Raw genomic sequence first — 144179 nt, forward strand, 5'->3', positions numbered from 1 at the left:
TGCAAATGTGCAGTTAGTTCTTCCATTTTTGCTCTCTCTTCTTTTTTGATATATGAATTTATGGCTATAAATTTCCCTCTCAGTACTGCTTTTGCTGCATCCCATAAATTTTGGTATGTTGTGTTATCATTATCATTTGTTTCAAGGTAGTCATTGATTTCTTTTGAGATTTCCTCTTTGACCCACTGTTTTTCTAAGAATGTGCTGGTATTTTCCAAAGTGTGGTGTGAAATCTGGGCCTCTGTCCCTTGCAAATTTCCAGTTTCACTCCACTGTGGTCAGAGATATTATTTTGTATGTTTTCAATCTTTCTGAATTCATTAAGCCTTTCTTTGTGGCCTAGCATATGGTCTATCTTGGAGAATGATCAATGTGGGCTTGAGAAAAATGTATATCCTGCTGTGTTTGGGTGTAATGATCTATATATATCTATTAGATCCAGCTTCTCTGATATACTGTTCAAATTTTTTGTTTCTTTAGTGATTCTCTTTTGAGATGTTCTGTCAAGAGTTGATAGGGGTGCATTAAAGCCCCCCACTGTAATTGTAGATGAATCTATTCTTTCACTTAGTTTTTCCATCGTTTGCTTCATGTATTTAGAGGCACCCTTGTTAGGACCATAAGTATTTATGATTTTTCGATCTTCTTGACTGATTGTCCCTTTCACTAAAATGTAGTATTCTTCTTTGTCTCTCACAATTGTTTCGCATTTAAAGTCTATTTTGCTGATATTAATGTAGCTACTCCTGCCTTTTTTTGGTTATTGTTTGCTTGTATGATTGTTTTCTACCCACTCACTTTCAACCTCCATGAGTCTCTGGGTCAAAGATGTGTCTCTTGTAGACAGCATATAGATGGGTCATATTTCCTTATCCAATGTCCCAGTCTGAATCTTTTGATAGGTGCATTTAATCCATTGACATTGAGTTTTATTACTTTCAAGGAATTATTTGTGTTAGCCATACTTTGAATGGGGTTGTATTTGTCATATTTTGTTTGCTTTTTTTTCCTCCTCTTTTTGTCTTTTTTGTTGCTCTTACACTCTCCCCCAAGTCTGCCTGTCCTGTTTTTCCCTTTCTTCCTGCAGAACTCCCTTTAGAACTACCTGAAGGGGAGGTTTCTTGTTGGCACACTCTTTCAGTTTCTGTTTATCTGCAAATATTTTGAACTCTCCATCATTTTTGAATGCTAGTTCAGCTGGATAGAGTATTCTTGGTTGGAAATTTTTTTCCTTTAGTACCTTGACTATATCATACCACTGCCTTCTTGCCTCCATCGTTTCAGATGAGAAATCAGCACTTAATCTTATGGAGCTTCCCTTGTATGTGATGGTTTTCTTTTCTCTTTGTCTTGAGCATTGGATAATTTGATCAGTATATTTCTTGGGATGGGCCTGTTGGGGTTTATGATGATTGGGGTGCACCGTGATTCTTGGATATGTACATCTGTCTCTTTCAGTGGATTTGGGAAATTTTCAACCATTATTTCCTGCAACACTCCTTCTGACCCCTTTTCCTTCTCTTCTCCTTCTGGAATGTCAATAATACGTATGTTTGAGCATTTTGCATTATCATTCAGGTCCCTAAGTCCTAGCTGGGTTTTTTTCTATCTTTTTATTGACCAATTCTACTATCTGTTTGATTTCCGATGTACTGTCTTCCACATCACTAATTCTCTGCTCTGCCTCTTCTAGTCTGGTGATATTTGCTGCAAGTGTATTTTTAATTTCTTGTGCTGTGGTGTTTATTCCCATCATATCTGTTATCTTTTTGCATATGTCTGCAATTTCCCCTCCAAGTGTTGTCTTCATGTTGTTAACCTCTTCCTTTACTTCATTAAATTTGTCAGTGAAAAATGTTCTGAGATCTTTCATTACTTGTGCGAAGTTCTGCTCCCCTTCCTGATTTTTAGTTTGTTCATTGGATTTAACCATGTTTCCCTGATTACTGGTTTGGTTTGTAGATTTTTGTTGCTTTCTGCTCATCATTTTATCTTGTTGGGTTTAATCAGTTCCTTAGCTTCTTTGTCTAGTCTTGGAGATTAATTAGCTGTTGTTTTTGCGTAAGTGTTATATCTTCTCTTTGTCACTTTGTTCTTCTTATTCTAATTTCTTATTGCTGGTTGAGTTCACTTTAAAGGAAAGTAGTAGGGCCAGGGGAAGGCAATTGTGTAAGCAAGGAAAAAGTGTAAAGTAGTATTGGTGATATATGTTAACAGAACAACAATATGAGATCTGGGAGGATGGATGTTAGATTCATGTAAGTTGTGTAGAGGTATAGCAGTAGGTAGAGCACCTATAATGAGGTAGTTGACTGAATATGGGAGGAATATGGTATGAATTAAAAAGCTATTGTTTCGTGAGAGAGGGAAAGAGAAAAGAAAGGCAATACTTTAAGAGTGGATAACAGACAGAAAACAAAACAAAGGTATTAGAAATTAAGAGTTAGACACTTTGGTGATCAAAGAAAGGGAGGTGGAATATAGGAGAGACAGTAGATGATGGAGAATATCAAGATGTAGGGGAAAGGGGATAGTGTAGGTAGCCAAAATCTATTCACACTGAAATGAGGCAGTGGAGGTTGAGGAAACCCAGCAAATGTGAGGTGCTTCCTGCAGTACCTATTGTATAGTTAAGATAAAATAGAATAAGAGGAAGATGGAGGACAAGAGAGAGAGAAAAAAAGAGAAGAAAGGAAGAAAGAAAAAGGGTGGGTAAAGGGCAGTGAACAGGTAGGGAAAAGAAATAAAAGATATACAACAACCACAACAGCCACAACAACAATTTTTAAAAAAACTCTAAATAACTGAAAGAAAAGACTCTGGGGGATAGTCTGGGAGAAAAGACTAGGGGATAATGTAATGTTAGCAATCAGGACATTAAAAAAAAATAGAACAAAAATAAAAGCAAAACAAAAGAAAACAAAAAAGAAAAAATGCAAAGTTGAGGGCTAGGTCATTCAAGGATCTCAGATGGACCTCAGGGCATGGTGTATTCAGGGATGGAAAGTCTGAGATATTGAGGACTCAAGAGGTGTGAGTCTCTGGCATGTGGGCCACCAGAGTCCAGGGAACTCAGACCTGGCAACCTCGAGTCCAGTTAACAGGAATCCTGGGAGCACCACAGTGCATCACAGCCTTCAGGGATCCCCGCAGCTGGGTGCCAGCCCTATGGGTGAGGTCTCATCCACAAGCTCTATCCTGTGTTCTGTGTCCTACAATTTACTCACTTACTAGGGTCTATTGTGTGGATAGATCACCAATTGACTTCAGGAACCCTCGGTGGCATCTCTTTATTGCTATCAATTTAAGTCCACTGTAGATCAGCAGTTGGGCTTGGGGGGGCAGGGCTCTAGGCAGAAGTGCTATTGTTTGTGTCCGCAGTCAAAAATTCCCTCACTTCGCAATAAAACTCCCGTTTCTCTCCCCAAATTGGTCTGCAAGCGCCTCCTGTCCTATTAACCACCCAATAGGCCATTTAGGGCTTTTGAATTCCCCAATACTGCAGAGCCTCCAAAAAAAAAAAAAATGCCACGGCAGAGCCTGTTGCCGTGGCTCCGTCCACCCTAGGAGGGTGCAGCCCTGACCTCCATGTAAATAGTCTCAATTATATTTTATAGACGTATTTTCTCTGTTACCTTCCCACCAAATCGATGTCCAGACACCTCCTGTCCTGCAAAAATCCCCAAACAGCCTGGTCTTGAAGAACCTCCAATGCTGCCCAGCCACTTCTTTGCAGGAGATATTATGAGGTAAGCTCACTCAGCCACCATCTTGCTCCACCCCCCACTAATATATGTTTTGAGAGCTTTAATTACTTCTTTGATGTTCTGCTTGTCTTCCTGGTTTTTATTTTGTTCATTAGATTCGACCATGTTTTCCTGATTATTGGTTTGGTTTGTAGTTTTCTGTTGCTCTCTGGTCATCATTTTATCTTGATTGTTTTAATCAGTTCCTTAGCTTCTTTGTCTAGTCTTGGGATTTAATTAGTGGTTGTTTTTGTGTACATGTTATGTCTTCTTTTTGTCTCTTTGTTCTTCTTATTCTATTTTCTTGTTGCTGGCTAAGTTCACTTTGAAGGAAAATATTAGGGCCAGGGAAAGCAAAATGAGTAAGAAAAGATAATGTATAATAGTAGTATTGATAATAAATGTTAACAGAGGAAACATGTGAGATCTAAAATGGATTTTAGACTCATGTAAGTTGTGTAGAGTTAAAACAGTAAGTAGAATACCTCCAATGAGACAGTCAACTGAATATGGGGAGGAATATACTATGAATTAAAAGACCAGTATTTTCAAGAAAGAGGGAAAGAGAAAAGAAAGACAATAATATAAACAGTGAATGAAAGACAGAAAACAGAACAAAGGTATTAGAAATAAAAGACAATTTGGGGACTAAACAAAAGGAGGTAGAATGTAAGAGAATAGATGATGGAGGATAGAATAGATGATGGAGGATAGATAGAGGAAAAGGGATAGCATTGGTGGCCAAAATCAAAACACACAGAAAAGAGGAAATGTAGGATGAGGAAACACAGCAAATGTGAAGCGCTCCCTACAACACCTAATATATTAAAAAAATAATAAAATAAAAAGAAGAGAAAGGAAGAAAAATAGAAAAAAGGGGGGAAAAAAAGGAGGGAAGCAAGGAAGAAAAAGTAAAGAGTAAAAGGAAAAAGGGCCTGGGGGGGGATAATGAGGAAGAAAAAACCAGAAGACAATGCAGCAATAACAACAACAACAACAACAACAACAAAACACCTAAGTTTCCAGCTAGGAGTCCTCTTTGCAGTTAAATAAAATGCTTAGGAATCTGATGTTCCCCCTTTCTCCCTTCTTCACTTCCCTCTCTCCCAGGGCAGCAGGAAAGCTGCATGAGAGGTTCCATAGGAGATTCAAGTGGGTCCTTGGTGAACCAACTCAACACAAGGAGACAATGACTCTTAATTTCCAGTGAGAGAGCACCTACACTTCACCAGAATCCCCAAATATGCTACTGGAAGTTTGGAAAGCATGTCCTACAGTCCCTCCCCCTTAGGTGTGCTAGGGGAGGGCTAATTGATTTTGTGACTCCACCTTCTCCCAGACCAAGTTTCCTATCCCAGGGTGTTGGACTTTCTCAGCAGATTCGCCTCTCCTTTCTTAAAAAAAAAAAAAAAAAAAAAAAAAAAAGCAGAGGGCTAGGGTTATCACGGACCTTAGATGGACCTCAGGGCATGCTGGATTCAGGAATGGGAAGCCTGGGATATTGTGGACTCAAGTTATGTGAGTCTGTGGAGCATAGGCTATGGGGGTTTAGGGGACCCAGACCTGGGAACCATGCATCTGGGAAACATGGGGTTTCGGAACGCCACCGCAAAATCAACAGTTTTCAGGAATCACCGTGCCTGTCAGCCCCAGGTGGAAGGGTCCTGCCCACAACTTCTGAGCTCCGTGTCAGAAACCCAAAACTCTAAGTTTTGCAAGAACCTCTTCTGTCACTGTCTCACCAAATCAACATCCAGACACCTCCTGCCCTGCAAGCCCCCAAAACAGCCCGCTCCAGCAGGACTCCGACCCTGCTCAGCCCCTTCTTTGCAGGAGAGATTATAAGATGCACTCAGATGCCATCTTGCCCCACCTCCCCTTCATTCCTTCTTACAGTGAATAATATTCCATTACACGTATATATAAAGTTTATTTATACATTTTTTAGTTGGTGAACAAATGGATTGTTTCCATCTTTTGGCAATTGTGAATAATTCCACTATGAACATCGGTGTGCAGATGCCTGTTCGTGTCACTGCTCTCAGGTCTTCTGGGAATATAGCTAGTACTGGTATTGCTGGGTCATATGATAGATCAATATCCAACTTACTTAGGAACTGCCAAACAGATTTCCACAGTGGCAGTACGACCCTACATTCCCACCAACATTGTACAAGCATTCTGATCTCTTTTACATCCTCTCTAATACTTACAGTTTTCCATTTTGTTAATAGTGACCATTCTAGTAGGTGTGTAATGATATCTCATTGTAGTTTTGATTTGCATTTACCTAATAGTCAGTGATGTTGAACATTTTATTCTGTGTTGTTTTTTTGTGTGTTTTTTTTTTTACTATTTGTATTTCTTCTTTAGAAAAATATCTATTAGGGTCATTAGCCCTTTTTAAATCAAGTCATTTGTCTTTTTATTGTTGTGTTGTAGAATCTCTTTATCTATCAGGAATATTAGACCAGTGTCAGATGTGTTATTTTAAAATATTTTATCCCATTGAGTAGGCTGCCTTTTACTCTCTTCACAGAGTCATTTGAGGTACAGAAATATTTAATATTCAGGAGGTCCCATTTACCTCCTTTTCTTTTCTTGCTTTTCTTGTGTTTTGTGTAGGGTTTAAGAGACCTCCCTCTCCTCCAAATCTTGTAGATATTTCCATACATTATTTTCTATGAATTTTATAGTCCTGGATTTATGTTTCAGTCTTTGGGCCACTTTGAGTTGATACTTGTATAAGGAGTGAGATAGGGGTCCTCTATCATTCACTTGGTTATGGATATCCAGTTTTCCCACTCGATTTGTTGAAGAGTTTGTTCTGTCCCAGAGAAGTGGACTTGGTAGGTTTATCAAAAATAAGTTGAATATGTCATTTATGTAATCTAAACCTTCATTAAAAATAAAATAAAAGAAGAAACAATTATAAAAAAGTATTATGAAGGGCTCCCCTGAGAAAACAGCCACCTTTGTCCAGTAAGCAGTTAATGGTCACTTCGAATTCCTGATTGTAGAGCTAAAATTTCCTTACTTCTTACTCCTACTTTCTCATTACAATGTCCATCAACTCAATTGGACTCATTTGTTTGTTATTAATGTAACTTTTAATGTAATTAATCTTTTATCAAGTAAAAATCCACCCTTAAAAAAATCAGTTGTCTGCTGAGGTATAGATCTATTTCTGAACTCTTAATTAGATTCCATTGTTCAATGTGTCTAATTTTATGTCAATACCATGCTGTTTCAACTACTGTAGCTTTATTATACAGTTCAAGATCAGAAAGCATGAGAGTCCTCTGACTTCACTCTTCTGTTTTTAGGATGTTTTTGGTGATCTGGGATACATTTCCCTTCCAAAATTTCGTTATTAACTTTTCTGTTTCTTTAAAGTAGGCTGTTGGAATTTTGATTAGGATTGTTTTGAATCTATAAATCAGTTTGAGTAGAACTGACATCCTCACAATGATTAGTCTTCCAATCTGAGATGGTTAGGCTAATGTGTCAAGTTGACCAGGTAATTGTACCCAGTTATTTGGTCAAGTGAGCACTGGGCTAATTGTAATTCAAGGACATTTATGGACTTTAGTCACAGTGACTTTACTGCATAGATAGCTGATTACATCTACATCAACCAGGGAGATTGCCATCAGCAATGAGTGATGCTTTATCCAATCAGTTGAATGCCCTTAAAGGGGAAGTAATTTCAGCATTCAGAGAGAATTTCTCAGCTCATCTTTGGACAGCCATTGTCTCTCAGGAACTCATCAAGGACCTTCATTGGGGTTTCATTGGAGACCTGGTTTGCAGCCTGCCTGCAGAACCTGGACTTGTGTATTCCGACAGTCATATGAGAGACTCTTGAAAAATCACATACTATTGAGAGGTAACTCCTGTTGATTCTATTTCCCTAGAGAATCCTGAATAACAAGCTTGGTACCAGGAGTGGTTCTTGAGGAACAGAGTCTTAAACATGGGATGTCTGAGGTGATTCAGGGAGTTTGGCTATTGGCTCAATATTCTAATTGGACTCACGGGTAGTAATGACTCCCTTTCCAATAATGAAGATGTTGCTAATAGTCCAAGGCATGCATTGGCAGTAGAGATACACAAAATATCATCTTTGGGTTTCCCTACTTCCATGCTTATAAGAAGCAAGGATCTGGATGAGTGTGTTTTCAACACATTAACAGAGTTCTGTGGAGTCAAAAGGTATGATGATGTTGGCTGGCTCTTCCTAGACACTCTAGATGATGTTACAAAGGAAAAAGATGAGTTAAAGCCTTCGAATTTAAAACATAAATACCACATGAATGATATGAAAGTTTCTATGTGTGCTCTGAAAGAAAATCTTGTCCCCTGTAGCCACAGGCTCAAAATATCTGAGAACCAAACTCAGACTCTCATTGTATGAGTAGTAGAGTTAAAAAGGAAACTAAATTCTCAATCCCACAGGGTTTCTGCAGTTAAAGTGAAGGCATTAATTGGAAATGAGTGGAACCCAGAGAACTGGAATGGAGACATATGGGATGACGATAATATTGGTGGGGACATTGGAACTCTAAATTCTACTGAGACTTCACCAGATAAACCTGCAATGGCCTGCCTGTGGAGTCCACAGCGTGTCAACCTTGTATCACCCAACCTCTCCCTGCCCCAGGGAGTCTGGACCTCCTCCCAGCCCTGAGGCAGGTACCAACCAAACTCCAGCATGCTCTGCCCAGCCTCCAGTCAGCCCTGAGGAATCTGCCTTCCAACCCCTGCCAAAAGAGATTAATCCTATCTCACCAGAAGAAAATGCAAAGGAGTTCCCTGAGGTCAGTAGCTTGCAATGCATTTCTAATCCTTTTCCTTACCCACCCCCACCACCCCTCTTATCTTTGAGACCTATTACTAGACTAAAATCACAACAAGCCCCCAAAGGTGAAATACAAAGTGTGACCCATGAGGAAGTATGCTATACTGTGAAAGAACTGCATGAGTTTTCCAACTTATATAGACAGAAATCAGGGGAATATGTGTGGGAATGGGTACTAAGGGTATAGGAAAATGGTGGAAGGAATATAAAGTTGGATCAGGCTGAATTTATTGATATGGGCCCACTAAGAAGAAATTCTGGATTCAGTGTTATAGCTTGAGCAGTTCGAAAGGGCTCTAATTGTTTGTGTGGCTGACCAAAACAAAAACCAGAAGATGGTCTAACGTGGCTGAGGTTGAGATGCCCGATTTGCCCTGGTATATGGTAGAAGAGGGAACTCAAAGGCTTGGAGAGACTGGAATGCTAGAATGAATTTACCATTTGAGACCTGCCCACCCACCTCAGGAATGTCAAGAGGACACACCTGTAATCAGGACTGTGAGGAATAAATTTATAAGTCTTTCCTGAAGAGCTCTATGGTTGCTCTTCTCTGTAGTCCAAATATTACTGTAGGGAGGGCTGTAATGGAATTAGAATGCTTAAACATTATGGGGATGATCAGGTCCCAGGCCAGTAAAAGTATTGGCAGTCAATTTTCAAAGAAAATGTGGCCATGGCTACCACAATGAAAGCAGATTCAAAGCAGCAATCAAAAGAGTCTGAGTCACATAGTTATGGTGTTGGCTAATATATCATGGTCTACCTAGAAATGAAATAATTGGGCAGTCTACTAAATTTCTTCTAATCTGTATGAACAGAATAGTTTTGGGTTGAGTGAAAAAAACCCTCACTCGAATTACAGATGCAGAGAATCATGGCCCATTAATCAATTGCCAGACTTGAGACAGTTTACAGACCCAGAGCCCCTTGAATGAGGAGAAGGCCAAGTCCCCTTGGGGAAGGGCCCTGTTAAACTGACAAAAATGTATACTGTTAATCTTCCTCCCACCTTTCCCCAAGAGACCTAAGGCCTTTTATTAGAATAACTGTGCACTGGGGGAAAGGAAACGATCAGACATTTCAGAAACTATTAGACACTGGCTCAAAAGTGACATTAATTTCAGGAGACCCAAACTTCACTGTGGTCCACCAGTTAGAGAGGGGTTTATGGAGGTCAGGTGACAAATGGCATTTTAGCTCAGGTCTGTCTCACAGTTGGTCCAGTAGGTCCCCGGCCCCATTCTGTGGTTACTTCCCCAGTCCCAGAATGCATAATTGGAATAGACATACTCAGTAACTGGCAGAATGCCTACATTGGATCCCTGTTTTGTAGAGTGAGGGCTATTATGGTTGAAAAGGCTGAGCAGAAGCCACTTGAACTGCCCCTACCTAGCAAAATAGCAAGTCAAAAGCAACACCAGATTCCTGGGGATTGCAAAGATTAGTGCCACCATCAAGGATTTGAAGGATGAAGGGGTGGCAATTCCCACCACATTCCCATTCAACTCTCCTATTTTGACTGTGCAGAAAACAGATGGATCTTGGAGGCTGACCATAGATTATCATAAACTTAACCAGGTGGTGACTCCAATTGCAGCAGCTGTCCCAAATGGGGTATCATTACATGAGCAAATCAACACATACCCTGGTACCTAGTACGCAGCTGTTGATCTGGCAAATGCTTTTTTCTCAATTGCCATTAGTTAGGACCACCAAAAACAGTTTGCTTTTAGCTGGCAAGGCCAGCAGCATTCCTTCACTGACCTGCCTCAGGGATATATCAGTTCTCCAGTCCTATGTCATAATATTGTCTGCAGGGATCTTGATCATCACTTCCTCCCACAACATGTCACACTTGTCCATTATATTGATGATATCATATTGATAAGACCTAGTGAGCAAGAAGTGGCTAAGACTCTAGACTTCTTGGTAAGGCATTTGTGTGAGAGAGGATGGGAGATAAATCCAACAAAAAAAAAGGGGCCTTCTACCTCGGTGAAATTTCTAGGTTCCAGTGGTGTGGGGCATGTTGAGATATCCCTTCTAAAGTGCAGGATAAGCTGTTGTATCTGTCCCCTCCAATGGCCAAAGAGGAGGCACAACACTTAGTTGATCTTTTCAGATTTTGGAGACCCCACATTCCTCATTTGGGTATGCTGCTCCGGCCCATTTACTGAGTGACCAGAAAGCTGCTAGTTTGGATTGGGGACCGGAACAAGAGGAGGCTCTGCAAAATAGCCAGGCTGCTCTGCACTTGGGTCATATGTTCTAGCAGATCTGATGCTGCTGAAAGTTTCAGTGACAAATATAGATGCTGTCTGGAGACTTTAGCAGGCTGTATAGAAGAATCACAACCCAGACCCTTAGGATTTTTGAGCAAAGCCCTGCCATCCTCTGCAGATAACTACTCTCCTTTTGAGAAACCGCTATTGGCTTGCTACTGGGTCTTAGTAGAGACTGAACGCTTAACCATGGGCCATCAAGTTATCATGAGACCTGAGTTGCCTATCATGAGCTGGGAATTGTCTGACCCACCAAACCATGAAGTTGGGCATGCACTACAGCACTCCTTAATAAAGTGGAAGTGGTATATACGAGACAGGGCTCAAGTGGGTCCTGAAGGCACAAGTAAGTTACATGAGGATGTAACCCAAATGCCTATTATGGTCACCACCCCTGCCATGTGGTGGCAGCCCATACCTTTGGCCTCTTGGGGAGTTCCTTACAATCAACTGACTGAAGAAGAGAAAACTTGGACCTGGTTTACAGATGATTATGCATGATAGGCAGGTACCACCCAAAAGTGGATAGCTGCAGCACTGCAGCCCCTTTCTGGGACATTCCTGAAGGGCAATGGTGAGGGGAAATCCTCCCAGTGGGCAAACTTTGAGCAGTGTACCTGGTTGTTCATTTTGCTTGGAAAGGGAGGTGGCTAGTTGTGCATTTTTACATTGATTCATGGGCTGTTGCCAATGGTTTGGCTGGATGGTTAAGAACTTGGAAGGAACGTGATTGAAAAATTGGAGACAAAGACATCTGGAGTAGAAGTATGTGGATAAACCTTTCTGAGTGGGCTAAAAAAGAGAAAGATATTTGTGTCCCACATGAATACTCATCAGAGGGTGACTTCAACAGAGGAAGATTTTAATAATCAAATTATAAGATTGCTTGTTATATAGATAGCAGTCAGCCTCTTTCTCCAGCCACTCCTGTCCTTTCCTAATGGGCTTTTTTTTTTAAGATTTTTAAAATTTATTTCTCTCCCCTTCCCTGCCCCAGTTGTCTGTTCTCTGTGTCCATTTGCTGTGTGTTCTTCTTTGTCCACTTCTGTTGTTGTCAGCGGCATGGGAATCTGTGTCTCTTTTTGTTGTGTCATCTTGCTGTAGCTCTCCTTGTGTGCGGAACCATTCCTGGGCAGGCTGAACTTTCTTTCATGCTGGGTGCTCTGCTTATGGGGTACACTCCTTGCACTTGGGGTTCCTCTACGTGAGGGCACCTATGCATGGCACAGCACTCCTTGCATGCATCAGCACTGCGCGTGGGCCAGCTCCACACAGGTCAAGGAAGCCCGGAGTTTGAACCGCGGACCTCCCCCACTTCCCCCTAATGGGCTTTTAAGTAAAGGGGTCTTGGTGGTAGAGATGAAGGTTAGGCATGAAATGAGCAACATGTACTTCCACTCACCAAAGCCAAGCTGGCTACGGACACTGCTGGGTGCCAAATCTGCCAGCAGCAGAGACCCACACTCAGCCCTCAATATGGCATCATTTCCCTATGTGATCAGCCTGCTACCTGCTGGCAGGTTGAGTACATTGGACCTCTTCCATCATGAAAGGGGCAGTGATTTGTGTTGACTGGAATAGACACATAGGTATAAATGTACATTCACTACACATAATGCTTCTTCCAAAACTACTATCTATGGGCTTACCACATGTCTTCTCTATCCCCATGGCATTCCACATAGCATTTCTTCAATCCATGAACCCCCTTCACAACAAATGATGTGTGGAAATGGGCACATGCTCATGGAATTCATTGGTCTTACCACAATCCCCATCATTCTGAAGCAGCTAGATTGATATAATGGTGGAAAGGCCTTTTGAAGCCTCAATTCAGAACCAACTAGATGGCAATACCTTGCAAGCCTGCGGCAACGTTTTCCAGGAGTCTGCGTAACTCTAAATCAGAATCCACTCTATGGTGCTGTTTCTCCCATAGCCAGGATTCATGGTTCCAGGAATGAGGGAATGGAAATGGGAATGGTACTACTTACTATTACCACTAGGTGGCCCCCTAAGAAAATGTTTCCTTCCTATCTCTGCAATTTTAATCTCTACTGGTCTACAGGCTTTGGTTCAAAAGGAGTCATGCCACCAGGTAACAACAATGATTCCCTTGAACTGGATGTTGACTACACCTGGCCACTGATCTGTGCAGTCCCACCACCTAAATCCACTCAGAAGGCTGTGAGCTTCCTCCAGCATCTGCACTCTGTAATTTGATCTTTCTCCCTACTAGCAAGCTTCTCAGTAAATGAAGATAGTAATACATACCTCACAGTGTCTCTGGGAAGACTGTGTGTGATCATGATTTCAAGAATTTTGTTAGTCAGGGTTCCCCAGAGAAACAAAACCAAGGCAATGCATATATATATATGTATAAGAGATTTAGGATAAGAATTGACCTATATGACTGTGGGAACTGCCAAGTCTAACTCTATACAGTAGAAGGCAGGCTAGAATCACCTTTCAGGTGATACCAATGTCTTTAAGTCAAATTCCCCAGGGGAAATTCCAGGTATAGGGAATGTTGAAATAAAGGCAGAAATTCCTCTTTTTACCTCTGAAACTTACTCCGCATTTGAGACCTCCGACTGATTAGATAAGATTACCCACATTGCTGAAGGCAATGACCTGTGGTGGTTGTAGACACATTCCAATGATTGTAGAAATGATTGTAGAAGCAGATCCCATTCACCAAATATCCCCAGGAAACAAGCAGGCCCATTTCACTGCTCAACTAAACAAGGAGGCACTAAAATCTTGCTGTTATTCTTTTATCAAATTATTAGGAGTGCCTTTTCTCTCCTGATAGCAATAGTCTCCCCCATTCTCTTTTAGACAATGTAGTTTTGCTTCATTTTTCAGCCACAACCTAGAAAGAGATTACAGTAGAAATCTCTGAATGAGAATTCTCTAGGTCCTTCTCATGAACACTGCCAGGGCTGGGAGAATCTTATGAAGGTTTACATGGTGACCCAGTGGGTTGGCTTAGGCTGGTCAGACAGTATGTATAAGGAGCAGCTCTCCAGGGCCACTACATGCTGCACACCAACTCTTTCTGAGTGCTTGAGCTTAGGAAGGAAGCGTGAGGTGGTTCTGGGTCCTGGGGCTGGTGGCCCTCTCAGAGTGCTTGGTCAAGTAACTACAGGGACAGCAAGCAGCATCAGTTCTCCTTTGGGCTCCTTAATGTCTGTCTCTCCAGTCTCCCTGGGGCTGGAGAAGGGAATGTACTTAACTGATACTTCTGGACTTCGACCTTTGACTTTCCTCTACCTTCTTGAACTCTAGCCAGCCAATCCATGTCATCTATGGCAGCGGGAGCATGTAGGCATTTTTCTGCTATGAAATTGCCCAAGTAACAGAGAAAACAAAGGCTGAGGCAGGGCAGGCCCTTGGAGCCAACTGCTGTTTACAGAATCAGATATGGGGTGGCCTGGTGTAAGGCAGGAGGTCAAGCCCAGGGAGGTTGACCAAGTGTTTTGATATTCCAGAGAGAACACAAGGGAGGCCAGCAGGAGTAGACATGCCTTTAATACTTACAGGACCCAATGGCGCCTGACTGGGAGGTACCGCACCACCACTCAGGGGTGGGGGCTTGTAAAGGTATTACAGCAGAGAGGGGAAAGGGACAGTGCCTGGAACAGCTACAGAAATGTGCTTGTGCATGTGGGTCTCAAAACATTCTCCCCACATCTTTGCTCTTATTTTCAAGGATGGGGCTGCTGGCAAGTTCAGCCTGTCCCTGCCCTCAGTTCTAACCAAATTGGAGGAGAAGGAGGGGGAATGGGCATTTACATGAACCCCTACTCCACCACAATGCCCCTTCCACCTTCCATTCTGCACGTCGATCTTCCATGATACTACCTGAGCAGTCAGGGCATTGGAACATTGCATTCAGATTCCACAACCATATAAAAGACAACAGAATGATAGGAGAAACACATACACAACATTGATCATTAATGCTTGACAGTGAAGTTAGATTATTTGGGGGGTAATGATCTCATATTACAGATTTCCTCTTGTTGTTTCATGCAGACAGGGGTAACATTTTCATTAGTAGATAACAAAGTACCAGGTAGGGGGATTTTTATGAGGAGGTTTCCATTATAATACCATACATTTTCCCCTTCTAAATTCTCTGGGTTTTCTTTGGTGACATTAAAGACTAGTGTAGGGAAAAGCAGATGTAGCTCAAGCAATTAAGCTCCTGTCTACCATATGGGAGGTCCAGGCTTCTACTCCCAGGGACTCCTGGTGAAGTAATGCTGGCCCACATGGTGAGTTGGCCCAAGCAGAGAGCTGGTGCAGCAAGATGATGCTACAAAAAGAGACACAGAGGAGAGATAATAAAAGATGAAGCAGACCAGTGAGATGAGATGATACAAGAGATTGGGTACCTCTCTCCCACTCTGGAAGGTCCCAGGATCAGTTCCCAGTGCTGCCTAAAGAGAAGAGAAGCAGACACAGAAGAATACACAGTGAATGAACACAGAGGGCAGACAATGGTGTGTGTGTGTGTGAGGGGATAAATAAATCTTAAAAAAAAAAAAAAAAAAACTAGTCAGGCATAGTGTCCCAGCAGGAATAGGAGATCCCAGATTATTAATAAAGGTTTTTACTGGCACTTCTTTGTGTAAATACTTATAACAGTGTTTTGGGTGACTCCTGTTTCCCATGGTCCTATACTTTCCAACCAGTGAGGCTACATAGGCCATTACCATGGTCAAATGGCCTCATTTTCTCCAGTTTATGTGGTTTGAGGCATGGACAACAACAGATTATAATCACTTTCCCTTTGGGGATGTACAGTGTCTGGCCCTTTAACTTGTAATGTTAATACCTGCATTGGTCCTGCTGTTAGCGTTTCAACTGAAGCAGAAGCTGCAGTTGAATTAAAACGGTGAAAGCTGGATAAGTCCTCTTAGTTCATTGTTGTAAAGATCCCTTATCTCCTTTTATTTGTTCCTTTAAAAGGCCATTCATCCTTTCCATAAAAAATCCAAGCAATACCCTGGTCCACAACCCAAGACTGTGTGAGGTGACAGGTAAATGGAGTTCTTTGGTCACTGTCACTTTGGGTTGGCACCCCTCCTAGGACACTTACTTTTTCTAGGCAGCAAATAGTAGCTGGCTGGTTATGAGTACCCTGGCAGTGTCTGTGGCAGTGAAAGCATACTTTATGCCTTGTGAGAGTGGGAGGGGACCTGTGTAATTCACTTGCCATCAAGCTACTGGACTCTGTTTGGCCAATATATTCCATCCAGTGAGGTAATTGTTGTAGTAGTCAGAGGGAGCAAGATGGACTCTTGTGAGTGATGCCTATGAGCTGCCAGTGAGTGAGAGGTGGCTGAAACTTCTGGGCTAGGCACCACAGGATCTGGTAACTAAGATGTTCACTCTTTCTGTGGAGCCACTCTGCTGCTTCTCAGGCCTCAGTGGTATGGTTCTGAATCTTCACGAAGGCATCTGCCTCAGCATTCCCAAGAGGGGTGTTAGAGGAGTGGACAGGGACATGACAGTTACCTGCCACCATTGGCAGGCAGCTCACAGATCTCTTCCCCCACAGAGGGTGGCCTATGACAGTTCATTGTTCTTGTCTTATTTGTAGTATTTGCAGTCCATCCCTGGATAGGGATGGCAGTCTTCAGTGACTAGATACTATTGGTTTATGCCCTCTACTCGCAACAGGGCATGGTATGTTCACATAGTTGCTTTTCCAAGAGGCTATATAGTTCTTTGGTCCCTTTTCACAATTGTGACCAAAACCCAAGGGGTATTTGTTTAAAATGTTGCCTTTGCCATAAACCCCACCCAAAGCCAATATTAGTGCTGGCCACATCCAACTCGCAGGGTAAGTTGGGACCCATCCCCCCTACTGTGTGAGACTGTGCTGTGGCCCTTTTAATTTCATAAAAACAATATACAGTGGATTTAACATTTGAGCTAAATGAGTGATGAAGAGTGTCCAGTACCCCAACAATACCACAACTAATGTGAGAAAGCATTGTACTTTATTGTTTACAGCAGAGGTTATAGTTTTTTTCTTACCCAATCAAAGAACTCTTAAGAGTTTGACAAAGCAACTGGACCTGGTAGCTTGTCCCAATTGTTTGCCCATCCCAGGCTCTCAAGGTAAGATACCATTATTTCCGCTGTTTCTTTTAATTCCGAAAGAGAATTTCTGGTTAACATAATACCATCAACATAATGAAATAGGTTTACAGCCACAGGTTTCTTCCCTGGCACCAGATTAGACAAACATAAGCCAAAAGATCCACCTCTTGATTCCCTGTAGACCGCCCTGTAGCTGACATGTTCTCTGTGGCACAGCTACCATGAGACATTTCTGGAATATCCCACCTACCGATCGTGCCAATTGTAATGCAGGAGACCAAGGCCAGGGAGGTTGACCAAGTGTTTTGACATTCCAAAGAGAACACACAGGAGGCCAGCAGGAGTAGACATGCCTGTAATACTTACAGGACCCGATGGCGCCTGGCTGCGAGGTACCGCACCACCGCTCAGGGGTAGGGGCTTGTAAAGGTATTACAGCAGGGAGGGGAAAGGGACAGTGCCTGGAACAGCTACAGAAATGTGCTTGTGCATGCGGGTCTCAAAGCATTCTCCCCACACCTTTGCTCTTATCTTCCAAGGATGGGGCTGCTGGCAAGTTCAGCCTGTCCCTGCCCTCAGTTCCAATCAACAGGGAGGAGGAGAAGGGGGAATGGGCATTCACGTGAACCCCTTACCTGAGCATGCCTGTCTTCCCCCAAGTCCCCTAACTGGCTGCCCCGCTGCCAGCCATGTCTCTCACCTGGAGTAGTGCTCTTGGGTGTATACAGACTGCTCCAGAAGGGCTAATGCCGAATGCGGGACCATCAGGCTGGAGGTCCCAGGAGAGGCTGATTTTGCAGACAGCTGGGAAAGGGGGGTCCATCTCCCCCCACACACACACTTTACATGCCCTGGCTGTGTCAGCCCTATCCTGAGCGCTATCGTTGTGTTCGTTTTTTTTTTTCACTACAGCATTATTAATTGGTAACTATAAATGTACATGGGAGCAGGTGAATTACAGGTACAAAGCACGGTCACTGAGTCTAGATCTGCCCAGCTAAAAATTATGTACTTTTGTCATTGTTACTTATTAATGTTTTACCAATATAATCTTTAAACCAGTTGGGGGTTTTTCCATTTAAAAAATTATTGAAGTATATCATTCTTATATGAACATATTAAAACCATAAGTGTATAGTAAAAGTTATGAACTTAGAAACCAAGCATGCATAACCATACATCACTGCATCACCAACACCTTGCATTATTGTGAAACAATTGTAACAAATTATGAAAGAGCATCATCAAGTATTACTGCTAACTATAGTTATATTTGTGGCCTTTTTTCTCAATCCACACTGAATATTTGTTGTTCACAAACCATATAATTTACTAAAGTATATGATCAAAGGCATTTGGTACAATCACAGAATTGTGCATTCATCACATTAATCAATATTAGAGAATTTTTATTACATGGAAAAAAAGGAATAAACAACAACAAATCACTATCATGACCAATTGTTAGTGCTACTAACTACAAATCCCATGATGTGCTTACACCATTTCTATTCATTTCCAAACATTTCCAAACAACAATTTTTAACCAGTTCTGCAGGATTAAACCTCAGCTTTCCATTCTCTAACCACAACCTGTTTATTGGTGAATTATATTCTAGCTATTAACTCCATGAGTTTGCTCATTACATTTAGTTCATAATAGTAAAATCACATAATATTTGTCCTTCTGTGTCTGTTTTGCTTCTCTAACATAATGGTCTCCAGTTTCATCCATGCCGTCATATGCATCATGACTTCATTTCTTCTTTCAGCTGACTAATATTCCATCGTGTGCCTATACCATAGTTCTTTTAGCCATTCGTGAGTTGATGGACACCTGGGTTGTCTCCATCTTTTGGTGATCATGAATAATGCTGCTGTGAACATCAGTGTGCAGATACCTGTTCGTGGCACTGCCCTCCTTTCTTCTGGGTATATATACCCAATAGTGGAATTGCTGGGTCATGTGGCAAACCTATATCCAGCTTCCTTAGAAACTGCCAAACAGACTTCCACAGGGGCCACACAGCTGGTGAGTGGCCCAGTTGGGATGTGAATCAGGACATACACAGGGGTGGCCTGTTGTTGGGACAGGGCAGAACTGGACTGGGGCCTCAGGAGTCAACCACGGCCTCAAGGCACACAGGCTGGGGAAGCAGGCAGTCCCCACGTGGCAATACTTGACAATAGACGTTAACTTTGGGAACCCTGGGGCCATGAAGAATCTAATAGAGACTGGGGGCTGACTCCCCCACAAATGTGCCCAAGTGCAGACACAGGTGCACAATTTTATACATATATTGAGGGGCTGATAGAACTATGAAAGCCCCACAGAGAACAGGGGCTCCCGATTCCAAACCATCAGGGCACCGGTGGTGGTAAGGAGAGCGGAGCAAGGCTGCCCCAGCACCTCTTGAGGGAATTTTTCTGCACAGAATTCTATCTTTTCAACACATTCACACTTGGACAGAAGTGTGTTTCATCTGGCAGAGCTTTCACAAGGGATTTGGCAGTCAATGAGATAAAAGGGGCCCTGGCTCCTGGGCTGCTGCTGAGAGACCCCGTTGGGGACAGCAGTGAGTCTGCCCTGTTTCTGTCATCAGCCACAGGAGGCCAGAAGCAGCAGAGCCTGCCCTCTGCTCGGCTGTGGGCCCTCGGAGTCCCTCTTTTGCCCGGCACGAGGCAGTGAGGCCTAGTGGCTGGGGTCGGGCTGAGGAGGGGCCGGCATCCTTAACCCTGAGGAGGCACAGGGGAGCCGTGTTTCTGTCAGGTGAGGTGTCACCGAGGCACCGTCTGAGGATCGTCCTGAGATTCCTCCAGGCTGCAGCCCCTCTCCATGGAGCTGTGGCCTCTCCTCCCACTCCCGCTCACGCCCAGACCCAGCCCCACCTCCCCGCCCTCCTCAGGAAGACCCTCCTGCCCACAGGTCAGGCCTGGTGGACAGGGGCCAAGCGTTGGACCGAGTCTCAGGAGGTACAGAAGTTTCTCTAAGAAAGGGAATTTGATAATGTTCTGGGACTTGGCCTCAGAGGGGCCAGCCTGGTCTTTTACAACCTGCGGAAACAAGGCACATTCCCAGGCAGATTTTCTCAGAGGTTGAGTTTGCAGAATTCCAGGAGACAGCATTCCAGTGGTGAGGGATAGGGGGTGTGGGAATGGGGTCCAAGACCAGATGGCCTCTGGGGCCTTCACAGGTGGGACAGGCTCGCAGCTCTGGATGTCTCTGAGGAAGGCAGAACATCAGACCAGGTGGCCCTTCAGGCTTCTTTCTAGCTCGATGTACCATGTAGCAGGCATTGTCTTTTGTGACCCTGTCTTAGCACACACTGTCTCAGAGGCCCGCAGTGCCCTACCTCCTCCTCTACAGCTGGAAAACTTATCCTTGGCTTGAAAAAGGAAGCTGAAAAGTCTCCCCTCTGGACACCTTTCTGTGGCTTGCTGAAGACTCTTCCACAAGCCTCCCAACAACCCCCCTCTGTTCCTTTCCTTCTCCATTGTCTGTGATAACTTGTTCCTTTTTCTGTTTATGTGACTTAATGATGCATTCCTTGTCAAGGTCTCTATCTCAGAGCACAAAGAAACATGGCACATAGTAGTTGCTCAGTAAATAGCCATCAATGAAAGGATGAAGTTCATCTCCCCTGAACCAATGGCAGTGATGTGCCTTGAGATGGGTGGCACATCATACCACAAACAAAATAGAGTCATGTTAAAACTGCAGGAAAAGAAACTCAGGGGAGTCCCTGGCATGTTCTGGAAGGTTGGCCACTTTGTCCTCCCTGGTCCCCCAGTATCTGAGAGTCTCCCCAGCATAGTCTTAGAGGGCATGAGATGGCCTCCCTGGGCATTTGCAGGAGGGGGATGGCTCGGGTGTCCACATGGGCCTGTCACTTGGAAAGCCAAGCTGGAGAGGATGTTACAGATGCATGTGGCAGAGAGCTGGTGGCTGGGTCCTTGGCCTGCCTGGTGTGGGCAGCCAGTGTGGCACCATACCACATAGAAGTTCCACCTATGTCAGAGTAGACTGTCAGTGGAAGGCTGGAAGCCTGGTATCTTGTGGCCACAATGGAAATTACACCCACACACCAACACACCCACACACAGTCACGCACTCCACATGTTCTTACTCTTTCCTGATGGCCCTGCTTTTTGATTACATTTCTTTTACCAAGTCTATTTGTCCAAGGGCACTTAGGCAATAATCCAACCATATGTATAGTTTCAGGGTTCCCCAAGATCACACCTAATTTCATTACTTTGCTAGGAGAATTATAGGAATGAGTATATAGTCATATTCTGGGCTGTGATTTGAGGATAAAAAGAGAGAAAGAAAAGTTGGCAAAGGGAAAAGGTGTCTCAGGTGAAGTCCAGAGGGGAAAAGGCACAGCTTCCAAGAGTCCTGTCCTAGGGGAGTCACATAGGTCATGCTAAATCCCCCAGCAACGACTTTGACCACATGCTGAAATGCTGTACACCAAGGAAGCTCACGAGAGACTCATTCCTGGGATTCTACTGGGCGCTGGTCAGGTAGGCATCCTCGGTCAGCACGTTTCAAAGTCCCAGGCTCCCAGAAGGAAAGTGGGTGTTCAGCATAAACCACATTATTTGTACAAACACTTTATGTACCAAACAGTTCTGGGAATAGTAGGAACCTTTCCAAAATCCAAGTTCCCAGATACCAGCCAAGGGCCAATGTGGGATCAGCCTTTCTAAGGACAGCAGGCTCAGGGTGGCTGGATGAGTTGCCCATTGCTACCACAACAAATCATCATCATCTGGTGAAATTGATTTGTATAGGGGAAAGTTGAATGTATACGTGATTTTTATGGAAATCTACAACTTCTGTAACTTAAAACATTCCAACAATTAAAAAGAACATTATGCCAAGTGAAAGAAAGCAAACAAAATGTTATTTATGGTATGATTCCATTTGTGTAAAATGTAAATATAACTATAGAGATGGAATTAGATTAGTGGTTATATAGGGCTGAGGCAGAATAGAGAAACTGAGAAGTGATAGATAGGGGCAAGGCTTTTTTCATTCGTAGAAATGAAAAAGCTCTAAAATTGGTGATGAAAGTACAACTCATTGATTATAAAAAAAACCATTGATTGAACATTTTGGATGGATTATATGGTGTGTGACTATATCTCAAAAATGCTGCTTTTAAAAAATGACAACGGAAATTTCTTCTCTCGCAGTCCTGAAGCCCAGAAGTCTGAGGTCAAAGTAGCAGCAGCCCGGGGTCTTGGGCAGACTCTGCAGGAGAATCCCTTCCACGCCCCTCTCCAGCCTCTGGGGCTGCTGGCAATTCTTGGTGTTCCTTGGCTTGTAGGACGTCTTTTATAAGACTGTGCCCAGGATATCATTGATATTCCAGTACCAGGAAATAAGGAAGTGCTCGAAGAATGTTCAGACATGGCAAAGGGATACAGGCGCCAGCTCAAAGGGGCTCCCTTGGGACAAATCCAGGGTTATTTGAACATGATAATGAATAATGGCAATAGTGGATTGTAATTCACTAAACGAATCAAGAAACTATGAGCCAATAATAATTAATAAATACAAATAAATAAATAAATGTGATAAAGGGAAATCTCTTCCTTACAGTAGAATGCTAACTAAAAAATGTAAAAGGAATTACAGAGTTAGAAAATGACAGCTCTGTAACCATCATTATATAATTGATGCAGACAAGAATCATCATGGATGCCTAACTTCGGGTGAAAAGTTGACAGGGAGCAGATTACTTACACAGTCTAAAAGTATCTCCCCGCAGATTACCTAAATAAGCACAAAGGGAAAAAAATAAAATTGCTATTATGAATCCTGGCCGCTGCCACCTTCATGTCACCTCCCCCAAATTTAACATCACCAACGCATACAAACCAATACATGTGCCCCCTGGTGCTGCTTCTGTGATATTCCTGCCCCAAACTAACAAGAAAACATCAAACACAGTCACATTGCAGGATATTCTACCAAGCAACCAGCCAGCACTCTTCAAAAATATTGACATCATGAGCCACCAAGCAAGGCTGAGGAGCATTCCAGACTGTGGGAACCTGAAGAGGCCTGACCAAGAACCATAACGTGTGACTTTGGGCTAGATCCTGGATCCAAAACCATTGCCTACAAAGATAATCTTGCTGTGTGTTTGATCATGGTATTGTATCAATGCCAAGCTTCCTGAGTGTGGTCATTTGCTGTGGTTGTATAAGCAAAGGGTTTTTTTGTTTTTGTTTTTGAGGTATGGGGGATTGAGCCCTGGACCTCATATGTGGGAAGCTGGTACTCAACCACTGAGCCTCTTCAGCTCCCTTGAGTTGTTTATTTCAATTTGTTTGGCTTGTTGTTTGTTTTTGTTGTTGTTGTCTTTTAGGAGGAACTAGGAACTGAACCCAGGACCTCCCATGTGGGAAGCAGGTGCTTAACTGATTGATCCACACCTGCTCCCCTAAGCAACGGTTTCTATTCTCTGGAGGTACAGGCTAAAGGATTTAGGAATGGAGGACATCTGCCACAGACTCAAATGATGCAACCGAAACAATATATGTGCATATGTGTGCATGTATATGTATTACGTGCATGCAGCCTGTGTGCATGCTTGGCTGTCTGTGTCTGCATGTGTGTATTCTGTTTGTCCACATGTGTGTGTACAGAGACCTTGAGCATGCAGAGGCAAATATGGTAAAACATCAACAGTGGGTGAATCAGGGTAAAGGATAGATGAGTAATTGTTGCACACTTTTTGGAATTGTTCCATCAATACGAAGATTTTGCAAACAAAAAACTTTAAAATAATCAATGAGGGAATATTCACAAAGGAAATACATAAGTATTTAGAGGTGCTTTTATTTCACAGAATGCTGTTAGAGAACTTTGACAATGAACCAGGTCACCCCTCTTTCCTTCCCACAGAGGAACGACCCTGCATTTCTCCATAGGCAACTCTGGACCTGTTTTACCCTGAAACAACCTGACAGTTTAGATACTATCTCCCTGTTTTATGAATGAGGACATTGTAGGTGACAGAAAGGTTGTCCTGGTCACTTGAAGGGAGCAGGATTAGAACACAGGCCTGGCTCCCAATTCTTGGCTCTTCTCTCTGATTTTATGTATCGAAATCTCTGAGCGCAGGCTTCCTCTGCAGAGACCTGCCCTGATCGGCACCGGTGCCTGACCTCATGGCCAGGGTCTCGCAGGTTCCTCTGCCCTCGGCCTTCAGGTTGGGTTGGACCTACAGAGGCACCAGCAGAGTCAGTGGACAAGGGCAGAGGGGGTGCTGGCACCTATTCCCAGGGCTCTCCCTACTGGGAAGCCCTGCACACCTCAGTCTTCAGCCCCAGCTCCTGCAGGGCTCTGGTAGTGCTGCTCCATTGCTGGGCCCCTTTTCTCTCCTGCTCCTGCCGGTTCCAGTGCTGTAATCTCCCCTCTAAGGATAACTGTCCTAAGTCCTTTCAGCAGATCTCTTCAATCAAGACTTCGGGCGAGCCACCTGATTCTTGCTTGGACTCTGGTGAATACACCACGTGCGTAGAGAGAAAGGTGCCAAAAGAGAATGGCATGTGCAAAGGCCCAAGGCAAGAAAGGGCCTTCTGACCCACTGGGAGAGTTCAAACATCACAGGGTGGTGCGGGAAGGGGGTAAGAAGGCAAGTAATTCAGGCTAAGCACAGCTCTTTGTGTTGAAATAGAGACCCTTGACCCTTCCCTTCCCTCCCCTACCTCCTCTACAATACCACAGAGTCTTCCTCTATGACCCACAGGTATGTCTTGTCCAGAGCCATACCTGAGCAGCCAGTGGGGCATACACTGGGGAAGAAGGGGCTTGTCCTGGATGCACCCCATAGCACATTCCCTCACCTTTGCTGGTATGATAAATTGAGGCTGGTGTCAACTGAAACAAGCAAGCAGTGGTGGGATTCCAGAGCCTCCACCCAGGCTCAAGGCCTCCTCTACCTGTCCCAGAGACCACAAGCTCATCCTTCCCAGCCTGGGTACTCAACACTCACCCATGCTCTCCACATCTGCTAGGGCTAGGTTCAGGTCCCTGTCAAAAGATAAATCCCCCTGGGAAGAGGACAGGCTGCTAGCTCATCAGAGATTTCCAACTCAAGGAAAGGAGGGCTCCCACATCTGATCTGGGCTTCCAAATCCTATTAGGCCAACTCAAAGCCTCCTCTTCTCTGATGACCTCATAGAAACCCCTGTACATTAGTCAGGGTTCTCTAGGGAAATTGAATCAACAAGCAATATCTGTCAATAGCATGTGATTCTATAAGAGTCTCTCATGCAGCCGTGGGGATGCACAAGTCCAGGTTCCACAGGCAGGCTGCAACCAGGAGCCCCAACAAAAGTCTTGACATGTTCTGGGAGATGTTGGCTGCCCAAAGATGAGCATATGGATGACTCATGGCTTCTTATCTATTCTGTCAGCCTATATCTTTTGACGGGGAAGTTTAATCCATTAACATTCAATGTTATTACTGTAAAGGCATTACATACTTCAATTTTATCCTTTGGCTGTCTTTTTTCATATTTTATTTTTGTCTGTCTTTTTTCCCTTTGGGTTACCCTGTCTGATAGTCTTCATTTCTACACTCTCATCCCAGCTCTCTCTCTTGTTTTTTCCTTTTCTGGCTGCAGAACTCCCTTTAGTTTTTCCTGCAAAGCTGGATTCTTGCTGACACACTGTCTTAGTTTCTGTTTATCTCTGAATACTTTAAATTCACCATCATATTTGAAGGACAGTTTTGCCAGATAAAAATTTCTTGGCTGGCTGTTTTTATCTTTTAGTACCTTAATTATATCATACCACTGACTTCTTGCCTCCATGGTTTCTGAAGAGAAATCCATATTAAGTCTTACTGCTGCCCCTTGTAGTTGATGTTTCACTTTTCCCTTGCCGCTTTCAGAATTGTCCCTTTATCTTTGGCATTTGGCATTCTGAATACTACATGTCTTGGGTAGGGCTATTTGAATTGATTCTAATTGAAGTACACTGTCCTTCCTGGACACATATATACATGTCTTTCATGAGAGTTGGCTAATTGCCAGGCTATATGTCTTCCAATGCTCTTTCTACAACACTTCCCTTCTCCTGCTGGAACTCCCATAGCATATATGTTGGTGTGCTTCATGCTACCATTAACTCTCTGAGCCTGTACTCAATTTTAACCCATTATTTTCTTTCTCTGGTCTTCTCTCTTTCAATCTCACTTATTGTGTCTTACAGTCCCATAAGCTCTGTTATATTTCTATCTACTGTTGTAAATTTTTCCTCATGCTTACTCAATGTCTTCTTTTTTAAGAGGAGATCAGAAAAATCAGATTTAACATCAACTTAAACTGTAAATAACAAAAAAAGGAAAAAAATGTCCTCTGTCCTCCAGTTTTTGCTTACATCAATATCTTCCGCTCCTTCCCTTTTGGAGAAAGCATTGCATTGTAAAGCTACTGTCTTTTTGGATGAGAACTGGGATCAAGATTTTTCATAATGTAACCTCTCTCCATACAAGTTTGTTTGGAAGGAAAACCAACTTCCCAGAAATTATCTGGTGTGTTTGCTGGAATTTAGCAGAATACGTGTCTTGAGAAGGAAGCCAACTTCCTTTCTCCCTCTTCTGCTGGTATATTCACTTAATATTTTCATTCCTTACCTGCATGTCCAAGCAATTTTCTTCTACTTTTTCACAAATCACCTTAATATGAGGAAAATTTGGTAGGCTAGTCTCTCCTTCATCACCTTTAAATATGGCTCCACAAGTGTTTTCTGCTCAACTTCATCATGTGGCCAATGACAATTCCTCCTTTTCATCTGCTACTTGGGGAAAACTATCCACCAAATGGGACTCATATTCCTCATGTATTGTCCACTGCAACAAATCTTCCAAACTATCATTCCTCTTTGTTTCTACATTTGTACTTTTTTCTCCTTTCTGTTCATTCTTGCTTCTTAATTTTTAAAAGCATGGTTGTACTAACATAGAGCCTATGTCCACTCTCACTCCTCCTAATTTTGCCTGACTGCCACCCTTTGTATCTATTACAGTAAATATCCATTTAATCCTGAGAAATGTCTGCTCTTAGATCTGTACTCCATTGGATATTTTCAAAATATATGTCCTCATTGTTTTGTAGAGACTTTGTTTAAGCAATTCTGCATGGATTTAACTGAAGAACTGATGCAGGTTCACATGCTCCTTGGACTGACCTGGTTTTCAGTTTTATTGGCTCGTTGTTGTGGGAAAACAGTAGGAACATGGTTTGTAGTTGAAAGGTTTCCATAGTACAGACAAAAAAATGCAGGCTTAGGAACACCGCGCCTTGACTAGATGGAACACCATCTGGTCAGCATGAAAAAATGTTTGTGGAAGGAGGCATTTTGAACTTTGTATGACCTATACCTTATTATTGTAAATGTTGCACCTGTCCCCTATTCTAGTCAATAACAAACAACTGCTTGTTGCTTCTTAAATAAATACTACGTGGAAACTAGGGTTGAGGCTCTCAGGTTCAGAAGCTGTGAGCCCCCTGGTCCCATCTTTATTTCCTCTCTTGTGTCTTTCATTCTGTCCTTTCATTTCTTCAGTTATGTGTCACCTTCCATTCCTACACACCTATTGCTGAGCTGGTCTCAGCAACTGGTGCCCACCATGGGGCCCAAGGGAAAGAAGACCTTCAAGCTAAATTCAATGTGTTGTCACCACGCAGATCCCCATGGTTTAGAAGGCCTTCTGAGTCCTCGATGAGTAAGGACACTCTCAGGTATTCTAGATGAGTTACTATGGGAAACTGAGGCAGTTCAACAAAATATCGCCCATATGTCTGTCTCCTTAAGGCAGGAGGAACCAAGACCAGCAAGTCTTGTATTTTAGAACTTTTAGGGATTATAGAAATATATTGCTCATGGTTGCCAGTAGTAGGAAGTTTAGAATTAGAAGACTGGGAAAGAGTAGGAAAAGAGGTAGAAAACTATATGTACAAGGTGTTTTCCTTCCTGTTACTATCTGGTCCACTTGAATGAGTATTAAATCTGTTTTGGAACCTTTACAAACAGAAGATGAGGAAGAGAAAAATGAAAATAAAGAAAGTGAGGAAGTACCCCCCACTGAATTTTTTGAGGATACTAAAGTTATTTTGCCTTCAGCTCCTCCATTAACTGTCTCTAGAAAGTCACTTTCCCCTCTTGACACCTTCTCCCCCTCCTAGGCCTGGAGACTCTTGGCCAACATTGTCAGCTTTATAACAAGGCATTTTACAGCCTAGAAGGGAGGGTGGCTTGGAGGCACTTCTAATGGCCTTTCTGGTCACCATACGAGACAGAGTAGCTGCTGGAGTGGATCCACAAAACCTGAATGGAGTTTATGAGTTCACTCATGAATGCTTCCCATTTAAAATTTTGAGAGAGTTAAAGGTAGCAGCGCAACAATATGGTCCAAATTCTCCTTTTACCTGTGGAATGGTGCAGGGGCTTGCTAAAGGCTCTAGGCTGATCCTGGTTGACTGGTCTGCATTAGCATGCATCACCCTAGGATCTGGAGAATTTCTACAGTTCAAAACCTGATGGACAGATCATGCAGAGACTCAGGCTGCTCACAGTAGAGCCCATAATATCCCCACTTCCTTGGATCAAGTTAGTGGGGGTGGGGAATTGGGCAGGAGTCAATCAGCAACTAACAGTGAATGATCAGGCCATTGCACAGGTCCATCGCTGTTGCTTAAGGGCATGGGGAAAAATTGAGGCTAAAGGCCAGCCTCCAGTGTCATTTCATAAAATATTACAAGGACCTAAAGAACCTTACCCTGACTTTATTGCTCGGTTACAAGAGGCTATCAAAAAACAAGTCAATAATTGAGAAGCTGCTGATACTGTTTTGTAGCTCATGGCTTATGAAAATGCCACTCAGGATTGTCAAAGAGCTACTGGGATTATGAAAAGTAAAGTGGATTTGGCTGGATATATTAAATTTTGCCAGGACATAGGGATGGAGGGCCACTGTGCTACTATGATGGCTCAGGTTATGGCAGGAATGAAAAGAAATAAGAGATTCTCTGGAAAATGTTTCAATTGTGAAAATTTGGTCACATGAGAAAAGATTGTTGGAGAAAGTCCGAGTTGAAAATGGTTTTAGAAAACTAAGTAAATTACTACTCCTGGATTTTGGGGTCCATAAACATCCTTTCAGACTCAGCATATGTCGTCCAGATTACTCAGTGGATTAAAACAGCTCTTATCAAACCTAATGTTTTTTTCACAAACTTCAACAGATAATGGGAAATAGAAAGAGTCCTTTTTATCTCATTCATGTTCAATCTCATTCAAATTTTCCTGGACCATTAGCACAAGGCAATAATGCTGCTGATAAATTAGTCACTCCTGTTTTATAAGAAGCTATTCATTTTCAAAATCTAACCCATATAAATGCAGCTAGCCTCAATGCTCATTTTCCATTAACATGGGCACAAGCTAGGGACAATATTCAAACTTGTCCATCATGTCAAATTCTTAATAATCCAAAACAATTGGAAACTGGAGTAAATCCCCATGGTTTAACTGTTAACTCTCTGTGGCAAATGGATGGAACTCATATCTCCTTCTTTGGAAAATTATGTTATGTTCATGTTTCTATAGATACTTGCACAAGATTCATTTGGGCTACAGCTCAGACTAAAGAAACCCCCAACATGTAAGACAGCATTTGTTAGCTTGCTCTGCTGTAATGGGACTCCCCCAGTCTCTAAAAACAGATATTGTTCCTGCTTATACCAGTGTCTCCTTTAAAAGATTTCTAGTTACTGGGGGTATTTCACACACTACAGGACTTCCTTACAACCCCCAAGGTCAAGCTACTGTGGAGTGAGCAAATCAAACCCTTAAACTCATGTTACAAAAACAAAAAGGGGGAGACAGGGAAACACACAGATGCAGTTATACAAAGCACTCTTCACTCTTAATTTTCTTAACATTGGAACAACCCTGGAAGGGACAGCAGTTGAAAGACATTTCCAAACTAATCCTAAAACTCAAACCCAAACTCTGTCTGAAAAATCTTTAATTTGGTGGAATGATCCACTGACCAATGAATGGTCATCCAGGAAGCTGTTGACATGGGGAAGAAGGTTTGCTTGTATTTCCCCAGGAGATGGAGGGCATCCTGTGTGGGCACCAGCTCATCGAATACAACCATATCATGAACCCCAAGAGATGATTAAAGGTCTTATGGAACCCAGAACCCCGGTCATGCAGCTTGAGAGACTCTGATACCTGCATGACTGGGTCCCATTCTGAAGATGAGAGCAGCTTCACCTGCCACGGGGGGTTGAGTTAAACATCTAAAGTTAAGAAGCTGAACAACCGCTGAACAAGAGCTCAGTTACATCTTATATCAGGATTGAGTCTTTGCGTGATATGTATGCTTTGCTATTATTCTTACAAAAAGTGTTTAAGCACACAAAAAGGTTTATAGGCTAGAGTGGCTTTACATTAAGTGATCAAACAAAAGAAAGAAAGACAACAAAAGTGAAAGGAAGAAAGAACTGCTTTTGTGTTTGTTCAATGTCAGTGTGTGTTGTAATTATTTCTGTGTGTTGTAATGGTTCTTGTGATTGTTCATTGTCAGTGTATATTTTGATGCCTCCGGGTGGTGATATAATTTGATAAATAAAAGGTTCTGAAAGAGCTCTATTCAAATGGTCAAAAAATTAAATAAGCACTTATATTATTACCTAGGCTTAAAATGTTAATGAGATGTCCATAGTGGTAAGTCTTGATTAATAGAATTCTCAGTCAAATTGAAATGAATAGTTTACTTTTCTTCATAAGATAAAAGGAAAGATGTAAAAGTTAAGTGAATACTGAAAAAGGTAAAAAGTTTGTGGGAATGCTAACTGACATGTAATAAGGTATATTTTGTCCTAAAACAAAATGGTTAGTATGGAGATATGCGGGACAGAACTAGTATGCATATATCAAGTTGTAAATGTATTGCGGTAGCATTCAGTGTGATAATGTTTCATAAGAGTAGAACAAGCCAGATTGAAATGAGAAAGTGCAAAAACTGTGTAAAAAGGTCAGCAAAGGACTCTTGCAGTTCTTCAAGGCTTTCTGCCCTGGCCTGATGGCAATGAATCTGGCTGCATAGAAGAGACCTGTGCAGTGAACATGCTAAGAAACATCAGAGGGAATAGGCAAACAATTGGGACAAGCTGTAAGGTCCTGGCTACTCTATCCAATTCTTAAATGCTGTGTAGTTGGGTAAAACAAAACTATGCCATCTGCTGTAATTGATAAAGTACAATATTTTCTTATATTTGTGAAATTTATAATATTTTTGGAATAGTAAAAATCTTTCATCCCTCACATAGTTCAAAACCATTACATGTGTTCACTGTAAAAGGCCCTTCAAGCAGCAAGAAATCACCAAAAGTATCATTGCTGCATTGCAAAAACAAAAAGGGGGAATTGTTGTGGCTTAGGAACACCAGGTCTTGACAGATGGAACATCTGGTCAGCATGAAAAAATGTTTGTGTAAGGAGGAATTTGAACTTTGTATGACCTGTACCTTATTATTGTAAATGTTGCACCTGTCCCCTATTGTAGTAAATAACAAACAGCTGCTTGTTGGTTCCTAAATAAATACTATGTGGAAACTAGAGTTGAGGCTCTCAGTTTCAGAAGTTGAGTCCCCTTGTTCCAACTTTATTTCTGCTCTTGTGTCTTTCTTTCTGTCTATTTCTTCAGTTCTGCGTCACCTTCCCTTCATGCACACCTCCTGCTGAGCTGGTCTCAGCAGCTCTTGAGACCCAGCACCCTTAATGTCATCAAAAAGATTCTGTCCTCAAACTTTCATGTGGATGTGGACTGGATTTTCTTCTTTTTTTTGTAATGGTGTTTTATTATCTGGAGATGATGTAGGCTGGGGAGTGGGGTGAGGCTGTTCATCTCTCCATAGACAACCTGAGCTGTATATGCCCTGAGCTGTGCATTTGGGACAGTGAGAACTGCAGCCCTGCCCTTGGTAAACATGACAAAATTCCAGGCCCAGAGAAACAGTTCAGCAATGCAAACTCTGTAAACTTTAATTATTCAGGGAAAATGCAACCCAAATATGCTCAAAGCTTATCTAGAATGTATGGAGTCCATGCTAAAAGCTTACCTAGGATATGGAAGATATATGTTTTGTTTGTTTGTTTTAAATTATTTTTTTCTCCTTTATTTTTTTAAATGTTACATTAACAAAATATGAGGTCCCCATAAACCTGCACCCCTTACCCCACTACTCCCACACCAACAACCTCTTTCATCATCTTGGCACATTCACTGCATTTGGTGAATACATTTTGGTGCATGGCTGCACCACATGGATAGTGGTTTACATTGTAGTTTGTACTCTCCCCCAGTCCATCCAATGGACCATGGCAGGACATACAATGTTCAGCATCTATCCCTGCAATACTACCCAGGACAACTCCAAGTCCTGAAAATGCCCCCACAGCATATCTCTTCTTCTCTCTTCCTACGATCAGCAACTACCATGGCCACTTTCTCTACATCAATGCTACATTCTTCCATTACTAATCACAATATTTCCAATACCACTCTAATCCACACTCTATTCCTCCATCCCATGGGCCCTGGAATGGTTATGTCCACTCCACATCTATATCAAGAGGGGGGCTTAGATTCTACATGGATGATGGATGCAATTCTCCTGCTTGCAGTTGTAGGCACTCTTGGCTCCCTGATGTGGTGGTTGACCTTCTTCACCTCCCTGTTAGCTGGCCAGGATAAGTCCAATAAACCAGATGGTAGGAGTTGCAAGTCTGCTGAGGCTCAGGGCCTGGCTGTCACACGGACAATCCAGAGATTCAGGTCTCCTAAGTATACACCAACCCCAGCACCAACCACAGGTCTGGTAAAAGAACAGAAGAGGCAAGTGTAGAAAGGTCATATCTGAGTCCAACTCCATCACCTTCAGGAACACAAACTCCGAAGTAGGGCCAACTGACATGGCACTGAACTCCAGAGCTATCTGCCAACACCATAGAACCTGTGGGTCTCTGTAGCCCTCAGAAGAACCAGTACCTGCCTCCAGCACGCGGCGTGGTGGCGGCGGTACCTCTCGCAGCTCAGGGTGTTCGGGATCCTGTCGCAGTGAGCTCGGGCCAGGCCGAGACGCAGCGTGGGCCCCCCTGTGTGCGGTGAGGGGCGCATTTGACCTGTGGGCAGGCGGGCAGCAAGTGCGGGACCAGAACCCTCAGTGGGAGCGCCCGTTGCCCCCCTCAGATGCCCGCCTGCCCCCAGCTCCATGCCCATTTTGACTACCATGAACTTGCTCTAGGATTCATTGTACAGCAGTTTGTCTTGGATGGATTTCTCAGAGTGGAATTAGCAACAATGATAAATTTTAGGTCACAGTAGAGTCACATAGAGAATCAAGGGGATAGTCAAGACTAAGAAAATGGGAGGGTGGGGCAAGATGATGGCTGAGTGAGCTTACCTGATAATATCTCCTGCAAAGAAGCAGCTGGGCAGAGTTGGAGGCTCTTTGGGACCAGGCTGTTACAGGATTTTTGCAGGTGCTGCAGGGAACATCTCACATTTGCTGGGTTTCCTCATCCTCCACTGCCTCATTTCTGTGTGAATAGATTTTGGCTATCTACACTATTCTCTTTCCCCTACATCTTGATAGCCTCCATCACCTACTGTCTCTCCTATATTCCACCTCCCTTTCTTTGATCCACAACGTGTCTAACTCTTAATTTCTAATACCTTTGTTTTATTTTCTGTCTGTTATCCACTCTTGAAACTATTGCCTTTCTTTTTTCTTTCCCTCTCTCACGAAAACAATAGCTTTTTAGTTCATACCATATTCCTCCCATATTAGGTCGACTACCTCATTATAGGTACTCTACCTACTGCTACAACTTTACACAACTTACATGAATCTAATATCCATCCTCCCAGACCTCATATTGTTGCACTGTTAACATTTATCACCAATACTACTTTACACATTTTCCTTGCTTACACAATTGCCTTTCCCTGGCCCTAATACTTTCCTTTAAAGTGAACTCAGCCAGCAATAAGAAATTAGAATAAGAAGAACAAAGTGACAAAGAGAAGATATAACACTTATGCAAAAACAACAGCTAAATAATCCCCAAGACTAGACAAAGGAACTGATTAAACCTGTCAAGATAAAATGATGACCAGACAGCAACAAAAATCTACAAACCAAACCAGTAATCAGGAAAACATGGCTGAATCCAATCAACAAACTAAAAATGAGGAAGGGGAGCAGAACTTCGCACAAGTAATGAAAGATCTCAGAACATTTATCACCGAAAAATTTGATGAAGTAAAGGAAGAGGTTAACAACATGAAGACAACACTTGGAGGGGAAATTACAGACATACGCAAAAAGATAACAGATATGATGGGAATGAACACGACAGTTCAAGAAATCAAAAATACACTTGCAGCAAATATCAGCAGACTAGAAGAGGCAGAGCAGAGAATTAGTGATGTGGAAGACAGTACAATGGAAATCAAACAGATATTAGAATTGGTTGATAAAAAGATAGAAAAAATCCAGCTAGGACTTAGGGACCTGAATGATAATGCAAAATGCTCAAACATACATATTGTAGGCATCCCAGAAGAAAAAGAGAAGGGAAAGGGGTCAGAAGGAGTGTTGCAGGAAATAATGGCTGAAAACTTCCGAAATCTACTGAAAGAGACAGATGTACATATCCAGGAAGCACAGCGCACACCACTGGTCATAAACCCCAACAGGCCCACCCCAAGACATATACTTGTCAAATTATCCAATGGTCAAGAAAAGAAAAAATTTTAAAAGCAGCAAGAGAAAAGAAAAACATCACATACAAGGGAAGATCCATAAGATTAAGTGCTGATTTCTCATCTGAAACCACGGATGCAAGAAGGCAGTGGTATGATATAGTCAAGGTACTAAAGTGAAAAATTTCCAACCAAGAATGCTCTATCCAGCTAAACTAGCATTCAAAAATGATGGAGAGTTCAAAATATTCACAGATAAACAGAAACTGAAAGAGTATGCCAACAAGAAACCTCCCCTTCAAGAAATTCTAAAGGGAGTTCTGCAGGAAGAAAGGAAAAAACAGGACAGGCAGAGTTGGAGGGGAGTGTAAGAGCAACAAAAAAGACAAAAATAGAAGGAAAAAAATGCAAGCAAAATATGAGAAACACAAATCCAATCAAAATATGGCTAACACAAATAATTCCTTGAAAGTAATAACACTGAATGTCAACAGATTAAACTCACCTATCAAAAGATTCAGACTGGGACATTGGATAAGGAAATATGACCCATCTATATGCTGTCTACAAAAGACACATCTTAGACCCAGAGACTCATGGAGGTTGAAAGTGAATGGGTGGAAAACAATCATACAAGTAAACAATAACCAAAAAAAGGCAGGATTAGCTATATTAATATCAGACAAAATAGACTTTAAATGCAAAACAGTTGTGAGAACCAAAGAGGGATACTACATTTTAGTGAAAGGGACAATCTGTCAAGAAGATCAAACAATCATAAATATTTATGCTCCTAACAAGGGTGCCTCTAAATACATGAGGCAAACGCTGGGAACACTAAGTGAAAAAATAGATGCATCTACAATTATAATGGGGGATTTTAAGACACCACTATCAATTCTTGACAGAACATCTCCAAAGAGAATAACTAGAGAAATAAAACATTTGAACAGTGTATTAGAGGAGCTGGATCTAATAGACATATATAGATCATTACACCCAAACACAGCAGTATATACATTTTTCTCAAGTGCACATGGATCATTCTCCAAGATAGACTATAGGCTAGGCCACAAAGAAAGGCTTAATGAATTCAGAAAGATCGAAATCATACAAAACAATATCTCTGACCACAGTGGAGTGAAGCTGGAAATTTGCACGGTCCAGAGGCCCAGATTTCACATCACTATTTGGAAAGTGAACAGCACACTCTTAGAAAAACAGTGGGTCAAAGAGGAAATCTCAAAAGAAATCAATGACTACCTTGAAACAAATGCTAATGATAACACAACATACCAAAATTTATGGGAGGCAGCAAAAGCAGTACTGAGAGGGAAATTTATAGCCATAAATTCATATATCAAAAAAGAAGAAAGAGCAAAAATTGAAGAACTAACTGCACACTTGAAGGAATTAGAAAAACAACAACATAGTAACCAAACAGGAAGAAGAAGGAAGGAAATAACAAAGATAAGAGAAGAACTAAATGAAATAGAAAATAAGAAAGCACTTGAAAAGATAAACAAGACCAAGAGCTGGTTTTTGGAGAAGATTAACAAAACTGACAAACCTTTAGCGAGATTAACAAAGAAAAAAAGAGAGAAGATGCAAATACACAAAATAAGAAATGAGAAAGTCGATATCACCACTGACCCCACAGAAATAAAGACTATAATAAAAGGATACTTTGAAAAACTATATTCCAACAAAAATGATAATTCAGAGGAAATGGACAAATTCCAAGAAACACATAAGCAGCCCATATTGACGAAAGAAGAAACTGATGATCTTAACAAACCAATAACAAGCAAAGAGATAGAATCAGTCATTAAAAACCTCCCAACTAAGGAGAGCCCAGGGCCAGAAGCTTCACAGGTGAATTCTACAAAAACATTCCGGAAAGAACTAACACCAATCCTGCTGAAACTATTCCAAAAAATTGAAACAGAAGGCACATTGCCTAACTCCTTCTATGATGCCAACATTACCCTAGTACTAAAGCCAAACAAAGACACCATAAGAAAGGAAAATTACAGACCAATTTCTCTAATGAACCTAGATGCAAAAATACTGAACAAAATACTTGCTAATCGTATTCAACAACACATTAAATGAATTATACACCACGACCAAGTGCGATTTATTCCAGGTATGCAAGGATGGTTCAACATAAGAAAATCAATCAAGGTGATACACCCTATAAACAGATTGAAGGAAAAAAATGACATGATTATATCTATAGATGCAGAAAAAGCATTTGAGAAAATACAGCACCCCTTCTTGATAAAAACACTCCAAAAGATCGGAATACAAGGAAACTTTTTGAACATGATAAAGAGTATATATGAAAAACCTACAGCCAACATTGTTTACAATGGAGAAATCCTAAAATCCTTCCCTCTAAAGTCAGGAACAAGACAAGGATGCCCATTGTCTCTGCTCCTATTTAACATTGTCTTAGAAGTAGTTGCTCAAGCACTGAGGCAAGAACCAGATATAAAAGGCATTCAAATTGGAAAGGAAGAAGTCAAAATTTCATTATTTGCAGATGACATGATCCTATATATAGAAAACCCTGAGAGATCTACAACAAAGCTTCTAGAACTCATAAATGAGTTCAGTAAAGTTGCAAGTTATAAGATCAATGTGCAAAAATCAGTAGCATTTCTGTACACCAAAAATGAGCAATATCAGGAGGAAATCAAGAAACAAATACCATTCACAATAGTAAATAAAAAAATCAAATACTTAGGAATAAATTTAACTAAAGAGGTAAAAAACTTATACACTGAGAACTATACAAGACTGTTCAAGGAAATCAAAGAAGACCTAAATAAATGGAAGAATATTCCTTGTTCATGGATAGGAAGACTGAATATTATTAAGATGTCTATCCTACCAAAACTGATCTACACATTCAATGCAATCCCAATAAAAATCAACACAGCCTTCTTTAAGGAACTAGAAAAACTAACTATGAAATTTATTTGGAAAGGAAAGAGGCCCCAAATAGCCAAAGACATATTGAAAAAGAAAAATGAAATTGGAGGAATCACACTTCCTGACTTCAAAACATACTACAAAGCTACAGTAGTGAAAACTGCATGGTATTGGCATAAGGAGAGACACACAGACCAATGGAATCGAATTGAGAGTTCTGATATAGAACCTCATATATATAACCATATAATATTCGATAAAGCCACCAAACCCTCTCAACTGGGAGAGAATGGCCTATTCAATAAATGGTGCCTGGAGAACTGGATAGCCATATGTAGAAGAATGAAAGAGGATTACCATCTCACACCTTATACAAAGATCAACTCAAGATGGATAAAAGACCTAAATATAAGAGCCAAGACCATAAAGATCTTGGAAAGCAGTGTAGGGAAACATCTACAGGACCTTGTAATAGGAAATGGCTTCATGAATATCACACCAAAAGCACGAGCAGCAAAAGAACAAATAGATAAATGGGACTTCCTCAAAATTAAAGCCTTCTGCACCTCTAAGGAGTTTGTCAAGAAAGTAAAAAGGAAACCCACACAATGGGAGAAAATATTTGGCAACCATATATCTGATAAGAGACTTATAAGTTGCATATATAAAGAACTCATATATCTTGAAAATAAAAAGATAAACAACCCATATAAGAAATGGGAAAAAGATTTAAACAGACACTTCTCCAAAGAAGAAATACAAATGGCTAAAAAGCACATGAAAAAATGCTCCAAATCTTTAGCTATCAGGAAATGCAAATCAAAACTACAATGAGATACCATCTTACTCCCATAAGATTGGCAGCTATGAAAAAAACAGACGAATACAAATGCTGGAGGGGATGTGAAGAAAGGGGAACACTCATCCACTGCTGGTGGAAATACAGAAGGATCCAACCATTCTGGAGGACAGTTTGGCAGTTCCTCAAAAAATTAACCATAGATTTGCCATATGACCAGCAATACCACTGCTGGGTATATATCCAGCAGAACTGAAAACAAGGACACAAACCGATATATGTACACCAATGTTCATAGCAGCATTGTTTACTATCGCCAAAAGTTGGAATCAACCCAAATGACCATCAACAGATATGTGGATCAATAAAATATGGTATATACACACAATGGAATACTATTCAGTTGTAAGAACAAATACACTACAAACACACGTGATAACATGGATAAATCTTGAGAACCTTATGTTGAGTGAAGTAACCCAGGCATTGAAGGACAAATATTAAATGACCTCAATGATATGAAATAAGCAAGCTGCCTCAGAGAATTACAGACTGGAAAATAGGCTTACAGGAAATCGGGGGTGGAGGAAGGATGTGAGCCGATGTCTGCAGGGGTGGAATCTATGTTGAGCTGGCGGTAAGTATGAGGACAAAGAAGAGATAAAATGGGGGCAAGGGGTTGCCTTGGGTGGGGCTTTGTGGGTTTGAGGGGGGCTGGGGATGGGCGGATGGGTAATATTGCCCAAAAAATTGGGGGGAGGTAAGGGCAACATATGAACATAGGGGAGTGTCAGGTGTTGGTTGAGAGTAAAATGCTGAGAAAATCATATCAAAATATAATTAGGAGTGTTATCTGTTTAGGATGCTCGGAGGGGATGGTCTGATGCAGGACGGACTCCTTGGGAATGTCTGAATGCTCATTTTGCCAGGGTGGGTTGTACCATTGGCTAGAGACCCAAGAAGTGAGAGTTGGGGTGGACCCACATCCTGAGGAGGACTAATGCCATCAAATAGGGGGAACTGTATCTCTCGAGAGAAAGGGTGGCTCCCAGGGCATTAGGGCAGTTGAGCAAGTCAGGCCCTGAACACTGTTGCAAGTGTCACTGGATGTGGCTCCTTGGGAAATGGAGATTGGCTGTCGCTGTGGGCCCCAAGGGAAGGGGAAGATGGGTGTTGAATGGATGGAACCAAGGTAAATGTGGGGGCAAGAGAGGAGTTTCGTGAGAGTACACGAGATGAATATAAAACATGTAATATTACACCAAAAACATTTAGGGTACGACAGACTAATAATGTAAACCATAATGTAAAACATAGGATAACTAAAAAATTTAGAAAACTGTATATCCTAAAGTATGGACCACGTTGTTATCACAGATGTAACCTTGTTTGAAAGCTATTGTTTCGGAGTCTGTACATCAGTTTCAGTAAATATGATATGAATAAGTTAAAAGATTATCACTGTGGAAGGGAAAAGGTTTTATGGTGGCTGTGTGGGAGTACTGTATATTTTATATATGAATTACTGTGATCTAAGGCTCTTGTGAAGAGAAGCTCAATAATTAGGAAAAAAGAAAAGAAAAAGATAGGATGTAGAATTTTTTCCAAATCAATATGTACTCTAGATCTAACCTTTAAACTCATCTCTATATTCCATTTTCCTAGTAAGGGAACCTGACATTATATTGGGATTTGCTTTACAGGAAGTTTTGGATCATAGAGTGGTTCAATAATGGTGGTGGAGGAATACTGGTATGGGATGTTATTGACAGTCTATATATGGTTGACAGGGAGTTATACAGGACATATGTCCAGGGTGCATGGTAATGTTTGGGTATACTCATAGTGGAAACAATTAAAAACAACAGCTGAGGGGGTACTGGGTTACTGGCCGGGAGGGCTCTGTCATGGTCCCTAGGAGAGCAGTGGCAGCCCCTCAGGTGCAACGGTAAGAACCAGGAAGGAATGAGGGTCCAACAGTGGGCTCCTGATAGTAATGACTGTGCTTGTGAGCCTATATACCTGAAATGAGAACAAGGCCTAGAGCAGCATTGTGCCTGGGAGTTTCCTCCTGACAGCCTCCATGTTACTCAAATGTGGCCAGTCTCGAAGCCAAACTCAGCATGTAGATGCAGTGCATTCCCCCAGTGTGGGACATGACACCCAGGGATGAGCCTCCCTGGCACTGAGGGATCACTACCAAATAGCAGCTGAAGATGCAACTAGAAAATGACCTTGAATTAAAGGTTCAATGCAGACCAGCAGAATATCTCTGTCTACATATAATAACATGACTTTAAAATGCTGTTTGACCTAATGTAAGGGGGAAATGGAAAGGAGAAATGAGTTTATATGGCTATGAGTCTCTAAAAAAGAGTCTGGAGGTTGTCAGAAGGATTGCCATTATGCACACCTGAGCAGAGTCTCAGAGACAGATAAAGTAGATACAACCTCAGATATTGGTTATTTTGAGGGCTAAAGAGACCCACGGGTTCTATGGTCATGGCAGATGGGGTTCACTGCCATGTCAGTTGGCTCTTCTTTGGAGCTGGTGTTTCTGCATGATGGAACTGGACTCAGATGGGATCTCTTTTCACAAGACTTTCATGCTACTTTACTGGAATTGTAGTTGGAGCTGGGGTTTAAGATATATCTAGGGGATTTGAATCTCTGGACTGACAATATGGTAGCCAGGCCCTGAACCTCAACAGACTTCAACTCCTACACTCTGATTTATTGGACTTACCCCACTCAGCTAACATGGAGTTGAAGAATGTCAACCACCACACCATGGAGCCTAGAGTGCCTACAACTAAAAGCAGGAGTATTGCATCCAGTATCCATGTGGAATCTAAGCCCCCTCTTGACATAGATGTGCAATGGACACAACCAATCCACTGTCCACCCAGAAAATGTGGCATTGGTGTGAGAAGGGTGGCCATGTTGGCTGCTGGGTGAGGGGAATGGGAGGAAGAGATGAGATGTGGAGGCATTTTCGGGACTTGGAGTTGTCCTGGGTGGTGCTTAATGGACAGTTATGGGACATTGTAGATCCCCCCAGGGCCCACTGGATGGAACGTGGGAGAGTGCGGGCTATGATGTGGACCATTAACTATGAGGTGCAGCGATGCCCAGAGATGTACTTATCAAATGCAATGGATGTGTCATGATGATGGGAGAGAGTGTTGCTGTGGGGGGAGTGGGGGGTGGGGGCGGTGGGGTTGAATGGGACTTCATATTTTTTGAATGTAATATTTTTTAAAAAATGAATAAACAAAAAGATAGAGAGAGAAAAAAAGAACTAGTACCTGCTTCTATCTACTTTGGCTGTCTCTCTAGCACCCTGCTGAGATGGGTGTAAGCATTACTCCTTTGATGACCTCCGAACTCTTTTTAAGAGACTCATAGCCATATATACACATTTGTCCTTTCCATTTTCCCCTTTTATCCAAAGTCAAAAAGCAGTTTTTAACACCTAATATTACCTATAGGCTGAGATATTCTGCTGGTCTGAGTTGATCCTTTTATTCAAGGTCTTTTTCTAGTCACATCATCAGCTGGTGCTTGGTAGTAATCCCTTGCTGCCAGGGAGCCTCATCCCCAGAGACATGTCCCATGCTGGGGGGAAGGTAATGCATTTACATGCTGAGTTTGGCTTAGAGAGTGGCCACATATGAGCAACATGGAGGTTCTCAGGAGCTAACTCTTAGGAACCCTGGAGCTCTAAGCCTAGTTCATATTTCAGGTACACAGGCTCATAATCATAGCCATGAGTATCAAGGGCTCATTGGAAGATACATGTTAATTCAAGCTTATTGAGCACTGAAACAAAGAAGCCATTTGGTCCTTCCTCTGTATAAAAAGAACTCAAAAATCTTGTTTGGGGCTCAGATTTTGCATGAGAATCTCTGAGACCAGCCGGTTGTAAATACATCTTTTTCCTTCCCAAAATTATTCCTGAGTATGGCCTTTCTCTATACAAATAATTGAACCTCTCTTGACTTCTCCAACACAGAGGATTTACTCAGGGACTGGAGGATGCATTCTTGCACACAGAAATCCTCTGGGGAATCTTTGGTTAACACACAGTTCCCATTCAAGGCCTCATGACTTGAGGAAGAACTCTTTGTAATGGGTTTCAAAGCCTCATAAGAGTCACTTGCCTAGACCTGTTTTCAGAGGCCTTATTTCCTTGACCTTTCTCTTGACAACTGAATAGTGATCAGACAGATCCAGAGGTTTATCCACTACCAAGTCACCACTGATGTAAAAAGAACCGTCCATTGGAAAAGGAAAAGCATTTTCTTTATCAAAGGAGGCTTTTAGGGAAATGTATGTGGCTCAGGTGACTGAGCTCCTACCACATGGGAGCTCAAGCTTCAGTTCAGTACCTCCGAAAGAAGAGGAGCAAGAGAGCAAGATGACACGATGGGCTGGCATGATGGGTTGGTGTGGCAACCTGAAGCAACAAGATGACACAGTGAGATGACACAACCAAGAGACACAGCAAGGAAACACAATGAGAGATGCAACAAAGCAGGGAGCAGAGATGGTTCAGGAGATTGGGCACCTCTAGGTTCAGTTCCCAGCACCTCCTGAAAAGAGACCAGCACACAACAAACAGACACAGCAAATGCAAACAATGAGGAGGTACAAAGAAAGAAAGAAAAATAAATAATTCTTTAAAAAAATGATCTCTGCCACACTTGCTTTACAAAAATAAAAAAGGCTTCTGGCAACTTACTTCATGATCACTTTCTTCCTCATTTTTATTCCTTTTGCATGTTCTTCCTTCCATTCGTTTCACAGGCACCAATCGTTTATCAGTAATGCATCTTTAATTTTGGCAGTACTATCTTGTGAACCCATGGACTCATTTGTATTTTTATTTATAAACATCTGTTTTTTAGAATATGGCTGGCTAATGACCATGTTCACTTGAGACTCAAGATTATGATATGTCAAAAAGAAGCTGTCTTCAGATTTTGATCTAGTTTTCTCTGATCTTGAGTTAGAAATATTACTGAGAAGGACTCTTTTCAGATAGATTTTTAACCCCAGTCTCTAAAAGAGAAGTTGGCAGGCTTGTATTTGAAATTAAACACGTATAATCCTTGGGCCAGCCCTGGAATCAGCCAGGATCCTTTTAGTGGGAAATGGTCCTTAAAGGCCATGAGCTACTCCTCAGTTGAGTCACTGTTTTTAGGTTGTCATTGCCTCTTTTGTTTCCAGTAGACAGTGCCAGGAAATACCTATTTTCTGAGAAAAAAGAATCATTCATTACTACAAACTTATGCTTCCAATTCAAAGTCTAGATACCAAGTTTTTACTTAACCTTTTTGACTTTGGTCTTACATCTCTTTTCTCTTACACTGAAGTCTTGCTTCATAGCAATATTAACATAATTACTTCTTTGTTCCTTTAAACATACATATAATAGTTTCAAAATAACAGTAGCAACATCACAACAATAAGATTACTGAATGCAGTTTCAAGTTTTTTGCTTTTGTTTTTGTTTAATGACCCACTGTTAACATTAGATCATATTTATGCATTTTATAATTAATGGAAGTAATGTTTTGCGCAGCATGGCTGTGTCACCAGCCTGAAAATAACCAGGATCATTTGATTCCATTTACTTTCTATTTCCAGGGGATTTATTTTTATTTAATTTTGGTGGTTTTTAAAAAATCCTATCAAATATTTAAATGTTGCAAGCTAAAATATTAAACAAGAAATTCTGTCAACCATGTCTATACCTCATAAGTAAAAGTTACCAGTTTTCAGTTCATTTTTCCACTATTTTTTAAAGTGTGTATACATATTAGTGAAAAATAGTAAACTATAAACAATATCCTGTTCCTTCCTTTTTTTATTTACTTATTTTGTAACAAAAAAAGAAAATACATACTCTACAGAACTCACCCATTATGTTTCTTTTTCCATCCACATTCCATTCCATTGTGTTGGCACATTTCAACTGATTCAACAGTACCCTGATGGATATTGCAGTGATTTTTCTGATCTTCTGATACTAAAAATAATATTGCAATGAATATCTTGCATGTGCCTCATTTGGCATTTTGCCAACATATTTTGGAGGCTAGATTCCTGAAGTAGAATGCTGAGATAAAGGACATATGCCTATGTCATTTGTTTAGATATTGTCAAAGCTCCTGCTTAAGGGTTGAACCACTCAAACTGATTTTTCAAATGTGTTTTTATTCCAAAAGTTGTGAATTTATAAAACAATCATACACATGTGTAAAATTCCCATACAACATCCCTTCACCAACACACTACTATATGGTGGAACATTTGTGAGACGATGAGATAATATCATCAGACTATAACCACCACCCATGGTCCATAGCATACATTTGGCACACTTTTTCCATACTGCCCCTTTATCAACACAGTACATCTTTGGAATTGATGCAAGAATATTACAGTATCATTGTTAACTACAGTCCATAGGTCACACCAGTTGTATTTTACTGTGTCTTTCCACATTCCTACCACCCTGAATTAGTGATGGACAGATGGGCACTCTTGCATCTGTACCATCAACCACAATTCTCATCCACCTCTGGGTTCACTTTGTTTTTCATTCCCTAGATCATACTCTAGCTTTCTTTCTTTTTTTTTTTTTTTTTAGGAAGCACCAGAAACCAACCCAGGACCTCCCATGTGAGATGGAGGCATCCAATCATTTGAGCCACCTTCACTCTCTGCTTGTGTTTCTCATTGTTTTCTTCATTGTGTCATCTCATTGTATCTTGTCGCATCAGCTCACTGAGCCAGCCCATTGCATCAACTTGCTGTCTTGCTCATCTTCTTTAGGAGGCACTGGGAACCAAACCTCAGATCTCCAGGTTGTATGTGAGTGCCCACCTACCAAAAATCAATTAAATTGATTTTTTTTGTTTTTTAAATTTGTTTGGGCTTTATTATTACTATTATTTTAATGTTACATTAAAAAAATATGAGGTCCCCATATACCCCCCTACCCCCCTCATCCTGCTCCTCCCATAACAACAACCTCCCCCATCATGAGACATTCATTTAACATGGTGAATACCTCTCTGAGCACTGCTGCACCACATGGTCAATGGTCCACATTATAGTTTACACTCTCCCCCAGTCCACCCAGTGGACCATGGAAGGACATACAATGTCAAGGGACTATCCCTGCAGTACCACCCAGGACAACCCCAAGTCCTGAAAATGTCCCCACATCACATCTTTCATCCCAGTCCCCACCCTCAGCAGCTACTGTGGCCACTTTCTCCATCTCAATGCTACATTTACTTCCATTACCAATCACATTAGTTCCAGAACAGAATATCAGTAAGTCCACTCTAATCCATACTCTATTCCTCCATTCTGTGGACGCTGGGATGGTTATGTCCACTCCACCTCTGTATCAAGAATTGCTTAGATTCCACTTGTATGATGGATGCAATTCTCCTGCTTGCAGTTGTAGGCATTCTTGGCTCCCTGGTGTGGTGGCTGACCTTCTTCAGTTCCCTGTTAGCTGGCTGGGGTAAGTCCAATAATCCAGAGGGTAGGAGTTGCAAGTCTGTTGAGGCTCAGGGCCTGGCTATCACATGGACAGTCCAGAGATTCAGGTCTCCTGAGTATACACTAAACCCCAGCACCAACCACAGGTCCAGTAAAAGTGACAGGAGAGGCTTGTGAACAAAGATCACATCTGAGTCCAACTCCATCACACTCAGGAACACAAACTCCAAAGTAGGGCCAACTAACTTGGCACTGAACTCCATCTGCAATGACCATAGAACCTGTGGGTCTCTGTAGCCCTCAGAAGAGCAAACACCTGGGCATGTATCTACTTTAGCTGTCTCTGGGACTGTGCTGATGTATGCATAAGGGCTACCCCTCTGATGATCTCCTGGCTCTTTTTTGGAGACTCATAGCCATATAAACGCATTTATCCTTTCCACTTGCCCATTTTATTCAAGGTCAAAAAGCATATTTAACTGCTGCTGTTACGTGTAGGCTGAGATATTCTGCTGGTTTGAGTTGACCCTTTTATTCAAGGTATTCTCCAGCCACATCATCAGCTGGTATTTGGTAGTAATCCCTTGGAACCATGGAGGCTCATCCCCAGGCGTCATGTCCCAAGCTGGGGGCAAGGCAATGCATTTACATGATGAGTTTGACTTCAAGACTGGCCACATTTGAGCAACATGGAGGCTCTCAGGCACCCTGCAGCTCTAGGCCTTATTTCAGGCCCACAGGCTCATGAGCATAGTCATTAGCATCAAGGGCTCATTGTTGGACCATCCTACCTTATTCGTCTTAACCATTGCATTCAGGGGATTGTTGCTGTTCCATTAGGGAATGTGACAGAGCTTCCCCTACCAGGAATTCAGCACTCCCCCAGCCATTGTTCCCAACTATAACCACTATGAAAATATCCAAACATTTTTTGCTCCAGGATATGCCCTGGAGCACTGCCTCCTAACCTTGCACTCCCCACCAATAACACCCCACACCAGTATTCCTCCCCTGCCACTGTTGAACTCCTCTGTGGTCCAAAACCTCCCCAAAACCAAAGCCCAATATATTGCCAGGTTCCATTAATAGTAAAATTGAATATAGTGATGAGTTTAGAGGTTAGATATAGAATACATACTAATTTAGAAAAATTAAAGTAAAAATAAATTGGGATATCAAAAAATTAAAAAATTAAAAAGCTTTGTTTTTGATGTTTTGCCTTCTACCACTGCAATATATGTTGCCATGTATGCATATTGGCAAGGCAACTTCTTCCATCTCTTCCTCAGTATCTACGTTCTTTCTTTTTCTTTTTCTTTTCTAATTATTAAGCTTGTATTCACAAAAGTTTTAGACCACAGTAATTCATATATACAATATACAGTACTCCCACATATTCAACATCAGACACTTTGTCCATTCCCAGCAATAATCTTTTTATATATTCATACTATATTTACCACAACTGATGTACAGATATTGAGACAATAGCTTTCAAACAAGGTTACACTTGGGTTTACTTTGTGGTTTATATTTTAGACTATACAATTTTCTAAATTTTTAGTTATCTTATATTTTATATTGTTATTTTCATTTTAACCTATAGGCGCCTATACATTTTTGGTGTACTTTAACATGACCTATATCTATCCTTGCATAATCTTGTGGAAAACTTCCATTGCCCCACAGTTACACTGATTCCACCTATTCAATACCTCTTTCCCCCTCCCCTCAGGGCCCACAGCGACAATCACTCTTCATTGCTTGAAGGGCCATGTTCAGAGATACTTGCAACAAAGTTGAGGCCTTGACATGCTCGACTGCCCTAATGCATTGGGAGCCACCATTTCTCTCAAAAGATACAATTCCCTCTATTTGAGAACAACAGTCCTCCCCAGGATGTGGGTATACCTTCACTCTCATTGTATGGGTCTCCATCCAATGATATAACCCACTATGACAAAATGAGCAGTCACACACTCCCTAGAAGCCTGTCCTGTGTCAGATACTCCCCTTCAAGCATCTTAAACAGGTAACCTTCCTTGTTATATTTTTGAAAAAGTTTTCTCAACCATATACTCTCAATCATATACCTGACAATCTCCTATGTTCATATGTTGTCCCAACCTCCCCCCAATTCTCAGGCCTTAGTACCCATCCTCCCATCCTTAGGCCCCCTCAAGCCCACAAAGCCCCACCCAAAGGTATCCCTATGCCCCCATTTTATCCCTTCCCTGTACAAATACTTACCTCTAGCTTATCATAGATTTCATCCAGGTAGGTGTCAGCTCGCAACCTTCCTTTACCCCCCAAATTCCTTTGAGTCTATATCCAGTCTCTAGCTCTCTGAGGCAGCTTGGTTTACTTATTTCATATCATTGAGGTCATGTAGAATTTTCCTACAAGGTTCTCAAGATTCATCCATGTTATCACATGTGTTTATAGTGTATTCATTTTTAAACCTGTGTAGTATTCCATTGAATGTATATACCACATTTTATTTATCCATTCATGTGTTGATGGGCATTTGGGTTGATTCCAACAATTGGCAATAGTGAACAATGCTGCTATGAACATTGGTCTAGATATATCGGTTTGTGTCCTTGTTTTCATCTCTACTGTGTATATACCCAAGAGTGGAGTTGCTGGGTTATATGGCAAATCTATAGCTAGTTTTTTGAGAAACCACCAAACTGTCCTCCAGAATGGCTGGATCCTTCTGCATTCCCAGCACCAGTGGATGCGTGTTCCTATTTCTCTACATCCTCTCCAGCACTTGTAGTCTTCTGTTTTTTCATAGCTGCCAATCTTATGGGAGTAAGATGGTATCGCATTGTAGTTTTGATTTGCATTTCCCTAAGAGCTAGAGATTTGGAACATTTTTTCATGTGCTTTTTAGGCATTTGTATTTCTTCTTTGGAGAAGTGTCTGTTTAAATCTTTTTCCAATTTTTTAAATGGGTGGTTTGTTTTTTTATTTTCAAGATATAGGAGTTCTTTATATATGCAGGATATGAGTCTCCTATAAGCTATATGGTTACCAAATATTTTCTCCCATTGTGTAGATTCTCTTTTCACTTTCATGATAAACTCCTTTGAGGTGCAGAAGGCTTTAATTTTGAGGAAGCCCCATTTATCTATTGTGCTTTTGCTGCTCATGCTTTGGGTGTGAAGGTAATGAAGCCATTTCGTATTATAAAGTCCTGTAGATGGTTCCCAACATTGCTTTCCAAAGTCTTAAGGTCTTAGCTCTTATAGTTAGGTCTTTGATCCATCTTGAGTTGATTATTGTATAAGGTGTGAGATAGTAATCCTCTTTCATTCTTTTCAATATGGATATCCAGCTCTCCTGGCACCATTTGTTGAAGAGGCCATTCTCTCCCAGCTGAGAGAGTTTGGTGGCATTATTAAATATTATATGACTGTATATATGAATTCTATATCAGAATTCTCAATTTGGTTCCATTAGTCAGTGTGTCTATCCTTGTACCAATACCATGCTGTTTTCACTGTTGTAGCTTTGTAGTATGTTTTGAAGTGTGATGCTTCCAATTTCATTTTTCTTTTTCAATATGTCATTGGCTATTCAGGGCCTCTTTCCTTTCCAAATAAATTTCAGAGCCGCTTTTTCTAGTTTATTAAAGAATGCTTTGTTGATTTTAATTGGAATTAAGTTGAATCTGTAGATCAGTTTTGGTAGGATAGACATTTTAATAATATTTAGTCTTCCTATCCATGAACAGGGAATATTCTTCCATTTATTTAAGTCTTCTATGAATTCCTTGAACAGTGTTGTATAGTTTTCTATGTATAATTTTTTTTACATCTTAAGTTAAATTTATTCCCAGGTATTTGATGTTTTTTTTTCACTATTGTAAATGGTATTTGTTTCTTGATTTCTTCCTGAGATTGCTCATTATCAGTGTACAGAAATGCTACTGATTTTTGCACTTTGATCTTATAATCTGCAACTGTACTGAACTCATTTATGAGTTCTAGAAGCTTTCTTGTAGACTTCTCAGGGTTTTCTATGTATAGGGTCATGCCATCTGCAAATAATGAAATTTTGACTTCTTCTTTTCCAATCTGGATGCCTTTTATGTCTGGTTCTTGTCTCAGTGCTCAAGCAAGTACTTCTAAGATAATGTGAAATAGAAGGGGTGATAGTCGGTATGCTTGTCTTGTTCCTGATCCTAGAGGGAAAGATTTTAGGATCTCACCATTTTAATGATGTTGGCTTTTCATATATATACCCTATATCAGGTTCAGAAAATTTCCTTGTATTCTGATCTTTTGTAGTGTTTTTATCAAGAAAGGGTGCTGTATTTTGTCAAATGTTTTTTCTGCATCTATAGATATGATCATATGATTTTTTTCCCTCAATGTGTGTATACGCTATATTCCATTGATTGATTTTCTTATGTTGATCCATCCTTGCATACCAAGAATGAATCCCACTTGGTCATGGTGTATAATTCATTTAATGTGTTGTTGAATACAACTAGCAAGTATTTTGTTGAGGACTTTTGCATCAAGATACATTAGAGAAATTGGTCTGTAATTTCCCTTTCTTGTGGTATGTTTGGCTTTGGAACTAGGGTAATATTGGCATCATAGAATGAGTTAGGCAATGTTCCATATGTTTCAATTTTTTGGAAGAGTTTAAGCAAGATTGGCATTAGTTCTTTCCAAAATGTTTTGTAGAATTCACCTGAAAAGCCATCCGACCCATGGCTCTTCTTAGTTGGGAGGGTTTTAATGCCTGTTTCTACCTCTTTTCTTGTGATTGGTTTGTTGAGATCATCAATTTCTCCTTTCATCAATAGAGACTGCTTATGTGTTTCTAGGAATTTGTCCATTTCCTCTAAATTGTCTTTCTTGTTAGAATATAGTTTTTCAAAGAATGTTGGTATGATAGTCTTTATTTCTGTGGGGTCAGTGGTGATATCCCTTTCTCATTTCTTATTTTGTGTATTTGCATCTTCTCTCTTTTTGTCTTTGTTAGTCTAGCTAAGGGTTTATCACCTTTATTGATCTTCTCCAAGAACCAGCTCTTTGTTTTGATTATCTTTTCAAGTGCTTTCTTATTTTCTATTTCATTTAGTTCTGCTCTGATCTTTGTTATTTCTTTCTTTCTTCTTCCTTTGGTGTTACTTTGTTGGTTTTTTATTAATTCTTCCAAGTATGCAGTTAGTTCTGCAATTTGAGCTCTTTCTTCTTTTTTGATGTATGAATTTATGACTATAAATTTCCCTCTCAGTATTGCTTTTGCTGCATCCCATAAGTTTTGGTATGTTGTGTTATCATTATCATTAGTTTGAAGGTAGTTATTAATTTCTTCAAGATTTCCTCCTTGACTCATTGTTTTTCTAAGAGTGTGCTGTTTAATTTCCATATCTCATTGCATGATCTGGGCCTCTGGCCCTTGCAGATTTTCAGCTTCACTTCACTGTGGTCAGAGAAATTATTTTGTATGGTTTTGACCTTTTTGAATTCATTGAGACTTTCTTTTTGGCCTAGCCTATGGTCTATCTTGGAGAAGGATCCATGCGCACTTGAGAAAAATGCATATCCTGCTGTATTTGGCTGTAATGTTCTGTATATGTCTATTATACTCCTCTAATATACTTTTCTAAGTTTTTGTTTCTTTATTGATTCTCTTTTGAGATGTTCTGTCCAAAGTTGGTAGTGGTGCCTTAAAGTCCCATAGTATAATTGAAGAGGCATCTATTCTTTCACTTACTTTTTCCAGTGTTTGGCTCATGAATTTGGAGGCACTCTTGTTAGGAGCATACATGTTTATGATTGTTCGTTCTTCTTGAAAGATTCCCTTTCACTAATATGTAGTGTCCATCTTTGTCCCTCACATTTCTTTTGCATTTAAAGTCTATTTTGTCTGATATTAATATAGATACTCCTGAACTTTTTTGGTTATTGTTTGCTTGAAAGATTGCTTTCCAGCCATTCACTTTCAACCTCCTTGAACCCTGGGTCTAAGATGAGTTTCTTGTAGACAACATATAGATGGGTCATATTTCCTTATCCCATCTTCCAATCTGTGTCTCTTAACAGGTGAGTTTAATGCACTTACATTCAGTATTATTACGTTCAAAGAATTACTTATATTAGCCATATTTTCTTAGGATTTGTGTTTGTCTTATGTTGTTTGTTTTTTCTCTCTTTTTGTAGTTTTAGTTGTTCTTACACTCTCCTCCAACTCTGTCTCTCCTGTTTTTTTCTTTCCTCCAGCAGAACTCCCTTTAGTATTTCTTGAAGGGCAGGTTTCTTCTTGGCATACTCTTTTAGTTTCTGTTTATCTGTGAATATTTTTAACTCGGTATCATTTTTGAATGCTAGCTTTCCTGGATAGAGTATTCTTGGTTGGAAATTCTTTTCTTTTAGTACCTTGACTATGTCATACCACTGCATTCTTGCCTCCATGGTTTCAGATGGGTACTTAATCTTATGGAGCCTCCCTTGTATGTGATGGTTCTCTTTCCTCTTGCTGCTTTCAGTATTTTCTCTTTGTCTTGTGCATTGGATGATTTGACAAGTATATGTCTTGGGGTAGGCCTGTTGAGATTTATGCTATACGGGGTGCATTTTGCTTCCTGGACATGTACGTCCATCTCCTTCAATAGGTTTGGGAAGTCTTCAGCCATTATTTCCTCCAACACCCCTTCTGTCCCCTTTCCCTTCTATTCTCCTTCTGGGGTGCCTATAAGGCATATGTTTGCGTGTTTTGCATTGTCATTCAGGTCCCTAAGTCCCTGCTGGATTTTTCTATCTTTTTATGGATTAATTCTACTATCTGTTTGGTTTCAGATGTACTGTCTTCCACATCACTGATTCTTTCCTCTGCCTCTTCAAATCTGCTGTTATTCATTCAGAGTGTATTTTTGATTTCTTGGGTTGTGCTATTGATCCCCGTCATCTCTGTGATCTTTTTGTGCATGATGATCACAATTTCTTCTGTATGCTCTCTGTTTTCTTTTTTTTTTAAGATTTATTTATTTATTTCTCTCCCCTCCCCCCCACCCCAGTTGTCTGCTCTCTGTGTCTATTTGCTGCATCTTCTTTGTCCGCTTCTGTTGTTGTGAGTGGCATTGGAATCTGTGTGTTTTTTTTTGTTGCATCATTTTGCTATGTCAGCTCTCCATGTGTGTGGCACCATTCCTGGGCAGGCTACACTTTCTTTCATGCTGGATGGCTCTCCTTACGGGGTGCACTCCTTCTGCATGAGGCTCCCTTTTGCAGGGAAAACCCCTGTGTGGCACAGCACTCCTTGTGCTCATCAGCATTGTGCATGGGCCAGGTCCACAGGGGTCAAGGAGGCCTGGGGTTTGAACCACGGACCTCCCATGTGGTAGATGGGTGCCCTAACAACTGGGCCAAGACTGCACCCCAAGCTTTCTCTTAATGTGCCTAATTGCTTCCTTCACTTCATTGAATTGGTCCATGATACATGTTTCAAGAGCTTTAATTAATTGTTCGGTGTTCCACTTCTCTTCCTGGTTTTTAGTTTGTTCATTGTATTGGGCCATGTTTTCCTGATTATTGGTATGGTCTGTAATTTTTTGTTGCTGTCTGGTCATCATTTTATCTTGTTTGGTTTACTCTGTTGATTATCTTCTTATTCTAGTCTTGGCATTTAATTAGTTGTTGTTTTTGTGTGTGCATTAAGTCTTTGTCATTTTTTCTTCTTATTCTATTTCCTTGTTGTTGGCTAAGTTCCCTCGAAGGAAAATTTTAGGTCCAGAGAAAGCAAAAGGGGCAAGAAAAGAAAAATATAATAGTAGTATTGATAGCGATTGTTAGCAGAAGAACCATATGAGATCTAGGAGAATGGACATAGAACTCATGGCAGCTGTGTATATTTCTGACCGTAAAAATGTAGAGTACCTATAATGAGATATTAAACTGAATATGGGGAGGAATATACTATGAATTAAAAGGTCAGTGTGATCAGGAGAGAAGGAAAAAAAAGAGAGAGGGCAATAACATAAAAGGTGAATAAATGATAGAAAACAGACCAGACGTATTGGAGATAAAAAGTGAGAAATATTGGGGGCTAAACAAAGAGAGGTGGAATGGAAGAGAAACAATAAATGATGGAGGAGAGAATGATGTAAAGGAAAGGGGATAGCATTTGAAGCCAAAATCAGCACACACAGAAAAGAGAAAATTGAGGATGAGGAAGCATAGCAAGTAAGAAATGTTACCTGCTGCACTAATATAAAAAAAGAAAAATGGGGGGGGGGGGGGGAGGAGAAAGAAAGAGAGAAGAAAAAAAGCAAAGAGAGGAGAGAAAAAAGAAAAAGAAAAAAAAAAAGGGTGGTGGTGGGGATAAAGAGGAAGAAAAAATGAGAAAACAGACAAACAAAAAAGACCAGACAAGGCCTCAGGCAAAGAATCCTCTTTGCAATTGAATAAACGGCTTAGAAGTCTGACCTTCCCTCTTTCTCCCTTCCTCACTTCTTTCTCTCCCAAGGCAGCAAGAAGGCTGCATGAGGGCTCCTGTAGGAAATTCAAATGGTCCCTGGTGAACCAACTCACCTGAGAAAATAATGCCTCTTAATTTCTCAAGAGAGCACCCACCCCTTGCCAGGAACACTAAATATGCTATTGGGAGCCTATAAAGAACATCCTACTGTCCCTCTCCCTTAGGTGTGCTACAAGGGGGCTGGTTAATTTTCTGATTCCACCTTCTCCCAGGCCCACTTTCCTATCCCAGAGCATTTAGGTAAATTGGGTTCTCCCACCAGATTTGCCTCTTCTCTATTCCTAGGCTCTCCTCAAGTCATTTAATATCTCCTCCAAACTCAATAAAAAAGGGGGGTCAGAAAATTGAACCTGCACTCCTTGGTCCCTCTGCACCTCCCACCTAAATTCTCCCACTTCTGGAGTTAGTCCGCACCTGGAAGGGTAGGGCAATGCCAGATTTCCAGGAGTGCTGGGCTCAGGAAACAGAGGCCCAGGAGAATGTGGACTCAGGGTATTTATTGTGGGCCAAGGGGTTCAGGGGACACAGGCTTGGGGATCACGCATTTGGGGGACACGGAGCTTGGAAACTCCGCCTCACGACCAGCAGTTCTCAGTGAACACCCTGGCTTTTAGCCCTAGAGGGGGGAGGGGTTTACCTTCCCACGGCTTCCGCATTCAGTGTTAGAAACCCCAAGTTCTACCTTGAGCAAACATCAATTCTGCTGCAGTTTCTCCAGATCGATGTCCAGACACCTCCTGTCCTGCAGGTTCTTGAAACACCCTGCTCCAGTACGACTCCACCATCTTGCCCATCTCCCAAATTGATTTTTAATACCACATGAAATAGAGGAGTAAGATGAAGAGCCTCCATCCCATTCACATCCCATGCCTGGAGCCAGGGCCACCTCACAGATGCTCTACCCCAGGAATGGGTCTGCACGGGATTTCACACAGCCATACCAAAGCCTTTGGAGTGTTGGAGGAGGCATAAGCTTCCATTTTCTTTGCCTTGCCTGGAGTAATACCAGTTTAATAGGTAGCCCTGCCCTTGAAAGCTGAGATGTCTTTTTTTTCTTGTTTTCTTTTTTTCATAAGGCACTTAAAAATTAATCTGTCTCTCTTTAATTCAGTTTGTCAAGTAAAATGATTCGAGATAGACCCTCTCACAGGAAATAATAGCAAGAGCTGATACAAGGAAGTTATGGTTCAGTTTGTTGGCTTATCAGATCTTGGTGGTCCTTCTTTACATATGGATGAAAATGATTATGGTTCCAATATAGCCAGTCTCTTATTTCTTTGACCAACATCTATTGAACCTCTGTTCAACCTCTGTCTATTACCATCTCTTGGCCAGTAATACAAACCTGTGCAGCCAGCAGGCTGAATCCATCCCACAGTCATTTAAGGTTTGGCCTGCCCTGTGTTTTATGAGAAAAAAAAACATTTTTTTATTGTTGCTAACAATAAAACATCATGGGATTTAACATAAATGTGCAGTCTTCTGATTTCTTTCAAAAACTTGGTGGATGTGGCATTCCTGGCTTGCCTTCTGGTCTGACCACCACTGTCAGAGCTGCAAAAGGCTGCCCCCTTGCGGCAGTGCAAGTGCTGCCCAGGCCCACTTGCCCATCCACCCTTCCATTCCTTTCCTGGGCCTCCAGGGTCTTCAGTGTGTGAGCCCTGCCATAGACTACAGTCAGAGTCTTACTAGCTATGACCTCAGAGCATCCAGCATCTCCCAGCACACAGTGGGCCCTCAACAAATGTTTGTTGGATAAATAAAATATCTTCAAATATATATATATATCCTCTGAATGCATGCATCAAAACCATTCCAAGGTTAAAATTTTTAAACTGTAATACAATAGTACCTTAGATCCACAAAGCCAATGGACAACAAAAGTACCCGACTGGCAACCTGAGTTCCTGACATGCCCCATCCCAGCACCTACTCCACTCATGACTATTGGCTGCCCAAAATGTCTCCACTCTGCAATTTGGCCTTTCCTCCTTCTCAGATGAAGATAGCAATACCCACCTCACAGGGCCTCTGGGAAGACTGAGTGTGATCATGAATGTAAAGCAATGTATTATTCAGGGTTTCTCAGAGAAATGGAACCAACATGATAGATATCAGAGATTGAGGGCAAGAAAATGATCGTGCTTGCTGGCAAGTCTGAATGTTGTAAGGCAGGCAGCCAGCTAGAAACTCATGTCAGGGGATTAAAAGTCCTTCAGTTAATTCCTAATGAGAAATTCCAGCAAAAGCCAATGTTGAAGTGAAACAGAAAGTCTTTTTCTGACAAAAAATTGTCAATTCTCCTTTTTGAGACCTCCAAGTGTTTGCAGATTACCCATCAGCTGAGGGCAGGCATGCAACTGGATGCAGAGGCAGATCCCATCAACCAAATACCCTCAGTTGACAAGTAGGCTTGTTTCAGTGCTCAGTCCAAGAAGGCACCATAGCCCAAGTCATTTGACAGGGGAAATTGGCGGCCAGAAGCATGGTGCCCCAGACGCTATTTTTATCTCATTGTTAGCAGAGATATTTGTCTCCCCCACTTTCTTTTACTATGTGGTTTCCTTCATTTTTTCAGCCACACCCAAAGAAAGACATTACAGTAGGAAGCTCTGAGAATTTTCTAGGTCCTTTTCTGAACACTGCTAGGGTGGGGAAGATCTTATCAGGAAGCATTACATAGTGCCCAAGGGGATGATGGGGCTTAGTCAGAGAGTATATAAGGAGCAGCTCTCCAGGGCCACTGCACACTGCACACCCACTCTTTCTGAGTGCTTGAGCTTACGAAGGAAGCATGAGGTGGTTCTGGGTCCTGGGGCTGGTGGCCCTCTCAGAGTGCTTCGTCAAGTAAGTATGGGGACAGCAAGAGGCATCAGCTCTCCTTTGGGCTCCTCCTTACCTTCTAACACTTCAGATTACCTGGGAGTGGAGAAAGCCATGCACTCAACTGACATTTCTGACCATCTTAAAGCTCCAGAATCCACTTAGTGCTAAGAAGCATGCCTTTGCACAGAGAGTCCCAGAGGGCAGTCCCAGGGGTCTTAGGGCAGGCCTGCAGAGTGTTAGAATACTGGGGGTTCTAGTTACATTATTAAGTGAATGGCGCTCCCTGAAATTGTTCTGTGTCAAACCCGTCCAGCTGTAAGTGTGGTGCTGTTCAGGAGCAGTGATTTTCCCACATTGGCTTCTAGGTCTTCACCCTGCTCTCTCCCACTGTTTGTGTCAGTCTGCATCTCTGTGTCTCCGTCTCTGTCTCTACACCTCTCTCCTTGGTCCCTCTGTATCTTTGCATATCTTTGTACATGCAGGCCTCTCTGTTTCCTTCTGTTAGCAGTCTCTCTTCTTTCTCTTTCCTCTTCATTGCTCTAATTTATTCTCGATCTTGGCCTCCTTGGGATTCCTCATTTCCTGGCTTCCTCCCTCCGTCACCTTTGCTGATTGGAGCCTGGAGACAGATCAGGAAATCTACTTGCAGGCCCAGCTTTGCCAGTAACTTGTGGTGTGATCAAAACCAAGTGGCAAGTTAACTGCATTTCAAATTCCTCTGCTGTTAAGATGGAAAAAGATCTCCATTGTCCTTCCTTCCCAACAGTGCTTTGAGGAAGATAGAGAAAGGAAATAGCAACAGGAATGGCTGTCATTGTGGAGACCCGCTATGTGTCAAGCCATTGTTACTTAGTACTGAAAACATTCCAGGGAGAAAGGTTTTATTATTTCCTTTTTACAGATGGGTAAACTGAGGCAGAGAAAGGACTTATTTGCCCAAGATGATGCATCAGAACCTGGATTCAAGCCCAGGTTCACTGTGTTGGGTGGGCCTGTGCTGATAATAAGAGGACACTCGTAAAATGGTTTGGAAATTACCCAGCCCTGTTCCAATGTAAAGTGTTTTCAATGTTTCTCTCCCAAATACTGGGTTGAAGGATTCCTCTAAAGAAGGTCAAAACCATACGAGGGAGCCTCAAGGAAAAAGGAATGCTGCAAGAGTTCCTGGAGAAGGATCCTAACAGGATAGCATTCACTCTCCCAGACCAGGAAATGTCTTCGGAGACCCGGAGGACATACGTGGATGTACGTGCACCCCCTTGGGCTGCCATCAAGTTCTGGGATGTATCAGGTGGTGGGACCCAGGATTTCAGGGCTGGGACCCCTGCTGGCAGAGACCTTGGGAACAGGGACCCCATCCCCGGTGGAGAAGGGTCTGTCACCTTGATGGTGGGTCTCTGGTGATGAGGTCCACAATCAACCAGGTAACAGGTAGACACCCATTTCTGTGACAGTGATATGTACCTGTGAACCACATGGAGATTTGTTAGAGGGTCTTTGTTCTTTCTGAGTTAAAGGAACCACTGAGCTAAGAAAGCCTCATTGATGGGTAAGTACTGTCTGGCCCAGTAACAACAAAGGAGACTGCAAAGCAAGTTGATATCCTAGATGTGGGAAGCTCAGCTTCTAGGGGCCCAAGACTCACACCGATAAAAACTATTGAGCCTTTAGGATGTTCCAGGTTATAATAAACATACAATCTGGTGATTGATATTGAGAGCAAAAGTTTTCATCCCTAATTAAAGAATTTATACCCCAGCCAGAGACAGGCAAGGAGAAAAGGAATGCCAAACAAAAGGGACTACTGCCTGGTATTGGTATTACATGCATTGTTTGGAAGAAGGAAAGAGCCCAGGAGCCCAGGGTGACCCAGGAGGGCTGCATGGAGGAAGAGGGACTTGAGCTAGGCCTTGAAAAGGAGGAGGATTTTGGAGAACTGTAGGTGAGACTGTAGGGATTGTCAAATGAAGGCACAGGCTTGAGGAGCGTGGGGCAGCTAGAGAGTGAGCCGGAGACATCGGGGCACCCGCTGACGCAGCACACGGGAAGCAGTGCTGTCAGGGTGGGAAGGCCTGTCCTAACTCCCCTTCCGGTCTGGCAGCTGGCGTTTGTGATCACCATCGGCGTTGGCACACCGCCTCAGGAGTTAAACGTCCTCTTAGACACCGCCTCCAACCACTTGTGGGTGACCTCCGTCTTCTGCAACACCTCTGCCTGCGGTGAGCGCCTGGCCTCCCCCACGCGCCCAGCCCTCCCCCACCCGTGTCTGCCCTGAGCAGCTCCCCTCACGCCCGCCTCTGTCTGCAGCCAACAGCAATGCCTTCGACCCGAACCTTTCCTCCACCTACCAGTACTCCAACGAACTCACGTACCACGAGTATCTCTGCGGGAACGTGCAGGCAGTTGTCGGCCATGACGTTGTCCAGGTAACACGGAGAACAGAGACTGAGGCAGGCCCTGGGAGCCGACGGCTGCTAAGCGACCCTGGGTGGGGTCAGCTGGGGTTCCCATCTTCCCCAATTCCCAAGCAGCCACGTGCCACAGGGTGGGTCTGTGTCCCTCCCTAGAGGATAGCACTCCCAGCGACTCAAGAGCTCCTCCAGGAGGGATAACCTGAAAAGTGGGACCATCAGGTTGGAGGTCCCTGGGAGAAGGCTTTGTCGAAGGGACCTGGGAAAGGACGGTGCACCTCCTCCCTTTACATGCCCTGATTGCGCCAGGCATTGAGCCAAGAGCTCTGCAGTGTTCATTGTTCCATTCTCCTAACAACCCAGGCTTGGGCAGACATGATTATTAGATGCATTTCACAGGGGAGGGAGAGGAACAGAGGAGGGGTTTGCTTTGCCCAAGGACACACAGCTGGGCTGTGACTCTGGACTCAAACAGGAGCGGGGTGCTGTCAGGAGAGGGCAGAACTGCACTGGGGTTTCTGGGGTCAGCCGAGGGCTTCAGATACAGGGGCGTGGAAAGCAGAGCATCTCCAGATGGGTACACAAGATGATGGACATTACCTCTGGAGACCCTAAGGTCTTGGAGAAAGTAATAGAGACCATGAGCTGCCTCCCACACAAATGTGCCCATGTACAGACACACACAGGCACACTCTTGCACAAATAAATATTCAGGGACTCACAGACACATGAGAGCCCCCCACAGCCAAAGGGGTTCCTGATTCCACTCCCTGAGTACCTGGGAAGAGGGAGAGAGAGGGGGGCAAGCCTGGCCCTGACTCTTTTTCTGGAGGGTTTCCACATAGACATAATCTCTTTTTCTACACTCATGGACACTTGTACAAAAACATGTTCCCTTGGGGGCAGCTTTCCTAAGAAACCTGGTTGCTATGAGCTCTAATGCCATCAGATCACAGTGATGCCAAAACCTAGCAGAGCCTGCCCCCTGCTCTCTTTGCTCTCAGGGGGACCCTTTGGGTGCTCAGTCTCCCTCTCACCCCCTGTAACAAGAGCTCGAGGCCTGCGAACTAGGGCTGGGGTGGGGGTGCAGGCCTAGGCTGAATCTGCAGGGGGGCAGCCACATTCCCTTCAATGTGTGTTCTGGGGCCTGAAGGGCAGCCCGGGGCTCAGCATGAGGCTCCCCCCGCTGCGGCCCCTCTCCAGGTGCCCTGGCCCCCCCAGCCACCCCAGCCCTGCCTCCCCACCTTCCACTGAAAGACCCTCCTGCCCACAGGTCAACGGCCTTGTCATCCCCTCCCAATCAATGGGCCTGAGCGTCAGAGAGCTTGGCAAGTACTTGGAGCATGCAAAATTTGATGGCATCCTGGGACTGAGCTTCCCTGAACTTGGCCATGACCAGGGGCCCACCGTCCTACAAAACCTGAGGGCACAGGGTGTCCTTCCTAAGAACCTCTTTGCCATCTACCTGGGCAGGTACGGCTGGGCGAGAGCAGCTCTTTCTCCAACTTGGTGCTATGCCATTTCCAGTTGCATGAAATAGTATAATCTACCTGATCCAGAAGTTTCCAAGGTCGTGTCCAAGGTTTGTCAAATCTATGGACTGTGGGCTAAAATAAAAGCTTGAGAGTGCGATCAGGATTGTTCACTTGCCCACTGTCCGAGGCTGCTTTGGCACCTCAGTGGCAGAGTGGAGTATTTGTGATAGAGCTGATGCAGGCTCAAAGCCTACAGTGGTGTCTACTGGAATTTTGCAGCAAACGTTTGCTGAGCTCTATAGGAGGCTCAGTGGAAAAAAGGCACAGAGATGGGTGTGGCTAAGCTGGCCCATCAGGGACTGGGAGGGGTAGGACTTGAACTAGGCCCTAGGGACTGTCCCCAAAATGGGCGGTCAATCCATCAGCAAGTCTCCAGGCACTGAGCTAGGTGGCAGGACAAGCTAAAGTCCCTGCTGAGGGTGTGAGGAGACAAGGGGATTGGGGAGAAGCAATTCAAAGGGAGGCTGTGTCCTCCTCACCAAGGCCATGGTGGAACCCATGGGTCTGTGTAGCAGCCCGGGGAGGAGAGTGGTTGGGGCTGGGGGCTCCGGGGGCCTAGTTCAATTCCCACCTTTGTGACCCTGCACTTGTGCTCTCCTGGGGTCTGAAGCCCAACTCCCCTCTCGCCTCTGCTCTCCCTCCCATTCTCTCCCTTTCCCCATCCCTCAAATGGAGTTGTCCTGCTGCCTCTGCACAGGCATGTGAGTGTGTTCAGAGGGTTTGAGCAAGGACAGCCAAGCCCCTGGAGCATCGCCAGGTGTGCAGCTGCTCCTGAGACGCTACCGCGGCTTTCCTCTCACCACTAGCCCTTCTCCCCTAGCCCCTCCAGCGAGGAAAAGAACAACGGCGTGCTGATGCTCGGCGGGGTGGACCCCTCCTGCTACAGCGGGGAGCTCCACTGGGTACCCGTGAGCAGTCCTTTCTACTGGGAGGTGGTCCTGGACAGGTGAGCCCCCACTCTCCTTCCTGCCTCGAGATGCTCTACACACCAAGAGTCACAGACACATATTCAGGGTCACAGACAAAGACAATTAGACATGGACACACATGCCCTGCCTGGGGTTTCCTGATCTCTCCAGGCCCCTTGCCTAGGGTTCACCAGCCTGAGCATGAAGTGCTAAGAGAAGGGGAACATGAGCCCCTCCGTCCTGGGAAAGCTGAAGCCTGCAGGAAAGAGGCTCTCCCAGTGCAGAGGAGGTCGAGTGAGTGGGAGGTGTGGTCTGAAGACCTGGAAGTGCAGGTGAGAAGGGGTTCCAGGGCCATTCTACCAGCCCTGACAGCATTGTGAGTGGGAGACCAAATTCCCCATTGCCCATCTGAAAAGATATTTGAAAATCTCATGGGCAAATCGGGACAAGTTGATCCCCAGAAATTAGAGACCCAGACCCAGCAGTAGACTATGGTCTGCTTTATGCAGGAGATCTGAAAGCAAAACCTATAAAACATACCCCCCATACACACACTGTCCCCCCATCCTGGAGCTACGACTGAATCAGAAAATTGGGATATCTGGGATATCAGCTGAGAATTAGGGGGAAATAATTGATCGGATTCTGAGTGATACCATCACACAATGCTTAAAATGCCCCTTGGAGGCTTCTGTGCCCATCTCCTTCTCCTTGGGTGATCTCAGGCATTCCCTGGGCAGAGCTCAGGCCCCTTGCCTAGCCTCTCCCAGAAAGCCAATCCCCCCTGGCCCACTGAGCTGGGAATCTGCTGGGGAGGCAGTAGTGGAAGCTGAGAGGATTCAGTGATCGCGTATTGAAGGCTAGAACCTGGGAATCTCTGAGAAGGAAGATTTATTATGACTGACCGGGCCCGGCGGACTCCTTTCCAAAAAGATGAGCCCCGAGGAGGGGTTATTTTTATACAAAAGACACACAGGGTGGGGCCAGTAGAGGTTTAGGGGTTCTTTTGAATACCAGCTAAGCTTAAATTATCATACTGCCCACGTTCCAGGTAGCCTTGAATTAACATATTGCCCACATTCCAGATAAGCTGAATTAATGTATCGCCCACATTCCATCTGGATGTAACTTTTAATGCACATTCAGTTTACATCCTTTCTTAATATTTAAAGCCTATAGGCCTTAATTGGCTTTCTGCAAACTAGGCACACTTGGATACAGAATTAGATAAGTTTGAATCCATGCATAGGCTATATTAAGACCACCTCTGCCAGAGCACCCTGTTGCCCCAACATCACACACTGGGCACTGATCTCCAGCTATCCCTAATACTTTTATTAATTAATTCTTGATTTTGTTTTGTTTTGTTTTCCAGTGCTTTCTTATTTTCTATTTCATTTAGTTCTGCTCTGATCTTTGTTCTTTCTTTCGATTTCTACTTCCTTTGGGGTTAGTTTGTTGTTGTTGTTTTTTCAGTAATTCCTCCAAGTGTGCAGTTAGGTCTTTGCTTTTAGCTCTTTCTTCTTTTTTGATATATGAATTTATGGCTATGAATTTCCCTCTCAGTGTAGCTTTTGCAGCATCCCATAAGTTTTGATATGTTGTTTCATTACTTCTTTAATTCATTAATTGAACAAGCACACCTTGAGCATGTCCTGTGTGCTAGGCACCAGAGGGAGACATAGAGGATACAACCTGCTCTTAGTGACTTCCACATAAACTGGGGAAGATGCATGTGGATCAGCGAGCCACACAATTCATCACTATGTGGATATGTACTAGACACTAGTGCAGGTAGGATGACAGAGATGAAGAGAAGCCTGAACCATTCTGGGGGAATGCCTTCCCTGAAAAAAATGACAATTTTGCTGGAACCTGGAAGGTGAGGAGAAATTTGCCAAAGAGGGTGGGGGCAGGAGACCAGCATCTGCCAAGGCCCTGAGGCAGAAAGGAGCTTGCTGGCTTGGAGAACTGAAAGCCACTCAAACATCAGTGTTACCAGAGCAAAGGGAATCCGAGGGAGAGGGGCATGAGCAGAAGGAATCCTCTGAAGGCAGCAGGGGGGAAGAGCAGGCAAAGGACTGGAGAGTGACCCTGGTCCCTGCTTTTTCCCATCTCAGCATTTCCATGAATGGGGTGCAGATTGCTTGTCAGGGTGGCTGCCAGGCCATCTTCGACAGTGGGACCTCTGTGCTGCAAGGCCCACCTAAATCCATCCTCAACATCCAGAAGGCCATTGGAGCTCGGCTCATCAAAGACGAGGTACAGGGTCATTCCAGAGGTCACCCTAGGGGATCTCCACATGCAGAAGGATCCTCTGGCCAACATTGACCCACCCTCCTTCTCCTTCTCTGACAGTATGTACTCAAGTGCAGAACTGTCTGCACCCTGCCCGACATCGTCTTTACCATCAATGGCGTGGACTACCCAGTGCCAGCCAGTGCCTACGTCTTTCAGGTGAGGGGCAGAACGAGGGGCTGGTCCTCCAGTCCTAGGACTTGCAGGAATGGTTCCACTACAGCTATGATGTGGAGGCACCCCTTGTCCGAGTCATGCCATTGTAGACACTGCCAAGCCCACCTAATTGGGCTGGTCTAGGACAATCCTCTTCCTTAGCTAAATTCTGAGACATCACCCCATGCCAGGTCTAATGTAGATATAACAGGAAGAGAGACCCTAAGGGCTACTACTCCCAACATACAACCAGTTCAACCAGGAATCTCTGATACATGAATAAGGAAAGTAGCTACAGCGTTCCCTGAAATGGGCTTATGAGGGATAATGACAGGTACGGTTGGCTGGGAATAGACCCCATGTGCTGTTTCACCATAACTTTTTAAACTAATTTCAAATTGTTTATTTTTATTATTATTATTATTATTGTTAAAATTATTTTGACGTATCAGGGCCAGGCATTGAACCTAGGACCTTGCATGCAGGGAGCTGGTCCTCATGCAAGGACCATGCCACACTGGCTCCCTGAGCCACACTGGCTCCCCTGAATTGGTTTTTCATTTGTTTGCTATTTGTTTGTCTTTCTCTTTTCAGGAGGCACTGGGCAATGAACCCAGGACCTCTCGGGTGGGAAGCATGTACTCAGTGGCTTGAGCCATATCCGCTCCCCCACCATAAGTTTTAAGAGTGCCCCTTCTATCTCAAAATTGTTTTGGACTGAAGGATAACTTCTATGGTCGTCCTACTCTAAGCCATCAGTAAGCTTACAATGTTAACCTGTTTCCTCCTCTGTGAAATGGGGAGCATCCCCTCCCTGAGTGGATGGACAGTGACCACAGAGCACCTGGCACATACTTGATGCTCCTTAAGACCAGTTTCCCATGCGAGGCAGGATGGGTTAAAAGAAGGCTTTGAGAGAGTGAAGTTAAACTATTGTGATCTTAAAAGAATGGGGCCAATTCTGCCCTCCCCCCTTGAGAAGGCACAGGGGAGGCCTGCTTGGATTGGGTGCAGGTCTACACTGGGCTCCCCATAGGGAGCTTGTGACACGGTGGCCCAGGGAAGGACAATCGGCAGCCAGGGCAGGACAGCATGAGGCCTGCAAGCTCAGGGAGCTCCAGTGCCAGGGGGCACCAGGAAATCAGCTGAGCAGCCTGGACTCACTGAGGAGGGCAGCCTGTGCTGCTGGGAGGGGCCTGCCAGAGCTCAGGCCTAAAGGACAAGTGGGGTCCAGGGGAGAAGCTGGGCACTTGTTGCTGAGGGTAGAGCCCAAACAAAGAGGAAGGAAACAGGCTTTGGGTGGGTGGTAGTTACAAGGACTTCCCTGGTCCTGGGGAGGGGAGGATGCACCCCAGTTCTGCAGCTGCTGCAGAGAGCCAGTTGGCACACAGCAAAGGAAGGCTTAACCTGGGAGAGCATGTTGCTGAAATGCCCCCAGTTCTGCATTTTGAAGGGGTGGGGCATGCGGTAGCAGTTGAGTGAATAGGCTGACCAGTGAGGGTTTCTGTTTTTTCCAGACACATAGGAACACCTGCTACAGCAACTTTTTCCAGAACACCGCCTTTACTCGTCAGAATGTGTGGATGCTGGGCAACGTCTTCCTGAGGCTGTATTTCTCTGTTTATGATCTGGAAAACAAAAGGATCGGGCTGGCTCCCGCAGTGTAAATGCTGGGGCTTCTCCAACACATATGCAGGCCTCTCCCAAATACACACACACACACACACACACGTACACACAAGCACACTCATTCTGGCGATCCCTGCACAGTGGGGCTCTGCAAAGCTTGATTCTAACTTGTGATTGAAGTTTTTTTTGCAATGGTTCAACACTGATATTTGTGTCTCTTTGGGTGGGAGAATGATATCAGAATGGAGAGGAATCTAGAGTCTGGAGTTTAAAATAAGAGAAAGACACTCCACTCCGATTAGCTTAAATGGAAAGGGCTTTCTTTGGAAGGAAGAAGAGGTTATTGGAGGAACTTACCTTATGCCTGTGGCTGCTTTTGTGCCTCAGTGGCAGAGTAGAGTAATTGTGATAGAACTAAGGCAGACCGTGAAGTTTAAAACGGTGTCTACCTGGCCTTTTACAGCAAACATTTCCTGAGTTCTGCAGAAGGCTCAGCAGAAACAGGGTGCAGAAAGGGGCTTTCCAAAGCTTTCCCTGTCAGGGACAGGAAGCAGGACTTGAACTCAGCCTTGGAACTCTCCTAGAGTGAGTGGCCAATCCATCAGCAAGTCTCTAGGTGCGGGGTTCAGTGATGGGCAAAGCTGAAGTTCCTGCCTACTAAGGGTCTGGTGGGTGGGAGGGATTGGAAAAAAGTAGAGACAAGGCAGGACCTCTGATGGCAGACTGTGTCTTCTTCATCAAAGGCTCTGGTGTTGTCCCTGGGTCTGTGTAGGAGGTTGGGAGAAGAGCGGTTGAAAGTATGGGCTGTATGGGGGAAGGGGCTGTGCTCCAATTCTGAGGCATCAACTTAAACAAATTATTTCACCTCCCTAAGCCTCAGGAATAATTGTTCCCAGTCAGAGATGATTCATTCGACAAATATTTATGGATTCCTTATAATGTGTGGGGCAGTCTCCCTTACTCAGGAAGGAGACATATCAGTGATGGAGTAGGCAGACATGGAATAAGCACTAAATACGTTAGCAGAAAGCGCTACATTCTGGGCTTCTAGGTTCTTGGCTATGTCACATAAAGAAATTTAAGAATACACCACAGGGTACATGAAGGAGCAAAGAGTTTATTAAGAAAAAAGAAAACCAGAAATGAGATAAGTACACAAACTGAGACATGGATTGTGGGCATGCTACAGGGTGAGGTGTGCCCATGGGGCCCCAGATTAGGCCCTTTTAAAACCTTACCTCCTCCCCCTTCCAAATGTTGGAGAGGGTCCCCAGCTGCTTGTACTTCAGATTGGTTGTCTTATGACCCCTCCCTGTTAGCTCTCAGAGGACATAAGGGAGGCATGATTCAAGTTATCTGGGACTTCCCCTTCATCCCTGAAAGAGTTCCAAACAGGACTTCATGGCCAGGGTCTCAGCAGGCTCTTTCTGGCTTTGTCCTTAGTAGCAGGGATGTCTGGTTGAGGTCTCGTGGCCTTGTTGTCTGCTGGCCATGTTCTCTGCTGGGTCCCAGGCACCTTCCCTCTTTCCCTATCCTAACCTGCCACAACTACCTCCTCAGAGAGTTTACACCCTTACTGTTAAGGGGGAGCTAAAGGGTGACAGTCATTCTTCTGTAACTGCTTCGGGGAAGTAGTAGCTTAGGCGGAGCTGGTTAGGGGAAGTAGTCCCTGCCTGACACAGCATAAAACCCTCTGGCTATTCTATCGAGGTTGAGAGAAGACAGGTACAGCACTGTGGTTGGAACTGTATGAAATCATGCATGACTAGTTAGTACCTTCTTCTGGAAGGCATTGATTCGGACCACCAGAGAGAAAGGCAGGTGCATTCAGAGTTGGCATCTTCCCCAAATCGAAGGGAAACAGCAATCTTTCTTGAGTACTTTTATGCTGTTGGTTAACTCTAGGGAGAGACTGTGGTAGACCTGCTTGGTTTGGAATAAACTGCCAATCCCAGTTCCCATGGCAGTGCTTATGCCTAGAACAGCTACGAGAAGTATGAAGAGAGGAACTGTCGTAGGCATGAATTCACAAAGACAATACTGGCAAAAACAAGACAAGCATACGGCAAGCACAATAAAGACAGTACTTAAGAGAGCCATTCCTTTATCTTATAGGCATGTTCATTAACTACTTTGAAAATATATTAAATTTACCAGGACACTTAACATGTTCAGTACCCCTCTGCATATGATCTGGAATAGAAGAGATATATGATGACATTTATCAAGTATATAGGTACAGCACTTAATACTAATAAATGCACAAGTTCCTCTTTGAGCTGAAGGTAACAGAGCTAAGCTCCAGGTCTGCAATACCATGCACGTTGTCTCTCCATGGGACCAAGCCATAATGCCAATTGTGCCTGTCTAAATTCTACTCACATTACTCTGGAAATTATTGCTCTATTTGACATGTCCTTCACACAGCCAGCATGCTGCAGCACTGATTCTAGAGAGAGGCTCCAGTGTTTTAACGGCCAGGTGCATAATACCCTTTAGCACCGTGAAACAGAGTCATTCTGGAGGCAATGTCCACTGTAAATGTGGCCATATCAAGCCATCGCCAGCTGCTGCAAGAGTCTGAAACAGCAACACACTCTCTATCCACTTCAGGAGCATGTCCAGATGCAATAGATACTTTAATTGTTTTAGGGGTCATAGTGATGGACCTAGCCAATAACTCAAGTGGAGGGCACCGTGCAGTGTATTTGGGCCCAGTTTGGTTGGACAACTGAATTTGACAAAACTGAATTCTATCTCTTTTAATTTTTATACACATTTTAAACACTTCCAATTCAATGGATAAATACCAAATGATTTCAACTATTTTACTACTTTACTTTTTACTTTTACACCTTTACCATGTGTATTAGTCAGCCAAAGAGGTGCTGATGCAAAGCACCAGAAGTCTGCTGGCTTTTATAAAGGGTATTTATTTGGGGTAGAAGCTTACAGTCACAAGGCCATAAAAGAGTAGGTTACCTCCCTCAGTGGCTGTTGCCAAGTGTTGGAGCAAGATGGCTGCCAGTCTCTGTGAGTGTTCAGCCTTCCTCTTCCTCCTAAAGCTCTAAGGTCCCAGCTTCTTCCAATCTTAGCTGTAGGCTGGAGAGCTCATCTCTTTCCCTGGACCTCGTTGTGCCCATATTCAGCTGCAGCTGTAAGCTATCAAGCTCATCTCTCCTCCTGGGGGGCCCTGCCATGGCTAATCAGCTGGCTCTATTCCTCTGTGTTCCTCTCCCGTATGTCGACTTCTGTGCTTGCCTTCTCTGTGTGCTTCCTTTCATGAGAAAGTCTGTTTCATCCCCACTAAGGGGGTGGAGACTCAACCCTGCACACCCTAATGATGTGGTCAAATAGGAACACTAATCCTCATTTTTAAAAGTAAAATGAAACCTCTAATACAGTCTAATACACCCAGAGGAACAGACCAGTTTACAAACACAGTCCAATGTCTATTTTTGGAATCCATAAGCAATACTGAATGTCATGATTATGTTAATTAACAGGTATTTTACTTTAGGAGTACTGGAAAAACTACTTTCTCTATTATTTTATGAAAACCTAAGCTTTCCAATGGAATCAAGATTATCTTCCCTTACCACCATATTAACATGCAGATTGAGGGGGTCTCTAGATGGGTTATCCTATTATGAAGTTACTTCTTCTTATCAGCTTAGGTTTCTAATTAATAATGGCTTTCTGGAATTAGACATTTTAGAAGATGCTTTTACAAACTTCATATAATTAGATATACCCCCATAGACTAGTTACTTTACATTCAAATAAGCTTACTAAATTACAGTTAGTAAGCAGTGAAATTTACCTTCATCCATTAAAAAGTCTTGTCTTACATTCCCAATTCTGTTGTGTGAAAACTACTCATTTCATGCTAGAACAGATCTACCTTGCATAAAAACAAGCACTTAAAATTTTCATCTTAAAGATTTAATTTATACAATGCTACTTTATTTTATTAGTAGTCTATGAACTAGGGAGAATACACCCAAGCTAAACCAAATTCAAACCATTACAGTTCATGCAAGAAATTTTATTTTTCTTCGTTCACAGGAAACTAAAGACTTTTTTTCTTTAATAACATTATAAAATGATGAACAATCTTAAATGCATACTGACAGCCAAGTTCTGGAATAATTATAATTGTTTGATTTGTTTTAATCATATTTTAGAAAAGATCTTTCCATAGCTTTCAAAAACATTGCCTATACTATGTGAAATTTGACAATTGGATTATTAATTACTCTCACTTTAAGGCTGTTAAAAGGTTTACATTGGGGAATTGCAGGATAAACTATGTTTCTTAATTTCCCAACCTACTAAGCACTTATTTGATTTTTAACAATTTGAATAGAGTTCTCTTAAGAATTTTCATTTGTCAGTTTGATATTACTAATATATTATAGCCTGTGCATGAATTCAAACTTGTCTAATTCTGTATCCAAGTGTGTCTCATTTCTAGAAAGCCAAGTAAGTAATATAGGTCCTATAGGCTTTAAATATTTAGATAGGATGTAGAGTGTGTATTCAAAGTTACATCAGACAGTATGTGGACAATGTTAATTCAAGCTTATCTGGAGGGTGAGTGATATATTAATTTAAGCTTACATGGAACGTGGTCTATATGTTAATTTAAGCTTAGTTTGTATTCAAACAAACCCCTAAACCCTGAAAAAAAACTAACAAAAAGAACTCTTTTTGACCCCTAAACCTCTCCTGGCCCCACCCCTTGTGTCTCTTGTATAAATAGAACCTAAAGCCCCAACTCTGTGCTCAGCTTTTTGGAGAAGAGTCCACTGGGCCTGCCTGGTAGCAATAAATCTTCCTTCTCAGAGATTCTTGAGTCCTAGCCTTCAATACGTGATCATTGAATCCTCTCTGCTTCCACTACTTTTCCTGGGGGCTCATCCAGAATTGCAATGAAGTCCATAGATGGTAGCATTTTGTTACCCCTTTTGCATGCCTCCAAGAAAGCTGGGAGGACTCAGGTGAACTCCAGCCCAGGGCACCATTGGACCCCTTTTAGTCCAGAAAGAGCTTGTGGGCTCCACCAGAGCCCTGCTGGGAAAAATAACCAGACACACTGAAGGGTCTAAAAGGAAATCCTGAGAATGAAAAAGAAGCTCTGCATGCCAGACAGGTAAGACTCCCAGGGGCACAGTGTAAAAAAAGCCTAACTGTAAATGTTAGAAGGGGGCCTGATCAACTCCCAAAGGTTCCCCAGTACCCCCAAAATTTCAGGAGAAGCCATGTTCTCCAGGTCTGAAAAGAAACGAAAAACCTGATGTTTGGTTTTAGCTGACTGTGAGCTGGCATCTGGTTACCTCCACTAAAATAGTGAAGTTTTGGTTACAGTGTGAGAGGCATTGATGGGCTTAAGTCCTGCTCCCTACCTCACTTTAAAAAAGAAAAAAAGGCTTGCTGCATCTTGTGCCTTTACTTTGGCTGTTCTCTGTTTTTCTCTCTCTTTCCACTGCTGGAGGAAATGAAGGATCATTATGCTAGTGCTTTCCACTGGGATGCATCCTGGAAAATTGGTCTGCGTTTGGAAGATCTTGGTTACAGAAAAATGGATGGGTTTTTGTAATAAAGCTTGGTCTGAATACAAGTGGAGGAGTGGAAAGGTTTGTCCAGAAACAGGTCTTGGTTTTGGTGCTGAATTGCAAATGAGCTTGTTTTGTAAACAGCAAGGGTAGGCAAATAGTCCTATTAGAAGTTCTCCCTCACTAAGGTTGCAATAATTAACAAGCTGTAACTCAGTTCCTGCTGGATTCATTAAAGAAACATAAACCCCCTCCCCCCATAGCCTATGAGGGCACTTCCCAAAGTTAAACAAAGAAAGCTCCTAGAAATAGAAGTAAAAAGTAAAAAACTCAAAAATGGCCATTCTAGAGAACTAAAATTATGAGTCCAATTAATGGGCTTTGTGGTTCTGTCTGTGTGCCATGGCTCCTTAATGTTTGTCCATTTATTTGATGACAGTGTGTTTTCATGCTTCCAGATGCAGGTATTAAATTGTGTGAAATGGTAAACTTTGGTTAAGCTGGAACTCTGGGATGCCAGGCCAATTGAGTAAAAGCATGTCTCTTCATTCTTTCTAGAATCATAAGCACAGCTTCTGGAATGCCATTGGGCTCCCCATGGCAGTTCTCAGGAATCAGGAAGTTCTGCCTGCTGCTGGTCCACGTGGCCAGAGAGCAGCTTCCACGTAACCCTGAAGTCGAGTTAAATAAGTGTAAAAAAAGGAGCGCAGGGGCAGATAGATATGAAACCTAGAAACCATATGTACTGTTTCCTTAAAAAATGAGGAAATAAACCTCAAACTTCTCAGTTGTGCCTTTAAAATGTGTGAACAGAGATCAAAATAAAGAAAATTCATGTGCCATCAATTAAGGTGAAAGAATTCCTGGAAATGCTAAAGATATAAAATTCTTCTGTTTTCATATGTGCATACATTATGTTCAACTTTGAAATCTGTATTTAACTTTGTCAGTTTTGCTTGTGCCTGGAAATCACATTTGGGGTTCACCTGCTACAAGTTGGATAACAGTGAAAGGTAACCCAAAAATGAATCTTTAAATGCCAATACTGTCTTGCTAGTGGATTTAATGCAGAAATCACAAGTGAAATTTCTTTAATTGCTAGGAAAGCAGAAAAACTACACTAAGGTGTTACTAATAAAATGGTTTTCATTGCATAGTTAATAAATAATGGTACCCCAATTGATTTTAAGTAAAATCTTTCTAGAAACTAAAAGCTGAAATCATTGTATAAGTACCTTTATATATAAACTAGCAAAAAAATTTAATAACTGAAATTATTACAGTGGCATCAATTTAGCCTAGATTTCAGCTATTGTACTAGTAATCTTAAACTAATTTACGTTTGTTTATGGCTACTTCAAGTCTATCTAGTACTTACTATAGTCATGGTAATTATAACTTAAACTTACTTTTAAATATGGTTATTTTATAACTAAATTCATCTAGCCCCTAGACTTCAACTACTGTGATGGTAATTATAAATTGAATTTGCCTTGGTATACAGTTGTTACAAGTCTGGCCCCACCCCTTTCCTCTGCTTATGGTTCTGAAGCAAAGAAAAATTGTATCATAGCATTGAAAACATTTTGGTTATAAGCCATTAATTAAGAGAGCCACAAAGGGGGAAACTGTGACCCCTTCTCTAATCTGGAGAATCCAACAAAGGAAAGTCTTCAGGGAAATCTTTCAAATGTCATTTTACAGCTGAACTTGTATTGTAAAAATAGAAAGTTTTAAGTAACTAAGTTGTACTTCCATGTCAAACTATTTATGTCTGCCTATTTGCTCAGTGTATATCTTCATATATCAGGAAGCCATCTGACCATGGGCTTTTCATCTTTGGGAGGTTTTTGATGGCTGTTACAATCTCTTCACTTGTGATTGTTTTGTTGAGGTCTTCTATTTCTTCTAAAGTCAGTGTAGATGGTTCATGTGTTTCCACAAATTTGTCCATTGCAACTACATTTTCTAGGTTCTGGGCATGCAATTGTTCATAATATCCTTTTATGAGCTCTCTTATTTCTACAGTGTCAGTGGTAATGTTCCACTCTCATTTCTGATTTTATTCGTGCCTTTTCTCTTTCTTTGTCAGTCGAACCAAGGAAGTGTTGATTTTATTGATCGATCTTCTCATAGAAACAAATTTTGGTTTTTTTATTCTCTCCATTTTTGTTGTTGATCTCAATTTCATTTATTTCTGTTTTAATCTTTACTATTTCTTTCCTATGGCTTGGTTTGAGAATAGTTTACTGTTCTTTTTCTGATTCCTCCAGGTGTGCAGTTAGATACTCAATTTTAGCTATTTCTTCTTTTTTTTTTTAAAGATTTAAACTTTTTTTTTAAAGATTTATTTATTTATTTATTTATTTATTTCTCTCCCCACACCCTGGTTGTATGTTCTCTATGCCTATTTTGTTGCATCTTCTTTGTCTGCTTCTGTTGTTGTCAGTGGCACAGGAATCTATGTTTCTTTTAGTTGCATCATCTTGTTGCATCTGCTCTCTGTATGTGCAGTGCCATCCCCGGGCAGGCTGCACTTTCTTTTGCGCTGGGTGGCTCTCCGTATGGGGTGGACTTCTTGCGCCTGGGGCTCCCCTATGCAGGGAACACCCCTGCATGGCATGGCAATCCTTGTGTGCATCAGCACTGCACATGGGCCAGCTGCAAACCAGTCAAGGAGGCCCAGGGCTTGAACCATGGACCTCCCATATGGTAGATGGACACCCTAACCACTGGGCCAAGTCCACTGCCTATTTCTTCTTTTCAGTGTAAGTGTAGAGGGCTTTAAATTTCCCTCCTAGCACCACTTTTGTGGTGTCCCATAGATTTTGTGTTTTGGTTGTGTTTTGGTTTTTATTTTCTAATTTGTTATTTCCCCATAGGTTTTGATATGTTGTATTCTCATTTTCATTCATCTCAAGATATTTGCTGAATTCTCATGCAATTTCTTCTTTGGCCCATGGGTTGTTTAATACTGTGTTGTTTAATCTGCATATATTAACAAATTTTCCCTTTTTATGTCCATTTTTTATTTCCAGTTTCATTCTGTTATGCTTGGAGAAAACGTTTTGTATAATTTCAATCTTTTTAACTTTATTGAGACTTGTCTTCTGACCTAACATACGGTCTATCTTGGATAAGAATCCATAAACACTTGAAAAGAATGTTTATCCTGCTGTTTTGGGGTGCGATGCTCTGCAGATGTCTGTTAGGTCTAATTCATTTATCATATATTCAAGTTCTCTGTTTCTTTATTTATCCTCTGTCCAGATTTTCTGTCCAATTCTGAGAGAGGTTACTGAATTATCCAACTATTATTATTCAGACATCTATGTTTCTCTTCAACTTTGCCAGTATGTGCCTCATATATCTTGGGGCACCGAGGTTAGGGGCATAAATATTTAGAATAGTTATCTCTTCTTGTTGAATTGTCCCTTTTATTAATACATAATGACCTTTCTCGTCCCTTATAGCAGTTTTGCTTTTAAAATCTATTTTGTCTGATATTGATATTTTTACTCCAGCTGTTTCTTTGTTTAATATTTGCATGGAATATCTTTTTCCAACCTTTTACATTGAGCCCTGTTGTGTCCTTACATCTGATGTGAGTCTCTTGTAGACAACATAGATGGGTCATATTTTTTAATCCATTCTATCAGTTTGTGCTTTTTGATTGGGGAGTACAAGCCTTTAACTTTCAATGTTATAATTGTAAAAACATTACTTACTTCATTCATTTTGACATTTGGCTTTCAGTTGTCATATCATACAACAGTCCATTTTTTTTACTTTTTCTAATATTCTTCATTTCTACACTCTTCTTCAAGATTCTTGCCCTTATGTTTTCCTTTCAAGCTGCAGCACTCCCTTTTCTAACTCTTGTAATTCTGGTCTTTTGGTTACATATTTTATCAGTTTTGTTTGTTTGTGAAGACTTTGTACTCACCCTCATTTTGAAGGACAGCTTTGCTGCATACAGAATTCTTGGTTGGCAGTTTTTTCTTTCAATACCTTCATTATACCATATCACTTTTTTCTCTCCTCCATGGTTTCTGATGAGAGGTCAGCATTTAATCTTGCTCTTGCTGCTTTCAAAATCTTCTCTTTTTCTCTGATATTTGTCATTCTGAGTAGTAGGTATCTTGGGTTAGGTCTTCATGTTTCTTCTGTTTGGGGTGTGTTGTCCTTCTTGGACATTGATATGTATGTCTTTCATAAGGGTTGGGAAATTTTCAGTCATTACTGTCTCCAATATTCTTTTTGCCCGTTTTCCATTCTCTTCTCCTTCTGGGACACCAATAATATGTATGCTTTTGTATTTTGCATTGTCATTCAATTCCCTGAAACACTCTTCCATTTTTTCTATTTCTTATGTCTTTCTGTTTTCCTGTCTTTTTCAGTTCAGATGTTCTGTCTTCAAAATCACTAATTCTGTCTTCAAGCATTTCAAATGTATTCTTATGTGCCTCTAAAGTATTTTTAATCTCACCCATTGTGTTTTTCATTCCCATAAGGTCAGTTACTTTCTTTTGCAGACTTTCAAATTGTTCTTTACGTTCACCCCATATCTTCGTAATGTGCTTTCTCCCTTTAGTCATATTTTCTATCAATTCTTTAAAATGATTTATGAGAGTTGTGTAATTATCGTTGATTAATTGTCTCAAATCCTGTACTTCTTCAGGATATTTAGTTTGTTCCTTTGGCTGGGCCATCTCATCCTGCTCCTTATATGGCTATAATTTTCTGCTGATGTCTAGGTATCTGATATGTTGGTGAACTTACTCTGATGGCCAATTTCTCTTCATGGCTATTATTATTTTTCCACAGTTCTTTGATATTTGTTTCAACTTTTCCTAAGTCTTTAAAATTGCCCAGACAGTACCCAGACTTGCGAATGGCGTGCAGATTTTCTCCCTGGGATTGGGAAAAGAGAGCTCTAAAAGCCGTTTCTGTCCATATAATTTCCATACCAGCCAGCAGATGTCACTAATTGGTGCACATTTTCACAGAGGTGTATCTCTCTCAGTAGACCTTTGTTTTCCTCTGGCCAGAACCGAGTTTCAAAGTGGAATCAGCTGACCGAATTCTCTGAAGTAAAACACTTTGACTCTTGATTATGTTTCCCTTGTAAAAGCTGGCAGGAAGATATCTGGTCTCCACTCTGTCAGCTTCAGTATGCTGTGAGTTTTACCACCACTGAATAACTCAGGGGTGGGGTCAGGGAGCTCTTCCTGGTGGCAGGGAGGTTAAATAACTCACAGTTTGTTCTTTGACTTTTTCATCTCTCTGTCCCTCAACCTCTCCAGGAACTTTTTTTTTTTTTTGAAGATTTTATTTATTTATTTAATCCCCCCCGCTGGTTGTCTGTTCTCTGTGTCTATTTTGCTGCATCTTGTTGTCTTGTTCCTTTGTCCGCTTCTGTTGTCGTCAGTTGCATGGGAAGTGTGGGCGGCGCCATTCCTGGGCAGGCTGCTCTTTCCTTCGCACTGGGTGGCTCTCCTTACGGGGCGCACTCCTTGTGTGTGGGGCTCCCCTACGTGGGAGACACCCTTGCATGGCACAGCACTCCTTGCGCTCATCAGCACTGTGCATGGGCCACCTCCACATGGGTCAAGGAGGCCTGGGGTTTGAACCGCGGACCTCCCATGTGGTAGACCAATGCCCTAACCACTGGGCCAAGTCCGTTTTCCTCCAGGAACTTTTTAATTTTATTTGATAGACTATGAGGAGGTTCCCTGTTCTACAGGGAAGCGTTTTAGTAAACAGCTTAGATCTTGATTCCCCATTCACTCCCCTTATTAGATACAACCAAGGGTAGAGAAATCTGGAGTGGCAGGTTAGGTCTGAGTAAAGTGGCTCCCATGTTAATTAAGATATTAACTATCTTACTTCCACATAAAGGGTCACCCAAGGTTCCTCCTGGCTCATGGTTCACATGTGGCTTCAGGTGCCTTCTATCTCTCCTGGGGCAAAACTCCAGTGGTCTAGGCGGTGAGTTAGCTTGGGGTTAGGTTCCTGATGATGTGGACCCTGGATTAGGGTAACCCAGAGGTGACAGTACCTTTGATGGCAATATACAAAAGATGAGCCTGCTTCTTGTCCTATGGCTGCCCCCTCCTCATCACTTCTTCTCGGTGGCATGGTCCTGATTGCTGAAGACTGCAAAGGCTATTTCTAAAATGGAAGTTTGGGGTCCAGGGAACATTTTGCAGCTTTCTATGGATATCTGAGGCAGACTGACTAATAAAGTGAATTTGTAGGAGGATCTGTTCTTGCCTAGAATCAGGAACAAAGAGGGTAATTATATTTCCTCTACCAGTTTCCCTTGAAATAACAGTGTGTTTTCACCCTGCCTCTGAGTAATTTTGCTGAGCGTATAATTGACCAGTGTGCTCACCCCTTTGAGGAGACAAGCAACCACATGGTCTCTGGCCCTCAGATCGGCCTGTCACCTCCTTCCCTTTTATACAGGTTTAACTGGAAATCAGGGTCCCATAGAGAGGCTGGGCTTGGTCATACTGGAACCAGGTGGTATGGCAGGAAAAGATTAACCTCTTCTTTTTTGGATCATCATTAGGTAGGTCGTCCTGATTCCTGAGACGGCACCTCAATGGGGAGTCTGCTGGAATGCAAAAGTCCATGCCCATTGTGATAGGGAGACGTGGGAAAAAAGTCTGCCCACCAATCCAATGTCCCAGATCCTGACCCAAAAGAACTTTTCCTCCAAACCGAATCTCCAAACAGCTTACATCCTAGGGGTCATTTGGAACTAGCCTCCAAAATGAAGTGCCCAAGTTGCTTAAGTCTTGGGGGACATTTAGAGTTGCTTCTCTGGTTCTTGATATCCCCAAAATCACAGAGCCCATGGTCTAGACATCCCTGGGATGAGAAGTTGGTCACCCCAGGAGAAAAGGCCCACCAATAGAGCAAATCATGCAAAAGAACCCCCTGCCCACTGTCCCCCCACCCCGGGCACACAAAAGGACAAGGACTATGACAGCATCAGGACCTGGGAATCCAGGAGTGAGAACTTGCAGGCAATCACTAAACAGGTTCCTGGTAAAGACAAATGAGTTTATATGGCTAAGAGACTTCAAAATGAGTCTGGAGGTCATCAGAATGGTCACAGTCATGCACACCTTAGCAGGATCTCAGAGATAACTAAAGTAGGTAAAACCCAAGGTAGTGGTGCTCCTAAGGGCTACAGAGACACACAGTTTCTACCATCATGGCACATGGCTCTGGAGTTTGGTGCCTTGTCAGCAGGCCCTACTTTGGAATTTGTGCTCCTGAGTTTGATGGAGTTAGACTCAGATGTGACTTCTCAACACATACCTCTTATGTCACTATTTCTGAACCCGTGGTTGATGCTGTGATTGACATATGCCTGGGAGACTCAAACATCTGGACTGTCGAAGTGCCAGCTAGGCCCTGAGCCTCAACAGAGTTGCAACTCCTTTCCAGTTCATCGGACTTACCCAAGTCAGCTAACAAGGTGGTGAGGATGGTCAATCACCACACAAAGGAACTGAGAGAGTTTACACCTGCAAGCAGGAGAATCCCATCCATCCTCCATATGTGATCTAAGCCCCCTCTCAATACAGAGGTGGAGTGGGAATCACCATCCCAGGACCCTCAGGATGGAGAAATGAAATATGGGTTACACGGGGATGAGCATCCCTGGTGCTTAGGGATTACTACCGAGCACCAGCTGATGATGTAACTAGAAAAAGACCTTGAATAAAAGGATCAAATCAGACCAGCAGAATATTTCATCCTATGTGTAATATCAGGAGTTAAAAACTGCTTTTTGATTTTGGATAAAAGGGGGAAATGGAAAGGACAAATGGGTTTATATGGTTATGAGTCTCTAAAAAGAGCTGGGAGGTTATCAGAGAAGTTGCCTTTATGCACACCTGAGCAGAGTCCCAGAGACAGATAAAGTAGGTACAACACCAGGTATTGGTTCTTCTGAGGGCTACAGAGAACCACAGGTTCTATGGTCATGGCAAATAGAGTTCAGTGCCATGTCAGCTGGCCTGACTTTGGAGTTTGTGTTTCTGTGTGATGGAGCTGGACTCAGATGTGATCTTTCTTCACAAGTCTCTCCTTTACTTTTACAAGAACTGTAGTTGGTGCTGGGGTTTAATGTATACCCAGGGGACCTGAATCTCTGGACTGACCATGTGATAGCCAAGCCCTGAGCCTCAAGAGACTTGCAACTCCTACACGCTGGTTTATTGGACTTACCCCACTCAGCTAACATGGAGGTGAAGAAGTTTGGCCGCCACACCAGGGAGCCATGAGTGCCTACAACTGAAAGCAGGAGAATTGCATCCAGCATTCATGTGGAATCTAAGCCCCCTCTTGATATAGATGTGGAGTGAACACAACCATTCTAAGGTCCACAGGATGGAGGAATAGAGTATAGATTAGAGTGGACTTACTGATATTCTATTCATGAACTACTCTTATTAGTAATTGGAGAAAATGTGGTTTTGGTATGGAGAAAGTGGACATGGTGGCTGTTGGGGGTAGGGAGTGGGAGGAAGAGATGTGATGTGGGGGCATTTTTGGGGGTTGGAGTTGTCCTGGGTGGTGCTGCAGGGACAGTTACCAGACATTTATGCCCTCCCATGGCCCACTGGGTGGACTGTGGGAGTGTGTGGGCTATGGTGTGGACCATTGACCATGAGGTGCAGTGGTGCTCAGAGATGTATTCACCAAGTGCAATGAATGTCTCATGATCAGGGAGGAGGTTGTTGTTATGGGGGGAGGAGTGAGGTAAGGGGTTGGGGGCATATGGGGACCTCATATTTTTTTAATGTAACATTAAAAAAATAAAGACAAAAATAAAAAAGAAAAATAAACAAAAAAATGAAAATAAAAAAAGAAATATGGGTTAGAGTGAACTTACTTGTATTCTACTACAGAATTATTGTGACTCTAGTAATGGAAGAAATTATATCATTGCTGTGGAGACAGAGCCATGGAAGTTACTGAAGGGAAAGGGAAAAAGAGGAGTGATATGGGGGCATTTTTGGGACTTGGAGTTGTCCTGAATGATACTGTAGGGACAGGTGCAGGACATTATATATCCTGCCAAAACCCACTGCATGTTAACTATAATCCATGCTGTATGGAAGTGCTCCAAAATGTATTCAACAAATGCAATGAATGTATCACATTAATGAAAGAAGTTGTTGATGTGGGAGGAGTCGGGGATGTGGAGAGTGGGGTATATGGGAACCTCTTATATTTTTAATGTAAAAAAGTAAATAAATTTGTTTAGCAGTGAAAAAATAAAATAAAGTGAAAAAAATTAAACAGATTCTGTGTGATATCATCAAGATAAACACAAAATGTCTTTTGAAGGCTTCTCTAGTATTTCTCGTTCCCTTGGGTGAGCGCAGGTAGTGCTTCTGCCTCTTGAACTCCCCCAGAGGGCCCCAAGACCCCAGGGCCACTGAGTTGGGGGACTGCTGGGGAGATGACATCTTCCAGAGCAGCCTGTTACCCCAAAGTCAATCAGACCCTGGATACAAGTCTCAAGCTGTCCTTCATTCATTCTTTGAATAATTCATTCATTCATTCAACAAGCACACCTTGAGCATCTGCTGTATACTAGGAACCTGAGGGAGGCACAGAGGATACAATCTGCTCTTAGTGATCTCCCCACGTATTTGGGTAGACATACATGATATGAGTCATGCAAATAATTCATTGCCATGAGGATCTGTGCTAGAAACGATTGCAGGTATGTAGATGGAGAAAATTACAGCATGGTCTAGTCTGGGGTGAGTTCTTCCCTGAGGAAGTGACAGTAACCTGGAACCTGGAGAGTGAGGAGTATTTCGCCAGAAAAATGGAGTATGGAGGTGTAGCAGTTTGATATGCTTATGAATTCCAAAAATAGATATTGCATTATGTTTGCAATCTGATCTGTACCTGAGCATGATTGAGTTATGATTATGGCATTGAGTCCCCACACTTGCTGGGTGGGGACTCTCAAATAAAAGACATGGCAAAGAACAGAGTTGAGGTTTCTGATGTTGGAGTTTGATGCTAAAGAGTTAAGCTGGAGCCCCAGGAAGTCAACATACAGAGGAAAGAGAAGCCAGCCCCAGGAAGAAAGGAATCTTGAACCCATAGAAAAGCAAGCCCCAGGAATGTAAGAACCCAGGAAGCCTGAACTCTCGCAGATGTCGGCAGCCATCTTGCTCCAAATAGACTTTGGTGAGGGAAGTAACTTATGCTTTATGGCCTCGTATATGGAAGCGCCTACCCCAGATAATAACCCTTTATGAAAACCATGCAATTTCTGGTATTTTACATCAGCATCCCTTTGGCTGACTACTACAGGGAGGTCTAGCAGGGAGGACAGCATGTGCCAAGGCCCTGAGGCAAGAAGGAGCTTAGTGCTTTGGAGAACTGAATGTCACCCAAAGGTTGGTGTGACCAGAGGAAAGGGAAAAAAAGCATAAGGGCTCTTCTGGAAAGAACACAGGGAGGAGTGGCCAAGAGGCAGAACAGTGACCCTGGTGACTGCTCTGTCCCCTGCCTCAGCATTTCCATGAAGGGGATGTGATTGCTTGTGAGGGTGGCTGCAAGGTCATTCTTGATAGTGGGACCTTCTTGTTGAGTGGCCCACATAACTCCGTCTTCAACATCCACAACACCATTGGTGCCAAGCACATCCAAGGCAAGGTACAGGGTCATTCCACAGGGTCACTTGGGGGTCTTGACAAATGGGAAGATCCTCTGAGCCAAGGTTTTTCCATCCTCCCTCTCCTCTGACAGCACATCCTCAACTGTGGAACCATCAGCACCCTGCCCAACATCATCTTCATCATCAATGACTCCCACTACCCAGTGCCAGCCAGTGCCTATATCTGGTGGGTGAGGGGCAGAACAAGGACTTGCAGGAATGCTTGACCACAGCTGGGAGCTGGAGCCCCCTGGTGGCCAAGTCTGCCATTGCAGATTTTGCGATGCTCACATTGTTGGTCCCAATCTGGGACCTTCATCATCCTTAAATAAATTCTGAACCATTACCCCATGTAAGGTCTAGTCTAGATCTAATGGGAGGAGAGATCCTAAGGTCAACTGCCCCCCAAGGTGCTTCCAGTTCATCCAGGAAGGTCAGAGAAGTGAACTTAGCGTATTCCCCAAAATGACCCCAAAGAATACTGACAGGTACCTTTGGCTGGGGACAGTCATCGTGTGTTGCCCCACCATAACTTTTAACAGTGCCCACTTCCCATCTCAAAATTGTCCTGAACTGAATGATAAATTATATCGTTGCTTTGCCTTAAACCTGAAGTATGAGTAACAAAAGAAAAAAAATAGACAAATCGTACCTCCTCAAAATTAAACACTTTTACACCTCAAAGACTTTTGTCAAAATGGTGAAAAGGCAGCCGACTCAATGGGAGAAAATATTTGGCAAGGACATATCCCATAAAGGTTTAATATCCATGATATACAAAGAGATAATACAATTGAACAATAAAAATACTACCCAATTTTTTAAAATGGGTGAAGGACTTGAACATACATTTGTCCAAAGAAGAAATACAAATGGTGAAGAAATGCATGAAAAAATGTTCAACATCAGTAGTGATCAGGGAAATGGAAATCAAAACTACAATTTGATTGTAGATATTTCATACCTATTAGACTGGCCACTTTTGAAAGTCAGAAATCTGTAAATGTTGGAGAGGATGTAGAGGGATAGAAACACTTATTCACTGTTGGTGGGAATGCAGAATGGTACAGCCATTGTGGAGGGCTGTTTGAGCATTCCTAAAGAAGTTGAAGATAGATTTGCCACATGACCCTCCAATAACACCACTGGGTGTTTACCCAGCAGAACTGAGAGCAGTGACACAAATAGACATCTGCGCACTTATGTTCATAGTGACATTATTCACGATTGCCAAAAGTTGGAAACAACCCAGGCGTCCATCAACTGATGAATGGAGAAACTGTGGTGTATTCACACAAGGGAATATTATGCAGCTATAAGAAAAAATGAAGTCATAAATCATATGACAACATGGCTGATCCTGGAAGACATTATGTTGAGTGAGACAAGCCAGACACAAAAGGACAAATACTGTATGATTGTGTTACTATGAACTAAATATATTGTGTAACATATTGTATGATTCCATCTATAAAAATATGAATATAAATCAATTTCTAAAGATGAAATTTGATAATTTGTTCTGTAGGGCTACGGAAGGTATGCTAGGATGGATGGATGGGTTTTTTTGGAGTAATAAAATAATTCAAAAATTTTTTGTGATGATGAATGCACAACATTGTAATTATACTAAAAACCATCGATTATACACTTTAGGTAGATCATATGGTATGTGAATATATCTCAATGAAACTTCTTAATAAATAAATAAATAATTGTACAAGAATAGCCATAACAGATGGGGTTCACTGCCATGTCAGTAGGCCCTTCTTTGGAGCTGGTGTTTCTGCATGATGGAACTGGACTCAGATGGGATCTCTTTTCACAAGACTTTCATGCTACTTTACTGGAATTGTAGTTGGTGTTGGGGTTTAAGATATATTTAGGGGATTTGAATCTCTGGACTGACAATATGATAGCCAGGCCCTGAGCCTCAACAGACTTCAGCTCCTACACTCTGATTTATTGGACTTACTCCACTCAGCTAACATGGAGTTGAAGAAGGTCAACCACCACACCATGGAGACTAGAGTGCCTACAACTGAAAGCAGGAAATTGCATCCAGTATCCATGTGGAATCTAAGCCCCCGCTTGCCATAGATGTGCAATGGACACAACCAAACCAATGTTCACAGAGAAAGTGCAGCATTTGAGTGGGAAGGGTGGCCATGGTGGCTGCTGGGTGCGGGGAATGGGAGGAAGAGATGAGATGGGGAGGCATTTTCAGGACTTGGAGTTATCCTGGGTGGTGCTTCACAGACAACTACGGGACATTGTAGATCCCCCCAGGGGCCACTGGATGGAATGTGGGAGAGTGTGGGCTATGATGTTGACCATTGACTATGGGGTGCAGCGATGCCCAGAGATGTACTTACCAGGTGCAATGGATGTGTCATGATGATGGGAGAGAGTGTTGCTGTGGGGGGAGTGGGGGGTGGGGGCGGTGGGGTTGAATGGAACTTCGTATTTTTTGAATGTAATATTTTTTTAAAAAATGAATAAAAAATTTTAAAAAAACTGAAAAAAAAAAAAAGAATAGCCTTAAATAACAGCTATCTACAGCAGAGGAAACAGAGAGATTGAGAGGTAAAGAATATTCTTTTCTGTTTGTATGTTTTTTGTTTATTTTTATTGAAATAATGAAAATGCTCTAATAATGACGATAGTGATGAAAGCAAACTATATGGATATACCAAATACTATTGTTTGGGGGGGGCGGGGCAAGATGGTGGCTGAGTGAGCACACTTGATAATAACTCCTGCAAAGAAGTGGCTGGGCAGCGTTGGAGGTTCTTTGGGACCAGGCTGTTTTGGGATTTTTGCAGGGCAGGAGATGTCTGGACATCGATTTGGTGGGAAGGTAACAGAGAAAATTTGTCTATAAGATATAATTGAGACTCTATTACACGGAGGTGGGAGCTGCGTGCAGGACACTCCCTCCTGGGGTCGGTGGAGCCACAGCACCAGCGCTACAGTGGCAATTTCTGGAGGCTCTGTGGTACTGGGGAATTCATAAGCCCTAAGCAGGCTATTGGGGGGCTAACAGGACAGGAGGCCTTTGCAGACCCATTTGGGGAGACAAACGGGAGTTTTATTGCAAAGAGGGGAATTTTTGATTGTGGACACAAATAATAGCGCTTCCACCTAGAGCCCCACCCCCTCAAGCCCAACTGCTGATCTGCAGTGGACTTAAATTGCTAGCAATAAATAGACACCATCAGGAGGCTGTTTCAGGGTCTGGCAGGGTGGGAGACGTCTAGAAGCCTATTAGGGGAATATTTTGCAAAGCATGGGATATTGGGTTTTGGACTCTGTTATCGGCGTTTCTGGCTAGAGCCCCACCCCGGGCCTGGCTACTGATCTGCGTCATTAAATTGGCTGCAGTGTAGAGGCACCACCAGGTAGCCGTTCTGGGGGCTTACAGAGTGGGAAGTGTCCTGAAGGCAAATTGGTGATACATCCACAGAATAGACCCCAGTGAGTGAGTGAATTGCGGGGTTCAGACACAGGATAGAGTTTGCAGATGTGACCTCACCCATAGGGCTGGCACCCTGCTGTGGGGATCCCTGAAGGCTGTGTTGCACTGCAGTGCTCCCAGGCTCCCAGTTAACTGGACTTGAGGTTGCCAGGTCTGAGTCCCCTAAACCCTGGTGGCCCACACCCCAGAGACTCACACCTCTTGAGTCTTCAATATCTCAGACTTTCCATCCCTGAATCCATCACACCCTGAGGTCCATATGAGGTCCTTGAATGTCCTAGCCCTCAACGTTTGCATTTTTTCTTTTTTGTTTTGTTTTGTTTTTATTTTCATTTTTTTTAATGTCCTGATGGCTAACATTGCATTATCTCTGACTCTTTTCTCCCAGCGTATCCCCCAAAGTCTTTTTTTTTTTCTTTTCAGTTATTTAGGGTTTTTTTTTGTTGTTGTTGTTGCTGTTGTGGTTGTTCTATATCTTTTTTTTCTTTTCCGTAGTTTTTCCCCACCCTTTACCCACCCCCTTTTTCTTTCTTCCTTTCTCCTCTTTTTTTCCCCCCTCTCTTGTCTCTCATTTTCTTCTTATTTTATTTTATCTTAATTATACAATAGGTGCTGCAGGGAACACCTCATATTTGCTTGGTTTCCTCATCCTCTGCTGCCTCATTTCTGTGTGAATTGATTTTGGCTACCTACAATATCCCCTTTCCCCTACATCTTGATATCCTCCATCATCTACTGTCTCTCCTATATTCTACCTCCCTTTCTTTGATCCCCAAAGTGTCTAACTCTTAATTTCTAATACCTTTGTTTTGTTTTCTGTCTGTTATCCACTCTTGAAACTATTGCCTTTCTTTTCTCTTTCCTTCTCTCATGAAAACACTACCTTTTTAACTCATACCATATTCCTCCCATATTCAGTTGACTACCCCATTATAGGTACTCTAACTACTGCTATAACTCTACACAACTTACATGAATCTAATATCCATCCTCCAAGATCTCATATTGTTGCTCTGTTAACATTTATCACCAATACTACTTTACACTTTTTCCTTGCTTACACAATTGCCTTTCCCTGGCCCAAATACATTCCTTTAAAGTGAACTCAACAGCAATAAGAAATTAGAATAAGAAGAAAGTGACAAAGAGAAGATATAACACTTACACAAAAACAACAGCTAATTAATCCCCAAGACTAGAGAGAGAAGCTAAGGAACTGATTAAATTCATCAAGATAAAATGATGACCAGACAGCAACAAAAATCTACAAACCAAACCAGTAATCAGGAAAACATGGCTGAATCCAATGAACAAACTAAAAACCAGGAAGGGGAGCAGAACTTCGCACAAGTAATGAAAGATCTCAGAACATTTATCACTGACAAATTTAATGAAGGAAGAGGTTAGCAACATGAAGACAACACTTGGAGGGGAAATTGCAGACATACGCAAAAAGATAACAGATATGATGGGAATGAACACTACAGTTCAAGAAATCAAAAATACACTTGCAGCAAATATCAGCAGACTGGAAGAGGCAGAGCAGAGAATTAGTGATGTGGAAGACAGTACATCGGAAATCAAACAGATAGTGGAAATCATCAATAAAAAGATAGAAAAAATCCAGCTAGGACTTAGGGACCTGAATGACAATGCAAAACGCTCAAACATACGTATTATAGGCATCCCAGAAGGGGAAGAGAAGGGAAAGGGGTCAGAAGGAGTGTTGTAGGAAATAATGGCTGAAAACTTCCCAAATCTACTGAAAGAGACAGATGTACATATCCAAGAAGTACATTGCACCCCAATCGTCATAAATCCCAACAGGCCCACCCAAAGACATATCTTGTCAAATTATCCAACACTCAAGATGAAAAGAAAATTCTAAAAGCAGCAAGAGAAAAGAAAACCATCACATACAAGGGAAGCTCCATAAGATTAAGTGCTGATTTCTCATTTGAAACCATGGAGGCAAGAAGGTAGTGGTATGATATAGTCAAGGTACTAAAAGAAAAAAATTTCCAACCAAGAATACTCTATCTAGCTAAACTAGCATTCAAAAATGATGGAGAGTTCAAAATATTCACAGATAAACAGAAACTGAAAGAGTATGCCAACAAGAAACCTCCCCTTCAAGAAATTCTAAAGGGAGTTCTGCAGGAAGAAAGGAAACAACAGGATAGGCAGAGTTGGAGGAGAGTGTAAGAGCAACAAAAAAGACAAAAAGAGAGGGAAAAAAACACAATATATGACAAACAGAAGTCCAATCAAAATATGGCTAACACAAATAATTCCTTGAAAGTAATAACACTGAATGTCAATGGATTAAACTCACCTATCAAAAGATTCAGACTGGGACATTGGAAAAGGAAATTTGACCCATCTATATGCTGTCTAAAAGAGACACATCTCAGACCCAGAGACTCTTGGAGGCTGAAAGTGAATGGTGGGAAAACAATCATACAAGCAAACAATAACCAAAAAAGGCAGGAGTAGCTATACTAATATCAGACAAAATAGACTTTAAATGCAAAACAATTGTGAGAGACAAAGAAGGTTGCTACATATTAGTGAAAGGGACAATCTGTCAAGAAGATTGAACAATCATAAATATTTATGCTTCTAACAAGGGTGCCTCCAAATATGTGAGGCAAACACTGGAAAAACTACGTGAAATAATAGATGCCTCTACAATTGTAGTGGGAGATATTAATACACTACTATCAACTTTGGACAGTGATTCAAAAGAGAATCACTAAAGAAACAAAATATTTGAACAGTATATTAGAGGAGATGGATCTAAAAGACATATATAGATCATTACACCCAAATACAGCAGGATATACATTTTTCTCAAGTGCACATGGATCATTCTCCAAGATAGACTATAGGCTAGGCCACAAAGAAAGGCTTAATAAATTCAGAAAATCGAATTCATACAAAATAATATCTCTGACCACAGTGGAGAGAAGCTGGAAATCTGCAAGGGCCAGAGGCCCAGATTTCACACCAAGATATGGAAATTAAACAGCACACTCTTAGAAAAACAGTGGGTCAAAGAGGAAATCTGAAAAGAAATCAATGACTACCTTGAAACAAATGATAATGATAACACAAACTACCAAAACTTATGGGATGCAGCAAAGCAGAACAGAGAGGGAAATTTATAGCCATAAATTCATATATCAAAAAAGAATAATGAGCCAAAATTGAAAAACAACCTGCACATTTGGAGGAATTAGAAAAAAAGCAACAAAGAAATCCCACAGGAAGAAGAAAGAAAGAAATAACAAAGATAGGGCAGAACTAAAGGAAATAGAAAATAAGAAAGCACTTGAAAAGATAAACAAGACCAAGAGCTAGTTTTTTGAGAAGATCAATAAGATTGACAAACCCTTAGTGAGACTAACAAAGAGAAAAAGAGAGGAGATGCAAATACACAAAATAAGAAATGAGAAAGGAGATATCACCACTGACTCCACAGAAATAAAGACCATCATAAGAGCATACTTTGAAAAACTATATTCCAACAAAATGACAATTTAGAGGAAATGGACAAATTCCTAGAAACACATAAGCTGCCTATATTGACGACAGAAGAAATTCATGATCTCAACAAACCAATTACAAGTAAAGAGATGGAATCAGTCATTAAAAACCTCCCAACTAAGAAGAGCCCAGGGCCAGGTGGCTTCACAGGTGAATTCTACAAAACATTCTAGAAAGAACTAACACCAATCCTGCTAAAACTCTTCCAAAAAATCAAAACAGAAGGAACATTACCAACCTCCTTCTATGAGGCCAACATTACCCTAGTACCAAAGCCAAACAAAGACATCACAAGAAAGGAAAATTACAGACAAATTTCTCTAATGAACCTAGACGCAAAAATACTTAACGAAATACTTGCTAATCATATTCAACAACACATTAAATGAATTATACACCACGACCAAGTGGGATTCATTCCAGGTATCAAGGATGGTTCAACATAAGAAAATCAATCAATGTAATACACAACATAAACAGATTGAAGGAAAAAAATCACATGATTATATCTATAGATGCAGAAAAATCATTTGACAAATTACAACACCCTTTCTTGATAAAAACACTCCAAAAGATCAGAATACAAGGAAATTTCTTGAATGTGATAAATAGTATATATGAAAAACCCACAGCCAACATCATTTACAATAGTGAAATTGTAAAATCCTTCCCTCTAAGATCAGGAATAAGACAAGGATGCCAACTCTCTCCCCTTCTATTTAACATTGTCTTAGAAGTACTTGCTTGAGCACTTAGGCAAGAACCAGATAAAAAAGGCATTCAAATTGGAAAGGAAGAAGTCAAAATTTCATTATTTGTGGATGACATGATCGTATACATAGAAAACTCTGAGAGGTTTACAACAAAGCTTCTAGAACTCATAAATGAGTTTAGTAAAGTCGCAGGTTATAAGATCAATGCACAAAATTCAGTAGCATTTTGTACACCAATAATGAGGAAGCTCAGGAGGAAATCAAGAAAGAAATATCATTTACAATAGTAAATAAAAAAAAAACAAATACTTGGAATAAATTTAACTAAAGAGGTAAAGAACTTATACACAAAGAACTACACAAGACTGTTTAAAGAAATCAAAGAAGACCTAAATAAATGGAAGAATATTCCCTTTCAGGGATAGGAAGACTAAATATTATTAAGATGTCTATCCTACCAAAACTGATCTACACATTCAATGCAATCCCAATAAAAATCAACATAGCATTCTTTAAGGAACTAGAAAAACTAACTATGAAATTTATTTGGAAAGGAAAGAGGCCCCAAATAACCAAAGACATATTAAAAAAGAAAAATGAAATTGGAGGAATCACACTACCTGACTCAAAACATACTACAAAGCTACAGTAGTGAAAACAGCATGGTATTGGCACAAGGAGAGACACATGGACCAATGGAATCGAATTGAAATTCTGATATAGGACATCATATATATAGTCATATAATATTCAATAAAGCCACCAAACCCTCTCAACTGGGAGAGAATGGCCTATTCAACAAATGGTGCCTGGAGAACTGGATATCCATATGTAAAAGAATGAAAGAGTTGGTTCGTTCCCAGGTTTCAGCACCAAAAACAAAACAAACAAACAAAATAAACAACAACAACAACAACAAAAAGAATGAAAGAGGATTACCATCTCACACCTTATACAAAGATCAACTCAAGATGGATCAGAGACCTAAATATAAGAGCCAAGACCATAAAGACCTTGGAAAGCAGTGTAGGGAAACATCTACAAGACCTTGTAATAGGAAATGTCTTCATGAATATCACACCAAAAGCATGAGTAGCATAAGAACAAATAGGTAAATGGGACTTCCTCAAAATTAAAGCCTTCTGCACTTCAAAGGAGTTTGTCAAGAAAGTAAAAAGGGAGCCTACACAATGGGAGAAAATATTTGGTAACCATGTATCGGATAGGAGAATTTTAACCTGCATATATAAAGAACTCCTATATCTTGAAAATAAAAAGACAAACAACCAATTTGAAAAATGGGAAAAAGATTCAAACAGACACTTCTCCAAAGAAGAAGTAGAGGGTGGCAAACTTAGCCCAGTGGTTAGGGCATCCGTCTACCACATGGGAGGTCCATGGTTCAAACCCCGGGCCTTCTTGTCCCATGTGGAGCTGGCCCATGTGCAGTGCTGATATGTGCAAGGAGTGCCCTGCAATGGAGGGGTGCCCCCACAAAGGGGAGCCCCATGCACAAGGTGTGTGCCCCATAAGGAGAGCTGCCCAGTGTGAAAGTGCAGCCTGCCTAGAAATGGTGCCTCGCACGCAGAGAACTGACAGAAGAAGATAACACAACAAAAAGAAACACGGAATCCCATGCCACTGACAACAACAGAAGTGGACAAAGAAGACGCAGCAAATAGACACAGAGAAAAGACAACCGGGGGGGGGGGGGCGGGGGTAGGCGAGAGAAATAAATAAATAAATCTTAAAAAAAAAAAAACAAAGAAGAAATACGAATGGCTAAAAATCACATGAAAAAATGCTCCAAATATGTAGCTGTCAGGGAAATGCAAATCAAAACTACAATGAGATACCATCTTACTCCCATAAGATTGGCAGCTATGAAAAAAACAGAAGAATACAAATGCTGGAGAGGATGTGGAGAAATGGGGCACTCATCCACTGCTGGTGGGAATGCAGAAGGATCCAGCCACTCTGGAGGACAGTTTGGTGGTTTCTCAAACAACTAACCATAGATTTGCCATATGACCCAGCAATACCACTGCTGGGTATATACCCGTCAGAACTGAAAACAAGGACACAAACATATATGTACATCAATGTTCATAGCAGCATTGTTTACTATCGCCAAAAGTTGGAATCAATCCCAATGTCCATCAACAGACCAGTGGATCAATAAAATGTGGTATATACACACAATGGAATACTACTCAGCTGTTAGAACAAATACACTACAATCACATGTGATAACATGGATGAACCTTGAGAATCTTATGTTGAGTGAAGCAACCCAGGCATTGAAGGACAAATACTACATGACCTCAATGATATGGAATAAGCAAACTGCCTCAGAGAGCTAGACTCCAGAAAAGAGGCTTACAGGAAATCAGGGGGTGGAGGAAGGATATGAGTTAACGTCTGTAGGGGTGGAATCTGTGATGAGCTGGCGGTAAGTATGAGCACAAAGAAGGGACAAAATGGGGGCAAGGGGTTACCTTCGGGTGGGGCTTTGTGGGTTTGAGGGGGGCTGGGGATGGGCAGAGAGGTAATATTGTCCAAAAATTGGGGGGAGGGACGGGCAACATATGAACATGGGAGAGTGTCAGGTGTTCTTTGAGAACAAAATGTTGAGAAAATCGTATCAAAGTATAAGTAGGAGGGTTACCTGTTTAGGATGCTCAGGGGGTATGGTCTGATGCGGGATGGACTCTGGGTGAATAGCTGAAGGTTCATTTTGCCAAGGTGAGTTGTACCATTGGGAAGAGACCCAAGAATGTGAGAGTTGGGGTGGACCCACATCCTGGGGAGGACTAATGCCGTCAAATAGAGAGAACTGTATCTCTAGTGAGAAAGGATGACTCCCAGGGCATTAGGGCAGTTGAGAAAGTCAGGCCCTGAATACTGCTGCAAGTATCTCTGGACATGGCTTCTCGGGAAATGGAGATTGGCTGGCATTGTGGGCCCCAAGGGGAGGGGGAAATGGATGTGGAATGGATGGAACCAAGGTAAATATGGGGGCAAGAGAGGAGTTCTGTGAGAGTACACGAGGATGAATATAAAATATGTAATATTACACCAGAAACATATAGGGGACGACAGACTAATAATGTAAACCATAAGGCAAAACATAGGATAACTAAAAAATTTAGAAAACTGTACAATCTAAAGTATGGACCACATAGTAAGCACAGATGTCACCTTGTTTGAAAGCTATTGTCTCAGAATCTGTACATCAGTTTCAGGAAATATGATATGAATAAGCTAAAAGATTATCGCTGTGGAAGGGAAAAGGTTTTACGGTGGATCTGGGGAAGTACTGTATTTTGTATATATGAATTTCGGTGATCTAAGACTCTTGTGAAGCTGACATTATGTTGGGATTCACTTTACAGGAAGTTTTGGATCACAGAGTGGTTCAACAATGGCAGCGGAGGAATACTGATATAGGATGTTAATGACAGGATATATATGGCTGACAGGGAGTTATACAGGGCATATGCCCAGGGTATATAGTAATGTCTAGATATACTCATAGTGGAAACAATTAAAAACAGCAGCTGGGGGGGAACTGGGCCCCTGGCCGGGGTGTCACTGTCATGGACCCTGGGGGAGCAGCGGCAGTCCCCCAGGTGCAATGGCAAGAACCAGGAAGGAAGGAGGGCCCAACAGTGGGTTCCTGATACTAATGGCTATGCTTTTGAGCCTATACACCTGCAATAAGAACAAGACCTAGAGTAGCACTGTGCCTGGGAGTTTCCTCCTGACAGCCTTCATGTTACTCAAATGTGGCCACTCTCACAGCCAAACTCAGCATGTAGATGCAGTGCATTCCCCCAGCGTGGGACATGACACCCGGGGATGAGCCTCCCTGGCACCAAGGGATCACTACGACATACCAGCTGAAGATGCAACTAGAAAATGACCTTGAATTAAAGGTTCAATACGGATCAGCAGAATATCCTTGTCTACATATAATAACATGACTTCAAAATGCTGTTTGACCTAATGTAAGGGGGAAATGGAAAGGAGAAATGAGATTATAAGGCTATGAGTCTCTGAAAAGAGTCTGGAGGTTGTCAGAAGGAATGCCCTTATGCACAACTGAGCAGAGTCTAAGAGAAAGATAAAGTAGATACAACCCCAGGTATTGGTTCTTTTGAGGGATAAAGAGACCCACGGGTTCTATCGTCATGGCAGATGGGGTTCACTGCCACGGCAGATGGCCCTTCTTTGGAGCTGGTGTTTCTGCATGATGGAATTGGACTTGGAGGGGATCTCTTTTCACAAGACTTGCATGCTACTTTATTGGAATTGTAGTTGGTGTTGGGGTTTAAGATATATTTAGGGGATTTGAATCTCTGGACTGATAATAAGACACCCAGGCCCAGAGCCTCAACAGACTTCAGCTCCTACACTTTGATTTATTGGACAGACTCCACTCAGCTAACATGGAGTTGAAGAAGGTCAACCACCACACCATGGAGACTAGAGTGTCTACAACTGAAAGCAGGAGGAGTGCATCCAGTATCCATGTGGAATCTAAGCCCCCACTTGACATAGATGTGCAATGGGCACAACCAATCCAATGTCCATAGAGAAAATGTGGAATGGGTGTGGGAAGGGTAGCCATGGTGGCTGCTGGGTTTGGGGAATGGGCGGAAGAGATGAGATGGAGAGGCGTTTTCGGGACATGGAGTTGTCCTGGGTGGTGCTTCACGGACAATTACGGGACATTGTAGATCCCCCCAGGGCCCACTGGATGGAACGTGGGAGAGTGTGGGCTATGATGTGGACCATTGACTACGGGGTGCAGTGATGTTCAGAGATGTACTTACTGGGTGCAATGGATGTCTCACGATGATGGGAGAGAGTGTTGTTGTGGGGGAGTGGGGGGTGGGGGCGGTGGGGTGATTGGGACCTCATATTTTTTAAATGTAATTTTTAAAAATAAATAAATAATTTTAATTAAAAAAATTAAAAAATAAAATAAATAAATAATTAAAAAATAATTATATTAATATTGCTATGAACCAAGACTTCAGTGTAAGAGAAAAGAGATGTAAGTCCAAAGTCTAAAAGGTTAAGCAAAAACTTGGTATCTAGACTTTGAATTGGAAGCATAAGTTTATAGTAATGAATGATTGTTTTTTCTCAGAAAATAGGTATTTCCTGGCACTGTCTACTGGAAACAAAAGAGGCAATGACAACCTAAAAACAGTGACTCACCTGAGGTGTAGCTCATGGCCTCTAAGGACCATATCCCACTAAGAGGATCCTGGCTGATTCCAGGGCTGGCCCAAGGATTATACATGTTTAATTTCAAATACAAGCCTGCCAACTTCTCTTTTAGAGACTGGGGTTAAAAATCTATCTGAAAAGAGTCCTTCTTAGCAATATTTCTAACTCAAGATCAGAGAAAACTAGATCAAAATCTGAAGACAGCTTCTTTTTGACACATCATAATCTTGGGTCTCAAGTGAACATGGTCATTAGCCAGCCATATCCTAAAAAACAGATGTTTATAAATAAAAATACAAATGAGTCCATGGGTGCACAAGATAGTACTGCCCAAATTAAAGATGCATTACTGATAAATGATTGGTGCCTGTGAAACCAATGGAAGGAAGAACATGCAAAAGGAATAAAAATGAGGAAGAAAGTGATCATGAAATAAATTGCCTAAAAGCCTTTTTTTTTTTGAAAAGCAAGTGTGGCAGAGATCATTTTTTAAAAGAATTATTTATTTTTCTTTCTTTCTTTGTACCTCCTCATTGTTTGCATTTGCTGTGTCTGTTTGTTGTGTGCTGGTCTCTTTTTAGGAGGTGCTGGGAACTGAACCTAGGAACTCCCCTGTGGGAGGGAGGTGCCCAATCTCCTGAACCACCTCTGCTCCTTGCTTTGTTGCATCTCTCATTGTGTTTCCTTGCTGTGTCTCTTGGTTGTGTCATCTCACTGTGTCTTCTTGTTGCTTCAGATTGCCATGCCAACCCATCATGCCAGCCCATTTTGTCATCTTGCTATCTTGCTCCTCTTCTTTGGGAGGTACTGGGAACTGAAGCTTGAGCTCCCATGTGGTAGGAGCTCAGTCACCTGAGCCACATACATTTCCCTAAAAGCCTCCTTTGATAAAGAAAATGCTTTTCCTTTTCCAATGGACGGTTATTTTTACATCAGTGGTGACTTGGTAGTGGATAAACCTCTGGATCTGTCTGATCAGTTTCCACCTATTCAGTGTCAAGAGAAAGGTCATGGAAATAAGGCCTCTGAAAATAGGTCTAGGCAAGTGACTCTTATGAGGCTTTGAAACCCATTACAAAGAGTTCTTCCTCAAGTCATGAGGCCTTGAATGGGAACTGTGTGTTAACCAAAGATTCCCCAGAGGATTCCTGTGTGCAAGAATGCATCCTCCAGTCCCTGAGTAAATCCTCTCTGTTGTAGAAGTCAAGAGAGTTTCAGTTATTTGCATATAGAAAGGCCAGGATTCAGGAATAATTTTGGGAGGGAAAAAGATATATTTACAACTGGCCGGGCTCAGAGGTTCTCATGCAAAATCTGAGCCCCAAACAAGATTTTTGAGTTCTTTTTATATGAGGAAGGACCAAATGGTTCTTTGTTTCAGTGCTCACTAAGCTTGAATTAACATGTATCTTCCAATGAGCCCTTGATACTGATGGCTATGATTATGAGCCTGTGTGCCTCATATATGAACCCATAGGCCTAGAGCTGCAGGGTGCCTAAGAGTTAGCTCCTGAGAACCTCCATGTTGCTCATATGTGGCCACTCTCTAAGCCAAACTCAGCATGTAAATGCATTAACTTCCCCCAAATGTGGGACATGTCTCTGGGGTTGAGCCTCCCTGGTACTGAGGGATTACTACCAAGTACCAGCTGATGATGTAACTAGAAAAAGACCTTGAATAAAAGGATGTACTCAGACCAGCAGATTTCTCAGCCTACATGTAATATTAGGTGTTAAAAACTGCTTTTTGACTTTGGATAAAAGGGGAAAATGGAAAGGACAAATGTGTTTATATGGCTATGAGTCTCTTTTTTTTTTCATTTTTTAATCTTAATTTATTTTTAAATGTTATATTGAAAAAATATGAGGTCCCTGTATGCCCCCCACTTCCCTCACCCCACTCCTCCCTGCACAACAACAATCTCCTACATCATCATGAGACATTCATTGCACCTGGTGAATACATCTCTGAGCATTGCTGCACCCCATGGTAAATGGTGAATATCGTAGCCCACACTTTCTCACAGTTCACGCAATGGGCTATGGGAGGACACACAATATCTGGCAACTGTCCCCTCAGCACCACCCAGGACAACTCCAAGTCCCAAAAATGCCCCCACCTGACATCTATTTCTCCCACTCCCTACCCCCAGCAGCTCCCATGGCCACTTTCTCCATACCAGTGCCACATTTTCTTCGATTACCAATCACAATAGTTCATGAATAGAATGTCAGTAAGTCCACTCTAATCCATCCTCTATTCCTCCATCCTGTCGACCCTGGAATGGTTCTGTCCACTCCACATCTCTATCAAGAGGGGGCTTAGATTCCACATGGATGCTGGATGCAATCCTGCTTTCAGTTGTAGGAACTCTTGGCTCCCTGGTGTGGTGGTTGACCTTCTTCACCTCCATGTTAGCTGAGTGGGGTAAGTCCAATAAACCAGAGTGTAGGAGTTGCAAGTCTGTTGAGGTCAGGGCCTGGCTATCACATGGTCAGTCCAGAGATGAGGTCCCCTGGGTATACACTAAACCCCAGTGCCAACTACAGATCTGGAAAAAGTAGGAGAGATTTGTCAACAAAGATCACCTCTGAGTCCAGCTCCATCACACAGAAACACAAACTCCGAAATAGGGCCAACTGACATGGTACTGAGCTCCATCTGCCATGACCATAGAATCTGAGCATCTCCATCACCCTCAGAAGAACCAATACCTGGGGTTGTATCTACTTGATCTGTCTCTGGGACTCTGCTTCAGTGTGCAGAAGGGTGACCCCTCTGATTACCTCCTGGCTCTTTTTGGAGACTCAGTCTTATATACTCATTCATCCTTTTCATTTCCCCCTTTTATTCAAGGGGCTATCAGTCTCTTAAAAAGATTTTGGAGGTCATCAGAGGAGTAATGCTTATGCCCATCTCAGCAGGGTGCTAGAGAGACAGCCAAAGTAGATAGAAGCAGGTACTGGTTCTCCTGAGGGCTACAGAGACCCACAGGTTCTATGGTCATGGCAGATAGCTCTGGAGTTCAGTGCCATGTCATTTGGCCCTCCTTTGGAGTTTGTGTTCCTGAGGGTGATGGAGTTGGACTCAAATATGACCTTTCTACACTTGCCTCTTCTGTTCTTTTACCAGACCCGTGGTTGGTGCTGGGGTTGTTGTATATTCAGGAGACCTGAATCTCTGGATTGTCCATGTGACAGCCAGGCCCTGAGCCTCAGCAGACTTGCAACTCCTACCATCTGGTTTATTGGACTTACCCTGGCCAGCTAACAGGGAGGTGAAGAAGGTCAACCACCACATCAGGGAGCCAAGAATGCCTACAACTGCAAGCAGGAGAATTGCATCCATCATCTATGTGGAATCTAAGCCCCCTTCTTAAAATAGAGGTGGAGTGGACATAACTATTCCAGGGCCCACAGGATGGAGGAATAGAGTGTGGATTAGAGTGGTATTGGAAATATTGTGATTAGTAATGGAAGAATGTAGCATTGATGTAGAGAAAGTGACCATGGTAGTTGCTGATGGTAGGAAGAGAGAAGAAGAGATATGATGGGGGGGGGGGCATTTTCAGGACTTAGAGTTGTCCTGGGTAGTATTGCAGGGACAGATGCGGGACATTGTATATCTTGCCATGGTCCACTGGGTGGACTGGGGGAGAGTATAAACTACAATGTAAACCACTATCCATGTGGTGCAGCAGTGCACCCAAATGTATTCACCAAATACAATGAATGTGCCACGATGATGAAAGAGTTTGTTGATGTGGGAGTAGTGGGATGAAGGGTGGGGGTTTATGGGGACCTCATATTTTTTGAATGTAACATTTAAAAAAAAAGAAGAAAGAATTTAAAACAAACAAAACACATATCTTCCATATCCTAGGTAAGCTTTTAGCATGGACTTCATACGTTCTAGATAAGCTTTTAGCACATTTGGGTTGCATTTTCCAGAATAGTTAAAGTTTACGGAGTTTGCATTGCTAAACTGTTTCTCTGGGGACTGGAGTTTTTTCATGGTTACCAAGGGCAGGGCTGCAGTTCTCATTGTGCCAAATGCACAGCTCAGGACATGTACAGCTCAGGTTGTCTACAAAGAGATGAACAGCCCCCCACCCCCCCACTCCCAGTCTACATCATCTCCAGATAATAAAACACCATTACAAAGAAAAGAAGAAATCCAGTCTTCAAAATCCCTCCACATCCACATGAAAGTTTGGGGACAGAATCTTTTTGATGACATGAAGGGTGCTGGTTCTCAGGAGCTGCTGAGACCAGCTCAGCAGGAGGTGTGCACAAAGGGAAGGTGACATAGAACTGAAGAAATAGACAGAAAGGAAGACACTAGAGCAGAAATGAAGAAGGAACCAAGGGATTCACAGCTTCTGAAACTGAGAGCCTCAACCCTAGATTCCATATAATATTTATTTAGGAACCAGCAAGCAGCTGTTTGTTATTTACTAAAATAGGGGACAGGTGCAACATTTACAATAATAAGATGTAGGTCATACAAAGTTCAAATACCTCCTTACACAAACATTTTTTCATGCTGACCGCATGGCGTTCCATCTGTCAAGGACCAGTGTTCCTAAGCCACAACAATCCCTCCCCTTTTTTTGCAATGCAGTGATGACACTTTTGATGATTTCTTACTGCTTGAAGGGCCTTTTACAGTGAACACATATAATGGTTTTGAACTATGTGAGGGATGAAAGATTTTTAGTATTCCAAAAATATTATAAATTTCATGAACATAAGAAAATATTGTACTTTATCAATTACAGCAGATGGCATAGTTTTGTTTTACCCAACTACACAACATTTAAGAATTGGATAGAGTAGCAAGGACCTTACAGCTTTTCCCAATTCTTTGACTATTCCAGGCCCTTAAGATACCACTTCCTCTGATGTTTCTTAACAGGGTCACTGCACAGGTTTCTTCTATGCAGCCAGATTCATTGCCATCAGGCCAGGGCATAAAGCCTTGAAGAACTGCAAGAGTCCATTGCTGACCTTTTTACACAGTTTTTGCACTTTTCCTTTTCAATCTGGCTTGTTTCACTCCTTTGAAACACAATATCACACTGAATGATACCGCAAAACTTTTACAACTTGCTATATGCATGCTAGTTCTGTCCCGCATATCTCCATACTAACCATTTTATTTTAGGACAAAATATACCTTATTACATGTCAGTTAGCATTCCCACAAACATTTTACCTTCTTCAGTATTCACTTAACTTTTACATCTTTCCTTTTATCTTATGAAGAAAAGTAAACTATTCATTTCAATTTGACTGAGAATTCTATTAATCAAGACTTACCACTATAGAGATCTCATTAACATTTTAAGCTTAGGTAATAATATAAGTGCTTATTTAATTTTTTGACCATTTGAATAGAGCTCTTTCAGAACCTTTTATTTATCAAATTATATCACCATCCGGTGGCATCAAAATATACACTGAAAATGAACAATCACAAAAACCATTACAACACACACAAACACAATTACAACACACTGACATTGAACAAACACAAAAGCAGTTCTTTCTTCCTTTCGCTTTTTTTGTCTCTCTTTCTTTTGTTTATCACTTAATGTAAAGCCACTCTAGCCTATAAACCTTTTTGTGTGCTTAAACACTTTTTGTAAGAATAATAGCAAAGCATACATATCATGCAAAGACTCAATCCTGGTATAAGATGTAACTGAGATCTTGTTCAGCGGTTGTTCAGCTTCTTGACTTTAGATGTTTAACTCAACCCCCCGTGGCAGGTGAACCTGCTCTTATCTTCAGAATGGGGCCCAGCCATGCAGTTATCAGAGTCTCTCCATCTGCATGACTGGAGGTTCTGGGTTCCATAGGAACTTTCATCATCTCTTGGAGTTCATGATATGGTTGAATTCAACAAGCTGGTACCCACACAGGATGCTCTCCATCACCTGGGGAAATACAAGGAAACCCTCTTCCCCAAGTTAACAGCTTCCTGGAACACCATTCATTGGTCAGTGCATCATTCCACCAAATTAAAGGTTTTTCAGACAGTTTGGGTTTGAGTTTTAGAATTAGTTTGGAAATGTCTTTCAACTGCTGTCCCTTCCAGGGTTGTTTCAATGTTAAGAAAATTAAGAGTGAAGAGTGCTTTTTGTAACAGCATCTGCGTCTTTCCCTGTCTCCTCCTTACATGAGTTTAAGGGTTTGATTTGCTTGCTCCACAGTAGCTTGCCCTTGGGGGTTATAAGGAAGTCCTGTAGTGTGTGAAGTACTCCAAGTAATGAGAAACCTTTTAAGGGAGACACTGGTATAAGCAGGAGCAATATCTGTTTTTAGAGACTGGGGGAGTCCCATTACAGCAGAGCAAGCTAACAAATGCTGTCTTACATGTTGAGTAGATTCTCTAGTCTGAGCTATAGCCCAAATGAATCTTGTACAAGTATCTATAGAGACATGAACATAACATAGTTTTCCAAAGAAGGAGATATGAGTTCCATCCATTTGCCACAGAGAGTTAACAGTTAAACCATGGGGATTTACTCCAGTTTCCAATTGTTTTGGATTATTAAGAATTTGACATGGTGGACAAGTTTGAACAATGTCCCTAGCTTGTGCCTATGTTAATGGAAAATGAGCTTTGAGGCTGGCTTCATTTATATGGGTTGGATTTTGAAAATGAATAGCTTCTTATAAAATAGGAGTGACTAATTTAACAGTGGCATTATTGCCTTGTGCTAATGGTCCAGGAAAATTTGAATGAGTTTGAACGTGAATGATAAAAAATGGAGTCATTTTTATTTCTAATTATCTGTTGAAGCTTGTGAAAAAGACATTAGGTTTGATAAGAGCTGTTCCAATCAACTGAGTAACCTGGACGACATATGCTAAGTCTGAAAGTATGTTTATGGACCCTGTTATGTCTTACAAAGCAGTAAGTACTGCTATTAATTCAGTTTGCTGAGCCAAAAACCCAGGAGTAGTAATTTTCTTAGTTTTCCAAAACCATTTTCACCTCAGACTTTCTCCAACAATCTTTTCTCATGTGACCAATTTTTCACAATTGAAACATTTTCCAGAGAACCTCTTATTGCTTTTCATTCCTGCCATATCCTGAGCCATCATAGTAGCATGGTGGCCCTCCGTCCCTACATCCTGGCACAGTTTAATATATCCAGTCAAATCCACTTTACTTTTCATAATCCCAGTAACTTTTGACAATCCTGATTAGCATTTTCATAAGCCATGAGCTGCAAAACATTATCAGCAGGTTCTCAATTACTGACTTGTTTTTTGATAGCCTCTTGTAACCGAGCAATAAAGTCAGGGTAAGGTTCTTTAGGTCCTTGTAATATTTTTTGAAATGACACTGGAGGCTGGCCTTTAGCCTCAATTTTTCCCCATGCCCTTAAGCAACAGCGATGGGCCTGTGCGATGGCTTGATCATTCACTGTTACTTGCTGATGGACTCTGCCCAATTCCCCACCCCCACTAACTGATCCAAGGAAATGGGGATATTATGGGGTCTACTGTGAGCAGCCTGAGTCTCTGCATGATCTGCCCACCAGGTTTTGAACTGTAAAATCTCTCCAGATCCTAGGGTGATGCATGCTAATGCAGACCAGTCAACCAGGATCAACCTAGAGCCTTTAGCAAGCCCCTGCACCATTCCACAGGTAAAAGGAGAATTTGGACCATATTGTTGCACTGCTACCTTTAACTCTTCCATAATTTTAAATGGGAAGCATTCATGAGTGAACTCATAAACTCCATTCAGGTTTTGTGGATCCACGCCAGCAGCTACTCTGTCTTGTATGGTGACCAGAAAGGCCATTTGAAGTGCCTCCAAGCCACCCTCCCTTCTAGACTGTAAAATTCCTTTTTATAAAGCTGACAATGTTGGCCAAGAGTTTCCGGGCCTAGGAGGGGGAGAAGGTGTCAAGAGGGGAAAGTGACTTTCTAGAGTCAGTTAATGGAGGAGCTGAAGGCAAAATAACTTTAGTATCCTCAAAAATTTTAGTGGGAGGTACTTCCTCACTTTCTTTATTTTCATTTTTCTCTTCCTCATCTTTGGTTTGCAAAAGTTCCAAAATAGATTTAATAATCATCCAAGTGGACCAGATAGTAACAGGGAGGGGAACACCTTGTATATGTAGTTTTCTAACTCATTTCCTACTCTTTCCCAGTCTTCTAATTCTAAAATTCCTACTGCTGGCAACAATGAGCAATATATTTCTCTAATCCTTAAAAGTTCTAAAATATGAGACTCACTGGTCTTGGTTCCTCCTGCCTTAAGGAGACAGACATATGGGCGATATTTTGTTGAACTGTCTCTGTTTCCCATAGTAACCCATCTAGAATACCTGAGAGTGTCCTTACTCATCGAAGACTTGGAAGGCCTTCTAAACGATGGGGATCTGCGTGGTGACAACACATTGAATTTAGCTTGAAGGTCTTCTTCCCCTTGGGCCCCATGGTGGGTGCCAGTTGCTGAGACCAGCTCAGCAATAGGTGTGCAGGAATGGAAGGTGACAAATAACTGAAGAAATGAAAGGACAGAATGAAAGACACAAGAGAGGAAATAAAGATGGGACCAGGGGACTCACAGCTTCTGAACCTGAGAGCCTCAACCCTAGTTTCCACGTAGTATTTATTTAAGAAGCAACAAGCAGCTGTTTGTTATTGACTAGAATAGGGGACAGGTGCAACATTTCAATAATAAGGTATAGGTCATACAAAGTTCAAAATGCCTCCTTCTGCAAACATTTTTTCGTGCTGACCAATGGTGTTCCATCTAGTCAAGGCCCGGTGTTCCTAAGCCTGCATTTTTTTTGTCTGTGCTATGGAAACGTTTCAACTACAAACCATGTTCCTACTGTTTTCCCACAACAACGAGCCAATAAAACTGAAAACCAGGTCAGTCCAAGGAGCATGTGAACCTGCATCAGTTCTTCAGTTAAATCCATGCAAAATTGCTTAAACAAAGTCTCTACAAAACAATGAGGACATATATTTTGAAAATATCCAATGGAGTACAGATCTAAGAGCAGACATTTCTCAGGATTAAATGGATATTTACTGTAATAGATACAAAGGGTGGCAGTCAGGCAAAATTAGGAGGAGTGAGAGTGGACATAGGCTCTATGTTAGTACAACCATGCTTTTAAAAATTAAGAAGCAAGAATGAACAGAAAGGAGAAAAAAGTACAAATGTAGAAAGAAAGAGGAATGATAGTTTGGAAGATTTGTTTCAGTGGACAATACATGAGGAATATGAGTCCTGTTTGGTGAATAGTTTCCCCCAAGTAGCAGATGAAAAGGAGGAATTGTCAGTGGCCACATGATAAAGTTGAACAGAAAGCACTTGTGGAGCCATTTTTAAAGGTGATGAAGGAGAGACTAGCCTACAAAATTTTCCTCATATTAAGGTGATTTGTAAAAATGGAGAAGAAAATTGCTTGGACATGCAGGTAAGGAATGAGAATATTATTAAGTGCATTTACCAGCAGAAGAGCAAGAAAGGAAGTTGGCTTCCTTCTCAAGACACTGATTCTGCTTAATCCCACCAAACACACCAGATAATTTCTGGGAAGTTGGTTTTCCTTCCAAAAAACTTGTATGGAGAGAGGTTACATTATGGAAAACCTTGACGCCAGTCTTCATCCAAAAAGACAATAGCTTTACCATGCAATGCTTTCTCCAAAAGGGAAGGAGCAGAAGATATTGATGTAAGCAAAAACTGGAGGACAGAGGACATTTTTTCCTTTTTTTGTTATTTACAGTTAAAGTTGATGTTAAATCTGATTTTTCTGATCTCTAAAAAAAGAAGATGATGACATTGGGCAAGCATGAAGAAAAATTTACAACAGTAGATAGAAATATAACAGAGCTTATGGGACTGTAAGACACAATAAGTGAGATTTAAAAAAACAATAGAGGAAAACAATAAGAGATTTGAAATCATGGAAGAAAGACTCAGTGATGTACAGGACACAAAAGCTAAAATTGAAAAGAGAAGAACAGAGAAAGAAAATAATGGGATAAAATTGAGTACAGGCTCAGAGAGCTAATGGTAGCATGAAGCACACCAACATATGTGCTATGGGAGTTCCAGCAGGAGAAGGGAAGGGTTATAGAAAGAGCATTGGAAGACATATAGTCTGGCAATTAGCCAACTCTCATGAAAGACATGTATATTTGTGTCCAGGAAGGACAGTGTACTTCAACTAGAATCAATTCAAATAGCCCTACCCAAGACATGTAGTATTCAGAATGCCAAATGCCAAAGATGAAGGGACAATTATGCAAGCAGCAAGGGAAAAGTGAAACATCAACTACAAGGGGGCAGCAGTAAGACTTAATATGGATTTCTCTTCAGAAACCATGGAGGCAAAAAGGTAGTGGTATGATATAATTAAGGCACTAAGAGATAAAAACAGCCAGCCAACAAATCTTTATCTGGCAAAACTGTCCTTCAATTATGATGGTGAATTTAAAGTATTCAGAGATAAACAGAAACTAAGACAGTGTGTCAACAAGAATCCAGCTTTGCAGGAAAAACTAAAGGGAGTTCTGCAGCCACAAAAGGAAAAAACAAGAGAGAGAGGCTTGGGTGAGAGTGTAGAAATGAAGACTATCAGACAGGGTAACCCAAAGGGACAACAGACAGACAAAAATAAAATATGAAAAAAGACAGCCAAAAGATAAAATCGAAGTAAGTAATGCCTTTACAGTAATAACATTGAATGCTAATGGATTAAACTTCCCAGTCAAAAGATATAGGTGGACAGAATAGATAAGAAGCCATGAGTCATCCATATGCTCATCTTTGGACAGCCAACATCTCCCAGAACTCGTCAAGACTTTTGTTGCAGCTCCTGGTTGCAGCCTGCCTGTGGAACCTGGACTTGTGCATCCCCATGCCTGTGTGAGAGACTCTTAAAGAATCACATGCTATTGACAGATATTGCTTGTTGATTTGATTTCCCTAGAGAACCCTGACTAATGTACAGGGGTTTCTATGAGGTCATCAGGGAGGAGGAGGCTTTGAGTTGACCTAATAGGATTTGGAAGCTTAGATCAGATGTGGGAGCCCTCCTTTCCTTGAGGTAGAAATGACTGATGAGCTAGCAGCCTGTCCTCTTCCCAGGGGGATTTATCTTTTCACAGGGACCTGAACCTGGCCCTAGCAGACATGGAGAACATGGGTGGGTATTGAGCATCCAGGCTGAGAGGGATGAGCTTCTGGTCTCTGGGACATGTAGAGGAGGCGCTGAGCCTGGCAGGAGGTTCTGGAATCCCACCACTGCTTGCTTGTCTCAGTTGACACCAGCCTCAATTTATCATCCCAGCAAAGGTGAGGGAATGTACTATGGGGTCCATCTGTGACCAGCCCTTTCTTCCCCCAGTGTATGCCCTGCTGGCTGCTTAGGTACGGCTCTGGACAAGACCATACCTGTGGGTCATAGAAGAAGACTCTGTGGTATTGTAGAGGAGGTAGGGAGGGAAAGGAGGAGTCAAGGGTCCTTATTTCAACACAAAGAGCTGTGCTTAGCCTGAACTACTTGCCTTCTTACCCCCTCCCCGCACCACCCTGTGATGTTTGAACTCTCCTAGTGGGTCAGAAGGCCCTCTCTTGCCTTGGGCCTTTGCACATGCCATTCTCTTTCTGTGCCTTTCTGTCTGTGCACGTGGTGAACTCACCAGAGTCCAAGCAAGAATCAGGTGGCTCGCCAGAAGGCTTGATTGAAGAGATCTGCTGAAAGGACTAAGGACGATTATCCTTAGAGGGGAGATTACAGCCCTGGAACTGGCAGCATCAGGAGGGAAAAGGGGCCCAGCAACGGAGCAGCACTACCAGAGCCCTGCAGGAGCTGGGGCTGAAGGCTGAGGCGTGCAGGGCTGCCCAGCAGGGAGAGCCCTGGGAATAGGTGCCAGCACCCCCTTTGTCCTTGTCCACTGACCTCTGCTGGTGCCTCCATAGTTCCAACCCAACCTGAAGGCCATGGGCAGAGGAGCCTGCGAGACCTTGGCCTCGAGGTCAGGCACCGGGCGCTGAGCAGGGCAGGTCCCCGCAGAGGAAGCCTGCGCTCAGAGGATTCAATACATAAAAATGGAGAGAAGAGCCAAGAATTGGGAGCCAGGCCTGTGTTCAAATCCTGCTCCCTTCAAATGACCAGGACAACCTTTCTGTCACCTGCAATGTCCTCATTCATAAAACAGGGAGATAGTATCTAAACTCTCAGGTTGTTTCAGGGTAAAACAGGTCCAGAGTTGCCTATGGGGAAATGCAGGGTCGTTTCTCTGTGTGAAGGAAAGAGGGGTGACCTGGTTTATTGTCAAAGTTCTCTAACAGCATTCTGTGAAATAAAAGCACATCTAAATACTTATGATTTCCTTTGTGAATATTCCCTCATTGATTATTTTAAAGTTTTTTATTTGCAAAATCTTCATATTGATGGAACAATTCCAAAAAGTGTGCAACAATTTCTCACCTATCCTTCACCCTGATTCACCCACTGTTGATGTTTTACCACATTTGCCTCTGCATGCTCAAGGTCTCCGTACACACACACATGGACAAACAGAATACACACATGCAGACACAGACAGCCAAGCATGCACACAGGCTGCATGCATGTAACACATATACATGCACACATATGCACATATATTGTTTTGGTTGCATCATTTGAGTCTGTGGCAGATGTCGTCCACTCCTAAATCCTTTAGCCTGTACCTCCAGGGAATAAAAACCTTTGCTTAGGGGAGCAGGTGTGGATCAATCAGTTGAGCACCTGCTTCCCACATGGGAGGTCCTGGGTTCAGTTCCTATTTCCTCCTCAACGACAACAACAATAAAAACAAACAACAAGCCAAACAAATGAAAATAAACAACTCAAGGAAGCTGATGTGTCTCAGTGGTTGAGTGCCGGCTTCCCACATATGAGGTCCAGGGTTCAATCCCCCATACCTCAAAACCAAAAACAAAAAAACCCTTTGTTTACACAACCACAGTAAATGACCACACTCAGGAAGCTTGGCATTGATACAACACCATGATCAAGCACTCAGCAAGATTATCCTCGTAGGCAGTGGTTTTGGATCCAGCATTTAGCCCAAAGTCATGCATTATGGTTCTTGGTCAGGCCTCTTCAGGTTCCCACAGTCTGGAATGCTCCTCAGCCTTGCTTGGTGGCTCATGATGTCAATAATTTGAAGAGTGCTGGCCGGTTCCTTGGTAGAATATCTTACAGTTTGAGTGTGTTTGATGTTTTCTTGTTAGTTTGGGGCAGGAATATCACAGAAGCAGCAACAGGAGGCACATGTATTGGTTTGTATGCGTTGGTGATGTTAAATTTGGGGAAAGTGACATGAAGGTGGCAGCGGCCAGGATTCATAATAGTAATTTTATTTTATTTTCCCTTTGTGCTTATTTAGGTAATCTGCAGGGAGATACTTTTAGACTGTGTAAGTAATGTGCTCCCTGTCAATTTTTCACCCGAAGTTAAGTATCCATTGATGGTTCTTGTCTGCATCAATTATATAATGATGGTTACAGAGCAGTCATCTTCTAACTCTGTAATTCCTTTTACATTTTTTAGTTAGCATTCTACTGTAAGGAAGAGATTTCCCTTTATCACATTTATTTATTTATTTATATTTATTCATTATTATTCATTCATAGTTTCTTGATTCATTTAGTGAATTACAATCCACTATTGCCATTATTCATTATCATGTTCAAATAACCCTGGATTTGTCCCAAAGGAGCCCCTTTGAGCTGGCACCTGTATCCCTTTGCCATGTCTGAACATTCTTCGAGCACTTCCTTATTTCCTGGTACTGGAATATCAATGATATCCTGGGCACAGTCTTATAAAAGACGTCCTACAAGCCAAGGAACACCAAGAATTGCCAGCAGCCCCAGAGGCTGGAGAGGGGCGTGGAAGGGATTCTCCTGCAGAGCCTGCCCAAGACTTCGGGCTGCTGCTACCTTGACCTCAGACTTCTGGGCTCCAGGACTGGGAGCGAAGAAATCTCTGTTGTCTTTTTTTAAAAGCAGCATTTTTGAGATATAGTCACACACCATACAATCCATCCAAAATGTTCAATCAATGGCTTTTTTATAATCAATGAGTTGTACTTTAATCACCAATTTTAGAGCTTTTTCATTTCTATGAATGAAAAATGCCTTGCCCCCTAGCTATCACTTCTCAGTTTCTCTATTCTGCCTCAGCCCTATGTAACTGCTAATCTAATTCCATCTCTATAGTTATATTTACATTTTACACAAATGGAATCATACCGTAAATACAATTTTGTTTGCTTTCTTTCACTTGGCATAATGTTCTTTTTAATCAATGGAATGTTTTAAATTACAGAAGTTGTAGATTTCCATAAAAATCAGGTATACATTAAACATTCCCCTATACAAATTAATTTCACCAGATGGTGATGATTTCTTGTGGTAGCAATGGACAACTCATCCAGCCACCCTGAGCCTGCTGTCCTTAGAAAAGCTGAGTCCACGTTGGCCCTTGGCTGGTATCTGGGAACTTGGATTTTGGAAGGGTACCTACTATTCCCAGAACTGTTTGGTACATAAAGTGTTTGTACAAATAATGTGGTTTATGCTGAACACCCACTTTCCTTCTGGGAACCTGGGACTTTGAAACGTGCTGACCGAGGATGCCTACCTGACCAGTGCCCGGTAGAATCCCAGGCACGAGTCTCTCATGAGCTTCCTTGGTGGACAGCATTTCAGCATGTGGTGAAAGTCATTGCTGGGGGATTTAGCATGTCCTATGTGACTCCCCTAGGACAGGACTCTTGGAAGCTGTGCTTTTTCCCCTCTGGACTTCCTCAGACTCCTTTTTCCTTTGCCAGCTTTTCTTTGTCTCTTTTTATCCTCAAATCACAGCCCAGACTATGACTATCTACTGATTCCTATAATTCTCCTAGCAAAGTAATGAAATTGGGTGTGATCTTGGGGACCTCTGAAACTATACACGTGGTTGGATTATTGCCTTAGTGCCCTTGGACAAATAAACTTGGGAAAAAAATGTAATCAATAAGCAGGGCCATCAGGAAAGAGTAAGAACATGTGGAGTGCATGACTGTGTGGGTGTGTTGGCGTTTGGGTGTAATTTCCATCATGGCCACAAGATGCCAGGCTTCCAGCCTTCCACTGACAGTCTGCTCTGACCTAGGTGGAACTTCTAACTGGTATGGTGCTACACTGGCTGCCCACACCAGGCAGGCCAAGGACCCAGGCACCAGCTTTCTGCCACATGCACCTGTAACATCCTCTCCAGCTTGGCTTTCCAAGTGACAGGCCCATGTGGACACCCGAGCCATACCCCTCCTGCAAATGCTCAGGGAGGCCATCTCATGCCCTCTGAGACTATGCTGGGGAGACTCTCATATAATGGGGGAACCAGGAAGGACAAAGTGGCCAACCTTCTAGAACGTGCCAGGGACTCCCCTGAGCTTCTTTTCCTGCGGTTTTAACAATGACTATTTTGTTTGTGGTGTGATGTGCCACCCACCTCAAGGCACATCACTACCATTGGTTCAGGGAGATGAACCTCATCCTATCATTGATGCCTATTTACTGAGCAACTGCTATGTGCCAGGTTTCTTTGTGCTCTGGGATAGAGACCTTGACAAGGAACACACCATAAGTCATATAAACATAAAAAGGAACAAGTTATCACAGGCAACAGAGAAGGACAGGAAGTAACAGAGGGGTTGTTGGGAGGCTTGTGGAAGAGTCTTCAGGGAGCCAGGGAAAGGTGTCCAGAGGGGTGACTTTTGACCTTCCTTTTTCAAGCCAAAGATAAGTTTTCCAGCTGTAGAGGAAGAGGTAGGGCACTGCGGGCCTCTAAGACAGTGTGTGCTAAGACATGGTCACAAAGAACAATGCCTGCTACATGGTCCCTTGAGCTGGAAAGGAGCCTGAAGGGCCACCTGGTCTGATGTCCTGCCTTTCTCAGAGACATCCAGAGCTGTGAGCCTGTCCCTCCTGTGAAGGCCCCAGAGGCCATCTGGTCTTGGACCCCATTCCCACACCCCCTGTCCCTCACCGCTGGAATGCTGTCTCCTGGAATTCTGCAAACTCAACCTCTGAGCAAATCTGTCTGGGAATGTGCTTTGTTTCCACAGGTTGTAAAAGACCAGGTTGGCCCCTCTGAGGCCAATTCCCAGAACATCATCAAATTCCCTTTCTCAGAGAAATTCTTCACCTCCTGAGACTCAGTCCAAACACCTGGCCTCCGTCCGCCAGGCCTGACCTGTGGGCAGTAGGGTCTTCCTGAGGAAGGCCGGGGAGATGGTGCTGGGTCTGGGCATGAGTGGGAGTGGGAGGAGAGGCCACAGCACCACGGAGAGGAGCTGCAGCCTGGGGGAGCCTTAGGCCAAGCTTCAGATGGTGCCTTGGTGACACCTCACCTGACAGAAACACGGCTCCCCTGTGCCTCCTGAGGGTTAAGGATGCCGGCCCCTCCTCAGCCCGACCCCAGCCACTAGGCCTCACTGCCTCATGCTGGGCAGAAGAGGGACTCCGAGGGCCCACAGCCAAGCAGAGGGCAGGCTCTGCAGCTTCTGGCCTCCTGTGGTTGATGACAGAAACAGGGTAGACTCACCGCTGTCCCCAACGGGATCTCTCTGCAGCAGCCCAGGAGCCAGGGCCCCTTTTATCTCATTGACTGCCAAACCCCTTGTGAAAGCTCCACCAGATGAAACACACTTCTGTCCAAGTGTGAATGTGTTGAGAAGATAGAATTCTGTGCAGAAGAATTCCCTCAAGAGCTGCTGGGGCAGCCTTGCTCCGCTCTCCTTCCCACCACCCGTGCTCTGATGGTTTGGGATCGGGAGCCCCTGTTCTCTGTGGGGCTTTCATAGTTCTATCAGCCCCTCAATATATGTATAAAATTGTGCACCTGTGTCTGCACTTGGGCACATTTGTGGGGGAGTCAGCCCCCAGTCTCTATTAGATTCTCCATGGCCCCAGGGTTCCCAAAGTTAATGTTTATTGTCAAGTCTTGCCACATGGGGACTGCCTGCTTCCCCAGCCTGTGTGCCTTGAGGCCGTGGTTGACTCCTGAGGCCCCAGTCCAGTTCTGCCCTGTCCCGACAACAGGCCACCCCTGTGTAAGTCCTGATTCACATCCCAACTGGGCCACTCACCAGCTGTGTGGCCCCTGTGGAAGTCTGTTTGGCAGTTTCTAAGGAAGCTGGATATAGGTTTGCCACGTGAACCGGCAATTCCTCTATTGGGTACATATACCCAGAAGAACTGAGGGCAGTGCCACGAACAGTTATCTGCACACTGATGTTCACAGCAGCATTATTCATGATCACCAAAAGATGGAGACAACCCAGGTGTCCCTCAACTCACGAATGGATAAAAGAACTGTGGTATAGGCACACAATGGTATATTAATCAGCTGAAAGAAGAAATGAAGTCATGATGCATATGATGGCATGGATGAAACTGGAGACCATTATGTTAGAGAAGCAAAACAGACACAGAAGGAAAAATATTATGTGATTTTGCTATTATGCACTAAATGTAATGAGCAAACTCATGGAGTTAATAGCTAGAATATAATTCACCAATAAACAGGTTGTGATTAGAGAATGGAAAGCTGAGGTTTAATCCTGCAGAACTGGTTAAAAAAGTTGTTTGGAAATGAATAGAAATGGTGTAAGCACATCATGGGATTTGTAGTTAATAGCACTAACAATTGGGCATGATAGCGATTTGTTGTTGTTTTTTCCTTTTTTTTCATGTAATAAAAATTCTCTAATATTGATTAATGTGATGAATGCACAACTCTGTGATTGTACCAAATGCCATTGATCGTACACTTTAGTAAATTATATGATTTGTGAACAACAAAAAAATCAGTGTGTGTTGAGAAAAAAGGCCACAAGTATAACTATAGTTAGCAGTAATACTTGATGCTCTTTCATAATTTGTTACAATTGTTTCACAATAATGCAAGGTCTTGGTGATGCAGTGATGTATGGTTATGCATGCTTGGTTTCTAAGTTCACAACTTTTACTATACACTTATGGTTTTAATATGTACATAAAAGAATGATATACTTCAATAATTTTTTAAATGGAAAAACACCCAACTGGTTTAAAGATTATATTGGTAAAACATTAATAAGTAACAAGGACAAAAATACATAATTTTTAGCTGGGCAGACTAGACTCAGTGACCGCGCTTTGTACCTGTAATTCACCTGCTCCCATGTACGTTTATAGTTACCAAATAATAATGCTGTAGTGGAAAAAAAAAAAAACGAACACAACTCTAGCGCTCAGGATAGCGCTGACATAGCCAGGGCATGTAAAGTCGTGTGTGTGTGGGGGGAGCTGGACCCCCCTTTCTCAGATGCCTGCAAAATCAGCCTCTCCTGGGACCTCCAGCCTGATGGTCCCGCGTTCGGCATTAGCCCTTCTGGAGCAGTCTGTATACACCCAAGAGCACTACTCCAGGTGAGAGACATGGCTGGCAGGGGGCAGCCAGTTAGCGGACTTGGGGGAAGACAGGCATGCCCAGGTAAGGGGTTCATGTGAATGCCCATTCCCCCTCCTTCTCCTTGTTGTTGATTAGAACTGAGGGAAGAAACAGGCTGAACTTACCAGCAGCCCCACCCTAAGATAAGAGCAAAGGGACCCTGACATTATATTGGGCTTCAAATTTCAGGGAGTTTTGGATCACAGATTGGTTCAACAATGGCAACGGAGGAATACTGATATAGGATACCATTGACAGGTGATATATGGCTGACAGGGAGCTGTACAGAACATATGTCCAGGGTGCATGGCAATGTTTGGATATACTCATAGTGGCAACAATTAAAAACCACAGCAGGGGGGGTACTGGGTTCCTGGCCAGTGGTGCTTTGTAGTGGTCCCTAGGGGAGCAGCGACAGTCTCCCAGGTGCAGCGGCGGGGACCGGGAGGGAGTGAGGGTTCAACAGGGAGCCCCTGACGCTAATGACTATGCTTGTGACCTGATATGCCTAAAATAAGAACAAGGCCTAGAGCAGCATTGTGCCTGGGAATTTCCTCCTGTCAGCCTTCATGTTACTCAAATGTGGCCAGTCTCGAAGCCAAACTCAGCATGTAAATGCAATGCCTTCCCCCCAGCGTGGGGCATGACACCTGGGGATGAGCCTCCCTGGCACTGAGGGATCACTATCAACTACCAACTGATGATGCAACTGGAAAATGACCTTGTACGGAAGGTTCAATGCGGATCAGCAGAATATCCCTGTCTACATAAAATAACATGACTTTAAAATGCTGTTTGACCTAATGTAAGGGGGAAATGGAAAGGAGAAATTAGTTTACATGGCTACGAGTCTCTAAAAGAGAGTCTGGAGGCTGTCAGAAGGATTGCCCTTATGCACAACTGAGCAGAGTCTGAGAGACAGATAAAGCAGATACAACCCCCAGGTATTGGTTCCTTTGAGGGCTAAAGAGACCCATGGGAGTTATGGTCATGGCAGATGGGGTTAACTGCCATGTCAGATGGCTCCTCTTTGGAACTGGTGTTTATGTGTGATGAATCTGGACTCAGATGGGATCTCTCTTCATAAGACTTTCATGCTAATGTGCTGGAGGTGCAGTTAGTGTTGGGGTTTAAGATATATTTAGGGGATTTGAATCTCTGGACTGACAATGTGAGAGCCAGGCCCTGAGCCTCAACAGACTCCAGCACCTACAATCTGATTTATTGGACTCACCACACTCAGCTAAGATGGAGTTGAAGAAGGACAACCACCACACCATGGAGCCTAGAGTGATTACAACTGAAAGTGGGAATATTGCATCCAGCATCCATGTGGAATCTGAGCCTCCTCTTGACATAGAGGTGCAATGGACACAACCAATCCAATGTCCACATAGAAAAGGTGGCATTGTTTTGGGAAAAGTGGACATGGTGGCTGATGGGTATGGGGAAAGGCAGGAAGAGATGAGAGGTGGAGGCGTCTTTGGGACATGGAACTGCACTGGATGGTGCTTCAGGGGCAATCACCGGACATTGTAAATCCTCACAGGGCCCACTGGATGGAATGGGGGAGAGTATGGGCCATGATGTGGACCATTGACCATGAGGTGCAGAGGTGCCCAAAGATGTACTTACCAAATGCAATGGATGTGTCATGATGATGGGAATGAGTGTTGCTGGGGGGGGAGAGGTGGGGTGGGGGTGGTGGGATTGAATGGGACCTCATATATATATATATATTTTTAATGTAATATTATTACAAAGTCAATAAAAAAAGGAAATTATAAGGTTAAAGTACAAGAAATTATTTTGAAAAAACACACTTTCTTTGCATACTGATTATTCAGGAAAACCATCTTTATAAACTTCTACTAAAAGAGACTAATGACTTGAGAAACTTTGTCACACTAATAAAGAACAAAAATCTAAAAAAAAAAAAAAAAAAAAAGAGCAAAGGTGTGGGGAGAATGCTTTGAGACCTGAATGCCCAAGCACATTTCTGTAGCTGTTCCAGGCACTGTCCCTTTCCCCTCCCTGCTGTAATACCTTTACAAGCCCCTACCCCTGAGTGGTGGTGCAGTACCTCACAGCCAGGCGCCATCGGGTCCTGTAAGTATTACAGGCATGTCTACTCCTGCTGGCCTCCTGTATGTTCTCTTTGGAATGTCAAAACACTCGGTCAACCTCCCTGGGCTTGATCTCCTGCATTACAATTGGCATGGTCAGTAGGTGGGATATTCCAGAAATGTCTCATGGTAGCTGTGCCACGGAGAACATGTCAGCTACAGGGAGGTCTGCAGGGAATCAAGAGGTGGATGTTTTGGCTTATGTTTGTCTAATCTGGTGCCAGGGAAGAAACATGTGGCTGTAACCCTATTTCATTATGTTGATGGTATTATGTTAACCAGAAATTCTCTTTCAGAATTAAAAGAAACAACGGAAATAATGGTATCTTATCTTGAGAGCCTGGGATGGGCAAACAATTGGGACAAGCTACCAGGTCCAGTTGCTTTGTCAAACTCTTAAGAGTTCTTTGATTGGGTAAGGAAAAAACTATACCCTCTGCTGTAAATAATAAAGTACAATGCTTTCTCACATTAGTTGTGGTATTGTTGGGGTACTGGACACTCTTCATCCCTCATTTAGCTCAAATGTTAAATCCACTGTATATTGTTTTTATGAACTAAAAAGGGCAACAGCACAGTCTCACACAGTAGGGGGGATGGGTCCCAACTTACCCTGCGAGTTGGATGTGGCCAGCACCAATATTGGCTTTGGGTGGGGTTTATGGTAAAGGCAACATTTTAAACAAATACCCCTTGGTCACAATTGTGAAAAGGGACCAAAGAACTATATAGCCTCTTGGAAAAGCAACTATGTGCAACATACCATGCCCTGTTTCAAATAGAGGGCATAAACCAATAGTATCTAGTCACTGAAGACTGCCATCCCTATCCAGGGGTGGACTGCAAATACTACAAATAAGACAAGAACAATGAACTGTCATGGGCCACCCTCTGTGGGGGAAGAGATCTGTGAGCTGCCTGTCAATGGTGGCAGGTAACTGTCATGTCCCTATCCATTCCTCTAACACCCCTCTTGGGAATGCTGAGGCAAATGCCTTCGTGAAGATCTGGAACCATACCACTGAGGCCTGAGAAACAGCAGAGTGGCTCCACAGAAAAAGTGAACATCTTAGCTACCAGACCCTGTGGTGCCTAGCCCAGAAGTTTCAGCCACCTCTCACTCACTGGCAGCTCATAGACATCACTCACAAGAGTCCATCACGCTCTCTCTGACTACTACAACAATTACCTCACTGGATGGAATATATTGGCCAAAGAGAGTCCAGGAGCATGATGGCAAGTGAATTACACAGGTCCCCTCCCACTCTCACAAGGCGTAAAGTATGCTTTCACTGCCACAGACACTGCCAGGGGACTCATAACCAGCCAGCTACTATTTGCTGCCTAGAAAAAGTAAGTGCCCTAGGAGGGGTGCCAACCCAAAGTGACAGTGACCAAAGAACTCCATTTACCTGTCACCTCACCCTGTCTTGGGTTGTGGACCAGGGTATTGCTTGGACTTTTTATGGAAAGGATGAATGGTCTTTTAAAGGAACAAATAAAAGGAGATAAGGGATCTTTACAACAATGAACTAAGAGGACTTATCCAGCCTCAACCCTTTTAATTCAACTGCAGCCCCTGCTTCAGTTGAAATGCTAACAGCAGGACCAATGCAGGCATTAAAATTACAAGTTAAAGGGCCAGCCACTGTACATCCCCAAAGGGAAAGTGATAATAATCTGTTGTTGTCTATGCCTCAAACCATATAAACTGGAGAAAATGAGGCCATTTGACCATGGTAGTGGCCTATGCAGCCTCACTGGTGGGAAAGTGTAGGACCATGGGAAGTAGGAGTCACCCAAAACACTGTTATAGGTATTTACACAAAAAAGTGCCAGTAAAAACCTTTATTAATAATCTGAGATCTCCTATTCCTGCTGGAAAACTATGCCTGCAGTAGTTTTTGGGTTTTTTAAAGATTTATTTATCCCCTCACACATATACACACACACACACCATTGTCTGCCCTCTTTGTTCATTAACTGTGCATTCCTCTGTGTCTCCTTGTCTTCTCTTAGGCAGCACTGGGAACTGATCCTGGGACCTTCCAGAGTGGGAGAGAGGTGCTCAATCTCTTGTACCATTTCATCTCACTGGTCTGCTTCATCTTTTATTATCTCTCCTCTGTGTCTCTTTTTGTAGCATCATCTTGCTGCACCAGCTCTCTGCTTGGGCCAACTCACCATGCGGGCCAGCATTACTTCACCAGGAGTCCCTAGGAGTAGAAGCCTGGACTTCCCATATGGTAGACAGGAGCCTAATTGCTTGAGCTACATCTGCTTCTCCCTACACTGGTCTTTAATGTCTCCAAAGAAAACCCAGAGAATTTAGAAGGGGAAAATGTATGTTATTATAATGGATACCTCCTCATAAAAATCCCCCTACCTGGTACTTTGTTATCTACTAATGAAAATGTTACCCCTGTCTGCATGAAACAACAAGAAGAAATCTGTAATATGAGATAGTTACTCTCCAAATAATCTAACTTCACTGTCAAGCATTAATGATCAACGTTGTGTATATGTTTCTCCAATCATTCTGTTGTTTTTTATATTGTTGTGGAATCTGAATGCAATGTTCCAATGCCCTGACTGCTCAGGTAGTATCACGGAAGATCGACGTGCAGAATGGAAGGTGGAAGGGGCATTGCGGTGGAGTAAGTGTTCATGTGAATGCCCGTTCCCCCTCCTTCCCCTCCATGTTGATTAGAACTGAGGGCAGGGACAGGCTGAACTTGCCAGCAGTCCCATCCTTAAAAATGAGAGCAAAGATGTGGGGAGAATGTTTTGAGACCCACATGCACAAGCACATTTCTGTAGCTGTTCCAGGCACCATCCCTTTCCCCTCCCTGCTGTAATGCCTTTACAAGCCCCCACCCCTGAGCGGTGGTGTGGTACCTCCCAGCCAGCCGCCATTGGGTCCTGTAAGTATTAAAGGCATGTCTATTGCTGGCCTCCCTTGTGTTCTCTCTGGAATGTCAAAACAATTGGTCAACCTCCCTGGGCTTGACCTCCTGCCTTACACCAGGCCACCCCATATCTGATCCTGTAAACAGCAGTTGGCTCCAAGGGCCTGCCCTGCCTCAGCCTTTGTTTTCTCTGTTACTTGGGCAACACCATAGCAGAAAAATGCCTACATGGTCCCGCTGCCATAGATGACATGGATTGGCTGGCTGGAGTTCAGGAAGGTAGAGGAAAGTCAGAGGTCGAAGCCCAGAAGTATCAGTTAAGTTCATTCCCTCCTCCAGCCCCAGGGAGAATGGAGAGACAGACATTAAGGAGCCCAAAGGAGAGCTGATGCTGCTTGCAGTCCCTGTAGTTACTTGACCAAGCACTCTGAGAAGGCCACCAGACCCAGGACCCAGAACCACCTCATGCTTCCTTCCTATGCTCAAGCACTCAGAAAGAGTGGGTGTGCAGCATGCAGTGGCCCTGGAGACTGCTCCTTATATACTGTCTGACCAGCCCAAGTCAACCCACTGGGGCATCATATGGAAACCTTGATAAGATCCTCCCTGCCCTGGCAGTGTTCATGAGAAGGACCTAGAAAATTCTCATTCAGAGATTTCTACTGTGATCTCTTTCTTGGTTGTGGCTGAAAAATGAAACAAAACTACACTGTGTAAAAGAGAATGGGGGAGATTATTGCTCTCAGGAGAGAAAAGGAACTCCTAATAACTTGATAAAGAATAACATCAAGGCTAAATTTTGGTGCCTCCTTGTTTAGTTGAGCAGTGAAATGGGCCTCCTTGTTTCCTGGGGATATTTGGTGAATGGGACCTGCTTCTACAATCAGTGGAATGTGTCTACAACCACCACAGGCCATTGCCTTCAGCAATGTGAGTAATCTTCTCTAATTAGTTGTAGGTCTCAAACGTCCAGTAAGTTTCAGAGGTCAGAAGAGGAATTTCTGCCACTATGTCATCATTCCCTATACCTGGAATTTCCCCTGGGGAATCTGACTTAGGGACATTGGTATCACCTGAAAGGTGGTTCTAGCCTGTCTTCTGCTCTACAGGGTTAGACTTGTCAGTCCCCACAGTCATATGGGTCAATTCTTATCCTAAATCTCTTATACATATATATACATATTGCCTTGGTTTTGTTTCTCTGGGGAACACTGACTAATACAATTCTTGAAATCATGATCACACACAGTCTTCCCAGAGACACTGTAAGGTGTGTATTTCTATCTTCATGTATTGAGAAGCTTGCTAGTTGGGGGAAAGATCAAATTATAGAGTGTAGAGCTGGGGGAAGCTCACAGCCTTCTGAGTGGATTTAGGTGGTGGGACAGCACAGATTAGGGGCCAGTTGTCGTCAACTGATAGTTCAAGGGAATCACGGTTGTGTTACCTGCTGGCATGACTCCTCCTTTTGAACTAAAGCATGTAGACCAGTAGAGATTAAAGTTGAAGACAGGAAGGAAAAATTTTCATAGGGGACCACCTAGTGGTAATAGTGAGTAGTGCCATTCCAATTTCCATTCCTTCATGAATCCTGGCTATGGGAAAAACAGCACCATAGAGTGGATTCTGATTTAGAGTTAAACATACTCCTGGAAAAACGTTGCCCCAGGCTTGCAAGGTATTGCCATCTAGTTGGTTCTGAATTGAGGTTTCAAAAGGCCTTTCAACCATTATATCAATCTAGCTGCTTCAGAATGATGAGGATTGTGGTAAAACCAATGAATTCCATGAGCATGTGCCCATTTCCACATATCATTTGTTGTGAAGGGGGTTCATGGATTGAAGCAATGCTATGTGGAATGCAATGGGGATAGAGAAGACTTGTGGTAAGCCCATGGATAGTGTTTTTGGAAGAAGCATTATGTGTAGTGAATGTACATCTATACTTATGTATCTATTCCAGTCAGCACAAATCACTGCCCCTTCCATGATGGAAGTGATCCAATGTACTCAACCTGCTAGCAGGGAGCAGATTGATCACATAGGGGAATGATGCCATATTGAGGGCTGAGTATGGGTCTCTGCTGCTGGCAGATTTGGCACTCAGCTGTGTCTGTAGCCAGTTTGGCTTTGGTGAGTGGAAGTACATGTTGCTCATTTCTTGCATAACCTCCATCTCTACCACCATGACCCCTTTATTCAAAAGTGCATTAGGAAAGGACAGGAGTGGCTGGAGAAAGAGGCTGACTGCTATCTAAATAACAGGCGATCTTATAATTTGATTATTAAAATCTTTCTCTGCTGAAGTCACCCTCTGATGGGCATTCATGTGGGACACAAATATCTTCCTGTTTTTTAGCCCACTCAGAAAAGTCTATCTGCATACTTCTACCCCAGATGTCTTTGTCTCCAATTTTCCAATCAATTTCCTTCCAAGTTCTTAACCATCTGGCCAAACCATTGGCAACAGCCCATGAATCAGTGTAAAAATGCACATCTAGCCATCTCCCTTTCCAAGCAAAATGAACAACCAGGTACACTGCTCAAAGTTTGCCCACTGGGAGGATTTCCCCTCACCATTGCCCTTCAGGAATGTCCCAGAAAGGGGCTGCAGTGCTGCAGCTATCCACTTTTGGGTGGTACCTGCCTATCATGCAGAATCATCTGTAAACCAGGTCCAAGTTTTCTCTTCTTCAGTCAGTTGATTGTAAGGAACTCCCCAAGAGGCCAAAGGTATGGGCTGCCACCACATGGCAGGGGTGGTGACCATAATAGGCATTTGGGTTACATCCTCATGTAACTTACTTGTGCCTTCAGGACCCACTTGAGCCCTGTCTCGTATATACCACTTCCACTTTATTAAGGAGTACTGTAGTGCATGCCCAACTTCATGGTTTGGTGGGTCAGACAATTCCCAGCTCATGATAGGCAACTCAGGTCTCATGATAACTTGATGGCCCATGGTTAAGCGTTCAGTCTCTACTAAGATCCAGTAGCAAGCCAATAGCGGTTTCTCAAAAGGAGAGTAGTTATCTGCAGAGGATGGCAGGGCTTTGCTCAAAAATCCTAAGGGTCTGGGTTGTGATTCTTCTATACAGGCCTGCCAAAGGCTCCAGACAGCATCTGTATTTGTCACTGAAACTTCCAGCAGCATCAGATCTGCTAGATCATATGGCCCAAGTGCAGAGCAGCCTGGATATGTTGCAGAGCCTCCTCTTGTTCCGGTCCCCAATCCAAACTAGCAGCTTTTCTGGTCACTCAGTAAATGGGCCAGAATAGCATACCCAAATGAGGAATGTGTGGTCTCCAAAATCTGAAAAGATCAACTAAGTGTTGTACCTCCTCTTTGGCCATTGGAGGGGACAGATACAACAGCTTATCCTGCACTTTAGAAGGGATATCTCAACATGTCCCAAACCACTGGACACCTAGAAATTTTACCGAGATAGAAGGCCCCTTTATTTTTGTTGGATTTATTTCCCATCCTCTCTCACACAAATGCCTTACCAAGAAGTCTAGAGTCTTAGCCACTTCTTGCTCACTAGGTCCTATCAATATGATATCATCAATATAATGGACCAGTGTGATGTGTTGTGGGAGAAAGAGATGGTCAAATTCCCTGCAAACAATATTATGACATAGGGCTGGAGAATTAATATATCCCTGAGGCAGGTCAGTGAAGGAATACTGCTGGCCTTCCCAGTTTTTGGTGGTCCTTACTAATGGCAATTGAGAAAAAAGCATTTGCCAGATCAACAGCTGCATACTAGGTACCAGGAAATATGTTGATTTGCTCAAGTAATGATGCCCCATCTGGGACAGCAGCTGCAATTGGAGTCACCACCTGGTTAAGTTTATGATAATCTGTGATCATCCTCCAAGATCCATCTGTTTTCTGCACAGTCCAAATAGGAGAGTTGAATGGGGATGTGTTGGGAATTGCCACCCCTGCATCCTTCAAATCCTTGATGGTGGCACTAATCTTTGCAATCCCCAGGAATCTGGTATTGCTTCTGACTTACTATTTTGCTAGGTAGGGGCAGTTCAAGTGGCTTCTGCTAGGCCTTTTCAACCATAATAGATCTCACTCTACAAAACAAGGGTCCAATGTAGGCATTCTGCCAGTTACTGAGTACGTCTATTCCAATTATACATTCTGGGACTGGGGAAGTAATCACAGAATGGGTCCGGGGACCTACTGGACCAACTGTGAGCTAGACCTGAGCTAAAATTCCATCTCTCACCTGACCTCCATAAACCCCTACTCTAACTGGTGGACCACAGTGAAGTTTGGGTCTCCTGGAATTAATGTCACTTTTGAGCCAGTGTCTAATAGTTTCTGAAATGTCTGATCATTTCCTTTGCCCCAGTGCACAGTTATTCTGGCAAAAGGCCTTAGGTCTCTTGGGGAAAGGTGGGAGGAAGATGAACAGTATACATTTTTGGCAGTTTAACAGGACCCTTCCCCAAGGGGACTTGGCCTTCTCCTCATTCAAGGGGCTCTGGGTCTGTAAACTGTCTCAAGTCTGGCAATTGATTAATGGGCCATGATTCTCTGCATCTGTAATTCGAGTGAGGGTTTTTTTCACTCAACCCAAAACTCTTCTGTTCATACAGAGTAGAAGAAATTTAGTAGACTGCCCAACTATTTCATTTCTAGGTACTCCATTATATATTAGCCAACACCATAAATGTGTGACTCAGACTCTTTTGATTGCTGCTTTTAATCTGCTTTCATTGTGGTAGCCATGGCCACCTTTTCTTTGGCAATTAACTGCCAATACTTGACTTTTACTGGCCTGGTACCTGATGATCCCCATAATGTTTAAGCATTCTAATACTATTACTGCCCTCCCTACAGTAATATTTGGACTACAGAGAAGAGCAACCGTAGAGCTCTTCAGGAAAGACTTATAAATTTATTCCTCACAGTCCTGATTACAGGTGTGTCCTCTTGACATTCCTGGGGTTGGTGGGCAGGTCTCAAATGGTAAATCCATTCTAGCATTCCAGTCTCTCCAAGCCTTTGAGTTCCCTCTTCTACCATATACCAGGGCAAATCGGGCATCTCAACCTCAGACATGCTAGACCATCTTTTGGTACTTATTTCAGTCAGCCACCCAAACAAACTATTAGAGCCCTTTCTAACTGCTAAAGATATAGCGTTGAATCCAGAATTTCTTCTTGGTGGGCCCATATCAATAAATTCAGCCTGATCCAACTTTATATTCCTTCCACCATTATCCAATACCCTTAGCACCCATTCCCACATATATTCCCCTGATTTTTGTCTATTTAAGTTGGAAAACTCATGCAGTTCCTTCAGAATATAGCATAATTCCTCATGGGTCACACTTTGTATTTCACCTTTGGGGGCTTGTTGTGATTTTAGTCTAGTAATAGGTCTCGAAGACAAGAGGGGTGGTGGGGCTGGGTAAGGAGAAGGATTAGAAATACCTTGCAAGCTACTAACCTCAGGGAACTCCTTTGCATTTTCTTCTGGTGAGACAGGATTAATCTCTTTAGGCAGGGGTTGGAAAGCAGACTCCTCAGGGCAGACTGGAGGCTGGGCAGTGCATGCTGGAGTTTGGTTGGTACCTGCCTCAGGGCTGGGAGGAGAGGCTGGGTGATACAAGGTTGACATGCTGTGGTCTCCACAGGCAGGCCATTGCAGGTTTATCTGGTGAAGTCTCAGCAGAATTTAGGGTTCCAATGTCACCACCTATATTATCATCACCCCATATGTCTCCATTCCAGTTCTCTGGGTTCCACTCATTTCCAATCAATGCCTTCACTTTAACTGCAGAAACCCTGTGGGGTTGAGAGTTTGGTTTCCTTTGTAACTCTACTACTCATTCAATGAGAGTCTGAGTTTGGTTCTCAGATATTTCGAGCCTGTGGCTAAAAGAGACAAGATTTTCTTTCAGAGCACACATAGAAACTTTCATATCATTCATGTGGTATTTATGATTTAAAGTTGAAGGCTTTAACCCATGTTTTTCCTTTGTAACATTATCCAGGGTATCTAGGAGGAGCCAGCCAACAATACCTTTTGACTCCACAGAACTCTGTTAATGTGTTGAAAACATCCTTACCCAGATCCTTGCTTCTTATAAGCATGGAAGTAGGGAAATCCAGTGATGATATTTTGGGTATCTCTACTGCCAGCTCATGCCATGGACTGTTAGCAGCCTCTTCATTATTGGAAAGTGAGTCATTAGGACCCTAGAGTCCAATTAGAATATAGAGCCAATTGCAAAACTCCCCAAATCACCTCAGACATCCCATGTTTAAGACTTTGTTCCTCAAGAACCACTCCTCATACCAAGTTGTGTTAGTCAGGGTTCTCTAGGGAAACAGAATCAACAGAAGTTACTTCTCAATAGTATGTGATTTTATAAGAGTCTGTCATGTGACTGTGGGGATACACAGGACCAGGTTCTGCAGGCAGGCTGCAAACCAGGTCTCCAATGAAAGCCCAATTATGGTCCTTGATGAGTTCCTGGGAAACATTGGCTGTCCAAAGATGAGCTGAGGAATTCTCTCTGAATGCTGAAATTACTTCCTTTTTAAAGGCATTCAATGGATTGGATAAAGCATCACTCATTGCTGATAGCAATCTCCCTGGTTGATGTAGATGTAATTAGCTATCTATGCAGTAAAGTCACTGGCGACTAAAGTCCATCAATGTCCTTGAATTACAATTAGCCCAGTGCTCACTTGACCAAACAACTGGGCACAATTGCCTGGTCGAGTTGACACATTAGCTTAACCATCTCAGATCAGAAGATTAATCATTGTGAGGATGTCAATTCTACTTAAACTGATTTCTATATTCAACACAATCCTAATCAAAATTCCAACAGCCTACTTTAAAGAAATAGAAAAATTAATACCAATTTTGGAAAGGAAAACTATCCCAGATCACCAAAAACATCCTAAAAACAGAAGAGTGAAGTCAGAGGACTGTCATGCTTTCTGATCTTGAACTGTATAATAAAGCACAGTAGTTGAAACAGCATGGTATTGGCATAAAGATAGACACATTGATCAATGGAATCTAATTGAGAGTTCAGAAATAGATCTACACCTCAGTGGACAAATGATTTTTTTAAGAGTGGATTTTTACTTGATAAATGATTAATTATATTAAAAGTTACATTAATAACAAACAAATGAGTCCAATTGAGTTGATGGACATTGTAATGAGAAAGTAGAAGTAAGAAGTAAGGAAATTTCAGCTCTACAATCAGGAATTCAAAATGACCATTAGCTGCTAACTGGACACAGGTGGCTGTTTTCTCAGAGGAGCCCTTCATAATACTTTTTTAAATTGTCCATTTTAATTTTATTTTTAAAGAAGCTTTAAATTACATAAATGATATATTCAACTGATTTTTGATACGCCTACCAAGTCCACTTCTCTGGGACAGAACAAACTCTTCAACAAATTAAGGAGGAAAACTGGATATCCATAACCAAGAGAATGAAAGAGGATCCCTATCTCACTCCTTATACAAGTATCAACTCAAAGTGGCCCAAAGACTGAAACATAAATCCAGGACCATAAAACACATAGAAAATAATGTATGGAAATATCTACAAGATTTGGAGGAGGGGGAGGTCTCTTAAACCCTACACAAAACACAAGAAAAGCAAGAAAAGAATAGTAGGTAAATGGGACCTCCTGAATATTAAATATTTCTGTACCTCAAATGACTCTGTGAAGAGGGTAAAGGGCAGCCAACTCAATGGGATAAAATATGTTAAAATAACACATTTGACAGTGGTCTAATATTCATTATATATAAAGTGATTCTACAATGCAACAATAAAAAGACAAATGATTTAAAAAGGGCAAATGACCCTAATAGACATTTTTCTAAAAAAGAAATACAAATAGCAAAAATCCACAAAAAACCACGAGATAAAATGTTCAATATCAATGACTATTAGGTAAATGCAAACCAAAACTACAGTGAGATATAATTACACACCTACTAGAATGGTCACTGTTAGCAAAATGGAAAACTGTAAGTATTAGAGAGGATGTAAAAGAGATCAGAATGCTTGTACAATGTTGGTGGGAATGTAGGGTGGTACTGCCACTGTGGAAGTCTGTTTGGCAGTTCCTAAGTAAGTTGGCTATAGATCAGTCATGTGACCTAGTAGTACCAGTACTAGCTACATTCCCAGACGACCTGAGAGCAGTGACACAAACAGGCATCTGCACACCAATGTTCATAGTGGCATTATTCACAATTGCCAAAAGATGGAAACAATCCATTTGTACACCAACTAATAAGTATAAACAATCTTTATATATACATGCAATGGAATATTATTCACTGTAAGAAGGAATGCAGGGGAGGCGGGGCAAGATGGCATCTGAGTGCACCTTATAATCTCTCTTGCAAAAAAGTGGTGGAGTAGGGTCGGAGTCCTGCCAGAGAGGGCTGTTTCAGGGGCTTGCAGGGCAGGAGGTGTCTGGACGTTGATTCGGTGAGACAGTGACAGAAGAGGTTCTTGGAAGAGGTAGAATTTTGGGTTTCTGACATGGAGGTCAGAAGTTGTGGGTGGGACCCTTCCCCCTAGGGTGGTGGCCGTGGTGATTCCTGAAAACTGTTGGTTGTGCGGTGGCGTTCCCAAACCCCATGTTTCCCAGATGCATGGTTCTCAGGTCTGTGTCCCCTAAACCCCCGTAGCCCATGTTCCACACACTCACATACCTTGAGTCCACAATATCCCAGAATTCCCATTCCTGAATCCAGTGTGTCTTGAGGTCCGTCTAAGGTCCATGATTACCCTAGCCCTCTGCTTTTTTTTTTTTTTTTTTTTTTTTTTTTAAGAAAGGAGAGGAGAATCTGCTGAGAAAGCCCAATTTACCTAAACACCCTGGGATAGGAAACTTGGTCTGGGAGAAGGTGGAGTCACAAAGTCAATTAGCCCCCCCCCCAGTACACCTAAGGGGGAGGGACTGTAGGATGTGCTTTCCAAGCTTCCAATAGCATATTTAGGGGTTCTGGTGAAGTGTAGGTGCTCTCTCACTGGAAATAAGAATCATTGTCTTCTGTGTTGAGTTGGTTCACCAAGAACCCACTTGAATCTCATACTGGAACCCTCATGCAGCTTTCCTGCTACCCTGGGAGAGATGGAAATGAAGAAGGGAGAAAAGGGGAACATCAGATCCGTAAGTGTTTTATTCAACTGCAAAGAGGATTCTTAGCTTGAAACTTTGGTGTGTGTGTGTGTTTTTTTTGTTGTTGTTGTTGTTGTTATTGCTGCATTGTCTTCTGGTTTTTTCTTCCTCTTTATTGCCCCCAAGGCCCTTTTTCTTTTCTTTTCTTTTTTTCTCTTTTTCTTTTTCTTGCTTGCTTCCCCTCCTTTTTTGTCCCCCCTTTTTTTCTATTTTTCTTCCTTTCTCTTCTTTTTGATTTTATTATTTTTTTAAATATATTAGGTGCTGCAGGGAGTGTTCACATTTGCTCTACTTCCTCATCCTCCATTTCCTCTTTTCTGTGTGTATTGATTTTGGCCACCAGCACTATCCCCTTTCCTCTACATCTTTCTATCCTCCATCATCTACTGTTCTTTTACATTCCACATCCCTTTGTTTGGTCCCCAAATTGTTTGACTTTTATTTCTAATACTTTTGTTCTGTTTTCTGTCTTTTATTCATTCTCTATATTATTGACTTTCTTTTCTCTTTCCCTCTCTCATGAAAACACTGGCCTTTTAATTCATACAATATTCCTCCCCATATTCAGTTGACTGTCTCATTTACAGGTACTTTACTTACTGTTATAACTCTACACAGCTTAAATAGTCTAAAATTCATTCTCCTAGATCTCACATGGTTCCTCTGTTAACATTTATTATCAAGACTACTATTATACATTTTCTTTTCTTATTCATTTTGCTTTCCCTGGCCCTAATATTTTCCTTCAAAGTAAATGTAGCCAGCAACAAGAAAATAGAATAAGAAGAAAAAAGTGACAAAGAGAAGACATAACACATACACAAAAACAACAACTAATTAAATCCCAAGACTAGACAAAGAAGCTAAGGAACTGATTAAACCTGTCAAGATAAAATAATGATCACACAGCAACAGAAAACTACAAACCAAACCAATAATCAGGAAAACATGACCCAATCCAATGAATAAACTAAAAACCAGGAAGACAAGCAGAACATCGAACAAGTAATTAAAGCTCTCAAAACATATACTAGCCACCAATTTGATGAAGTGAAGAAAGAGATTAAGAATATGAAGAAAGCACTTGGAGAGAATACAGAAGAAATTGCAATCATACACAAAAAGATAACAGATATGATGGTGATAAACAGCACAATTCAAGGAATCAAAAATACACTCTCAGCAAATAACACCAGATTAGAAGAGGTAGATGAGAGAACTGGTGATGTGGAAGACAGCACATCTGAAATCAAACAGATAGTAGAACTGATAGATAAAAAGATAGAAAAAATCCAACTGGGACTTAGGGACCTGAGTGACAATGCAAAATGCACAAACATATGCATTATAGGCATCCCAGAAGAAGAAGAAAAGGGGAAGGGGACTGAAGGGGTGTTGGAGAAAATAATGGCTGGAAACTTCTCAAATCTACTGAAAAAGATGGATGTACATGTCCAGGAAGCACAATGCACCCTGAACAGCATAAATTCCAACAGGCCTACCCCAAGACATATACTTTTCAAATTATCCAATGCTCAAGACAAAGAGAAAATACTAAAAGCAGCAAGAGAAAAGACAACCATCACATACAAGGGAGGCTCCATAAGATTAAGTGCTGATCTCTCATCTGAAACCATGGAGGCAAGAAGGCAGTGGTATGACATAGTCAAGGTACTAAAAGAAAAGAATTTCCAACCAAGAATACTCTATCCAGCAAAGCTAGCATTCAAAAATGATACAGAGTTCAAAATAGTCACAGATAAACAGAAACCAAGAGAGAATGCCAACAAGAAACCTGCCCTTTAAGAAATACTAAAGGGAGTTCTGCAGGAAGAAAGAAAAAAACAGGAGAAGAAGAGTTGGAGGAGAGTGTAAGAGCAACTAAAAAGACAAAAAGAGAAGAAAAAAACAAACAAATTATGACAAACACAAGTCCAAAGAAAATATGTCTAATAAAAATAATTCCTTGAAAGTAATAATACTGAATGTCGATGGATTAAACTCACCTATCAAAAGATTCAGAATGGGACATTGGATAAGGAAATGTGACCCATCTATATGCTGTCTACAAGAAACACATTTTAGACCCAGGGATTCTAGGAGGTTGAAAGTGAATGACTGGAAAACAATCTTACAAGCAAACAATAACCAAAAAAATGCAGGAGTAGCTAAATCAATATCAGATAAAATAGACTTTAAATGCAAAACAATTGTGAGACAAAGACGGACACTACACTACATATTAGTGAAAGGAATAATCTTTCAAGAAGAATTAACAACCATAAACATTTATGCTCCTAACAGGGGCACCTCCAAATACACGAGGCAAACACTGGAAAAACTAAGGGAAAGAATAGATGCCTCTACGATTATAGTATGGGACTTTAATACACCACTATCAATTTTGGACAGAACATCTCAAAAGAGGATCAATAAAGAAACAAAAACTTTGAGCAGTGTATTAGAGGAGCTGGACCTAATAGACATATACAGAACATTACACCTGAATACAGCAGGATATACATTTTTCTCAAGTGCACATGGATCATTCTCCAAGATAGACCATATGCTAGGCCACAAAGAAAGTCTCAATGAATTCACAAAGATCAAAATCATACAAAATAATTTCTCTGACTACAGTGGAGTGAAGCTGGAAATCTACAAGGGTCAGAGGCCCAGATTTTGCACCAAGATATGGAGATTAAACAACACACTCTTAGAAAAACAGTGGGTCAAGGAGGAAACCTCAAAAGAAATTAATAACTACCTTGAAACTAATGAAAATGATAACACAGCTTGCCAAAACTTATGGGATGCACCAAAAGCAGTACTGAGAGGTAAATTTATAGCCATAGATTCATACATCAAAAAAGAAGAAAGAGCTCAAATTGAAGAACTAACTGCACACTTGGAGGAATTAGTAAAAAAACAACAAAGTAACCTGAAAGGAAGAAGAAAGAAAGAAATAACAAAGATAAGAGCAGAACTAAATCAGGTAGAAAATAAGAAAGCACTTGAAAATATAAACAAAACCAAGAGTTTGTTCTTTGAGAAGATCAATAAAGTTGACAAACCCTTAGCTAGACTAACAAAGACAAAAAGAGAGAAGACGCAAAGTAAGATATGAGAAAGGGGATATCACCATTGATCCCACAGAAATAAAGACTATCATAAGAGGATACTTTGAAAAACTATATTCCAACAAGAAGGACAATTTAGAGGAAATGGACAAATTCCTAGGAACACATAAGCAGCCTCTATTGACAAAAGAAGAAATTGATGATCTCAACAAACCAATCACAAGTAAAGAGTTAGAATCAGTCATTAAAAACCTCCCAACTAAGAAGAGCCTTGGGCCAGATGGCTTCACAGGTAAATTCAACAATACATTCCAGAAAGAACTAACATCAATCTTGCTGAAACTCTTCCAAAAAATTGAAACAGAAGGAACATTGCCTAACTCATTCTATGATGCCAACATTACCCTAGTACCAAAGCCAAACAAAGACATGACGAGAAAGGAAAATTACAGACCAATTTCTCTAATTACTCTAGATGCAAAAATCCTCAACAGAATACTTGTTAATCATATTCAACAACATATTAAATGAATTATACACCATGACCAAGTGGGATTCATTCATTCCAGGTATGCAAGGATGACTCAATATAAGAAAATCAATCAACGTAATACACCATATAAACAGAATGAAGGAAAAAATCACATGATTATATCTACAGATGCAGAAAAAGCATTTGACAAAATAAAGCACCCTTTCTTGATAAAAAACACTTCAAAAGATCAGAATTCAAGGAAATTTTCTGAACATGATAAAGGGTATATATGAAAAACCCACAGCCAATATGATTTGCAATGGTGAAATCCTAAAATCTTTTCTTCTAAGATCAGGAACAAGGCAAGGATGCCCACTACCACCCCTTCTATTTAACATTGTCTTAGAAGTACTTGCTCAAGCACTGAGGCAAGTACCAGATATAAAGGCATTCAATTGGAAAGGAAGAAGTCAAAATTTCATTATTTGCAGATGACATGATTCTATACATAGAAAACCCTGAGAAGTCTACAAGAAAGCTTCTAGAACTCATAAGTGAGTTCAATAAAGTTGCAGGTTATAAGATCAATGCACAAAATCAGTAGCATTTCTGTACACCAATAACAAGTAATCTCAGGAGGAAATCAAGAAACAAATACCATTTACGATAATAAATTAAAAAATCAAATACTTAGGAATAAATTTAACTAAAGATGTAAAAAACTTATACACAGAGAGCTACACAACACTGTTCAAGGAAATCAAAGAAGACTTAAATAAATGGAAGAATATTCCCTGTTCATGGATAGGAAGACTAAATATTATTAAGATGTCTATCCTACCAAAACTGATCTACATATTCAATGCAATCCCAATAAAAACCAACACAGCATTCTTTAATGAACTAGAAAAACTAGTTTTGAAATTTATTTGGAAAGGAAAGAGACTCCAAATAGCCAAAGATATATTGAAAAAGAAAAATGAAATTGGAGGAATCACATTACCTGACTTCAAAACTTACGACAAAGCTACAGTAGTGAAAACAGCATGGTATTGTACAAAGATAGACACATTGACCGATGGAATCAAATTGAGAGTTCTGATATAGATAGCATATTCAAAATATTCAAAATCATATTCAGAAAGGCCACCAAACCCTCTCAACTGGGAAAGAATGGCCTACTCAACAAATGGTGCCTGTAGAATTGGTATTCATAGGTAAAAAATGAAAGAGGATTACCAACTCACACCTTATACGAAAATCAACTCAAGATGGATCAAAGACCTAAATATAAGAGCCAAGACAATAAAGACTTTGAAAAGCAATGTAGGGAACCATTTACAGGACCTTGTAACAGGAAATGGCTTCATGTAATTCACACCAAAAGCACGAGCAGCAAAAGACCAAATAGATAAATGGGACTTCCTCAAAATTAAAGCCTTCTGCACCTCAAAGGAATTTGTCAAGAAAGTGAAAAAGAGAGCATACACAATGGGAGAAAATGTTTGGTAACCATATATCTGATAGGAGACTTATAACCTGCATATACAAAGAATTCCTATATCTCAAAAATAAAAAGACAAATGATCCATTTAAAAAATGGGAAAAAGATTTAAACAGACACTTCTCCAAAAAAGAAATAGAAATGGCTAAAAAGCACATGAAAAAATGCTCCAATCTCTAGCTATTAGGGAAATGCAAATCGAAACTACAATGAGATACCATCTTACTCCCATAAGATTGTCAGCTATGAAAACAATAAATGCTGAACACAAATGCTGTGGAAGATATGGAGGAATGGGAACACTCATCCACTGCTGGTGGGAATGCAGAAGGATCCAGCCATTCTGTAGGACAGTTTGGCAGTTTCTCAAAAACTAGCCACAGATTTGCCGTATGACCCAGCAATTCCACTCCTGGGTATATATACCCAGTAGAGCTGAAAACAAGGACACAAACAGATATATGCACACCAAAGTTCATAGCAGCATTATTCACTATTGCCAAAAGTTGGAATCAACCCAAATGCCCATCAACAGATGAATGGATAAATAAAATGTGGTATATACATATAATGGAAAACTACTCAGCTTTAAGAATGAATACACTACAAACACACGTGATTACATGGATTAATCTTGAGAACCTTATGTTGAGTGAAGCAACGCAGGCATTGAAGGACAAATACTCCATGACCTCCATGATATGAAATAAGTAAACCAAGCTGCCTCAGAGAGCTAGAGACTAGATGATAGGCTTGGGTGGGGGAGGTAGGGTTCAATGGGACCTCATATATGTATATTTTTAATGTAATATTATTACAAAGTAAATAAAATTAAAAAAAAAGAAGTTGGGGGTAGAGAAAAGTTGTGAGCTGACACCTACTTGGGTGAAATCTATGATAACCTGGAGGTAAGTATTTGTACAGGGAAGGGATAAAATGGGGGCATAGGGATACCTTTGGGTGGGGCTTTGTGGGTTTGAGGTGGGCTAGGGATGGGAGGATGGGTAATATGGCTGAAAATTGTGGGAGGGTGGGGGAACATATGAACATAGGAGAGTGTCAAGTATGTGGTTGAGGGTATAATGTTGAGAAAACTTTTTCAAAAATATAATAAGGAAGGTTACCTGTTTAAAATGCTTGAAGGGGAGTATCTGACACAGGACAGGCTTCTAGGGAGTGTGTGAGTGCTCATTTTGTCATAGTGGGTTATATCATTGGATGGAGACACATACAATGAGAGTGAAGGTATAGCCACATCCTGGGATATACCTTCCCAAATAGAGGGAATTGTATCTTTTGAGAGAAATGGTGGCTCCCGGTGCATTAGGGCATTTGAGCATGTCAAGCCCTCAACATTGTTGCAAGTATCTCTGAACATGGCCCTTCAAGCAATGACGATTGATTGTCACTGTGGGTCCTGAGGGGAGGGGGAAAGAGGTATTGAATAGGTGGAATCAGTGTAACTGTAGGGCAATGGAAGTGTTCCACAAGGTTATGCAAGGATGGATATAGAACATGTTAAATTACACCAAAAATGGATAGGGGCCTATAAACTAAAAAGTAAATCATAATGTAAAACATAAGATAACAAAAAAATTTAGAAAATCGTATAGTCTAAAATATAAACCATAATGTAAACCCAAGTGTAACCTTATTGGAAAACTATTACCTCAATATCTGTATATCAGTTGCAGTAAATATAGTATGAACATGTGAAAAAATTATTCTGGGGAAGGGACAAAGTGTCTGATGTTGGATATGTGGGAGTACTGTATATTGTATATATGAATTACTGTGATTTAAAACTTTTGTGAAGACAAGCTTAATAATTCAAAGAAAAAAAGAAAGAAAAAGAAAGGACATAGACATTGAGGAAGAGATGGAAGAAGTTGCTCTGCCAATGTGCATACAGGGCAGCACTTATTGCAGTGATAGAGGGCAAAACATCAAAAAAAAAAAGCTTTTTAATTTTTTAATGTTTTGATACCCCAATTTATTTTTACTTTAATTTTTCTAAATGAGTATGTATTCTATATCTAACCTTTAAACCCATCACTATATTCCATTTTACTAATAATGGAACCTGACAATATATTAGGCTTCATTTTTGAAGAAGTTTTGGACCACAGAGAGGTACGACAATGGCAGGGGAGAAATACTGGTGTGGGGTATTATTGATAGGGGATACATGGTTGGGAGGGAGTTCTCCAGGGCATATATCCAGGGTACATAAAAATGTTTGGATATTTTCATAGTGGTTACAGTTAAAAATGACAACTTAGGGAGTGCTGAGTTCCCAGCCAGGGGAGCTCTATCACATTCCCTAATGGAATAGCAACAATCCCCCAAGTGCAATGGCAAAGACCAATAAAGAAGGATGGTCCAACAATGAGTCCTTGATATTCATGACTATGCTTGTGAGTCTGTGTACCTGAAATAAGAACTAGGCGTAGAGCTGCAGGGTGCCTAAGAGTTAGATCCTGAGAGCCTCCATGTTGCTCAAATGTGGCCAGTCTTGAAGCCAAACTCAGCATGTAAATGCATTACCTTCCCCCCAGTGTGGGACATGAGTCCCTGGGATGAGCCTCCCTGGCCCCGAAGGATTACTACCAATCACTAACTGGTGATGTAACTAGAAAACGTCCTTGAATAAAAGGGTCAACTCAGACCAGCAGAATATCTCAGCCTACATGTAATATCAGAAGTTAAAAATGCTTTTTGACCTTGAATAAAAGGGAGAAATGGAAAGGACAAATGAGCTTATATGGCTATGAGTCTCCAAAAAAGAGCTGGGAGGCCATCAGAGGGGTCACACACCTCAGCAGAGTCCCAGAGACAGCTAAAGCAGATACAACCCCAGGGATTGGTTCTTCTGAGGGCTACAGAGACCCACAGGTTCTATGGTCATGGCAGATGGAGTTCAGTGCCCTGTCAGTTGGCCCTACTTTGGAGTTTGTGTTCCTGAGTGTGATGGAATTGGACTCAGGTGTGATCTTTTTCCACAAGCCTCTCCTGTTACTTTTACTGGACCTGTGGTTGGTGCTGGGGTTTAATGTTTACCAGCGGACCTGCATCTCTGGACTGTCCATGTGATAACCAGGCCCTGAGCCTCAACAGACTTGCAACTCCTACCCTCTGGTTTATTGGACTTACCCTGGCCAGCTAACAGGGAGGTGAAGAAGGTCAACCACCATACCAGGAGCCAAGAGTACCTACAACTGCAAGCAGGAGAATTGCATCCTTCATCCAAGTGGAATCTAAGCACCCTCTCGATATAGATGTGGAGTAGACATAACCATCCCAGGGTCCACAGAATGGAGGAATAGAGTATGGATTAGAGTGGACTATTCTGGAACTATTGTGATTAGTAATGGAAGTAAATGTAGCAGTGATGTGGAGAAAGTAACCACGGTAGGTGCTTAGGGTGGAGAGTGGGAAGAAGTGATGTGATGTGGGGGCATTTTCAGGACTTGGAGTTGTCCTGGGTGGTACTGCAGGGACAGTTACTGGACTTTGTATGTCCTGCCGTGGTTCACTGGGTGGACTGGGGAGAGTGTACACTATAATATAAACCACTATCCATGTGGCGCAGCAGTGCTCAGAGATGTACTCACTAAGTGCAGTGAATGTCTGATTATAATGGAGGAGGTTGTTGATATGGAGGATTGGGATGAGGGGGGTGGGGGGTATATAGGACATTTTTTTTAATGTAACATTAAAAAAATAATAAAGACAAAAAAAAAAGAAGGAATGAAGGCATTAAGCATGTGACAAACGTGACAACATGGATGAACCTGGAAGACATTATGTTGAGTGAAGGAAGCCTGGCACAAAAGGACAAATATTGTATGATTTCGCTATTATGAACTAAAGATAATGAGAAAACTCATGGAGTTAATAGCTAGACCATAAGTCACCAGAAAATAGAATGGTTAGAAAATGGAAAGCTGAGGTTTATTCTGTGCAGAATTGCAAAAAAAAAATTGTTTGTAAATGATTGGGAATTAATAAAAATGGTAAAAAATCACATCATAGGATTTGTAACTAATAGTGCTAAAATATGGATAAGATAGTGGTTTGTTTTTTTGTTTTTTCAAGTAATGAAAATGCTCTACTATTTACTTATTGGTGTGATGAGGGCACTAACTCCATGATTATATAAAATGCCATTGATTGTGCACTTTAGATAAATTGTGGTTTATGAACAAAAAAATTAATAGGGTGTGTTGGGAGGAATACACCAAATGTAAGGTATGGACCATAGTTAGTAGTAATATTTGGATGATGCTTTTTCCTAATTCGTTGCAAACGTTTCACAACAATGCAAGGTATTGTTAGTGAATGAGGTATGGGAGTCCTGTATGATATAATGCATGTTTGTTTTGTAAATTCACAACTTTTACTGTACATGTACACTTATGGTTTATGTATGTTCATATCTGAAGTATTTAATTCAATAAAATTTTTTAAAAATAAAAATGTCTTAAAAGAAAATAACCAAATGCAACACACGTAGTATTTCTCTATATCTTGATTCCTGATTAGAATAAACAAAGTTTTAAAGCATTTTTAAAAAACTGACAAAAGACTTGAATAAGCATTTCTCAAAGAAGATATACAAATAGACAAGTAATATATGAAAAGATGTTTAACATCATTAGCCATTAGGGAAATATAACTCAAAACCACAGTGATAAACCATCTCACACCTACTAGAATGGCTACTATTCAAAGAATGGAAAATAACAAGAATTGGAAAGGAAGTGGAAAAATAAGTACGCTCATTCATGGTTGATGGGAATGGAAAATGGTGCTACTACTGTCTTTCTTCAGAAAGCTCAGTATAGAATTTCCATGTGAGTTGGTGATCCTGATTTGAGGGTATATACCAAAAATAATTGCGAGCAGGAACTCACACAAATGGAAGTCCTTTGCCATTTTATGCTCCACTGCCTGCTGTGAAGCACCCATGTTGGGCAGATTCCTGGGTACCCAGAGCCCTCCTAAGCAGTTCTCCCTCCCTCCCTCCCTCCCTCCCTTCCTTCCTCCTCCTTCCTTCCTTCCTTCCTTCCTTCCTTCCTTCCTTCCTTCCTTCCTTCCTTCCTTCTTCTTTCTTTCCATATGCCAGGCAGGAGGCCTTATAGAGATGAATCAGCTATAAATTATTGCCCTCAGTGGGCTCACATCTGAGTGGGAAAAATAAGACCACAGTTCGGTCGCTATAACATAAGGCAGCATGTGACAGTAATCCTTAACGAGGGCAGGGCTCTGGAAATACATAAAAGGGGCAGTTTAAGTGCTGTGGGGTCACCCAGAAAAAGGAGCTCCCTTCCAGGGGGTTCTGGGAGGCCATCAGGGAGGAGGAGGGGATGAGTTGGCCTAATAGGAATTAGAGGCTCACTCAGTTGTGGGAGCCCTCCTTGCCTGGAGGCAGAAATGACTGATGAGCTAGCAGCATTCCCCTTCCAGGCAGATATAACTTTCAACAGGGACCTGAACCTGGCTCCCAGAGGATGTGGTGTGCCTGTGTGGAGATCCAGCCCTCAGGCTGGGAGGGATGAGCTTGTGGTCTCTGGGATAGGTAGAGGAGGCGCTGAGCCTGGCTGGAGGCTCTGGAATCCCACCACTGCCTCATTTTGTCATTCCCAGCAATGGAGTGGGAACGTGCTGTGGGTGAGTCCTGGGCCTTCCCTTGTGGCCCCAGTCTGTGCCCTGATTGCTTCCCAGGTAAGGTGTGGACAAGACCTTACCAGTGGTCCTAGAGAAGATTCTGTAGTATTGTAGTGGAAGTAGGGGAGGGAAGGGAGGGTCATGGTTCCCAATTTCAATAGTGAGAGCTGTGCTGAAATCTCTTGACTTCCCCTACCTCCTGGGGGCCACAAGGCCCTCTCTTGCCTCTGGGCCTTTGCACATGCTGTTCCCTTCCAATGCCTTTTTTCTCTCTGCATCTGGTGTACTCATCATGGTCCAAAAGGAAGCAGGTGGCTCACCCACAGGCTTGACTGAAGAGATCTGGTGAAAGGACTATGGACAGTGCATCCCTGGAAGGGAGATTGTGGCAGCAGGAGGCCAAACTGGGCCAGGGGACTGAGCAGCACTGCCAGAGCCTGGCAGGAGCTGGGGCTGAAGGCCGAGGCGGGCAGGGCTGCCCAGCAGGGAGAGCCCTGGGAATAGGTGCCAGCGCCCCCGCTGCCCTCGTCCACTAACCTCTGCTGGTGCCTCCGTAGGTCCAACCCAACCTGAACACCGAGGGCACAGGAGCCTGCGAGACCCAGGCCTCAAGGTCAGGCCCCAGGCACCGAGCAGGGTGGGTCCAGCAGAGCAAGCCCAGGAGGTGGAGAGGAGCAGCCCTGCCCTGCTACCAGCCTCCAGGGCTCAGCGGCACCAGGCCTCCCTCTCACCCCTGAGGCTGCCTTGCCCCCAGTCCCCTATAGACTGCACAGGATCTGCTGCAGGGGCTGAGCCTGAGGCCAGGTCAGGCTGACACACCCTCCCAGCCCAGCACCTACCCGAGTCTGAGCCAGAGACTGGAGAACTATGTACATAAAATGGAGGAAAGAGCCAGTAAGCGGGATCCAGGCCTGTATTCAAATCCTGCTCCCCTACCAGTGACCTGGACAGTTTTGTCAGCCTCAACATCCTTCTTTATAAAATAGGGAGATAATATCTAAACTGTTGGCTCATTTCAGGATCAAACAGGTCCAGATTTGGCAATAGAGAAATGCAGGGCCGTCTCTCCCCACTGTTGTGGGAAGGAAAGAGGGCGACCTTGTTTATTGTCAAAGCACTCTAACAACAGTCTGTGAAGAAACACCACTCCTATTACTTACATATTTTCATTAGTTTATAGTCCCTCCATTGATTATTGTAAATTTTTTGGTTTGAAAATTCTTGAAATTAATGGTACAATTCTAAAAATAATGCAACAAATACTCATCTATACTTCACCCAGATTGACCCATTTCTTGCATTTTACCACATTTGCACTACATGCTCTCTCACTATATACACACACAAACACACATGGATGCACACACAATATGCAGATGCACAAACACACACAAGCATGTACTCAGACAGACATGCCTATAACACATGTAAACATACACACGTGTGCACATATATCTTTTTGGTGGCATAGCTGAAGTCCATGGCAGACATCTTTCACTCCTAAATCCTTTAGCCCATGTCTCCAAAGAACAAAACATTTTTCCTTTGCTGATTTTCTTTGTAGCCTTTCACTGTCGTAAATCACAACCCTGACTATGACTATCTGCTGATCCTTGTGAGTCTCCTAGCAAAGCAAAGGGGTCTTGGGGGGCCCTGAAACTATATATATATATCAGAGTCTATTTGTCCAAGGGGGGTTAGCAATAGGCAGGGCCCTCAGCGAAGCGTAAGGACTCATGGTGCCTGGGTGTGTGGGACTTTGGGTGTCATATCCATCACGGCCTCAAGGTGTCAGCCTTCCAGGGTCGGTTTGCTTGGGGATGGCTTTTCTATGGGAAAAGTTCGTTCAGCAGGAACCAGGCAAAGGAATGCCATCAAATCCTTTCTTCCCCTGATACTTCCCAGTGTTAGCCAACCACTGAGGTTGAAAATGGTGACAGAGAAGGAAGGGAAAAGAAAGAGCAACCTTATCTCTTCTTCCTTCCAGTCTTTCCTTACTCATCAGTAAGCCGAGTTAGAGTGTTGGTAGAATGTGTGTGTATCAAGAAACAAAAACAGTCAAGCTCATTCTGTGCAACTTTTCCGTTTTTCTGGCTATTCATGCATGGGTTTTAAAATAAAAGTTGTGAAATTTTGGTGATCCTCCATACACATTAAATGCTCTTATATTTGCATCTAAAACCATCATGCACAATATAAAGATTTAGGATTAAATTCATGCTAAATATTTAAAATGTTGATTTTTCTTTACTTAGACCAACACTAAATAGCAAGTAAAAAACGCCATGGCAAAAGGAGAAATAGACCACCAAAGAAATAAAAACTTTATATTTTAGAAAATTTAGGGAAGTGGATTTGGCTCAACGGATAGAGCGTCCGCCTACCACATGGGAGGTCCAGGGTTCAAACCCAGGGTCTCCTACCCAGTGTGGTGAGCTGACCCATGCCCAGTGCTGATGCGGACAAGGAGTGCCGTGCCACGCAGGGGTGTCCCCCACGTAGGGGAGCCCCACGCGCAAGGAGTGTGCCCCGTAAGGAGAGTCGCCCAGTGCAAAAAAAGTGCAGCGTGCCCAGGAGTGGAAGCTGCACACAGGGAGAGCTGATGCTGCAAGATGTCGCAACAACAAAAAGACACAGATTCCCTGTGCTGCTGACAGGAATAGAACATTTAATAGCACTTTTCCCCAAATTTCTGCACAAGGGAGTCCACGTTTTCACTCTTGCACTGGATCCGGAAAATTATGTAGCTGGTTCTGGGTACTCCTATTACAGCAACTTCTCTTTAGTCTTTTCGTTTTTATTCACAGTCCTTATCCCCCTAAACTTCTCAAGGTTAGGGCCCATGCTTCTCATCTTTTATACTCAGTGGCTATCACAGTACATGCCTTTTGAAAGAATAAATGAGAAGCAGTCGGGAATGGAGGCTCAGTAAAGCATATGTAAAGAGTGAGTCTGGGAGCACCTCGACATCTTTCTCCTGCCCAGCAGTTCGGAGACCAGCTCACCAAGCCAAAGCTCAATTGTTGAGTCTTGGACTTTATGTAACTGATTTTTCATCACACTCACTAACTAGAGCAGTCTGCTTAGAATTCATATTTTCACTTATGTCAGCTTTTGCGGATCTGAAATGGTTTGGTTGTTTTCACTTCGATGAATTTTTATTTGTGTCTGATGGCATCTGCTGTTGTTTATGACATTGGTAGATTCCCAGAAGAGATGCAAGTGTTCTGGACATCTTGAGGTTTCCCTAACACGGCCAAACAGCAGCAAAAACACCAGCTGTGGTTTAGTTAAGATAGTTGCCTCTTAATTGCATTTTTCAATGCACTCAGTGTCCATTTCAGAAGGTACCAGACACACAATTCATAGAAAAATTGCACACTGTGATTCTTTGCAGTTTTCTCACCTCTATTAAATAAAATTCTGAAAAACTCTTGCCTGCTTCTCAGCAGTTCTTAAATTTCTAAATGCTTAAAAAGTGTATGAATATATGGAAATCCCCAATATTTTTAATGTAAAATTTTGTGTGATTTATGTATCTTTTAAAAATAAATAAAAAATGTATTTTTAAAAAGTATGAATTTGGTTTTTAGTTTATTTTGAAAAGTTCCAGGTATTTGGGGGATATTAACTGTTGATGCTTTTGATTTTGATTTCTCTGTACTTCATTAACTGAGTTTAAACTGAGTTTCTATTTGAAAAGGATGTAAGATAAATATGCTTTGGTCCATCTTCTCACTCCTGGAAGTATATGGAGAATAAGTATAAAGGAAAGATTTTTGTCCATATAAATAGCAGTGAGTAAAGCAAAAATGAAATCCACAATGTTCTACTTATTAGAATGTTGATCAGATTCTAGAATCTCTAGAAAATGGATTGAAGCAAACAACAGTTCTACATTGTTCTGAGTTCTATGTAATAACTCCCTTGGACTCAATGACACATTTGTAGAAACTTTTAAGAAGAGGAGTATTTTCCATTATTTTAAAATTACTTTTACAGATTTTGAGATATGTTTTGCCCATCATAAAATGAATCCACTTAAGGCATATTGTTTAGTGGGTTTTAGTATATGTATGGAGTTGTGTAACCATCATTAAATCTCTTTTAGAACATTTTCAACACCCCCAAAAGAGACCATTCTTATCCCAAATTCATAGAATAGGAAAGTGAAGCCCAGAGATGAAGTCACCTAAGGTCACATGACCAACAGGTGTCAGAAAGGGGATTCGATCTTTGGACCTTCCCTTGTTCCTGCAACAACCTCTGTTTCTTCTAAGGATGCCCCTTTCCATTTAAACTAATTGGAGGAGGTTGTCTCACTTTGTGCTCTAGGCTCAAGATTCTAGATTCCTGCCCACTCTGCTGTGTTTCTCCCACCCAAAGAGAAGCAAATGTTTGAGCAGCACCACTGTGGAAAAACCTTTAATCTCCATTGAGAATTAGGCTTTACAGAGCACCAAATGCAGGTCAGAGCAGTCTCCTTGGTCAGCGGTCACCCATATGAGCGTGCTCATGTGTGTGTAGTTGGGATGGGCCTGCGTGTTTGCTGGAGAGGCCCCAGCATTTACGCTGCAGGGGCCAGCCCAATCCTGTTATTTCCCCGATCATAAACGGAGAAATACAGCTGCAGGAAGACATTGCCCAGGCTCCATATCGTATCATTGGTCAAGACGACGTTCTCCACAAAGTTGCTGTGGCAGCTGCCCGAAGACCTCTGAAGAAAAGAGAAACACTCACCGGTCAGCCTGAGCCCTCACCTGCCTCCTCACTCCCCCATTCTGTATGCCCCACTCTGTGCTCCCCAGGTTTATTTCCTTCCTTTCCTATGTGCCAAGGGAGGCTTATTTCCGTCCTTTCCTATGTGCCAAGTGGCTCTCTGCAGCAGCTGCTCAAGCCGGTTGTCTTCTCCCCTCCCCGCACCCAGGACCAAGGAACTTCTTGTAGCTCTCCCACCTGTCCAGGGGCTGTTTTCTTCCTCCTTGTTCAGGCTGCTCTCTGGGCAGCGAATGCTCTCCTTCTCCCCTGCACCCCACTTGTCCTTTCAGCCTGAGCTCCAGCAGCCTCCACCCAGCAGCCGTCCTGGGCCCAGGCT

General features: G+C 42.3%; 1 protein-coding gene, 1 long non-coding RNA gene and 2 pseudogenes across 2 annotated transcripts in view; 2 read left to right on the forward strand and 2 right to left on the reverse strand.

The window, feature by feature from the left end:
- Window positions 1–26416: 26416 nt before the first annotated feature.
- LOC101418923 (DNA endonuclease RBBP8-like) lies at window positions 26417–51878 on the reverse strand (annotated as a pseudogene).
- A 5443-nt stretch (window positions 51879–57321) lies between these two features.
- Window positions 57322–66547, forward strand: LOC101418026 (pepsin F-like). Its single transcript, XM_058305376.1, has 9 exons — window positions 57322–57431; window positions 58508–58655; window positions 59512–59629; window positions 59718–59836; window positions 61095–61294; window positions 62177–62302; window positions 64385–64526; window positions 64623–64721; window positions 66236–66547. The coding sequence occupies exons 1-9, from the start codon at window positions 57379–57381 to the stop codon at window positions 66383–66385; spliced, it is 1155 nt and encodes a 384-aa protein (XP_058161359.1). The 5' UTR covers window positions 57322–57378; the 3' UTR covers window positions 66386–66547.
- Window positions 66548–82107: 15560 nt separating this feature from the next.
- Window positions 82108–96794, forward strand: LOC101419363 (DNA endonuclease RBBP8-like; annotated as a pseudogene).
- Window positions 96795–143493: 46699 nt separating this feature from the next.
- Window positions 143494–144179, reverse strand: part of LOC101419805 (uncharacterized) — a 1595-nt gene continuing 909 nt past the window's right edge. The window contains exon 2 of the long non-coding RNA XR_009187542.1: window positions 143494–143801. This is a non-coding gene — a long non-coding RNA (uncharacterized lncRNA). The remainder of the gene's footprint in view (window positions 143802–144179) is intronic.

The sequence above is a fragment of the Dasypus novemcinctus genome, chromosome 10, assembly GCF_030445035.2.
Source record: "Dasypus novemcinctus isolate mDasNov1 chromosome 10, mDasNov1.1.hap2, whole genome shotgun sequence".
NCBI classification, from domain to species: domain Eukaryota; kingdom Metazoa; phylum Chordata; class Mammalia; order Cingulata; family Dasypodidae; genus Dasypus; species Dasypus novemcinctus.

Bases quoted from the DNA above. Each gene is read 5' to 3' on its own strand.
- LOC101418026 (XM_058305376.1), top strand. From the start codon at position 57,379: ATGAGGTGGTTCTGGGTCCTGGGGCTGGTGGCCCTCTCAGAGTGCTTC. The intron at 57,432-58,507 runs GTAAGTATGGGG...ACTGGGTTGAAG, and splicing joins CTCTCAGAGTGCTTCGTCAA to GATTCCTCTAAAGAAGGTCA. The intron at 59,630-59,717 runs GTGAGCGCCTGG...CTCTGTCTGCAG, and splicing joins CTGCAACACCTCTGCCTGCG to CCAACAGCAATGCCTTCGAC.